Source organism: Mobula birostris, chromosome 3, assembly GCF_030028105.1.
Source record: "Mobula birostris isolate sMobBir1 chromosome 3, sMobBir1.hap1, whole genome shotgun sequence".
In the NCBI taxonomy this organism is placed as follows: domain Eukaryota; kingdom Metazoa; phylum Chordata; class Chondrichthyes; order Myliobatiformes; family Myliobatidae; genus Mobula; species Mobula birostris.
The window spans coordinates 99282816-99426994 of record NC_092372.1 but is presented as its reverse complement, the minus strand read 5'-3'; the positions used below and the strand labels follow the sequence as shown (position 1 = coordinate 99426994).

Sequence of the window (144179 nt, the reverse complement as noted above, 5' to 3'; positions counted from 1 at the left end):
CTGGACACAATCCGAGACATCCCATACCCTGGCACCTGGGAGGCAACACACTATGTGGGTATCTCTATCAGGCTCACAGAATCTCCTGTCCGTTCCCCTGACTATGGAATCCCTTAAGACTACCGCATTCCTCTTCTCCCTCCTTCTCTCCTGCACAACAGTGCCAGGCTCAGTGCCTGAGACCCGGTCACCGTGGGCGTCCCCTGTCAGGTCATCTCCCTCAACAGCACCTAGAACAAGGTATTTGTTGCTGAAGGGGACAGCCACAGGTGTGCTCTCCACTATCCGGGCATTTCCCTTCCCTCTCTTGACAGTGACCCAGTTTTCTGACCCCTGTAGCCTAGGGATGACTACCTCGCTGTAGCTCCTGTCTATCGCCTCTTCTCTTTCCCTAATAAGCAGTAGGTCATCAAGCTGCAGCTCCAGATCCCTAACATGGTCTCTGAGGAGCTGCATCTCGGTGCACCTGGCGCAGATGTGGCCATCAGGGAGGCTGGAGGTCTCCCAGGATTCCCACATCTGACACCCTGAACAAAGCACTACTCCTGCAGGCATGCTATCTAATTCTACAGGAATGAAACAGGAAAAATAAGTCTACACACCCACTTACCTCGCCAAGCAGACAAACTTTTTAAACCGTTAGCTCATACCGTTAGCTGTGCGAGCCCTGCTGTTCCTGTCTGTCCGGGCCGATTCGCGAAAAGCTGGGGAGGAGAAAAAAAGAATTGGTGCTCGCTCTCGCCTCTTCCCGTTTACCGCTGAAGTCCGTTATAGCCAAAGCCCTACACTCTGCTACCGCTCACTCCACTGCCCGCTCCGACAGCTGCCTGCTGTATAGGGTGGTCTCCTTTTTAAACTCTCCGCGCTGTCCTGTTACGTCACACGCCTGCGCAGTCCCGTCTTTCTTGCACTCAAAGAAATTTTTGAAAAACTGCCTTTAAGGCAGAGATTGATAGGTATCTGAGTAGCCAGGGCATCAAAGGTTATGATGAGAAGGTGGGGGAGTGGGACTAAATGGAAGAATAGATCAGCTCATGGTAAAATGGTGGAGCAGACTCGATGGGCCGAATGGCTGACTTTTGCTCCTTTGTCTTATGGTCTTATGAATTCCATGCCTCCTTACTTTCTCAATAAGCCTTGCATGAGGTACTTTATCAAATGCCTTGGTAAAATCCATATACGCTACATCTATGGCTCTACCGTCATCAATGTATTTAGTCACATTCTCAAAAAATTCACTCAGGCTCATAAGGCGTGACCTGCCTTTGACAAAGCCATGCTGACTATTCCTAATCATATTATGCCTCTCCAAATGTTCATAAATTCTGCTTTTCAGGATCTTCTCCATCAACTTACCAACCACTGAAGTAAGACTCTCTGGTCTATAGTTTCCTGGGCTATCCCTACTCCCTTTCTTGAATAAAGGAACAATATTCGCAAACCTCCAATCCTCCGAAACCTCTCCTGTCCTCATTGATGATGCAAAGATCATTACCAGAGGCTCAGCAATCTCCTCCCTCGCTTCCCACAGTAGCCTGGGGTACATCCCGTCTGGTCCCGGTGACTTATCCAACTTGATGCTTTCCAAAAGCTCCAGCACATCCTCTTCATTAATATCTACATGCTCAAGCTTTTCAGTCCGCTGCAAGTCATCCCTACAATCTCCAAGATCCTTTTCCGTAATTAATACTGAAGCAAAGTATTCAGTAAGTACCTCTGCCATCTCCTCTGGTTCCATACACATTTTTCCACTGTCACACTTGATTAATCCTATTCTCTTATGTCATATCCTCTTGCTCTTCACATACTTGTAGAATGCCTTGGGGTTGTCTTTAATCCTGTCCACCAAGGCTTTCTCATGGCCCCTTCTGGCTCTCCTAATTTCATTCTTAAGGTCCTTCCTGCTAGACTTATAATCTTGTAGATCTATATCATTGTCTAGTTTTTCAAACCTTCCGTAAGCTCTTCTTTTCTTCTTGACTAGATTTGCAGCAGCCTTGCTGCTCTGGATTTCCAGCATCTGCAGGCTCTCTTGTGTTTGTAGAGGCTCCATGTGATGTGGGGTTGCTGCCTTTGTGCTGCCCAACTCAACCCAGGCCTTTTGAGGGGCCTAAATGCCCGTGGTGGCTGTTGATGCTGCTGATGCTCTAGTTCCATCTAATGGAAAGAAGCAAGAATGCCATGCCCTATGAGTAGAGATACCTGTTAGACAACTGAAGTATCAGAGTCACAATCTAGATCAGGGATTTCCAACTTTTTTTATGCCACTGATCCCTACCATTAACCGAGGAGTCTGGGAGACCTCAGGTTGGGAACTCCCCATCTAGATGCAGCAATTAATCCTGTACTACATTACATTCCTTCAGTCGCTCATATGCAACAAATTCCGCTTGATATTGTTCGGATCAAAAAATATCACTGCTAATCAGTTTGAATCTGGCCAGGTCCCAACCTGGGCAGTATCTGCACGGAACAAAGGCCTGGCAATCCACTTCCGAATTTTGCCACAAAAACGCTATGGACAACTGCTCTATCCATAGGGTTGCCATCAGTCGTCGACGATTTGACGGCGCTCAACAATAATCAGAGTTAAAGAAAAAAATAATCAAAGAACAAATGTTTATTTCAGACCTGTCTTGTAGCAAAAAGGAAACTCAGTCATGCTGTGGGTGTGGGATGTGGGACAGATCACAGGAAAGCTGTAGACAGTCCATTTATAAATTTTACTACAGGCACAAGCAGAGATAGGAGCTTAAAGTTGACCTTTATAAAATTGAGCATTATACTTTTTGCATTCTATTCATTAAGTTCTATATTGGTTGGAAAAAAACCTTCTGAATTACTAATGGTATGAGAGTATAGGTGTGATGCTGTTGCATCTGGTCTCTTCACTCGATCCTGGAGAAAGCACAGGATGATAAATTTACAACTTCTTAGTGGCAAGTTGTAGAATGACCCTCAAGTATTATCACTGAAGCACTTTCAAAGTGACAGAGAAGGAGATAGTATACTGCTTCTATATTAATTTCCCTTCCTGTTAAAGCATAATTTATCTCAAAAATAGCTAATCTTTTACTTCCATTTAGATCGCGGGAAAGAAGGTTAATTTCCTTATGGACTGTTTTGTAGAGGATGGATATTGGCCAGTGACAATTTTTTTATTTATAAACAAAATGCATTGTGATTAAAAGCTGTTGCCTGTCAGAGGAGTTTCGATATTTACATTTTTTTAAAAAAATTCATTTACGGAATGTGGGTGTCACCAGCAAAGCCAGCATTTATTGCCCTTGAGAAAGAGGTGATGAGCTGCCTTCTTGTACCGTTGCAGTCCTGACATGTAGATATACCCACAGTGCTGTTAGGAAGGGAATTCCATGATTTTGACCCAGCAACAATGAATTGATGGCGATATGTTTCCAAGTCAGGATGGTGAGTGACTTGGAGGGAGATTTCCAAGTGGTGGTGTTCCCAGGTATCTGCTGTTTGTGTCTTTCACAATGGTAGTGGTCGTGGGTCTGAAAGGAGCTGCCTTAGGAATGTTGGTGTGTTGTTGCAGTGCATCTTGTAGATAGTACACACTGCTGCAACTGTTCGTCGATGGTGGAGGGATTGGATGCTTGTGGAATGGGTACAAATCAAGTGGGCTGCCTGGCACTGGATGATGTCAATCTTCTTGAGGGTTGATGGAGCTGCACTCATCTAGGCGAGTGGCAAGTATTCCATTACACTCCTGACCAGAGCCTTGTAGATGGTGGACAGGCTTTGGGGAGTCAGGAGGTGAGTTACATGTCACAGGATTTGACCTGCTCTGGTAGACCAGTTCAGTTTCTTGTCAATGGCAAACCCCAGGATGTTGATAGTAGGGGATTCAGTGATGGTGATGCCACTGAATGTCAAGGGATGATGGTTAGAGCCTCTCTTGGTGGAGATGGTCATTGCCTGGCACTTGCGTGGCTCGAATATTACTTGCTACTTGTCAGCACAAGCCTGGATATTGTCCAGGTCCTGCTACATTTGGGTATGACCTTCTTCACTATCTGAGGAGTCATGAATGGTGCAGAACATTGTGCAGTCTTCTACGAACATCCCCACTTCTGACCTGATAATGGAAGGAAGGTCATTGATGAAGCAGCTAAAGATGGTTGGTCCTAGGACACTTCCCTGAGGATCTCCTGCAGTGATTCCAGAGGATGAGATGATTGACCTCCAACCACCACAAACACCTTTCTTTGTGTCAGGTATGATTCCAACCAGTGGAGTGTTTTCTCCCTAATTCCCATTGACTCCATTTTAGCTAGGGCAGCTTGATGCCATACTCGGTCAAATGATGCCTTGATGTCAAAGGCTATCGCTCTTACCTTACCTCTGGTTTTTAATTCTTTGGTCCATGTTTGGACCAAGGAGATGATGAGTGGCCTTGACAGAACCCAAACTGGGCATCCGTAAGCAGGTTATTGCCGAGCAGGGGCTGCATGAGGGCACTGTTGATGACCCCTTCCATTACTTTGCTGATGTTTGAGAGTAGGCTGATGGGGCGGTAATTGGCTGGGTTGGACGTCCTGCTTCTTCTGTACAGGACATACCCGGGCAATTTTCCACATTGCTGGATAGATGCTGGTGTTGTAGCTGTAGTGGAACAGCAAGTGGTGCAGCAAGTTCTGGAGCACAAGTCTAAAGGCCTATTGTCAGGATTTTGTCTGGGCCCATAGCCTTCGCAGTATCCCATGCTTTCAGCCGTTTCTTGATATCGTGTGGAGTGAATCGGATCGGCTGCATACTGACTGACATCTGGGAAGCTGGGGACTTCTGGAGGAGGCCGAGCTGGATCATCTTCTCGGCACTTCTGACTGAAGATTGTTGCAAATTCCTCAGCCTTATCTTTTGCACAGGTGTGCTGGGCTCCTCTATCATTGAGGATGAGGATATTTGTGGAGCCTCCTTCTCCAGTGAGTTGTTTGATTGTTCATCACCATTCACGGCTGGACGGGACAAGACTGCAGAGCTTAGCTCTGATCTGTTGGCTGTGGAATCACTTAGCTCTGTCTATTACTTGCTATTTATGGTGTTTGGCAGGCAAGTAGTCCTGCATTGTGGCTTCACCAGGGTGACGTCTCTTGGTGAGGTATGCCTGGTGCTGTTCTTGGCATGCCCTCCTGCACTCTTCATTGAACCAGGGTTAATCGCCTGGCCTGGTGGTAACGTTAATGTGGGGGATATGCCGGGCCATGGTAGCCCACAGCGCTTCATAGATGCCCAGTCTTGGGCTGCCAAATCTGTTTGGTCTATCCCATTTAGCACGGTGGTAGTGCCACACAACATGGTGGAGGGTTTTTTCAATGTGGAGAAGGGATTTGGTCTCCACAAATACTACGTGGTGGTCAATTCTACCAATGCTGTCATGGACAGAATCTTCCGTGGCAGGCAGGTTGGTAAGAATGAGGTCAAGTATGCTTTTCTCTCTTGTTGGTTGCCTCACCACCTGCAGTAGTCCCAGTTTAGTAGCTATGCCCAGTAGGATCCAACCATCTCAGTCTGTGGTGGTACTACCAAGCCACTCTTGGTGACGGAGATTGAAGTCCCCCACCCAGAGTACATTCTGTGCCCTTGCCTCCCTCAATGCCTCCTCCAAGTGCTGCCCAACAGAGAGAAGTACTGATTCATCAGCTGAGGGAGGACGGTACGTGGTAATCAGCAGGAGGTTTCCTTGCCCATGTCTAACCTGGTGCCATCCATGGGACTTCATGGAGACCAGAGTTGATGTTCAGAGTTGCCAGGGCAACTCCCCCTCTATTGTAAACCACTGTGCCACCACCTCCGCTAGGTCTGTCCTGCCAGTGAGACAGTCCATACCCAGGAATGGTGATGGTGGAGTCCAGAATGATTCTGTCAGTACAACTATGTCAAGCTGTTGCTTGACTAGTCTGTGAGATAGTTCCCCCAACTTTGGCACAAGTCCCCAGATGTTAGTAAGGAGGACTTTGCAGGGTCGACAGGCCTAGTTTTGCCATTGTCATATCCAGTGCCTAGATCGATGTAAAGTGTCTGATAAGGTTTCCTTTTTTACCTCTCTTACTGTAAATGTCTGTGGTGTGTTCCTCTTGCCGGATATTGGAGAACTGGGAGACCCAGAGTCTCCCAGGAAACTACATCTGTATAAGTACATCTGGCTGCAGCTCCTTGAGGACCATGTTAGGGATCTGGAGCAGCAACTGGATGACCCTCAGCTTGTACAGGAGAGTGAGGAGATAATCGATCAGAGATACAGGGAAGTAGTCACCCTGAAGTAGCAGGAGGCAAGTAGGTGGGTGACTGTCAGGAGAAATGGAAATAGGCAGTTAGAGCAGAGCACACCTATGGCCATTTCCCTCAAAAACAAGTATACCGCCTTGGATACTTTTGTGGGGATGACCTCCTGGGAGAATGCCATGGCGACTGGGTTACAAGCACTGAGGATGGGTCCATGTGCAGAAGGGAAAGAGAGAGCAGAAAGGAACAGTAGTAATAGGGGACTTAATGCAGAAGGATTTAGACAGATTAGAAGAATGGACAAGAAAGTGGCAAATGAAATACAATGTTGGAAAATGCATGGTCATGCACTTTGGTAGTAGAAATAAATGTGCGGACTATTTTCTAAACGGGAAGAAAATCCAAAAATTTGAGATGCAAGGGGACTTGGGAGTCCGTGTGCAGAACACCCTGAAGGTTAACTTGCAGGTCACGTCAGTGGTGAAGAAGGCAAATGCTATGTTAGCATTCATTTCAAGAGACCTAGAATGCAAGAGTAAGGATGTGATGCTGAAGCTTTATAAGGCACTGGTGAGGTCTTACCTTCCGTATCGTGAATGGTTTCGGGCCCCTCATCTTAGAAAAGATGTGCTGGCATTGGAGAGGTTCCAGAGGAGGTTCACAAGGATGATTCCAGGAATGAAAGGTTTATCATACGCGGAACGTTTGATGGCTCTGGGTCTTTACTTGCTGGAATTCAGAAGGACGAGGGGGGATCTCATTGAAACCTTTCCAATGTTGAAAGGCCTAGGTAGAGTAGATATGGAAAGGATGTTTCCCATGGTGGGAGAGTCTAGGACAAGAAGGCACAGCCTCAGGATAGAAAGACGTCCTTTCAAAACAGAGATGTGGAGAAATTTCTTCAGTCAAAGGGTGATGAATTTGTGGAATTTGTTGCTACATGTAACTGTGGAGACCAGGTTGTTGGGTGTATTTAAGGCAGAGATTAATTGGTTCTTGATTGAACATGACATCAAAGATTACGGGGAGAAGGCTGGGAACTGGGCTTGAAGGGGAGATATGAGAAAAGGATCAGCCATGATCAGTGGTGGAGCAGACTCGATGAGCCAGATGGCCTAATTCTGCTCCTATGTCTTATGGTCTTTGGTCTTATCCATTTGGGTTCATTCTTTATTGTTTCCTTTTTAGCCGTTGGATACAACCGAATGGCTTGTTAGGCCAGTTTCAGAGGGCATTTAAGGGTCAACCACATTCTTGTGGGTCTGGAGTAACATATAGACCAGACTAGGTAAGGACAGCAGGATTCCTCCCCTAAAGGACATTAGTAAGGGAAATTATTGCTGATCAAACTATTTCAAAGTATAACCTTTGAATCTGCAATCATATAGACTGTACAAAGTGTTATAAAATACAATTCTCCATAATAAAGCACAGACATCTACCTATAGCTTTTGTTTAAACACCAAAAGCACCTGATAGAGATGCTAGTATTTGCCTGGATCTGTATTGAGTCAAATATGGCACTCTTGAACCTATTGACAGATTTTGGAAAACTGAATCTATCAATTCATGACTTATGTAGAGTCCAGCAAAAGAGCTCCAACTTGCTGAGGTTACCCACTACTTATGCAGGAGAATCTATCTTGTATTTTGTGACAAGAATAGGATCCTAATGCCCAAAATATGGATGCAGAAACGACAGGTAAGGAAAGAGTGAATTACAATTTTGAAATTATTTTGGTTGAATTTAAAATTTTAATTACTTGCATGTTTTCAAATGCTTTACCAGAATTTATAGATTTAACACATTTTTGTACACCTATATTTGTTAAAAAATGTTTAATTTGAGCATCGTTGGGAAGATTTTCGCCCGCGTGGTCCTGAACAGACTGCAGAAAATAGCTGAAAGGGTATATCCCGAGTCTCAGTGAAGTTTCAGGTCAGAACGCTCCACAATTGACATGATCTTCTCCCTTCGACAGCTACAGGAGAAATGCAGAGAGCAAAGACAACTACGAAGGTTTCATTGACCTTACGAAGGCCTTCAACCTTGTGAGCAGACATGGCCTGTTCAAAATCGTCGCCAGGACTGGTTGTCCCCCGAGGCTCCTCAGGGTAGTTCAGTCATTCCACACAGACATGAAGGGTGTCGTTCAGTTCGACGGCTCTTCTTCGGAGGCCTTCAACATCCGCAGTGGTATGAAGCAGGGCTGTGTGCTTGCCCCACCCCTGTTTGGCATCTCCTTCGCAGTCATGCTGAAACACGCCTTTGGAACATCAACTGATAGTGTTTACCTCCATACCAGATCAGACGAGAGGCTGTTCAGTCTGTCCCAGCTGAGGGCAAAAACCAAGGTTCGTGAAGTACTCATCAGGGACATGTTGCTTACAAACGATGCAGCACCGGCAACACACTCTGAAGAGCAACTGCAACGCCTCATGGACAGCTTCTCAAGAGCCTGCCAGGACTTCAGCTTGACCATCAGCCTGAAGAAAACCAACGTGTTGGGCCAAGGCGTTGAGCACCCCCCTGCCATTACCATCAACAACTACGAGCTGGAGGTAGTTCAGGAGTTTACATACCTTGGCTCCACCATCACGGACAGCCTCTCCCTAGACCCCAAGATCAACAGACGGATCAGATGAGCAGCCACAACATTCACCAGGCTGACAAAGAGAGTCTGGGAGAACAGAAAGCTGACGACGCACACCAAAGTTGCAGTCTACAGGGCCTGCGTCCTCAGCACACTGCTTTATGGCAGCGAGACCTGGAGCCTCTACTACAGACAAGAGCAGCGTCTCAACGCCTTCCACCTTCACAGTCTGAGACGCATCCTGGACATCACGTGGACTGACCGAGTCACCAACAATGAGGTCCTGGCCCGCGCCCAGATACCCAGCCTCTTCACCCTGCTCCAACAATGCTGTCTTCGCTGGCTGGGCCACGTACACCGCATGTCAGATGGGAGGATCCCGAAAGACCTGCTGTACGGGGAACTGGCCTCCGGCAAGAGAGCACAAGGACAGCCCCATCTTCGTTTCAAAGACGTTTGCAAGAGAGACATGAAGTTGCTGTAAATGAACGTCGAGAGGTGGGGGGACATTGCAAGCAATCGCTCTTACCGGAGGCTGGAACTAGGCAGAGGTCTAAAAAGAGAAGAGAAGCTGAGGCTTGCTGCTGAAGAAAAGCGCACTCATTGGAAAAACAGCACCAAGATAACAATGGAGGACAGCGCCTTCAAGTGTAGTCGATGCAGCCGAGACTGTCACTCCCGTGTGGGCCTCTACAGCCACAACAGACGCTGCTCTAACACAGACTGAAGCGAGACTTTCCAGGCGCAGATCCATGGTCTCACGAGACTAACGGATGCCACAAATATTTGTTAAAAAATGTTTATTTTTTAATTGCTGTTGAATGTTAGTAACTTCGCAGAAGTATTGAATGACCCCCTCCCTTAACAACTGGCAAAGGTGGGGATGATATTTTGACCTGCTGTCAAAACTTTCAAGAATCTTTTAGACTTCCTTTTAAATTGCTGGAATCTAGGACACTTTGGGTCAGCAAAGCAGGCCTTAATGTTCAGATTTGATAACTAACAGGCATGCAGAGAACACCAACAATGATTTGAGATAGTTAGCCAATGCCAATAAAATTCCACTTACTTTTACATTTAACATCAGTTCAAATATGTATATTCCCACTTGAATGGTTAGAGTTACTTGTATTTTTGCTGTACTTTGTAAACACTTGGTGGCATGAGAGAACTCAATATCATCTCCTACAATTGAATCAACACAGGAATAGTCTAAAATATATTCTCATTATTATTGCTAATGGTAAAATTTTCTTTTCCCCACAAACTGTTCTGAAACATCCTTGTGATATCAACATAATTTCATCATGTTAATTTGTTTGATCCAGAAAGACACATTATACAGGAAAAAATGTACATTATGTTTTTGGAGTATATACTTTTGTAGAATTGAATGGTCAGAATCTTTTATGGATTTTATAAATTTAGTAGGTAATCATGTAAGGTTCTGGAATGTGGCCTTCTTAAAATTCTTAAGTATTCCAAGTTCTAAACTCCACACTATAGCATCACAACGCCTAGAAATGGGTACATTGCAACTATACTACTCTTACAGGAAAGATACAAGCACGAATAGAAAATTTGCTCACTGGCAAGAATCAAAAAGCGGGAATAAAAAGGACCTTGTCTAGTTGGCTGCCGGTGACTAGTGGTGTTCCACAGAGATTAACGTTGGGACCGCTTGTTTTCACATTTAATATCAATGACTTGCATTACGGAATTGATGGTTTTGTGACCAAGTTTGTGGACGATAGGTGGAGGAAGAAGTGAGTCTGTAAGAAGGACTTAGATTGGGAGAATGGACAAAGAGTTGGCAGATGGAATGCAGTGTAGGGAAGTATATGGTCATGTACTTTGATAGAAGGAATAAAGGCACAGACTATTTGCTAAATGGGAAGAAAATTCAGAAATGGGAGGTACAAAGGATCTTTCAAGTCCTCGTGCAGGATTCCCTAAAGGTTAACTTGCAGGTTGAGTTGGTAGCAAGGAAGGCAAATGAGATGTTAGCATTCATTTTGAGAGAACTAGAATATGAAAACAAGGATATAATGCTAAGGCTTTGTAAGGCATTTAGCAGACAACACTTGGAATGCTGTGAGCAGTTTGGGCCTCTCATCTGTCTTTGGAGAAGTTCCAGAGGAGGTTCACAAGAATTCCAGGAATGAAAGTGTTAATATACAGTATGAGGAGCATTTGATGCCTTTAGGCTTGAACTCTGGAGCTAAGAAGAATCTAATTGAAATGTATCAAATATTGAAAGGCCTAAACAGAATGGATGTGGAGAGAATGTTTTCTGCAGTGGGTGAATCAAGGACCAGAGGGCACAGCCTCAGAATACAAGGATGTCCCTTTAGAATGGAGATGATGTGGCATTTCTTTAGCCAGAGTATGGCGAATCTGGAATTCATTGCCACAGATAGCTGTGGAGGCCAAGTCTTTGGGTATTTTTAAAAAGAAGTTGATAGGTTCTTGATTAGTAAGGGCATCAAAAGTTACAGGGAGAAGACAGGAGAATGAAGGCCTGTGACAAGTGGAGTGCCACAGCGATCGGTGCTAGGTCTGTTATTGCTTGTCATCTATATTAATGATCTGATGATTATGTGGTTACCTGGATCAACAATTTGACACCATGATTGGGGGTGTAGTGGACAGCAAGGAAGACTATTGGAGCTTGCAGCAGGGTGTAGACCAGCTGTGAAAATAGGCTTGGCATGTCTAGCCCGATTGGATTTATACCCCCTGTACTATGTTCCTTCTGATTGGTTAGACCTTATCCAATCAGGTTTCCACTCTCTCACTTTGTTGCAATCAAGTTTCAGTTCTTACTTAGAGAGAGAAGGTCATTTTTGTTAAAAATCTTTCCCTCTAGTTTTATTTCAATGGCTTTGTTTACCAGGCGATCCCAAAAGTTTTGTGCAGTTGGAAGTCAATCCTACGGCCATTGCAAAAGCAATTTTCTGCTACCGCCAATTTCTCCAGGAAACTCAAACGAATACACCTGCTGTGCTCCTTGATATGGGTTTCCACTGTCTGACTGATAGGCACTGCTCTGCATTCACAGGGAATCCTGTAAGCGCCAGCCAACCTAGTTCCAGATCATCTTTGACCCGCATAAACTGTGATTTGAGCTTCTTTACAGGTTTGTGGATGGTATTAATCTGGTATTTCTTCAGGATGCTGGAGATCCTTCTAGAAACCATGGAAATATAAGGAAGATGGGCAGTGGTGACAGGTTCCTCCTCATTGTTAGGTTTCCTGGTTTTTCCTGCCAGCCCTTTTAGGGGCCTGGTTGATTTCCTTCACCTTGTAGCCATTCTGTAGGAACACCATGTGAAATCATTGCATGATGTTTTTGCAAGGAGCATAAGTTGCATGCTGTGGGTAAAGTGATTTGAATTGCTCGATTTCAGGGACTATAATCTCAATGCAGTTCTATGGACAAGCAGTACTTAACTATTTCTTTTTTTCAAGAAGGGGAGATGTGCTGGTAGTTAGTGGTTAGCCGCTCCCATGGGGGAGAGGTTCACTCCCCGTACAAGCAGTGTTACTGATAAAGCTCAATTGAATATACTGCAAGCTGACACCTTGGTGTGCTCTGCACAATCCTTCAATATCAGACACAACTGGTGGAATAGTTAGGAACTTGAGAACTCTCTTTTAAAATAAATGGCCATAATTAAATGAAGAAATATATTTTTATACATTTGTTATGATTGGAAACGAACTCCTTGAAATGGTGAAGAAAGCAGATTTTGTAGTAAATTTCAAAAGAGAATTGATAAGAAAATAATTATGCATGACAGTTTTGGTCAGGGAATGAGGAGAACAGGTCTGATTGGATACCAACCTCAATGAGCCTATGACTAAAAATTCTATGAATATGATGGGACAATTCTGAAAAACTAGTAGCTCTATTTCTAATCCGAATCAATGTTTTTAATGGCTCGTAGAGAGGAACGATGTTTGTGCGTGAGCTATTTCAAGTGCAACTCTATTGTGAGGAATTGAATAGAGATTGGTCAATGTAAATGTGTTCTATTGTCACATTATTAAAAAATTCATCTAACAGCATAAGACATAATAAATTGACAATCAAAAGCATAAAGTTCTGTGTAATTTAAGAGTGTTGTAGGGCTACTGAGTAAGAGCAAAGCTGCACCAAAAGCATGCTCAGAATACTAGGAATTGTGTCAGTACGCTCTGCACTAAATCCAACCAAGTACAATGTGGCAATAAAAGTATGGTTGTTTTCTCTGAGCTTGGGGCATCAGACTTGTTTCTTCTTGTGTTTACTGCATTGCATTAAGTTTTTATACAAGGAGTATAGCTGTATATTTTGCTTGGGTATAAATAAGATCACAGCATTGTGGCAACTTTCATTGCCATGCCACAGGGTATTAACATTTAAACTGAAAGAATTTTTCGTTATATGTGCAGTTGTAGTGCAGCCACCTAAACATTATTGATACTACTAGCCAAGAAATTGATTCAACATATGAATATCAAAGTCACGTTGGAAGTGTCAAAGACTTGGCTCACTATGAGAGGCAAGAGAAGGTGGTCCTGGGATGAGATCGGCAGCAGGCCCATGTGGTGCACTAGATACCATGAAAAATAAAAAATCTGAATCTTAGTTGAGACTTTCATATGAGTTTATGGGTGTTAGCTTTCATAAGTCGAGGGATAGAGTTTAAGAGTCGTGATGTAATGATGCAGCTCTATAAGACTCTGATTAGGCCACACTTGGAGTACTGTGTCCAGTTCTGGTCGCCTCACTATAGGAAGGATATGGAAGCATTGGAAAGGGTACAGAGGAGACTTAACAGGATGCTGCCTGGTTTAGAGAGAATGCATTATGATCAGAGATTAAGGGAGCTAGGCTTTACTCTTTGGAGACAAGGAGGATGAGAGGAGACATGATAGAGGTGTACAAGATATTAAGAGGAAGAGATAGAGTGGATAGCCAGCGTCTCTTCCCCAGGGCACCACTGCTCAATACAAGAGGACATGGCTTTAAGGTAAGGGCTGGGAAGTTCAAGGGGGATATTAGAGGAAGGTTTTTTACTCAGAGAGTGGTTGGTGCATGGAATGCACTGCCTGAGTCAGTGGTGGAGGCAGGTACACTAGTGAAGTTTAAGAGACTACTAGACAGGTATATGGAGGAATTTAATGTGGGGGCTTATATGGGAGGCAGGGTTTGAGGGTCAACAACATTGTGGGCCGAAGGGCCTGTACTGTGCTGTACTATTCTATGTTCTATGTTCTATGTACGTTTACAGCATCATCATTTCAAAGCTTCTTGACTGGAGTGCTTAAGATTTGTCTTTACCTTGCTATCAAAACTTGTGTGCAGTATTTGCTCAAGTGTATTTCTATCTCAGCTTCAGAAATTTATATATCCTAACAGCTTCTGTGGGACACCACGGATGAATAAAGGACACACAGCCACAACGATGATCATTGGCCCATATTAAGCTCAATGAGTTGCTGTGTGAAGTTCGGAAATCTACTGTATTATCTGTTTTCCACAATCATATTTTTTCCAATGTTCTGCCTTTTTTTTACTACTTTATATTCTTCTCTATCCTACAAAATTGGTTTCTCTGGCATGTCTTTAATCTCTAACTCCGACCAAATTCGCCTTTCTTGGTTCTATTCCTTAACGTAACTTTCTGCAAGGAGTGCTTCAGAATGCCTAAAAGATGTCACTCCATCTGTATGAGCAACATGGCAAAGGCCAGTGATGTAGTGGGGATGGAACTGGACTCTCTCACGGTGGTGTCTGAAAAGAGGATGCTGTCTAAGTTGCATGCCATTTTGGACAATGTCTCCATCCACTACATGTACTGGGTGGGCACAGAAGTATATTCAGGCAGAGACTCATTCCACCAAGATGCAACACAGAGCGTCATAGGAAGTCATTCCTGCCTGTGGCCATCAAACTTTACAACTCCTCCCTTGGAGGGTCAGACACCCTGAGCCAATAGGCTGGTCCTGGACTTATTTCATAATTTACTGGCATAACTTACATATTACTGTTTAACTATTTATGGTTTTATTACTATTTATTAGTTATGGTGCAACTGTAACGAAAACCAATTTCCCCCGGGATCAATAAAGTATAACTATGACTATTAATAGAAAATACACATTAAGTCCTAGTCGGCATAGAATAGCAAAATGAAAATTCTCTGCTTTGAATAAATTGGAAGGCAACTTTTGCATTTCAAAGTGCATCAAGTTCTCAGTGTGCTTTCTAAAGTATTGGCCAAGATAAGTGGGAGCCCCACAATTGTGATTTCAGCCTATTCAAAGAACTTTTTCCTGAAAGTATCCATTAGCAAAGAATAATTAATTGATTTTAACCTTTTTTGAAGAGTCTCAACTGTAGTTAGTAATGCCAAAAGTAAAGCAAACTGTTTTTGTTGAATTTTTCTGAAACATTTAGAGCCCTTATCCAATTAAACTCTAGGTCAAAATATTTAGAAAATATACCTGATGCCTATCAGAATGGAACATATACAGTGGCAAAGAAATTAAAAGAGAGTATTTTCTCAGGTGATTTTCTTGTTTCTGACAGACACACAGCTTTCTTGCAGTAATAAGTATAAAATCCTGTCTTCAGTATCCCCTGAATTTATACAATATCTGCATATGTAAAGTTTTTAGAGGGGGATCTTGACGACTGGGCACCCCAGGATCTCCATACCTTCCACCCAGGCTTGTGCCACCCATAGTGCACACCCCATTGTCCTTCAAGACAGATGGATGCCACCAAAGATTTTAGCACCTTTAATCTTTATGTCTGGAGCTCCTTTCAGATAACAGGGAGGCACACATGGTAACTTTTATATGGTATCGTGGACCTCGGGTAGCAATTGCTATTGTTAGGAGAACGGTGATCAGGCCAACAGAGACCACATGTCAAAAATGATTTTGGACAGGGAAAATTATGGCACATTGCTTTAAAAGTATCTATTCAGATCTTCATTCAAGAAAATAATTCAGTGGATTAAATCTTGAGAATTTTGCTTTGCCTAAACTCAAAGTTCACAGTAAATTTATTATTAAGGTGCATATATGTTGCAGTGTACTACTCTGAGATATATTTTCTTGGCAGTCATTCACAGTTGAACAAAGAACTGCAATAGAATCAATGAAAACCCACACACAAACAAGCAATGTGCAAAAGAAGATAAACCCAGCAAATACAAATAATATAATAAATAAGTGAATACATACTACTAAGAACATAAGTTGTAGAATCCTCGAAAGTGAGTCCACAGCTTATGGAGTCCGTTCAGTGTTGAGGTGAGTGAATTTATCCACACTGGTTCAGGGGTCTGATGGTTGAAGGGTGATAAATGCTCCAGAATCTGGTGGTGTGGGACCTAAGGCTCCTGTACTTCCTTCCTGATGACAGCAGTGAGAAGAGAGCATGGTCTAGACAGTGGTGGTCCTTGATGATGGCTGCTGCTTTTTTGTGGCAGTACTCCTTGTAGATGTACTCCTTAATTGAGGGGAGGGATTTTCCTGACAATGACTGGGCTGTATCAGCTAAATTTTTGTAGGCTTTTCTGTTCTTCAGCATGTTAAATCCACAGGAGGCTGTGATGTAATCAGTCAGGATATCTTCCACTGTGCATCTATAGAAGTTTTAAAAAAGTTTGAGATGGCATGCCAAATCGGCACAAATTTCTAAGGAAGTAGAGGCACTACTGTGCCTTTTTTGTAATGGCACTTCCAGGACAGATCCTCTGAAATGATAATGCTAAGGAATTTAAAGTTACTGACCATATCAACCTTCAATTCCCTATGAGAGCTGGCTCATGGACCACCAGTTTGTCCCTCCTATATTCAATTATCAGCTTTTTTGTTTTTTCTGACATTGAGTGAGAGGTTGTTGTTCACCATTCAACCGGATTTTCAATCTCCTGCCTATATGCACCTCCCATACGTATAACTCTGCAATGTGATAACAGTTTTGACTGAATCCCAAATGGAAGGACAAAGTAAGAATTATTCTTGGTAAATTGATATGGGAAAGAAACATAAGCCTTGGCAAAATAGATCACCTGGACCCAACTATTTGCATCCTACAATCTTCAAAGAAATGACTTCAGAGATTTTAGATGCATTTGTTGCAGACTTCCGAATCAAACTTTAGATCTTGGAGAGCTACCAAAGGATTGAAGAAATGTTAGTGTGATGACCTTGTTCAAATGGATAGAACCTGACACACAGGTAACTGGAGTCAGTTACCTGAATGTCTAATAATAGGAAAATATTACCATCAATTATTAAAGAGTAAATAGCAGAAAATGTAAACTGAGTTGAATCTATTCAATCTAATGTACTTTATACTTTATTGTCGCCAAACAATTGATACTAGAACGTACAATCATCACAGTGATATTTCATTCTGCGCTTCCCGCTCCCTGGATTACAAATTGATAGTAAATATTAAAAAATTTAAATTATAAATCATAAATAGAAAATAGAAAAATGGAAAGTAAGGTAGTGCAAAAAATCCAAGGGGCAGGTCCAGATATTTGGAGGGTACGGCCCAGATCCGGATCAGGATCCATTCAGCAGTCTTATCACAGTTGGAAAGAAGCTGTTCCCAAACCTGGCCGTACAAGTCTTCAAGCTCCTGAGCCTTCTCCTGGAGGGAAGAGGGACGAAAAGTGTGTTGGCTGGGTGGGTGGTTTCCTTGATTATCCTGGCAGCACTGCTCCGACAGCGTGCGGTGTAAAGTGAGTCCAAGGACAGAAGATTGGTTTGTGTGATGCGCTGCACCGTGTTCACGATCTTCTGCAGCTTCTTCTGGTCTTGGACAGGACAACTTCCATAACAGGTTGTGATGCACCCTAGAAGAATGCTTTCTACGGTGCATCTATAAAAATCAGTGATGGTTTTAGGGGACAAGCCAAATTTCTTCAGTTTCCTGGAATCATGTCTGACAAGTTTATTAAAGTTCTTTGAGAAAGTATCAGGCAATGTGGATGGAGAAAAACCAGTAGATGTGCATTTGAGTTTTCAAAAGATATTTGACAAAGTGAGTACAGGAGTTAAGATGTTGTGTTGAATTTGTATAATTTATATGAGACCTAATGTGGAGTATTGTGTGCAGTTCTGGCCACCTACCTGCAGGAAAGATAGCAATATGATTGAAATAGTACAGAGAAAGTTTACAAGGATATTGCTGAAACTTGAGGAACTGAATTATTGTGAAAGGTTGAATTCGTTAGGACATCATTCTCTGGAGCCGAGGGGAATGAGGGAACATTTGATAGAGGTATACAAAACTATGAGGGGTAAATGAAAGCAGGCTTTTTCTGCTGAGATTGGGTAAAACCAGAACTAGAGGTCAGGGGTTAAGTGTGAAAGGTGAAATTTTTCAGGGGAACATGAGGGGGAAGGTTCTCAGCCTAAAACATCAATTGTTTATTACTTTCCACAGATGTTGCCTGACCTGTTGAGATCGCCCAATATTCTGTGTGTGTTACATGAGGGGGAACTTCTTCACTCAGAAGATGGTGAGAGTGTGAGACAAGCTACCCGCAAAAGTGGTGTATGCAGGTTCGATTTCAACATTTAAGCGAAGTTTAAATGTATAGTTGGGTTATGGAGGACTATATTCCAGGTGCAGGTCGATGGGACTAGACAGAATAATAGTTTGTCACAGACTAAGTGGGATGAAGGGCCTGTTTCTATGTTGTAGTGTTCTATAACTTTATGAAATATTACTTTGTAAGATAAGAGTTTATGGTATTGGATGCAATATATTAGAATATACACAGGATTGGCTAGCTTCCAAAAAGTAACAAGTAGGGATATAGGGGACATTTTTAAGTGGCGTTGCAAAGATTATTGTTGAGACTTCAGTTGTTTCTAATACATACTAACTATCTAGAATAAGGAAGTGAATGAACTGTACTCAGATATATGGATGACAAAAAGTAGGTGGGAATATAAATCATGAGAAAGATGCAAATAGCATAGGGAGCGACATTGAAGAGTCAAGTGAGTGGAAAAAGTCAGCAATGGGATGCTAATGTGAGATCATGCGAAGAATTTGATTTGGAAGAAAGAGAAAGTCAGTACTGACTGCCTTTGCTCTTCAATAAAAAAGTTCTCAACAATATAACAATCACATTAATACTCTGCAAAGAATCTATCACACCAATGTATTTCATCACAGAAAACTTAATGCTGGCCATAATCTGGAACTAAGTTTTGGATCTTCTGCAATGAGTGTCCTACCCAGGAAGATTTCATCTCCTTAAGGGCCTTCATTCAGATGTTTACGGGGGACTGATTATGTTCTTCGAGTGTGTACTGGAAATTATTTGTCAGAATACATCCAAAGCTTTGAAAGTTTAAGGAAATGGTTAATGATTGCTGCTCCTTCTCTTCTACAGCATGTGCAATTGCCACGTTTTACCCGGCTCCAAGTAATGAGTTCATCATTTTAGTCTTCATTTTCTCTCTGCTCACTGGAAGTGCCAACACCCTTCAGGGTGTTGTTAGCTTTGAGTGGGAGATATTAGCACAATGAGATTGAAGTAACTTTATTTGTTTCTCATTTATTATTTCTTAAGAAATGTCAGTAGTATTATCACTGAGTGTCTTTAAATGTTCAATAGAAATGTTTATTCTTAATAGCTAGCCCAGAAGTATGGGAATGTTTAATGGCAAAGCACACAATTACAACCTCTTTAAGTTGATCTGGGAAGCATCAAGTTTAATGCATATCAAGAGAGATGGTTTAGAATTTTATGGATAGAAAAAACATGACCAGATTAGTAAAATAATTGAACACAACACAGTTTTTTAGATTTAGATTTAGATTATGAGAACACTCAGTCCTCTTTTATTGTCATTTAGAAATGCATACATGCATTAAGAAATGATACAATGTTTCTCCAGACTGATATCACAGAAAACAGGACAAACCAAAGACTAACACCGACAGAACCACATAATTATAACATATAGTTACAGCAGTGTAAAGCAATTCCATAATTTGATGAAGAACAAACCGTGGGCATGGTAAATAAAGTCTCAAAAGTCCCTGAGTTGATCGACTCCCGAGTCCCCGATAGCAGGTTGCAAAAGGGAGAAGCTCCCTGCCATAAACCTCCAGGCCCGTCAACTTGCCGATGCCTTGGAAGCAGCCGACCACAGCCAACATTGAGTCCATCCGTCCGAAAACTTCGAGCTTCCGAGCAGCCTCTCCGATACAGCCTCCCGAGCACCATCCTCTGCCAAGCGCCTTCGACCTCGCCCCGGCCGCTGAAACAAGTAAGCCAAGGATTTCGGGGCCTTCAGCTCTGGAGATTCCGGTTACCACACAGTAGCAGCGGCAGCGAAGCGGGCATTTCAGAAGTTTTCCAGATGTTCCTCTGTGCTCTCACGTCTGTCTCCATCAAATCAGTATTGTGCACAGTCCCATACTTGACAGATAACAGACATCACCACCGAAGTAGCCGCATGCACTGCCATCGCGTCGCCATCTTCTCCTCCCTCCAAATTACTGAAGAATTACAATTAAAATTATCTTCAAGGACTGGCAAAAGTCACAATCTTCAACCCAATAAAACCACTAGTTCTGATGATGCCTCTTTCATTACCTTCAACATGTAGCTTTTTGACTTATTCTATCATTTCTTCTTACTTGCAAGCAAGCTTTTCCTTCTTCTCCGGTTTCCTTCCAGGGGGTCAGTGCGAACATGGTGAAGGATTACAAATACCTGGGGATACGAATTGACAATAAACTGGACTGGTCAAAGAACACTGAGGCTGTCTACAAGAAGGGTCAGAGCCGTCTCTATTTCTTGAGGAGACTGGGGTCCTTTAACATCTGCCAGACGATGCTGAGGAGGTTCTACGAGACTGTGGTGGCCAGTGCTATCATGTTTGCTGTTGTGTGCTGGGACAGCAGGCTGAGGGTAGCAGACACCAACAGAATCAACAAACTCATTCGTAAGGCCAGTGATGTTGTGGGGATGGAGCTGGACTCTCTTACGGTGGTGTCTGAAAAGAGGATGCTGTCTAAGTTGCATGCCATCTTGGTCAATGTCTCCCATCCACTACATAATGTACTGGGTGGGCACAGGAGTACATTCAGGCAGAGACTCATTCCTCCGAGATGCAGCACAGAGCGTCATAGGAAGTCATTCCTGCCTGTGGCCATCAAATTTTACAACTCCTCCCTTGGAGGGTCAGACACCCTGAGCCGATAGGCTGGTCCTGGACTTATTTCATAATTTACTGGCATAATTTACATATTACTATTTAACTACTTATGGTTCTATTACTATTTATTATTTATGGTGCAACTGTAACGAAAACCAGTTTCCCCCAGGATCAATAAAGTATGACTATGACTTTTAGTTTACATTCACCTCATCTCTTGGATTTCCCTTTAAACAATCTACTTTTTTAATTCTCAGCCTTTGACACCACATCTGAGATCATCACTCTGATTTTTCAATTTAGCTATTCCAGTTGTCACTTGTTGCCTCTAGCCCGCTTCTCTGAAACCACCCTGGGGGAAACATAGTTGACATATATCTGGACATTTGAGGTTATGAGATTGTGTTCAGGGCAGAGCTGTCTGGCAGCATCTTATGGGACTAGTATATTCTAGTTGGGGACAAGTAACTGTAATGAGTGAGCGAGAGGAGCAATTAAGTCTTAAAATCCTTGGCCTCATAAAAAGATGGTGACCATGTCAAAATTTACAAATATTTCTGATTCAGAACTCTAAAAGGTAAACCATAAAGCGTAAACCATATACTTGCCATATTTCCACACTTTTTAAGGACTCTTTTAATAATGTCTTCAATTCTGTTAGGAAAATTATTAATGCATCCCTTGAAAATGGAGTTTTTCCAGATACTTTCAAAACTGTGGCTGTCAAACCCCTGCATAGAAAGCCAGAACTTGATAGCGAGCAACGAGAGGAGTGCAGACCTATATTAAATCTTCGCTTCCTGAGTAAGATTCTTGAGAAAGAAATTTCCGACCAACTCAACAACTTTCCCAATGAGAACAATATTCTAGAAAAATTTCAGTCAGGTTTTAGAGCAAACCACAGCACGGAGATGACCCCTACCAAAATTGCCAGTGACCTTAAGCTAAAAAAAAGGATAAACAACAATTTCCTAAAACTAAATGAAGATAAAACTGAAATATTTTGGTTTCTCTTTAAGCCAAAAGACATAAACTTCTTGATAAACTGGGAAACTTGTCTCTGCTTGTAAAATCAGAAGTAATGTTTCTGGGTGTTGCCTTTGATTCAGATTTGAATTTAAAATCCCACTTAAAGAAAGTGATTAGAGCAGCATTTCTACACTTAAGAAATATTGCAAAGGCATGCCTGTTTCTGTCATGATGCTGAAAAGCTAATTAATGCCTTTATATTAGAGACTAGATTACTGCAATCCACTTTTTACTGAGCTTCCAATGCAATCTATTGACAAACTTGAACTCATTCAGAATGTTATTGCTGAACTTCTAAAACCAGGATAAGGGAACATTTCACTCCTGTCCTAGCTGTTCTTTATTGGTTTCCTGTATCTTTTAGATTTTAGGGTATTACTTGTTTTTAAAGCTCTCAATTGGCTGGGACAGGAGTACATCACAGAAAGCTCATTTATTTTATAATTCTGCTTGAGCTCTCAGGTCTTCTGCAGGCTTCTTAAATTTAAAGTCTCCCCTCCCTTAAAAGATAATTGGCATGTCAGCTTTTTTTGAACTATGCTCCTAAACTGTGGAACTCAATACCTAAAACTACAAGAGGTACAGACTCAGTAGGCACTTTTAAATGCCAGCTCAAAACCTATTTATTTAACCTTGCTTTTAACTTACATTTTTGCTTTTTATTTTTGTTTGCACTTCATTTTAAACTCCCTAATTTATATGAAAAGTGCTGTATTATTATTATAACGCACATCACTAAGAGTTGAATTTATCACCTAATCTATTGTTCATCTACTCATTTCATCTATTCCTCAACCAATTCTGAATGTTCTATTATAAACAATTCTATTTTAGATGTAACAGTTCTTCTCAGATTACGTTCTCTACATTAATTACTTGCAGTTCTTTCTCATGGCAGAATGTTAACTCTAAGCTTCCTCATTTTTTTCAAGAGTGGTAATGAAAATCAAAGTTTGAATTAAATTTATTATCGAAGTACCTGTATGTCAGCATATGCAACCCTGTGATTCGTTTTCTTCTGGGCATACTCAGTAAATCTGAGAACTATAATAGGATCAACAAAAGACTGCACCGAACAGTGTGGACCACCAACCAGTATGCAATGTGTTCCTTGCTTAGTTATAGACATTGGGGTGATTGTCTTTAGCAAACTGAGCACTAAGCACTAATTAAGCATAGAGTACAGTAGGACAACTTGTGAAGAGAATGTGCTATCCATTAGAGTATAGGGAAGAATTCTCCTGTTACTTTCAATTGATGTAAGTCAGTTTGTAGAAGCATTATTCATCTAGACGGCAAATTTTCCTTTGCTCCATCCTCTACTGATGTCTAAACACACCTAGTGAATCTGAACATTTAACCCTATGCATTACTCTTGCCTCACAATTATTTATCCTTTATGTTTTTCTTATTTTAATCACTGGTATTTGTTAACATCCGTTGGTCAAGTCCTGCTCTAATTTCAATAGAAATGCCTATTGCTTTATCTCTGCAATTACTTTCTTCATGCCACTTGTTTACTTCATAACTTTTAAAACTCTCAAGACCAGTCAACCCCATCTCTTTTCTGCCTACAGTCCTGTTACACCTGCTTAATCTTTGTGATGCTCAACAATATGAAGGCTGGCTTTCCCCTCATTTCTTGGTTTTGAAAAAAAAAAACGGTCTTTCATAGTATTGCAGTATTTTCTTAATACTAGTTTTAGCTTTTGATGGAAATTTGGGGCTTGTATATTCTACTCCATTAATGAATTGGATTTTTCTCTCACTGCACAACTGTCCAATATGTTTGCAGTTGCTCTTTGAAATTTGGCATTGGATGTTCCAATCTGCCAATAGGTGAAGTGGCCTCAACAGAGAGCCTGTTAACTGCTGTCTCACGCTAAGCAGCTATATATCTCGATCAATATACATTGTATTAGTACTAACCCCAATAAAGCAGGCAAAGCAGGTAAGCTCAGTTAGCATAAGCTATTCAACTGGAAATTAAGTACAGAAATAAATGAAGTAGGAAGTAAGGAATGGATTCAGAGACAAATTAAACAAAAACAAAAAATATTTAATTCCCATCGATAGAATAAGCCATAATATTTTCTGCTAGATTTCGTGGATGTGTATCAAGAGGCTACAAGAATTATACAATATTCCATGCACTTCTATAGCCATTCTCTCAACAGGGAATGTTTCCATAAAGTTGGTGAAGGAGTAAGGCTTCGCCAGAAGCTGCTGAATAACTGTTACCAACTAACAGTTCATCAAGCTCATTGTGTTCAGATGTATTATGCTTCAAAAAAACATGCAGGACCATGAAAATTGAGTAAAATTCTATCAATGATTTATTTCTTTGTTTTCAATTATGTCCTATAGACATACTGCTGTTCCCTCTATTTTCAACATCTCTCCAAGCGGAACATGGCCATCCTTGCATGGGAGACATCTCTGCATAATTAGACAATTAACAGCATGAGTAGCAAATGAACATTCATTACAGAATTTTTAAAAGGTAGCTAAGTTTATAGAAAAATCTTCTTGAAGTGAGTTGGTATTTGGCGATAGTCAAGAAAAGTGTGCTAACAAACCATAGATCCCAAAAACAAACCTGTAAGTTTCTTTTATTAAAACTGATTTCTGAAAGCTGGGAATCTCAAAGCCCTTCTTGAAATAAAAAAAATCCAGTTTGGAGCACTGGTTGACCTATGCATAAATTATGCTCCCAAATACAACATCAATCTTTACATTTTGCAAATCCAAAATTTGGGTTCCCAAAATCACTTCAGAATTAAATGTGGTTTCCCTAGTTTTGGTGGTTCCTTAGGGTTGTTATAGCCGGGGGTGGTAATGGGGACAAGCCCCCACTACCTATTAAATGCTCCCAGTAGCATGTACTTCAAATAATCTTTAACAACCAAGTCCAGCTCCTGGCCTTTACATGTGGCTTAGCTACTAAACCCACTGGGACCTTTTCTACTGACAGGAGAAGGAGTAAAGGTGGGTTACTGGCGTCTTAAAACCAGTCGCTTCGGGTAGATGGGGCTCATTAGACATGGCTGGAAGCTCACCTAGGAGAAGGAAAAAACATCTCAAACCTCTGCTGCCTTGTAGCTTTTCCCATTCATGGGGAAGTCTTCCGTAGTAACCCCAAGGGAAAAAATCCAGAGCTGGAGTCCCTAAGGCAGTCCTACATTGAGTTCAATGCTGACTGGCAACTCCTGCGACGCAGCTGGTACCAAACTGTATCAGTCTGTGCCATTCCTCTGGGTTCATCAGTTGCGTGGAGAGGGGGAGCTTGCTACATGGGCAATAGCACGGTCTCCGTATCATACTGCCCAGGCTTGTGTATCTAGACAGCTAGGATGCAATATTCATGGTCAACTCTGACTGACAGAGGACTCAGATGGTTTTGGTGAGAAATAAGAATAAATCTACAATTCAAATATTCTTTTCAAATGGGCCGTTTTCAGCCTCTTCCTTGGATTATTCAGGCATAAGGGCATATATCCCATCTCAGCAAATGACCACAAGCCAGTTTGTATATGCTACTTTGTTCCCCATTCTCTAATGTATAAGCTTGGGTAAATACCATTTCAAATAAAAACCTACCAGCTGTAAAACAAAATTCAAACTTCTTTGTTGTTGCCAGTCTAACAAGACACTCTGAACCAGCAAGACTAAGTGGATCATTTTGGGTAGATACTGAACTCGTGCTACCTTATATGCTCTTTCCACTTCAGGAATCATGATATTTTTTTAAAAACAAGCAAAATTCCATCTAAGCACTGTGATTCACACTGACACATTTCAGCGCAGAACACGGTATAATTTACTTGAGGATTCACTGGTAAACCCAAAATAACTTCAGTTCAAGTTAATTGTTTGCATTTTGTGTCAGCATTGCCTGTTTTCTCCTGCAGTAAATATAATATGTGTGATCAATTCAGCATAAACTCAGATTACTATTTTCCACACATTTATAAATATTTACCATATTTATCTAATGTAATTAGAGTGTAAATATCTCTCTCTATGCACTACTCACAAATGATCAACACACTATTGAGCAAATCTCTGTGGAGGTTCTCCCATCTCGTGTGTTTGAAGGTGCAGTGTTTCATCACTATACAGTGTCTATAAAAAAAAGTATTCAACCCCCTTGTAAGTTTTCATGTTTTATTGTTTTATAACATTGAATCGCAGTGGATTTAATTTGGCTTTTGACACTGATCAACAGAAAAGATTCTTTCGTGTCAAACTGAAAACAGATCTCTGCTAAGTGATCGAAGTTAATTACAAATATAAAATGCAAAATAATTGATTGCTCAAGTATCCACCTCATTTAATATGACACACCAAATCATCACTGGTACAGCCAAGTGGTTTCAGAAGTCACATAATTAGTTAAATGGAAATCACCTGTGTGCAGTCAAAGTGGTTCAATTGACTGTAGTAAACATACACCTGTATCTGTAAAGTCCAATTGCTGGTGTATCAGCACCCTGGCATAAACTACACCATGAAGACAAAAGAACACTTCCAGCAATTCTGCAGAAGGGTTATTGAAAAGCACAAGTCAGGAGATGGATACAAGAACATTCCCAAGTTGCCGAATATCCCTTGCAGTACAGTTAAGGCAATCATCAAGAAATGTTAATTTGCCTAGAGCAGGGCATCCTCAAAAATTGAGTGACCATGCAGGAAGGGGACTAGTGTGGGAGACCACCAAGAAACCTTTGACAACTCTGGAGGAGTTACAAGCTTCAGTGGCTGAGATGGGGGAGATTGCATACAACAACTGTTGACCAGGTGCTTCACCAGTTGCAGCTTTATGAGAGAGTGACAAAGAGAAAGCCACTGTTGGCAAAAAACCCACAAGAAATCCAGGCTAGAGTTTGCCAAAAGGCATTTGAGGAAACTCTGAAATCAGCTGGAAGAAGGTTCTATGGTCTGATGAAACCAAAATTGAGTTTTTTGGCCATCAGACTAAACGCTATGCTTGGCGTAAAAACCACGCATTATCAAAAACACACTGTCTCTACCGTGAAGCATGGTGGTGGCTGCATCATGCTGTGGGGATGCTTCACTGCAGCAGGCCCTGAAAGGCTCGTGAAGGTAGAGGGTAAAATGAATGCAGCAAAATACAGGGAAATCCTGGAGGAAAACCTGATGCAGTCTGCAAGAGAACTGCAACTTGGGAGAAGATTTGTTTTCCAGCAAGACAGTGACCCCAAGCATAAAGCCAAAGCTGCACAAAAATGGTTTAAAAATAACAAAGATAAGGTCCTGGAGTGGCCAAGTCAGAGTACAGACCTCAATCCAGTTCAGTATTTGTGTCTGGACTTGAAAAGGACAGTTCAATTATGAGCCTCATGCAATCTGACAGAGCTTGAGCAGTTTTGTAAAGAAGAATGAGGAAAAATTGCAGATGTGCAAAGCTGATAGAGACCTATCCACACAGACTCAAGGCTGTAATTGCTACCAAAGGTGCATCCATTAAATACTGATTTGAAGTGGGTGAATACTTATGCAATCAATTATTTTGTGTTTTATATTTGTAATTAATTGAGGTCACTTTGTGGAGATCTACTTTCACTTTTTCTGTTAATCAGTGTCAAAAAAAAACAAATTAAATCCACTGTGGTTCAATGTTGTAAAACAATAAAACATGAAAACTTCTAAGGGTGGAAGTGGGATCATTCCTGCTACATAGTTGTAATGCTGTCATTTGATCTTTGATCCCACTATTGTGATGCACAGAAATATTGAACTTGCATAGATAGATTCACTAATACTTGCTGACACAAAACACACCTGCTGCATAACATTGTTGAACTGGTAATGCATGACTAGAATTTCATCTCTAATGCATCAGTAATTTGAAGATTGAACTATGCCAAAATTTAATACGAAATTAGTCTTGCAAGGTAAAAGAAGATCCATAATTTACAAAATCTCCACCACATTTCTTTTAAATTCCTTTCTAAGCAATCTAAGCATTTAAAGTACATTCTGATGTACACAAAAGATATATACAGATAAGTTAACCACAATATTATGTCTGCTTCTTAAAAAAAAATTAATGGCAGGAAAAAGAAACTTACAAAATTCAGCCATCATTCACATGCTTTATAGAAACAAATATATTATATTGACAGCTCCATTAATGAATCACTGGCACTTTAACTTCTTGGAGCTATGTTCTTTTGTTTTCCTTTAAATAGTTCATGTGTCTTTCGTAATAGATCTAGAATAAATATTTCTAAATGCTTACAGCTACTGCAAGCAGGTCATGGATATAGGATATAGTCTTCCAATGTAGGATACTCTACAATCCTAATGCTGATGCAACTCACAGAATGCAGAATGTTGAATTCTGCGGGTTAAGTGATGGGTTACAGTTTTATCAACGAATTTGCAAGTATCCCTGTACAAAATGTCATTGTTTTTTGTGTCACTATTTGAGTATGTGGTGATTACTAAACATATTATAAAAGAATTAAAATGTTTTTTTTAAATTCTTACAAATATGAAAATAACATTCTAACATTTCCATTCTCAGCGCTACTTTAAATCTCTGGAGTATCTTAAAACCTACCTAGTAACTCATACTTAAACATAAAATATTTACATTATGTACTATGTAAACGATTTGCTCATGGATTTAACTAACTTGCCATATCATACAAATCTATTGCATTCCAGTAATGTAAATGCGTGAACATTGTCATGAACATTATTATATTAGTATTTGTTTTCCATTACACTGACCAGCAGCCATTCAGAGTTCATTTTAATCCCAATATTTATAAGGCCAGGTGGAGACCAGCACCTAGTTCTGAGATTCTATCTGAAACAGCAGAGAATAACCAGCTGCAAATGCTGAGGATCAATCCACAACACCAGTTAAATGACCTTCAACTTGCAATAAATTTGCCAGCATCAAGCAGAACCAAAACAAAAACACACATTCACATATAGTTCTGTGACCAGTGAAACTGGTGTCTATTTATGCTTTAGTCTCATTGAGATTCATTGTCCTTAGTGCATGAATTCTACTCCACTGATGTCCAAGTCTCCTGCTCTTGAAGGTCAGTTATTGCAAAGCATCGTACATTTGTGGCCCACTATAAAGCATTTTATGTCTGGGCTAAACCCTAGTTAGAAGTGTTGATCTGCAAGGAAAAGAAATACATTACTTCAAGCGCATACATAAGCAACCAATTAGTAAAACAGGAAAATGGAAAAAAGTACTATCAATGGTTGGGTTGAGTTGTTCTCTGATCTTGGCAGTTTACTTGCGAATGTTTCATCACTGTGCGAGGAGACGTTGTCAGTGTGCTGTTGATTGTGGTGTGTCCTCCAAATATCTGACCTTTCTATACTTTTCAATCAGCTGAATTGACATAATTGTCGATGCCACAAAGCTGGGTGGCAGTGTGAAATTTGAGGAGGATGTGAGGAGGATGTTATGAGAATGCAGGGTGACTTGGACAGGCTGGGTGAGTGGGCAGATGCATGGCAGATGCAGTTTTATGTGGATAAATGTGAGGTTATCCACTTTGGTGGTAAGAACGGGAAGGCGGATTGTTATCTAAATGGAGTCAAGTTAGGAAATGGGGAAGCACAACGAGATCTAGGTGTTCTTGTACGTCAGTCACTGAAAGCAAGCATGCAAGTACAGCAGGCAGTGAAGAAGCTAATGGCATGCTGGCCTTCATAACAAGGGGAATTGAGTATAAGAGCAAAGAGATCCTTCTGCAGCTGTACAGGGCCCTGGTGAGACCACACCTGGAGTACTGTGTGCAGTTTTGGTCTCCAAATTTGAGGAAAGACATTCTTGCTATTGAGGGAGTGCAGCGTAGGTTCACAAGGTTAATTCCCGGGATGGCGGGACTGTCATATGTCCAAAGATTGGAGCCACTGGGCTTGTATACTCTGGAATTTAGAAGGCTAAGAGGGGATCTTATTGAAACATATAAGATTATTAAGGGATTAGACACGCTGGAGGCAGGAAGCATGTTCCCGCTGATGGGTGAGCCCAGAACCAAAGGCCACAGTTTAAGAATAAGGGGTAGGCCATTTCGAATGGAGTTGAGGAAAAACTCTTTCACCCAGAGAGTGGTGGATATATGGAATGCTCTGCCCCAGAAGGCTGTGGAGGCCAAGTCTCTGGATGCTTTCAAAGAAGAGGTGGATAGAGCTCTTAAAGATAGCGGAATCAAAGGTTATGGGGATAAGGCAGGAACTGGATACTGATTGTGGATGATCAGCCATGATCACAGTGAATGGCGGTGCTGGCTTGATGGGCCGAATGGCCTGCTCCTGCACCTATTGTCTATTGTCTAATTCAAAACTCAGTTGCGATGTGGGGAGGAAATCTCATCGCTGATTGTGTGGCAAAAATCATGTGTTGTGGTCTGGAATTTTGATCGCATCGGCTTACAAGTATGATCAAGGATCAAAATCAGCCCGAGTAAACTGGCAAGATCGGAGAGCAACTCAACCCAACCATCAACCACCCCAGCTACACATCTTGCAAATTATTTTCAGTACTATCAATTTTAAGTTTTATGACAAAAATAATGGCAGAATAACACTATCATTCAAAGACTTTTCTCAGTTGAATTATTACTTCAATTACTTCCAAACCACTCATTACTGAATGCCAACATGTGTAAATTACAATGGCCCTCTTCGGCATTAAGCTGGCCAATTCATGCAATCCTTCTCAGTCTCACAATTTTCATTCCCCACAAACTTCAGATCATCCATAATTCTGAGTCCTATTCATGCCCTTTTACCCAGTACTTCTCTCACTATTCCATAATTAAATGCCCATTCTCATGGTCTCCATATTTATCCAGAATCTTGCTCCTCCCCATCTGCCATCTCATCCAGTATAATGATACTGCTCGATTTCTGGACTCTTGTCTATCTAATAATGTACTTGCTCCAAATTTGGTTGCTAAGGCTTTGCCTCCCAAGATCAATGCTATGATATTTCCTTCAAAATTCTGCACCTGTTCCTTGCTATCCTCCCTTCACCACACTCTCAACCACCATCCTCCTCAAAACCTACCATTGCTTGTCAGTTACGTTGTCACGTACTTCAGAAGGTAGATAATAAATATTGTATCTTGAAATTGCAAAGTATGAGCTAAATTTATTTTAATGTTAAAACACTTACCACACAGTGAATTTCAGAATAGGTATGAGGCTAATTTAAGTCATCAGTCATCAGACCTCTACTTATGTTATTATTAATCCTAATATCTGGGCTCCTGAGGAAGTCCTATAGCTACCTGTCTTGCAGGCGAACCTACACTCAAACGGGTCAAGGCAAGCAGAACACTTCACAGAAGTTCCACAGCCCACCACTTTTTATAAAGGGATGAGTGTGGGTTCATGCCATTTTTAAAGCAATTACAGGAATTCCCTTTGCCTTCTTTTGTTTTTCCAGTCTCAAGCATCTGTTATGGTTTGGCAGAAGTTCAATGGAGAATTAGCATGAAAGCTTACAATCACTAATAGATCAAAACATGCTTATCCCATTGATCATCAAACAAAAGCATATGAAATGAAAAATATAATTATTTTGTGTTTTAAGTATATGGATAACTGTGTAATAACTTGTTCATGAGGATTGGAGTTTTGATGTTTACCTTAGAGTCTTCCACCTCTCTTTTTCAACATGATTCTCTGGGCTTTCACTTTCATAGGATGCCAAGTAAAGTGCTAAGGAATAAAAGAAGAACAAGCAGCATTATATTATTGTGATTGTTATAATCCAATTCTACTTTATAAAGCTCCTGCTTATTTCAGACACATTGAGATATAGATGAGAATCTCAAAGGAGGTAAGAATCATCTCCTTTTGTATGGAAACACCAATGCCTTTGAATGGAAAATCCTACAAAAAGTCGTGGATTTGGCCTAGCATGTCACAGTCAAGTCCTTCCAACCATTGAGCACATTCATATGAAACGATGTCTCAGGAAAGCAGCATCCATTGTCGGGGATATCTGCCACCCAGGCCATGCTCTCCTCTCACTGCTGCCATCAGGTAGAAGGTACAAGAGCCTCAGGACTCACACCACCAGGGTCAAGAACAGTTACTACTCCTCAGCCATCAGGTTCTTGAACAAAAGGGGGATAACTACACTCAACTTCATTTGCCCTGTCATTGACATGTTCCCTCATCCTATGGACTCACTTTCATTGACTCTTTGTCTCATGTTCTTGTTATTTATTGCTATTGATTTGTATTTGCATTTGCACTCTGATCTTTCATTGACCCTGTGATAGTTGCTATTCAATAGATTTGTTGAGTATGCCTGCAAAATAACACCTCAGGGTTGTATACGGTGACATATACAGTGGATAATACAATTTATTTTGAGCTTTGAAGAATGTCGGGAAAACAACATGGGATTACTTTGGGATTGGTGTAAATAAATACTGCTCAGCTGATGGGCCCAACGACCATCTCTGTGCTGGATATCTTGTAACTCTTAAGACTAAGAGTACAGGATGCGCATTTGGCTCTGATGTCTCTGCCAGTGCAAGTCTTCAACCTGCAACCCTTTTTTTCATTTCATTTAATCCAACCTTTCCACAGATTTAACTACCACAAATCGCCAGAAAGATCTTCCAAGCTTTTAATTTAAGAAATCTGGTTCTGTGGGCTCTCGGTTGGATAGATCTCCCTGTGAGCTCTATTGAAAGCGATGATTAGAAAACAAGAGTAATATTCTATAGACTTTCAACAGCCTACAGCACAGTCTAAAGAAAAGACACTTGCTCTCAAGCTGCCAACTGTTATTGTGCAGATCAACACCTGCAATGATGATCACATCCCATCAAAGCACTGATTCCAGGTGCATTTCAGTGAGGATTTTAGTCAGCAGCACAGAAGACAAATGCAATGTCAATCACTGTCATGAGAAATTCTGTAGATGCTGGAAACCCAAAGCAACACACACAAAATGCTGGAGGAACTCAGCAGGCCAGACAGCATCTATGGAAATGAACAGTCAAAGTTTCATGCCAAGGCCTTCTTCAGGTCTGAGGAGGAAGGGGGAAGGTGCCAGAATAAAAAGGTGGGGAAGGCAGGGGAAAGAAGCTAGTTGGAAGGTGATAGGTGAAGGCAGGAGGGTAGGAAAAGTTGAGAGCTGGAGAAGAAAGAACCTGATAGGAGAGGAGAGTGGACTATGGGAGTGAGGGTACCCATGGGGAAGTAATAGGTAGGTGAGAAGTGAAAGGTCAGAGAGGGGAATACAGGAAGTGGAGAGGGTAAATTTGTTCACCAGAAGGAGAAATGCATTCTCAGCATTCATTTCAAGAGGACCGGAACATAAAAATGTACTGCTGAGGCTTCATCAGGTGTTGGTCAGACTGCGTTTGGAATACCGTGGACAACATTGGGCCACGTTTCTAAGGAAGGATGTGCTGGCCCTCGGGACAGTCTTGAGCAGGGTACGAGATTGATCCTAGAAATGAAAGACTTGATGTATGAGTAGTGCCTGATAATGCTGGGTCTGTACTCAGTGTAGATCAAAAGGATGAGGGGAATCTCATTGAAACCTATCAGATACTAAAAGGACTCATTAGAGTGGATGTGGAGAGGACATTTCCATTAGTAGGAGCATCTAGGATGAGGGCACAGCCTCGAAATAGGACACCCCTTTAAAACTGAGATGAGGAGGAATTTCTTCAGTTAGGAGGTGGAAAATCTGTGATTTGTTGCCACAGAGTGCTCCGGAGGCAAGTCACTGGGCATATTCAAGACAGAGACTGATAGATTCTTAAATGGTAAGGGGGTTAAAGGTTACAGGAGAAGACAGTAAAATGGGTAGCCATGATTGAATGGCAGTTCAAGTAGACTGAATGGGCTGAATAGCCTTATTCTTCTCCTATATTTTAAGGTGTTATAAACACTGCTAAATACTAAATAATAAAACCATAAGGCACATGAGCAGAATTAGGCCATTTGGCCCATTGAGTCTGCTCCACCATTCAATCATGGCCGATCCTTTTCTTCCCTATTCAACCCCACTCCTGGCCTCCTCCCCTTAACCTTTGATGCATGTCCAATCAAGAGCCCATCAAGCTCTGCCTTAAACACACCCAACGACCGGGCCTCCACAGCTGCCTGCGGTAATAAATTCTTCAAATTCACCATCCTCTGGTAAAGAGATTTCTCCGCATCTCTGCCTTAATTGGGTGTCCCTCTATCCTGAGGCTGTGCCCTCTTGTCCATGACTCCCCCACCATGGGCAACATCCTTTCCACATCTACACTGTGTAGGCCTTTCAACATTTGAAGGGTTTCTGTGAGATCCCCACCATCCCTCTAAATTCCAGCAAGTCCAGACCCAGAGCTATCAAACGTTCCTCGTATGATAACCTTTCATTTCTGGAATCATCCTTGTGAACTTCCTCTGAACTTTCGCCAATGCCAGCACATCTTTTCTTAGATGAGGAGCCCAAAACTGTTCACAATACTCAAGGTGAGTTCTCACCGGTGCCTTACAAAGCCTCTTAGATGAGGACCCTGACAAGTGCTTATAAAGCCTCCACATCACATCCCTCCTCTTGTACTCCAGACCTCTTGAAATGAATGCTAACATTACATTTGCCTTCCTTATCACTGACTCTACCTGCAAGTTAACCTTTAGGGTGTTCTGCACAAGGACTTCCCAGTCCCTTTCCACATCAGAGTTTTGGACTTTCTCCCTGTTTAGAAAATAGCCTGCACATTTATTTCTACTACCAAAGTGCATGACTATGCATTTTCCAACATTGTATTTCATTTGCCACTCTCTTGCCCATTCTCCTAATCTGTCTAAGTCCTTCTGCAGCCTAGCTGTTTCTTCAACATTTCCTGCCCCTCCATAATGGTCTCTCCTTTATGCCTGTTCTTTCTCTTTTAGACTTGTATCCAGCAATAACTTGTCATATTATGTTAGTCACTTGAGTAAACATTCAAGTCAGCCTGGAAGATTGCTTCCAGATTTGGAGCTTGAAATCTTAATCTTAATAAAAGGTACATTTTCTATTCCGTCTCAACAACTCTTAGGTCAATATAGTGCTAACTGCTCAGTTAAGCTAAAGACAAATCGGTGGTGGGGGAGGGGGTAGAATTCAAGTGTGTGAAACATGTCATTTTTGATCATAAAAAGGAGACAAAATAGGTAACACTCAATGGCCTTATAGCTATGGTAAGTCAAACCTTTGTTTCAATTTGCCCAGCCTTGTTACGGATGTTCAACAGGCATATAGTTTTAATCTGACAGTTTTGTATAATTGAGAAAGATACTCTTTTTAATCTCTTTTGTTATAATTTGAATTTCAAAGGCAGCAGGAGATATATCTCAACTCAAGCTGCAGCTGTGGTTCAGCTTCCCTCTTTTACAATCCAATAAAGGGACCATGTTTTATTGCTTAAAATCATTTGATTCAGGAAACAATTAAACATTACAACATTCACAGCTGTAACTCAGGATACTTCCGGCAACTACCAGACAATCCAATAAAATACTATTCCTCTGTCTTTGAAGTTATTGATTAATATTTTTAGTGGAAAAATTCTTAGTACTATATCACTGAATTACTTTGCTTTGCTAAACACCTACGCTCGGTCCGCCAGAGAAAGCAGGATCTCCCAGTGGCCACACATTTTAATTCCACATCCCATTCCCATTCTGACATGTCCATCCACGGCCTCCTCTACTGTAAAGATGAAGCCACACTCAGGTTGGAGGAACGACACCTTATATTCCGTCTGGGTAGCCTCCAACCTGATGGCATGAACATTGACTTCTCTAACTTCCACTAATGCCCCACCTCCCCCTCGTACCCCATCTGTTATTTATTTATATACACACATTCTTTCTCTCTCTCTCCTTTTTCTCCCTCTGTCCCTCTGACTATACCCCTTGCCCATCCTCTGGGTTTTTCCCCTCTCCCCCCTTTCCTTCTCCCTGGGCCTCCTGTCCCATGATCCTCTCGTATCCCTTTTGCCAATCACCTGTCCAGCTCTTGGCTCCATCCCTCCCCCTCCTGTCTTCTCCTATCATTTTGGATCTCCCCCTCCCCCTCCAACTTTCAAATCCCTTATTCACTCTTCCTTCAGTTAGTCCTGACGAAGGGTCTCGGCCTCAAGCGTCGACTGCACCTCTTCCTACAGATGCTGCCTGGCCTGCTGCGTTCACCAGCAACTTTGATGTGTGTTCACTGAATTACTTTCTCATTTTAACATATCATTGCATTTAAGATGTTAGAATCTCACTATTGGCAACCTTAATCTCTGTGCTCAGAATGTGAACAGGTAATTAAACTAATTGGAGCTTATTCGAATTTGTGTAATATATTCATGACTTCTAAAAATGCTAAGATAAATACAAGATATATTTTTAATTTTATTAATCCTAACTATCAAATTATGTTTTCTGCACCATACAAATTAACTGCAAGCTATCGATACCATTGGTTCAAGTGGGATAAAAGCATTATTATAATGGGAGTAACATGTTCAAGTTTAATTACGAACAGCAATTAAATTAGTATGTTTGTGTGTTTTAGTTTTAGGAAACTGATAAAAACCTTTGATTAGGTCAATTTGAAGTTCAAGTTTATTGTTATCTGACTGTACATATATACAACCAAACGAAACGATGTTCCTCCAGACCACAGTGCACCTATAATACATATCTCATGCATAGCACATAAAACAAAATATTATCAGAAATATAATTCAACATGCATGTGAAGGGGAAAAGGGAGAAGCTCCCAGAACCTGAGATTTTCACAGCCTCAAGTCTTACCTGCCAGCAGAGTGACCACACCCCACCGCCCTCTTCAAGAAAGATGTTATCCCAGACGAGGAAGAAATCCTCTGCAGTGATTAAATCTTTAGGCCTCAATGGGACAATTTGAAATTTACTATGCTCTGGATGTCTATATAGTAGTACATTATATTATGTAGTACACTGTATACCTAAGACAGCTGGAGAACAATGCATTACATATTTGAGTTGAGATGCATTCTATATTGAGCTGAGCGGGGAAGAGTGTAATGCATTTAATATTTCAGCAAATTTCGAGTAACATAGTAAATCTTTACTGTTTGATTAAATATTCTTTATTTGTGAGCGCTTCACCTAACAAAAAAAGGGGAAAAAATAAGCAGGCAAGTATCCTGGCTCCTCTGTTTTTCTTTCAATTGTTTTCTGGAGTCACAAAACATAATAAAAACATGATGAATATTACTGGAAGAATGAATGCTTAACAGATGCTCCTCTGGAAACTAAACATTTAAATGCAATTTGTCAGAATTATTGTTCCTGAGCAATTATAATTCAATCAAGTTACATCATTGCCACGAATAATGTCTCACACAGTGCAGCTTATGATCTGTGCCTCAAACATAACGCAAGTACTGAACATGAGCAGAAGTGCAGTGACATAATCCAAAAGAAATCAAAATGCAATATAAGTGTTTTAAAGTATCTTGCAATGAGAAATTAACTATCTTTGTTCAAGGAATTCGAAGATAAATGTGTGAACAATTCACAATATATCCATCCTTAGAACAAACTCATTATCCATTTCAGTCATCACTATGGACTACAGTAGCAGAATTGTATTTTTTTAAACTCTGTCCCTTGACAAGTCCAGTAAACACTATTAACTGTCAAATTGAAGCATTGATGGATACCACACACTTCTAAAATAAATTGCCATAAACTAATGAGATGAAGTTACTTACCAAGCCTGGTAACAGTTTTTATTTTTATATATTTATTGATATACAGCACAGAATAGGCTCTTCCAGCCCTTCGAGCCACAACCCCTGCTTTAATCCTAGGCAACTCACAGGGCAATTTACAATGGCCAATTATCTACCAGCTGGTATGCCTTTGGTCTGTGGGAGGAAACGGGAGCACACAGAGGAAACCCACACAGGCACAGGGAGAACTTACAAACTGCTTGCAGAGAGTGGTGGGAATTGAACCCAGCTTGTTTGTAATGCAGAGTGCTTTGCTAACCACTATGCTACCGTGCCACCCATCAGCCATATAATAAAAATACTTGAGCAGCATAGTAGTGTTAAAAGGTACAAAGAAATCTAAGGCAATGTGATTTAATTTTATTGGAAAAGCAATCACTTATAAAATATGTTCAAAAATGTTTTTAGTTAGTGAAGTTGAAAGTTAACATTTGGACATCAATAGCCTACCTGATCCAAGCATGTAGATGTCGTGGCCAAGAAAGGTCGCTCGACAACACCTCCTCTTCTTTAGGAGGCTAAAGAAATTTGGCACGTCTCCAATTGCATCCTATCTGTATGCATAATGGTTTGGTATAGCAACTGCACTGGATGTGACTGCGAGAAACTGGATTTGTGACACAGCTCAGCAAATCCTCTCCATGGACTCTGTCTATATTCCTCACTGCCTCAGTAAAGCAGGCAACATAATCAAAGACCTTTCAATGCACTATGTAAAGAATTGATCCGTTTGAACAGTATGCAAGATAAGCTTCTCACTGTATCTTGGTACATATGACAATAATAAACCAACTCCATTCTCCATTTCCAATACAGCAAATGGAAGTCTAATATTGGAAGTGATGTACTCACAAACATCCTACTCATTAAATCTCAGTTTCGATTCCACCGGAGATACTCAGCTCCAGATCGTATTTAATACTTGCCCTAAACATGGATAAAAATTCTGACTTCTAGAAGCAAAATCCCTGACATGTAGGCAACATTTCAGCAAGTGAAGCAACATGGAGTAAAGGATGGATGGAAAGGCTTCCACCGGCTGTGATTTTGGGAAGTTAATCTCTGCACCAAGACATCACAGTAGTTCCACCATGCGGTGTGCTAGATCCAAAACGTCTCAGCAACTTCATAAATTGGCACACTCCATCACTTCAATAGAGAATGTTGAGGACTGCACAGCAAACCACAGTACGTGTGCTTGCAACACTGTGTGTCCGACAGAGTGATCAGCAGCACTGGGGCTCCACAGGGGACTGTCTTGTCTCCTTTTCTGTTCACCATTTACACCTCAGACTTCAACTGCTGCACAGAGTCTTGTCATCTTCAGAAGTTTTCGGATGACTCTGCCATAGTTGGATGCAATCTGGGGCCAATATTCAAGCTTGGGATGCAAAGTGGGAAATATGTAACTGCAAAAAGTACCTTCAGCAAGAGAGAATCCATCTTTCCCAATATACTTAATGGAGTTAGCATCATTCCCTGTGCCGAAGACGCCGCGCCCCAGTGGCCTCAATGACTACAGACCAGTGGCATTGACCTCCCACATCATGAAGACCCTGGAGAGACTTGTTCTGGAGCTGCTCCGTCCAATGATCAGGCCACACTTAGATCCCCTCCAGTTCGCCTACCAGCCCTGACTGTGAGTTGAGGATGCCATCGTCTACCTGCTGAACCGTGTCTACGCCCAACTGGACAAAGCCAGCGAGCACTGTGAGGGTCATGTTTTTTGACTTCTCCTGTGCGTTCAACACTATCTGCCCTGCTCTGCTGGGGGAGAATCTGACAGCGATGCAGGTGGATGCTTCCCTGGTGTCATGGATTCTTGATTACCTGACTGGCAGACCACAGTACGTGTGCTTGCAACACTGTGTGTCCGACAGAGTGATCAGCAGCACTGGGGCTCCACAGGGGACCATTTTGTCTCCCTTTCTCTTCACCATTTACACCTCGGACTTCAACTACTGCACAGAGTCTTGTCATCTTCAGAAGTTTTCGGATGACTCTGCCATAGTTGGATGCATCAGCAAGGGAGATGAGGCTGAGTACAGGGCTACGGTAGGAAACTTTGTCACATGGTGTGAGCAGAATTATCTGCAGCTTAATGTGAAAAAGACTAAGGAGCTGGTTGTAGACCTGAGGAGAGCTAAGGTACCAGTGACCCCTGTTTCCATCCAGGGGGGCAGTGTGGACATGGTGGAGGATTACAAATACCTGGGGATACGAATTGACAATAAACTGGACTGGTCTGAGAACACCGAGGCTGTCTACAAGAAGGGTCAGAACCGTCTCTATTTCCTGAGGAGACTGAGGTCCTTTAACATCTGATGGATGATGCTGAGGATGTTCTACAAGTCTGTGGTGGCCAGTGCTATCATGTTTGCTGTTGTGTGCTGGGGCAGCAGGCTGAGGGTAGCAGACACCAACAGAATCAACAAACTCATTCGTAAGGCCAGTGATGTTGTTGGGATGGAACTGGACTCTCTCACGGTGGTGTCTGAAAAGAAGATGCTGTCTAAGTTGCATGCCATCTTGGTCAATGTCTCCCATCCACTACGTAATGTACTGGGTGGGCACAGGAGTACATTCAGGCAGAGACTCATTCCTCCGAGATGCAGCACAGAGCGTCATAGGAAGTCATTCCTGTCTGTGGCCATCAAACTTTACAACTCCTCCCTTGGAGGGTCAGACACCCTGAGCCGATAGGCTGGTCCTGGACTTATTTCATAATTTACTGGCATAATTTACATATTACTATTTAACTACTTATGGTTCTATTGCTATTTATTATTTATGGTGCAACTGTAATGAAAACCAATTTCCCCGAGGATCAATAAAGTATGACTATGACTATGACTATGACAATTTAACTCACGACTATTTATGCTTTTGAAGGGATGGAGGGGGATGATGTTACCACTGACCAGAAAATTACTGATAGCAGTCATATAGATACAGTAAATCCAAGACCATTTAAGTAGCCTTGTACTTGTAACATGATATGTTACTAAACTTCCAACCATTCAAAGGCACAAATGATTAAAGAATTCCAGGAATGAAAGGGTTAATGTGTGAGAGCATTTGATGGCTCTGGGCCTGTAATCACTGGAGTTTAGAAGACTGAGGGAGGAAACTTATTGAAATCTATCAAATATATAAAAGCTTAGATAGAGCAGATCTGGAGAGGAGGCTTCTTATCGTGGCTGAGTCAAGGCCCAGAGGGCACAGCCTGAGAACAGAGGGATGTCCATTTAGAACAGAGATGAGGAGGAATTTCTTTAGCCAGATGGTAGTGAATCTGTGGAATTCATTAACAAAGACAGCTGTGGAGGCCAAGTTATTGGGTCTATTTAAAGCAGAGGTTGGTAGATGCGTGATTTGTCAGGGTGTCAAATATTACTGGGAGAAGGCAGGAGAATAGGGTTGAGAGAGATAATAAATCAGCCATGATGGAACAGTGCAGCAGACTCGATGGGCTGAACTGCCTAATTCTGCTCCTATGTCTTATGGTCTTATGGATTGAACGTTCTCTATTTGTTCATAGGAGTACAGGTACAGCAATATTCAAACTCAGTATCATACAGTGCCCACTGTAGTTACAGCAGACATAAGAACATAAGAAATAGGAGCAGGAGTAGGCAATCTAGCCCATCGAGCCTGCTCTGCCATTCAATAAGATCATGGCTGATTTGACCATGGACTCATCTCCATCTACCTGCCTTTTCCCCATAACCCTTAATTAATCCTACTATGCATAAATCTATCCAACCTTGTCTTAAATATATTTACTCAGGTAACCTCCACTGCTTCATTGGGCAAAGAATTCGACAGATTCACCACATTCTGGGAAAAGCAGTTCCTCCTCATCCTAAATCTACTCCCCCAGATATGAGGCTATGTCCCCTAGTTCTAGTTTCACTTACCAGTGGAAACAACTTTCCTGCCTCTTTCTTATTTTTATAATTTTATATGCCTCTACAATATCTCCTCTCATTCTTTTGAATTCCAGTGAGTACAATCCCAGGGGACTCAATCTCTCCTCATAGTCTAATCCTCTCGTCTCTCGAATCAACCTAGTGAACCTCCTCTGCACTGCCTCCAAAGCCAGTATATCCCTCCTCAAGTAAGGAGACCAGAACTGCACGCAGTACTCCAGGTGCGGCCTCACCAGTACCCTGTACAGTTGCAGCATAACCTCCCTGCTCTTCAATTCGATCCCTCTAGCAATGAAGGCCAACATTCCATTTGCCTTCTTGATAGCCTGCTGCACCTGCAAACCGACCTTTGTGATTCATGCACAAGCACTCCCAAGTCCCTCTGCACAGCAGCATGCTGCAATTTTTTACCATTTAAATAATCATCTGCTCTTTCATTTTTCCTTCCAAAGTGGATGACCTCACGTTTACCAACATTACTCCATCTTCCAGACCCTTGCCCACTCACTTAACCTATCTATACCTCTCTGCAAACTCTCTGTATCTTCTGCACAATTTGCTTTTCCACTCAATTTAGTATCATCAGCAAACTTAGATACAGTACACTTGGTTCCCTCTTCCAGATCATTAATGTATATCGTGAACAGTTGCTGACCCAGCACCGACCCCACCACTGATTGCTAACCAGAGTGACACCCATATATGCCAGCTCTCTGCTTTCTATTAGTTAATCAATCCACTATCCATGCTAATACATCACTCGCAACTCTATGCATCTTTATCTTATAGATAAGTCTTTTATGTAGCACCTTATCAAATGCCTTCTGGAAATCCAAGTTAATAATGTCCATCTGTTCCCCTCTACCCACTGCACTCATTATATCCTCAAAGAACTCCAGTAAGTTTGTCAAGCAGGACCCGCCTTTGCTGAATCCCTGCTGCATCTGCCTGATGGATCGACTTATTTTCAGATGACTTGCTATTTCTTCTTTAATGATAGCTACAACCATTTTCTCAACTACAGATGTTAAAATAACTGGCCTACAGTTACTTGCCTTTTGCCTACATCCTTTTTTAAACAGTGGCATGACATTTGTTGTCTTCCAATCTACTGGGACTTGTCAGAGTGAGTTATCACTAAAGCCCCTACTATAACTTCTGCCATTTCTTTCAGTACCCTGAGATGCATTCCATCAGGAGCAGGGGACTTATCTATCTTCAGCCCACAAGTTTGCTCAACTCTACCTCTTCAGTGATAGTTATTGTATCAAGGTCCTCACCTCCCACTGCATCCATAACATTTCTTTTTATCATGTTAGATGCGTCCTCCACAATGAAGACCAACACAAAATAGTCATTCAAAGCCCCTGCCATTTCCTCATTACCCAATACCAATTCCCCCTTCTCATCCTCCCAGGGACCTACATTCACTTTAGCCACCCTTTTCTGCTTTATATAATTATAAAAATTTTTACTATCCATTCTTATATTTTGTGCTAGTTTATTTTCATAATCTATCTTCCCTTTCTTTGCTTGCTTTGCAGTTCTTTGTTGCTTTTTAAAGTTTTCCCAATCTTCCAGTTTCCCACTACTCTTGGTGACTTTGTATGCACGAGCTTTTAGTTTGATGCCTTCTTTTATTTCCTTAGTTATCCAAGGCTGGCTCTCCCCACCCTTACTGTCATTGCTTTTAATTGGAATATACTTTTGTTGAGCACCGTGAAAAATCTCTTTGAAAGTCTTCCACTGTTCCTCAACGGTCCCACCATATAGCCTGTCTTCCCCGTCTACACTAGCCAAACCCTCCCTCATCCCATTGCAGTGTCCTTTGTTTAGTCAGAATACACTGGTTTTAGATTGCTATTATACCCTCCATTTGTATCAGAAACTCAGTCATACTGTGATTATACTTTTCCAAGAGTGGTTATCAGTGAGGCATTCCAAGTCATCTTTCAGCAACTCACAAATGCATAACAACACCTTATATTCCATCTGGGTAGCCTCCAACCTGATGGCATGAACATTGACTTCTCAAACTTCCGCTAATGCCCCACCTCCCCCTCGTACCCCATCCGTTATTTATTTATATACATGCATTCTTTCTCTCTCTCTCCTTTTCCTCCCTCTGTTGCTCTGACTATACCCCTTGCACATCCTCTGGGTTTTCCCCCCTCTCCCTTTTCTTTCTCCCTGGGCCTCCTGTCTCATGATCCTCTCATATCCCTTTTACCAATCAACTGCCCAGCTCTTGGCTCCATCCTCCCCCTCCTGTCTTCTCCTATCATTTTGGATCTCCCCCTCCCCGTCCCACTTTCAAATCTCTTACTAGCTCTTCTTTCAGTTAGTCCTGACGAAGGGTCTTGGCCCAAAATGTCGACTGTACGTCTTCCTAGAGAAGCTGCCTGGACTGCTGCTTCACCAGCAACTTTGATGTGTGTTGTTTGACACCACCTTCCAAGTCCAGCACCTCTAATGCTGAAAGGACAAGGAGAGCAAGGATACAGGTCATCCATCCCCTCCATGATCTCATATAACCTCAAATTGGAATTTTCCATTCCCCCTCAGTCACCGGATCAAAATGAAGCTCCTCATCTAACAATACTGAGCAGACACTTTTACATTCTCCTGGCTCAAGAAGGCCGCTGACCTTCCAGCACAATCAAAAATGGGCAAAAAAAACAGCCACGCAAGTGTGAATGAATATAACTATAAGCTTGCAATCATTGTAAGGCTGCTTATATAATGATGTTATTTGAATTTTACACATTAAATTTATAAGCAGCATCAAAATCTACATGATGTAATAATAACATATGTAGATAAAATTACCATTACAAAAATATTTTTGATTGGCCTAAACCCTACAGAAAATGAATTAGTCATTTTCATTATATATCTCAGTTTGCTAGAGGTTCTTTCTCTTTATGTTCAATAAAATGTATGGATTTCATCATCTTAACAGCACAATTCAATTTCAGATGTATCTAATGACTTACTATCTTCAGAGAAGACAGGAGCTGTGAGAAGATACTGAAGGATTTTACGATCGCGCTCAAAGGGACATTCCACCTGCTTCCAAGTCATAAACTCACTGACTTGCTTTGCCAGCTCCCAGAATTTCTAAAAGAAGCAGAAACATTAAGTCAAAACCTTTTAAATCATATTGGGACTATGATCTTGGAGGATATTAATGAACATCAATCGTGCTCATTGGCAATAAATATTAAATAATTCATCAAATTGATGCATTTGGATCAAAAATATACCAATGGTCAGAGTCACAAACAAAAGAACAGTGTGAGTAAATTATCTATAGCTGAGCATACACATATTTTGGTATTACTGATTGCATTTCCTATCTTACAATCTTTCTTTGAAGGATTCAGTTTAAGAAGTCCAAACGACGTGGTAGTTGATATGTTAATTGACTTAAGGTAGGTGGACTTAAGGACATCAGAGTGGAGTTGATAGGCATGTGAGAGAGAATAGGTTCCCGAAAAAACGTGGGAGAACGGGACTGGTAAAATAGTTCTGAAAACGGGCATGAAATTGATGGGCCCAATGGCCTCCTTCAAAGTCAAAATAAAATTTACTAATAACTACACATTCAGTCCTATTATTAGAAGGTACAATTCCAGTGTAACTCCTTCGCACACTTTCAGTCTCTCTTGTACAGGGGTGGAATCTGCTGAATTGACAATCACAAACCCAGTAATCTGGAGATATGTTAAATGAGTCCCACAAATGGTAGCAATTGTCTTGCCAGGAGCTTTTCTGAGCAGCTATTTGTGAAGCAGCACCAGTGGCACCTTTTATGCCAGTAAGCAACCTCTTTTAAAAGAGTAAATCTCAACCCCAAAATGAATTCTGTCATATGTTAATTTCCTTTATCCTCATCAAATGAGAACCATGAAAAAATGGAAACAACCTCTCAAATATAACAAATCTGGCTCTGTGAGCTATCTATAGATATACTAAGCATCTCCTTTATTTAATTACTGACTTAATTTCTTATGTTACAAAGGAAACAACATCACATTGTTTATCTTGTATTTTTTCATCAAATGTGCCATGTAACTCATCTATTTTAGAAAAATCTCTCCCGTCAGCATTGTGTTTTTAACACCAGTTCTGTTTGGAGGTGGAATTTTCAAAACTGATCATGTTTACATATCTGACATATTCACACATCCTTGGAATTACACATATTGGCCCGATTATCACTTTTAAAATATTTATTTTAGCCTTGCCCTTTTACTCTAGCATTTTCTATAAATGTTTAAAAAATTAAATTTTTGATTTTACAGCTTAGTATTCTCACTGCCTATCAATTTGATTGTTTCTTTAATGTTCCACCAAATCACGCTACAAAGTCCAATCACTGTTCTTCATTAAGACCCTAAGACAGAGGAGCAGAAATAGGCCATTTGGCCCATCGAGTCTGCTCTGCCATTCAATTATGGCTGATTTTCCTCCCCTCTTCAGCCCCACTCTCCAGCCTTCTCACTGTAACCTTTGATGCTGCGTCCAATCAAGAACCTATCAATATCTGCTTTCAATACAGCCAACAAACAGGCCTCCACAGCTGTCTGTGGTAACAAACTCCACAAATTCACCACCAACTGGCTGAAGGGATTTCTCCACATCTCTGTTTTAAATGAACGCCCCTTTATCCTGAGACTGTGCTATCTTGTCCTAGATGCCCACACCATAGGAAACATCTTTTCCACATCTACTCTGTCAAGGCCTTTCAACATTTGAAAGATTTCAAAGAGATCTTCCCTCATCCTTCTAAATTCCAGTGAGTACAGACCCAGAGCCATCAAACATTCCTCGTGTGATAATCCTTTGATTCACGGAATCACCCTTGTGAACCTCCTCTGAACCTTCTCCAATGCCAGCACATTTTTTCTTAGTTGAGGACCCTGACAAGTGTTTATAAAGCCTCAGTATCACATCCCTGCTCTTGTACTCTAGACCTCTTGAAAAGAATGCCAACATTACATTTGCCTTCCTCAGCATTGACTCAACCTGCCAGTTAACCTTCAGTGTGTTCTGCACAAGGACTCCCAAGACCCTTTGCATCTCAGATTTTTCGATATTCTCCGTTTAGAAAATAGTCCGCACATTTATTTCTACTACTAAGGTGCATGACCATGCATTTTCCAACGTTGTATTTCATTTCCCACCTTCTTGCCCATTCTCCTAACCTGTCTAAGTCCTTCTGCAGCCTACCTGTTTCCTCAACACTACCTGCCCCTCCACCAATCTTCGTATCATCTGCAAACTTGGCAACAAAGTCAGTTATTCCATCATCTGTCATTGATATACAGCATAAAACAAAGCAGTTCCATAACCAACCCCTGCGGAACATCACTAGTCACTGGCAGCCAACTAGAAAGGAATCCTTTTATTCAGCTGCCTCCTACCAATCAGCCAATGCTCTAACCATGCCAATAACTTTCCTGTAATACCATGGGCTCTTAACTTGGTAAGCAGCCTCATGTGTGGCACCTTGTCAAAGGCCTCCTGAAAGTCCAAATATTCAACATCCACTGCATCCCCTTTATCTATTCTACTTGTAATCTCCTCAAAGAATTCCAAAAGGTTCATCAGGCAGGATTTTCCCTTCAGGAGACTATGCTGACTTTGTCCTATCCTGTCCTGTGTCACCAAGTACTCCATAATCTCAACGTTAACAATTGATTCCAACATCTTCATAACCACTGAGGTCAGTTTAACTGATCTATAACTTCCTTTCTGCTGCCTTCCTCCTTTATTAAAGAGTGGAGTGACATTTGCAATTTTCAAGTCCTCAAGCACCATGTCAGATCCGATGATTCTTGAAAGATTATTTCTAATGCTTCCACAAACTCTTTCAGAACCCTAAGGTGCAGTTCATCGGGTCTGGTTGACTTAAGTACCCTTAAGCCTTTCAGCTTTTTGAGCAGCTTCTCTTTTGTAATAGTAATTGCACTCACTTCTCTTCCTTCACACCTTTCAACACCTGGCACATAGTTGTACTATTTTGCCATTTGAGTATTTCTTCGTTTTTGAAATACATCTATCCTGCAGCTTCCTCACTTTCCCACAAACTCATGCCATTACTGTTCTGCTGTCATCTCTGCCAGCATCTCCTTCCAATTTACTTTGGCCAACTTCTCTCTCATACCGCAGTAATTTCCGTTACTTCACTGAAATACTGCAATGTCAGACTATACTTACTCCCTATCAAATTTTAGTAAATTACTAAATTACTAAAATTAGTAAAATAACTTGTAGTTATGAGACTGAATTCTGTTTTGCTTTTATTCAATATTTCTCCTGATGATTTTCCCATATTTAATTTTTGAACTTTCTGATTTGTCTCATATTTTCAGACCTACCGTAAAATTGCTTTCAAATTTGAAGTTTTCATAATTTTAACTATCCTGCATCACCATTTACAAATATTTCTTCTTCTTCTTCGTCTTGTTTTACGGCGGTTGGCACCCAGCCTAATGGTGCATTGCCGTCACCTTCTGCTCCAGAGTGTACAATAGACTTACATTCTAAATTCCTTTACCCAATCACACACACACACATACCCTAACCTTATCCTCCCATCTTTGGCCATCCTAGTACTCTATTCCTGCTTATCCGTCATATCCTATAAAAAACCCCTGTACCCCTTAAGAAAGCTAAAAATACCCTGACCTTTGCTCTCTCACCTATGCCCAGCAACTCTTTTAATGTGAATTCCTGCACCCCCAGTTCCCTGAGATTAATTCTCATCATCTCTCTCCGTATCCCACTCTTCCTGCAACTCAGAACTACATGTTCTACTGACTCCTCTTCCTGACATTCCTCACACAATCCTGTCTGGTGTTTCCCTATCATTTTCAATGTTTTGTTTAATGCACAGTGCCCCAGCCTTAACCTAGTCCACACAGTTTCCTCTCTTCTGTATCCCCTACCTGCCCTAGTACCTGCAACACTTTTTTGTATTTGATATAAATGCCTCCCTTTCCCCGTCCTGTCCCACCTTTCTTGTCACATTTGGTTGATTTTTTCCCAGATTACACACTTAACCTCTGCTTTACTGATACTAATGCGCATTTCTATATTTTCTTTTTTAACGCTTTCCTTGACAACTCATCCACCCTCTCATTCCCCTTCACCCCTACATGTGCTGGAATCCAGAGGAATTTTACCTGACCTCCCTGACTTGCAATTCTTGTGACTGACTGAAGGACTTCATAAAGTACATCTTGCCGATTGTTTGAGTGAAAAGACCTTAAACTTGCTAGAACTGAGGATGAATCTGAGCATATCAACACTTTGATTTGTCTAGCTTTCTCCACCCATCGCAACGCAACCAACACTGCCAGCATCTCCACTGTATACACCCCTAAGTTATTAGATGTTCTTCTGCTGATTCCAATTTCTTTTGCTGGTATAGCCACCCCAAACCCTGTCACTCCTGTTTCAGGTTCCTTAGCACCATCTGTATAAATCTGAGTATAATCACTGTACTTTTCCATCACATGACAGTTAAATGCACTTACCAAATGAGTTTTATATTTTCCTATCCTTTTTACCTCTAACAAACGCCAGTCTACGTCAGGCCATCGAAGCTTCCATGGAGCTACAACCGGATAAGCTACTGAAGGACTTATCCTTAGATTAAACACTCCACATTCTTTAGCAATATCATTCCCTATCCGATTAAAGTTATCCCTTTGAAACCTCCCATTTTCCTAGCACTCCTGCAACACTCCTTTAGCAGGGTGAGAATCATTATGCCCCTGCAAATTAGCCCAGTAGTTTGCCATCAATTGCATCTTTCTTATTTCCAAAGGTATTATTCCCATTTCTACCTGTAGGGCTGACACTGGTGATGTTTTAAAAGCCCCACTGCACACTCTCAAAGCCTGAGCCTGAATCACATCCAGTTTCCTTATAAGAGACCTAGCTGCTGATCCATATGCTATATTTCCATAATCCAATACAGATCTTACTAAAGCCACATACATTCTCTTCAACACTGAACAACTTGCTCCCCATTCCCTACCAGTCAAACATCTCATCACATTTATTACTTTTTTACATTTCTCCTCAACTTTCCTGATATGGTCTTCCCATGTTAATCGTGAATCAAATATTTCTAATATTTTGAAACTCTTATTGAAATGCTTCATTTTTATCTTAGCAGGAGTTCAGCTTAGCTGCTGAGGCTGTCTTCCTTCAGGCCAAAAGAGCCCAGTTCCAACTTCTTCGCCTCTGATGGCACTCAATACCCTATTGCTTCATCTTCTACTACTGATTCTAATCCGCATTCTGAAGTGACTCCTGCATCTTACCCACAGTTTCCTCCAAAATATGCCAAGATATGAAATTGATGCACTATCAATAACTCCAAAAGACTGGAAGTAGAGTAAATACTGAAAGGCTTTTTTTAGCAGTAAAATGTGACCTCCACCATGCTGAGTGGAGTGAGAGGAGGAGCAGTGACACAATCGCCTTTATTCAGGGGTCTGTGGGAGGAGCCACAGGAGCAGTCAGCAGAGGGGCGTGTCCAGACAGGTAACCCAGTTACAACATATATACACGGTTTACCACAGAAATATATCTGAGTGCTGATGAAGGTCCTGGCCTGAAACATTGACTGTTCACTCTTTTCCGTAAGTGCTGCCTGGCCTGCTGATTTCCTCCAGAATTTTGTGTGTGTTGCTTTGGATTTCTGCAGATTTTCTCATGTTTATAAAATGTATTTAGGGGCCCTTGTTGTCAGTGATAGGGCAAAATTTTGATCAAGTCTCAAGATGTGTGGGATCGGACTATGTCTAAGCTCAGGAAAGCAGAAAATGCACCGGCTTTTGACAGTTAAATAAAGAGCTGTTGTTGGGCAAAACCTGACAGACAGAGAGTGACAGGTCACCGATGACCTGAAATGGAAGGGGAATGTAATGGCCGAAAATGCACTTAAATGAAGGACGTATGAAGTTTATTCAAAAGTACCGATGGTTTATTCACAAGACCGCATGGTTAATTATTTATGTTGAGCTTTTAACGTGCCTTCAAGAATGTTTATTGTTGCAAAGCAGGGACAGCACACGATTCTCTTGCCCAATGGGATAAAAACATGGATATTAAGAGAAGAGGATTTCCCTGCCTAAGGATGGACTGCAGGAGGAGATACTCGAGTAGTAATTCGAATATGAATGACAAGATGTAATTAAAATATCAGGAGAAAGAAACATCAAAGAAACCTGAATGCCAGAAAGCTTAAGGGTGGTGCAGAAGACAATGGAAGAGGACCTTAGTAGGACATCAGATGTGGGAAAATTGAATATATGATGTCATAGAGATAATTTCAAAACAAATAATTAATTCTCGGGATATTGGCATTTATTAACCACCCCTAATTGCTTTTGAGATGGTGGTGGTCATTCCAATTTTAATGGTTTGGGGGCTTTATCATGGACACGTATATGGCCTAATACCTTTACTTGACACTTATGGTGTTTGCTTGTTTGAAGTCAGATGGCAAAGACCAGGCATTCCATGGTATACCACTGAGATCTTGCCTGCAGAATACCCCTAATATTATTTGCTGGAGGATAATGTTGGGGTGTGGCTTCATCTCATGTCAAAGTTACCACTGATTTTATAATTTCTTAAGATATTTCTGACATTCAAAATGTCATTTAAAATTTAATAATATAAAATATACCTACATTGAAGTAATAGACAATATATCTAATGTATACAAAAATATCTAAAGTTAAAATAATTATAAAAATTAATTGGCATAAGACCTGAGAGGTGATTCTCCAGTGATGAAATTCCATTTGTTACTCGCTAAGTCCTGGACTTCTGCATTCAACAGGCACACCAACACAACTCCGAGACTTATTAAAAATTTATAGAATTTAGTGCCTGATGTTTCTGATTAGAATGGCCAACACAAGCTAGCTGGACTTACTTAGGTATCTGTTCCGGCTCAGAAGGTCTTTCAGCCCCTCTTGGCCAGGCGAATTCCAGCAGCACAATTTGTTTTGTTCTCTTTAGCCCTCACTTTATTTCCCTGTAGCACTGCAATTCATCATTTTACACTTGCCCAGCATCTCCCCCTTTTAAGGAAATTTGAATATTTGGCGAAAGGCAAAAGTAGAACATGCAAACTCCACAGAATGAACCTGTATTCTGGAAACTGTGAGATAGCAGGACTGCCTTCCTAGTGCCCCTTTGTATTGTAAGATGATAGTCTGATGTAGTTGAGTGGATTGTTAGGCCACCAGGAAGACAGTTCTGGATCAACCATATCAACTGTGGTGTCAGGGACTTCGAGTGGTATTATAGGGCAAACAGAGCAAGGAAAACAGATTTCTTTCCCTGGGGGACATTACTCAACCACATGATTAAGTGTCTCTGCTTGAAACGCCGACTATTTACTTTTTCCCATAGATGCCGCCTGCCTTGCTAAGTTCCTCTAGCATTTTGTGTTTATTGCTTTGATTTCCAGCATCTAGAGACTTTTTTGTGTTTGGGATTAATCGACCAGGTGGGTTCTTACAATGATCTGGCAGATATGCATCACTATTACTAAAAATAACCTATTAATTCAAGCTTAATTATGTATTTCAGTGAATTTACAGTGTCTGACCAACAAAATATGAATCAAATACACTTCCACATTTTTAGTCCAGGCTTCTGTCCAGTCACATTAACACAATGCTACATTCTCTTTGACATCATTTTGTATTTCAAAAGTGAAAGTTTTGTGTTTTTATTAAGTTGGATAGATTAATTAAAAGGAATATGTGTAGGTATCAAATGGCAACTAAATGCAATTTCGTAGTGTGCAACTACTCCTTTCTTCAAAACGTTTGATTGCTTGCGATTTTTTATTTGCAGTTGCTTCTACTTTTTTTTGCAAGACTGCTTTATAAATGGGAAAGGAGCATCAGATTTTCTTACCTCAAAATTGACGTGTCCATTCATTAAACGATTGGCACAGCCCTCATTTAAGAAGTAAATATCCTTGATCAATAAACTGCAGAATGGAATCACAATCTGTCAAAAATGTAAGTGGATACTGTTAATTAAATACTTCATTTTCATCGTAAGCTTCAGCTAAAGAATTCATTCAAGTAATTATGGTATTAAATACAGATATTGACAAGCCTTAAAGGACAATCTTATCTAACTGAAAATGCAGCAGGTTACAATGTAATTGAGAAAAAATGGTTTCTTCTAACACCATGCAATTATTAATTAGCAACTCTAATGTCTTGTGTGAAATTCTTTTTGCATGTTAGTAGAGGAATTTTGATAAGGATCTTCATTAGGGAGCTTAATGTAAAGGAACCCTTTGGAGGTAGTGATCGTAATAAGATTGAATTAATATTGTAATATGAGAGGGAGAAGCATAAGTCACATGCATCAGCATCACAATGGAATAGAGGGAATTACAGAGGCATGAGAGGGGTGCTTGCCCAGGTGGATTGGAGGAACAGCAAAGCAGAGATAGCTGAATTTTCTAGGAATAGTTCATAAGACGCAGGATAGATATGCCTTACAGAAGAAATTACATAGAACCATAGAAAATAGGTGCAGGAGTAGGCCATTCAGCCCTTCGAGCCATTCAGTATGATCATGGCTGATCATCCAACTCAAAACCCTGTACCTGCCTTCTCTCCATACCCCCTGATCCCTTTAGCCACAAGGGCCAGATCTAACTCCTTCTTAAATATAGCCAATGAACTGGCCTCAACTGTTTCCTGTGGCAGAAAATTCCACAGTTTCACCACTCTCTGTGTGAAGAAGTTTTACCTCATCTCGGTCCTAAAAGGCTTCCCCTTTATCCTCAAACTGTGACCCCTCGTTCTGGACTTCCCCAACATTGGGAACAATCTTCCTACATCTAGCCTGTCCAATCCCTTTAGAACTTTCTACGTCTCAATAAGATCCCCCCTCAATCTTCTAAATTCCAGAGAGTATAAGCCTAGTTGATCCAGTCTTTCATCATATGAAAGACCTGTCATCCCAGAAATCAATCTGGTGAACCTTCTTTGTACTCCCTCTATGGCAAGAATGTCTTTCCTCAGATTAGGGGACCAAAACTGCACAAAGTACTCCAGGTGTGGTCTCACCAAGGCCTTGTACAACTGCAGTAGTACCTCCCTGTTCCTGTACTCGAATCCTCTTGCTATAAATGCCAGCATACCATTAGCCTTTTTCACCACCTGCTGTACCTGCATGCCCACTTTCAATGACTGGTGTACAATGACACCCAGGTCTCGTTGCATCTCCCCTTTTCCTAACCGGCCACCATTCAGATAATAATCTGTTTTCCTGTTCTTGCCACCAAAGTGGATAACCTCACATTTATCCGCATTAAATTGCATCTGCCATGAATTTGCCCACTCACCTAACCTATCCAAGTCACCCTGCATCCTCTTAGCATCCTCCTCACAGCTAACACTGCCGCCCAGCTTCATGTCATCCACAAACTTGGAGATGCTGCATTTAATTCCCTCATCCAAGTCATTAATATATATTGTAAACAACTGGGGTCCCAGCACTGAGCCTTGCGGAACCCCACTAGTCACTGCCTGCTATTCTGAAAAGGTCCCGTTTATTCCCACTCTTTGCTTCCTGTCTGCCAACCAATTCTCTATCCACATCAATACCTTACCCCCAATACCGTGTGCTTTAAGTTTGCACACTAATCTCCTGTGTGGGACCTTGTCAAAAGCCTTCTGAAAATCGAAATATACCACATCCACTGGTTCTCCCTTATCCACTCTACTAGTTACATCCTCAAAAAATTCTATGAGATTCGTCAGACATGATTTTCCTTTCACAAATCCATGCTGACTTTGTCCGATGATTTCACCGCTTTCCAAATGTGCTGTTATCACATCTTTGAAAACTGATTCTAGCATTTTCCCCACCACCGATGTCAGGCTTACCAGCCTATAATTCCCTAGTATTTCTCTCCCTCCTTTTTTAAAAAGCAGGGTTACATTAGCCACCCTCTAATCCTCAGGAACTAATTCAGAATCTAAAGAGTTTTGAAAAATTATCACTAATGCATCCACTATTTCTTAGGCTACTTCCTTAAGCACTCTGGGATGCAGACCATCTGGCCCTGGGGATTTATCTGCCTTTAATCCCTTCAGTTTACCTAACACCACTTCCCTACTAACATGTATTTCCCTCAGTTCCTCCATCTGACTAGACCCTCGGTCCCCTACTATTTCCGGAAGTTTACTAAGGTCCTCCTTAGTGAAGACAGAACCAAAGTAGTTATTCAATTGGTCTGCCATGTCCGTGTTCCCCATGATCAATTCACCTGTTTCTGACTGTAAGGGACCTATATTTGTCTTAACCAATGTTTTTCTTTTCACATATCTATAAAAGCTTTTACTGTCAGTTTTTATGTTCCCTGCCAGTTTTCTCTCATAATCTTTTTTCCCTTTCCTAATTAAGCCCTTTGTCCTCCTCTTCTGGACTCTGAATTTCTCCCAGTCCTCAGGTGAGCCGCTTTTTCTGGCTAATTTGTATGTTTTTTCTTTGGAATTGATACTATCCCTAATTTCACTTGTCAGCCATGGGTGCACTACCTTCCCTGGTTTATTCTTTTGCCAAACTGGGATGAACAATTGTTGTAGTTCATCCATGCGATCTTTAAATGCATGCCATTGCATATCCACTGTCAACCCTTTAAGTATCATTTGCCAGTCTATCTTAGCTAATTCACGTCTCATACCTTCAAAGTTACCCTTCTTTAAGTTCAGAACCTTTGTTACTGAATTAACTATATCACTCTCCATCTTAATGAAGAATTCCACCATACTATGGTCACTCTTACCCAAGGGGCCTCGCACGACAAGATTGCTAACTAATCCTTCCTCATTGCTCAATATCCAGTCTAGGATAGCCTGCTCTCTAGTTGGTTCCTCGGCATGTTGGTTCAGAAAACTATCCCACATACATTCCAAGAAATCCTCTTCCTCAGTACGCTTACCAATTTGGTTCCAATACGCTTACCAATCTACATGTAGATTGAAGTCACCCATTATAACTGCTGTTCCTTTATTACACGCATTTCTAATTTCCTGTTTAATGCCATCCCCAACCTCATTACTACTGTTAGGTGGCCTGTACACAACTCCCACCAGCGTTTTCTGCCCCTTATTGTTATACAGCTCTACCCATATCGATTCCACATGCTCCTGGCTAATGTCCTTCCTTTCTATTGCGTTAATCTCCTCTCTAACCAGCAATGCTACCCCACCTCCTTTTCTTTTATGTCTATCCCTCCTGAATATCGAATATCCCTGAATGCTGAGCTCCCATCCTTGGTCACCCTGGAGCCATGTCTCTGTGATCCCAACTATATCATATTCATTAATAACTATCTGCACATTCAATTCATCCATCTTGTTATGAATGCTCCTTGCACTGACGCACAAAGCCTTCAGGCTTGCTTTTACAACACTCTTTGCCCTTATACAATTATGTTAAAAAGTGGCCCTTTTTGATTTTTGCCCTGGATTTGCTGGCAAGTTGTTCTCAGGGCGAGGCAACCATGGCTGACAAGGGAAGTTAAGGAAAGGGTATATAAGGTTGCAAAAGTGAGTGGGAAGTTGGATGACTGGGAAGCTTTTAAAATCCAACAAAAGGCAACTGAAAAGCTATAAGAAGGGAAAAGATGAAATATAAGGGCAAACTAGCCAATAATATAAAGCAGAACACTACAAGTTCTTCAGTTATATAAAGAGTAAAAGGGAGGTGGGAGTTGATATTGGACCACTGGAAAATTATGCTGGTGAAGTAGTAAAGCAGGAAAAAGAAATGGCAGATGAACTTAATGGGCACTTTGCATCAGCCGTCACTGTGGAAGCCACTAGCAGTGTGCCAAAGGTCCGTGAGTGTCAGGAAGCAGGAATGAATCCCATTACTATTACAAAGGAAAAAGTGCCAGGCAAACTGAAAGGTCTTAATATGGTTAAGTCACCTGGACCAGATGGACTACATCCCAGAGTCCTGAGAGAGGTTCCTAATAAGATAACAAATGCATTGGTCATGATCTTTCAAGAAACATTTGATTCTGGTATGGTTCCAGAGGACTGGAAGATTGCAAATGTCACTCCCTCTTTAAAAAAGGAGGAAAGTGAAAAAAAGGAAATTATAGGCCAGTTAGCCTAACCTCATGATTGGGAAAGTGTTGGAATCTACTATTAAGAACGTGGTTTCAGGGTACTTGGAGACTAATGATAAACTAAGTCAAAATCAGCATGCTTTCTGTAGAGGGAAACCTTGCCTGACAAATCTGTTCGGATTCTTCAAGGAAGTGACAAGCAGGGTGGACAAAGAAGAGTCAGTTGATGTCATTTACTTGGATTTTCAGAAGACACTTGACCCAACTTTCTCAGCCGTATGTAATGTGAAACAAGGAGATTAAACAAACCATTGTAGTTATTTCAGTGCTAACTCTATTCATGAGGGTTTTGACAGCGCATCATATGAAAGAAAGGTGAGTTTGATTTCTACGCATGACTATGTACGAGTATACTCTGGAAGTTGTTGTCAGCAATGAAAGGCTTCTCATTATTGTCATCACAAGTTCTGGGCCATTATCTATCAGGGATCTCTAAATTAGGACATAAAGACAGGATAAGTAATAAACCCAATCAGCATGTTTACATCTCACTCAATGATAAAAATTGGTGCTGGTTACTTGCCCTAAACATAAATGGACCGTCATGGCTGTTTTCAAAATCTGTTCCACCTACAAGAAGTGGTGGCTATAGCCCAGTCCTTCACAGGAAAAGCCCTCCCCAGCCGGAGCACAAATACAAAGTGCGCTGCCACAAGAAAGCAGCATCGATCATCAAGAACTCTCACCTTCTCCATTACTGTCAGGAAGGTGGTCGAGGAGCCTTTGGTCCCATACCACCAGATTCAAGAACAGTTATTACCTTTCATCCAGGAGGCTGCTGAACCAGTGTGGATAACTTCACTCAGCACAACACCGAATTGATCACTGAACACAACCTATGAACTCACTTTCAAGGACTCTGCAACTTGAATTCTCAGTATGATTTATTATTATTATTGTTGTATTTGCAGAGTGCATCTTCTTTTGCATATTGGTTGCTTGTCAGTCTTTGTGTGCACTCTTTCATTGATTATATTGTATTTCTTTGTTTTCTTGTGAAAATGAATCTCAGGGTAGTATATGTTGATAAATAAGTACTCCAATAATAAATTTACTTAGAACTTTGAACCTTTAACCTCAATTGTTCTGTTTTGGAAATTGGTTCTATATGTTTCTATATTGAGAAAAAAGAACAGGCTATACTAAGGACTGGGGTTGAAAGAATGGGAAAGGTGGTGGTGAGATAGAACTAGGTGTCATCAGCTGTTCTATGAACACATACGTTGCTGCTTTTGAATATGCTACAAAGGAGCAACATGTAGATATAGGATCTGCGTGTCTCAGTGAGGAGTCTTCAGTCTAATTTTCAAACAGCTTCACAATCATGTTGACCCCTGCTTCACGGATGCATAGAAATCGCATTTTGCTTGAAAGGAAGGTTTTGTGGAGAACCGTCAGCTGAGATGATTGTAACAAATCCTTGAGAAGTTGTTAATAAGTCATCAGTAAGAGCAAAATACAAAACATCAAACTGAAGAAGCCTCGATTTTAGTTAAGTCTTTTTCTCATCTTGAGGCTTATCAGAAGTCACATGACCAAGGATTTTTAAATGCTTTTATTGTGCATGATCAACCCTTACCTTTTCTCTGGTGCTATGGGCTGTTGTTGATCTCTGGGCTGCTCCTCGCAAAGCCGTCCTGTAATTGTAGAAATTACTAGAAGGATCCATTTGGTGCTTAAAAGGAAAGCAAAATCAGTGATTATTTTAAAGTTGAAAAGTATACATGTTAGAATTATCTTCTACAATATGAATTTAATTGACTAACTTGAAAAAAATAGTTTCTATGATTAATCACACTCCTATAATATTTATTCCAATAAAATTCAGATCTTATAGAAAAACAAAGAACATTCAAATTCCATTAATATTTAACTTAACAACACAGTGGAATGGATTTTCTGTTTTTCCTAACTATGATTTAATGTAACCTGATCTCAATTAATTTGTTGCTTGAATATAACGTGAAACATAAAGGAAAGCTACCAAATGATACACTAACAAACAAAGAAGTCAAGGAGAGTTCTGCCAAAGGCAAACAAGGAAATATAATTGAAAATAATATCCATTAATCAATATGATATTTTACCTGTTCAATCAACAGAAGTAAATAAAGTGATTTGTGTATCAGCAAATCTATCAAAGTATGAAATGATTTGATATTACACATTACAAAATATAAGAGCAAAGATCTGGAAAATAATAATGTCAATAATTTATTCTAAATGTACCAAATACACTCCTTTGGCTCATCAAGGCTGTACCATCTCAGCAACAGAGCTATCCAAATAGTCCAGTCCCTTGCCTGCTACTAGAGTCCTGTCAATACTACTCTTTCAGACATGTATCTTAAGAACATAAAAAATAGGAACAGGAGTAGACCATCTGGCATGTTGAACCTGTTCACCCATTCAGTATGATCACGGCTGATCTGGCTGTGAACTCTGCTCCACCTACCTGCCTTCAAGTTTAAGTTCAAGAATAATTATCATTCAACCATACATAAATACCCATGAATAAAGCCAAACGAAACAGCATTACTCCAGGGCCAAAGTGCAAAACATAGCACTAACAGTCAGACACATACAAAATATCAATAAAATACAGTCACACAAAAATGTATATAGTCCAAGACCCTGAGTCCATGAATGTTTCAGCAGATTGCAATCAAACACAATACAGCTTGACTTCCTGCCGAACGAACACTGGGAGGCCGCACTGACTCTAGCATGGACGCTATGCCACACTGCCCCCGACACTCCGGTGGAGCAGACCGACTCCAACGCCTCTCTCCTGGGTGACTATAACCAGGCATCGCTGCGACTTGATGCCTAATCCTCACTACGACCGTGGCCATGCAGCTCCCCACCGCCCACCGCTCTCGCTGCCCGTCAATAAATCAGCGAATCAGACTTCCAGCATTCCACATTAACAATGTCCAACAGGATCTTGCGATCACAAGAGAAGCGACTAAGATTATCACTCGCTGTTAACTGCACACCGACTCCTCCCCCACTTCTCGGACGCAGGCAGCAGCACAGTCTGTACCAAGTCCAACTCCTTCAGTTTCTCTGCCAATGAGCAACTTGCGGATGGGGTATACCTGCAGTACTTTAAGTTCTTAATGTCCAGCAGGGTCTTGCAGTCGTATCACATGTGTATAAAAGACAATAGCAACTCTGGTTGACCCTGTAGAAGCCGCTGCAATTGAATGTCTTTTCCACAATTATCAAGGATTCATTTAACTATGCTTAAACGTATCTTAATGTTGAGGTAGCATCTATTGCTTACTTGGGTAGAGTAGTATCCCTGCTCCTAAATTCAATTCCTCTAGCAACAGGCCAGCATCCCATTTGCTTCTTGTTAACCTGTTGCACCTGCAAACTTCTACGATTCAAGCACAAGCACTCCCAAGTTCCTCTGCACACCTTTTGCCATTTAAATAACAATTTTATCTTCTATTTTTCCTTCTGAAGTGTAAGACCTTACATTTATAGCATTGTACTCCATCTCCCAGACCCTTCCTACTCACAACATATATTTTCTTTCTGACCCTCTGCATCTTCCTTTTAAATATGACCATATTTCTTCATAGAATGATTTTTGTTCGATCAGTTGTCCCTTGTTTTCCAACTATACCATAAATAGTAAGTTTTTTCTCTCTCTCTCTCTCTCTCCCATATTTCTATGTGTTTTATGACTTTACCTAGGTCAGACATGTTAGGAATCGCCTTTGTTCCATTGAAAATAGCACCACATTTTATAGTCTGTTCAGATACCTAAGGCCTTTTTTTCCTGTAACCCTTTCAGCAAAACTCTTATGCATCCTCTCTGAAACTTTTACACATTGTATTTGCTGAGGTATGATTATAATACCACAAGACACAGGAACGGAATTAGGCCAAACAGCCCATCCAGACTGATCCGACATCCAATCATGTCTGAATCATTTTCCCTCTCAACCCCATTCTCCTGGCCTCTTCTCGTAATCTTTGATACCTTTACTAATCCAGAACCTCTCAATTTCTGCTTTAAATATATCACTGACTTGACCTCCATGACTTTCTTGAGGTAATGAATTCCACAGATTACAGAACCCCTGGCTTAAAGAAATTCTTCTTCACTTCTGTTCTAAGGGGAAGTCCTTTATTTTCTGAGGCTATACCTTCTGGTCCTAGACTCTCCCACTAATGGGAATATTCTGTCTACATCCACACTGTCTAAGCCTTCCTTCTAAATTCCAACGAGTACAGGCCCAGAGCTAAACAATACTGCCTAAAATCTATCACGTATTTACATGTATTGTGTTGTTTTATTATTGCATTCTTTATCTCACTGTGCATTTTTTTGTGCTGTATCAGATGGGAACTAACAATTCATTCTCCTTTACACTTTTGTACTGGAAATGATATTAAACAATCTTAAATAAAACACTCCTCATGTTAATCCTTTCATTCCCTGGAGAATTTTTGTAAACCTCCTCTGGACCCTCTCGAATACTACCACATGCTTTCGTAGATATGGGGCCTAAAACTGCTCACCATGCTGCAAATGTGGTCTGTAGGGTTGCCAACTTTCTCATTTCCAAATAAGGGACAAAGGTAGCAGTCAAATATGGGACACTTGTGTTTACCACGAGAAAGACTACCATGACCATGAAGCCTTGCACGGGCACCTGTGTGTGCACGTGTGACGTGCGCATATGTGTACGTGCCGATTTTTTTCTACAAATCGGGTTTGGCTTAATCTTCCCGATACTGATACACTGTACATACATTATTTCTACTTTATATAGGCTGTGTATTTATCATATCATTCCTGCTTTTACTATATGTTGGTGTTATTTTAGGTTTTATGTGCTATTGGTATGATTTGGTAGGTTATTTTTTGGGTTTGGGAATGCTCAAAAATTTTTCCCATATAAATTAAGGGTAATTGCTTCTGTGCTTTATGCCATTTCAGCTTATGAATGGTTTCAAAGAAACGTTCCACCTTAGCGGGGGAAATACAGGACAAGGGCGGTCCCGTATGGGACAAGCCAACTTAGCCCAATATACGGGATGTCCCGGCTAATACGGGACAGTTGGCAACCCTAGTGGTCTGACCAATGCCATATAACATCTCAGCATGTACAGTATCATCCCCAGTACTGGAAATACTATACTGGTTGTGACCAAACCCATCTACCTTTTATAAAGGTTCAACGCAACACCTCCATCTTATGGGTTATTTGCAAAATTGGAAATGGATCTCTGTTAATCCAAGTCTAAAGTATTAATAAATGTTAAGTAAAGCAGTCTTCCCAGTACTGACCCTCGGGAATTCTACCATTCACTTTCCTCCTGTCTGGAAAACAACATTTCACTGCTCTTCATTTCCTGTTATTCAGCTAATTTCCTATCCATGCTGCTACAGCCAGTTTTAATTCATGGGCTTCAGTCTTGATGACAACCGTAATTTAATGACACATTACCAAGTGTCCTATGAAAATTCTTGTATGCCAAATCAACTACTTTTCCTTATCAACTCATCATTACCTTACAAACAAAACTCTACCGAGTTAATCAGTCAGAAATTGCCCCTAATAAATCTATATTTAATTTCTCTAAGAAACTATCATTTCTGTGCTGATGATTGTTTTTAAAACTTCCATTACCTAATTTAAATTGGCTGATACGGGCTTGCTCAATTTATCCTTACACACTGACTTAAACAAGTGAACAACACTTGCAATTTCCAATCATCAGACATCTAGATTTATCTGGGAAATTATAGCCATAATTTCAGCAATTTCCTCATTTACTTTCCTCATAAATTAGGATGCATTACATCTCAACCAAGTGATCTATTGTCTCCAACTTGCTTGTTTAAACGTCCTCTAGTCTGACCAAGTCCTCAATTACATCTTCCTTTCCTTAAGCTCCAGTAGCATATCTGTCCTTGGTGAAAGCTCAAAGTACCTCAGTCTAGCACATCAATCATGTCTACTTCCTCCATAATCAGATTTCTTTTTTAAGTATAATTAATCAATACAAGATATTTCTATTTTGAAAATGAATACGCCATTGTCTTGTAGTACACTCTGTATCATCAGGATTCAGGATAGCTGAATCACAATAATAAATTTTGTGTTGGTTGTACTCACCTCAAGGATATGAAATTTGGCTGTTTTGATTTTGGCCCATGTTTTCTTTAGCCTGGAAACTGGGCTCATGTTCATGCCAGCTGAAAACAGACAAATTGAGATGACTCTGTTTAGGTAATGTACTGCAGAGTAAAACATGGTGACCTAACTTAGCTCTTAGAAACCCCAGCTACGAGTGCCAAAGTTGATCTGGGTTTTGAATAAGTATTCAGATTCAGTTCGGATCAACCTAGCTCTGTATTTTATCCTGATCAGAGTAATTCTATTTAGTATTATTCTCTTGTTTGATCAATAATGGTTCAGGTTGGCATAGCAAGTCTTTTCTACAGATCTTCCACAAATGCTTCTGGATCTGGTTGAGTCAGGTATGGGAAAGAACATTCTCATTGCTGTCAGACTGTGGTGGTTGGTTTATACCAAAATTATTCTCTGTAGATCTCAACTGCAGAGACCAAGCTTCTTCAGTGATATTTCCTATGACTCTTGTGAAATAGAAAGAAGGAATAAATAAGTAGTTCTACAAATAATTGAGATATACTTTTCTGATAAAGGCTAGTCCAATAATATGAGTAAGAACACTACAGTGGCTACTAAGCTTAACAACACCCATATGAGTACAGTTCATCCAACAGAGTAAAGCATTCACTGGCGAATTATCAAACGAAAATCAGTATGAATTGCATATTAGACCAAAATCTCAACCAATGAAGTCAATTTTAAGAAATCTATTACAAAAGAAAAGTGAATCAATAACTATTGGTGGAGAGAATTCAGAGCATAGGACCTTGGAAACCCAAAGGCATAGCCACCAATGTTAGAATAATTACATTTGGGAATGATGAAGAGATTATAAACAGAGACAGTTATCTGGAGGATAATAAGTTTGAAGGAGCTTAGAGATAGGCTGAGGAAAGACCTTGAAAGGACTTGAAAACAAGATAGGAATTTTAAAGCAAAGTACGGCATATACATAAGACAATGCAGGTGAGCAAAATCCAGGGCTGTAATTGAATAGGATTTGGATTCTCAGGAATGTTCAAGAGCATTGTTGAACTCATGGATGAACCATGGATGAAATGACCTGAGAAGAAAGTAGAATCTCATGATTTTATAGATATGGGAACACATGGTCTTACTGAGAGCACGTGACGCTCACTTCTGGTTAAATATAAAAAACCTGGTCTGTTGCCAATGAGAGTCATGATTAAGGAGTGGAAATTGAGACTGAGATAAAGGACAATAGCTTCAGTCTAGAGGGGATTTCTTCCTATCCAGTACAGTGTGTCAGACAAGCAATCAAACAACATAGAGACCGCATGGGCCTGGCCAAGCTGGTGGCCATTAAATTGGCCAAGCCATTATTAGGGTTTGCCAAACAATGCTGACAAGAAGTAGCAAGAAGTTGAGAAGGGCAGATTCTCAGGAGATAACATAGGTAATAGTGTGGATATGAGAAGAGAAACTTATTATTTTTAACAGATTATTGTGTATGGTTCTTTGTACATTTTTTACATTTAAAACAAATGCTCATTGCTGTTTTTCTATGACCTTTGATAAGAATAAGCAACCTGACTACAAGGATCCTTGACTAGTGCTTTAGTTTCACTTGTAGCATATGCTGTATATCCTACAGGTTACTGTGTGTGTGTGTGTGTGTGTGTGTGTGTGTGTGTGTGTGTTTGTGTGTGTGTGTGTGTGTGTGTGTATCCAAAATGACACGAGATGATTAGAAATTATTCATACATTTATCAATGTTGGATAGAGCCATGAACAGAGACCTGCTATGATGTACTATTGTTCAGAAATGTATTTTTATAATAAAAGATAATTTAGTCAAACTTGTAAGCTGTTCAATATTACTTTAGTGATTTCTGGTTGTAAATACAATTATGCTTGATTCAATGAATTTAGGTTGCATCAGCAAACCCATTTGTCAGCGCATGGTTGCTGAACATTTCTCTTTGACCATTTGCAGATTGAATATGAAAGCAAAGATGCTGCTGTTGTGCACATACTGCAGAATCGCTTATAGCATTGCCCATAAGTACATCTTTGATTTTCATCTACTAACAGCAATTGCGTCTGTAACAAACACCATTTAAATGCACCCTGATTGGAAATGCTAACAATAAGCTTAGGGGTTCATGCAGGCATACAGGCTTCAACTTTAAACATGCAATAAAATGTGTGGTAACTTTATATTTAACCAGGCATTGTAAGGAGACAAGTTAAAAAGTGATATATCATAAAAATCCTACATGGACATTTGATAAAACTACAGAAACATTTTAAATAAGAAATCACCAAACAGGACAAAGACAGTTGCTTCTCCAGATTCCTTACAATTTGTATGTCAACCTAATCTCTATTTATTGCCTTAAAAAATATTTTCAATGCTTTTTCCTGTTTATACGCAAGTCAGATATAGAGATCCTAAAATATTTTTACTTACTGTACCTTTGACCTGGTTGGACTGGTACTCCTATCAGTCTCAGGAACAAATTGTTCAATAATATAGCATTTATAATCCTCATCCACAGTTCTAATCAGACATGTCTTTATCAGCCCTTTCATGGACATTAAAGAGAGTCATTTGTATAGGCTTGTCTTCTAATTCATGCAAAATTTATTCTGCTGGGGAAAACATTTATTTCATTGCCTTTGAGATTGTTCATTTTATAATGTGCAACTTGAACCACAAATAAATAAAACAAGATATCTACAATGGCATTTATTTCAATGTTTTGAAACTTGGATTGAGTCTACATTTTTTCTATTTTGCAATGAAATCATTTTTCCAAAGAAAATAATCAGTTCATTGAATCTGGCTTCATATCAGAACCCCCTGAAGCCCCAATCACGCCTGCCACTCATTTCTTGGACTGTTTCCAATGCACCAATGTCATTTTGAAGGTAAGGTCTAACAATCTCCAAATGTTGTTTCATTTGCGGTTAAATCAATGATCTCTAAAATTTAGTACAATTTGTTTTGACTGATACGCAAATGCCCTTGAGAGTCAGTCTAGTAAATAGTTAGCATTGCTAATAACATTATATTAACATTTTTCAAAAGACATAAACGGTAATGGGGCATTTTGTTTACGGTCTGCAATACCAACGTGACAACTTAAATCTAATAAGGTTACACAAAGTTTTTTTTTCATTTATCCTCTGAATATTAAACTCCTAAATCAATAGCTTATCTACAACTGGGAAATAGGACTGCCATGTCTAGGGACCAGTGCTGCTGACTGAATAAAATTTAAAGGTAATATGGATATGTTTTACAAACAATATTGTTTGAATTCAATGAGAAGCTACTAACATGATTGATCTGTCCTGTATCTCATTAAATCTCATCTTATGAGCAATACTCACAAATAATTGCCATCAAGGAATTGAAGTTGCCGATGTTAAAGCACTCGCGAGCAACATCTATGAAATATTCTATTACCCGTGCTCTGTGTTTCTTCTTTACTGGCTGTGAATGACAGGTGAGAAAATTAGACTTTAGGTGGAAACAGCGCCTTTCACTAAAAGGAACTGACAGTTGAAATGCATAATAATGAGAAACAATTATTGTGATAGACATAATGAAAGGATTCCAGTGTCGGAACCTGGTAGGTTCTGACTCACCATACAGATTTCTGTTGCTACGAGATAGCTCAGCCTGTTAAACCACTCTACATAGGCTTCCAGGTTGCTTGTTTTCTTCATATCATTAAAGCAGGTCTGAAAGAAGAAAAATGGGAAAACAAACATGAAGTACTAACTCATTTCAAGAATAATGAATTCAAAAAATAACAGATAAAAACCACAATTATGTGATGTTTTGTTTGAAAACATAAGGCTGACAATTCAAAGCTAGGTTATGGTCTTTACAGAAAATAAGACACTTACATTATACGATTGCCAATGGCATATTTCACTGTAATCGCTGTTGGTTATTTTTAATTAAACTGCAGAGAAGCAAATCATGTGTGTCTAGAAAGTGGATTTATTGTGGCCTGGGCTCAGTTCTCATAAAATATTTCCCATGTGTTTCAAGTAACATCATCTAGTGCACGGTGGTCATTGTTGTGGATTTAATATTAAAGTAAAATCCAAGTAATATTGTAAATATATTCTTTGATTAAACATTTTTTGTTTGTTTACATAATTCATTATGGTTATATGTTTGAAACTATGTAATGTGAAAGCTTTCAAAGGTTCATTTATTATCAAACTATGTATCCATATACAACTCTGAAATTTGTCTTCTCCAGATAGCCACAAAGAAAGAACATGAAAGCCATTCAGAGAGAAACATCAAACCCCTCCTTGTACAAAAAGAACGGCATCCCGATCATCAACCCCCTCCTAAAAACACAAGCCTTTCCCAGCACAAAACCTAACAGAACACAACAGAACATCAACCCCCAAATAAGCTTTGCTGAAATCGTGAAAGTAAGGCACATCTTGCTTGAAGTAAAAAGAAAATTAGACTCGCATTCCGGACTCCCTTTTCTTCCAATTAGTTTTATATTTTAAGGGTTACAAGACTCACAGTTATTTCCATCTTTGCCATCAGATACAGTAACCTACCACCTGGGTACAACTCTGCAGCTATAAACAATGGCAGATCTCAGCCAGTCATGCAGCATCTGTGGGGGGGGGGGGAAGGAATTGTCAACTTTTCAAATTGAAACCTTGCACCAAGACCCTGCATTCGTCCTGATGCAGGTTTTTGACTTGAAACATTGAAAATTCATTTCCTTTTCCTTTCCCGATTCTGCTCAATCCATTAAATCCCTCTAGCATATTGTTTGTTGCTCTAAGTTCCAGCATCTGCAGGTTCTTGTGTCTCTACTCTAAAACTCTGTAGTGTTGGTAAAGAGACAAAAGCTAGAAGTCTTCTACTGGGACATCAATGCTCTGCCCATAGCAAATGCCAGACTCATTTTTCTCTACTCCATTACCTGGAATGACTACTGAACCTCCATATTTAGCACCTAAAATAAAGAGGCTTCAATCAATGGCCCATTTTGATCTGTTCTTTTTTTTTTTGCAAAACTACTAAAGTTTACTCACAATAAAAATACATGAAATACGAACAGCAAGTATTTAGGAGACAGTAAACACATTCAAATTAAATGATTATTACTGTCTATAGACAGTCAATTCCCTGGGGAGGGCCCATCATTCCTTGAAATCCCCCACTGTATATATGGTGACAGCACGCCCCTCTACAGGGACAGCTGGGCACAAAAGCACCCCCAGAAGAGGGGTAGGCAGTCAGCACAGGCAAGGCCATCGTCTGCCCGCCGCTTGGACCTGTGAATAGCCATCCTGGCCCAGCTCAGGAGCTAGCTCGACAACAGATCCTTTGAGCGACCAACCCTGTTCCATACTGTGTGTCTGCCTATAAATCAGGAACACAGGGCTGAAGTGCAACAAAAATCTGGGGAGCGACCCCTTCAGGTTTTCAAACGGGGGCTTTAATGTACTCCTATCTCACAGTGGCTTGTAGCACAATTCAAAGAGGGGAATGGTATCAGTCAGGGCCAGCAACCATGGCAGCTCATCACATGTGAGTGGCCTGATGTACAAGAGGTCACATGATGGGTGGTGGGAATGCTGATATGTTCTGCTAGAATAATTTGTGGGAAGTGGAGGAGAGAGGGTTGATGCTACTTGCGCATGGGTAGGGGCAGGGGGCTTTAGGGTTCTTATGTTTTTTTCCATCATACTTTGTTTGGGGGGTTTTCTTCTGTTTCAAGGATGTCTGCGCTGGGTAAGTACTTCAGGTTGTGTATTGTATACATTCTCTGATATTAATTGGAACTATTGAACTTTTGAAGCACCTTTCTATTTCTCCACATCAAAATGACTATCATTGATACTGGTGTATCCTGTCTGCCATGAAGGCTTCTAGTGCCTGACTCACATTCCAGCATACAGCACTGCAATGGCGTGGTAGCCACAATGAATAGGTAGCCACAATCAATACCCCGCAGGTAAAGGTTTAGCACATCGTTTGAGTAAAACCAACCTAAACATCCTTGAACTTTTTTTTCATCAATTTCCTTTTTTGTTTGAGAGTCATCAAAGTGTATGCCAGCACTACATTTACACAGCAGCCCCACCCAACATCACGCAGTCAGTGAACTCTGCTTCCTAGCCGTTACCTTGTACCACCAAAGTAAATCTATAGTGCTTTCTGATTTTTTTTACATTATAATATTATGCCTATAAAAAAATATAAATTTGCTCTGGTAGTTTTCCATAAAACTGTTCTAAAAATTGCACAACTATAGATTAAAGATGTATTTATTCAACAGTTGCCGACTTTTTTTTAAGAAAACACCACTTTGGAATTTCATGTAAAAAGCAATGAGTGGTTTAAGCATTCTATTGAAAATGCATATGTTTGCATATCATTAAGTAATCTTGTTACATTACAGGTGAGCTTTGCTCTGCAAAGAAAATTAACATAGCGACTGAATGTCAGAAGACCAGAAAACTAATCAAGAATCCAGAAAATGTGAGCACACACCTGAGAAAAAGAACTCTGGCCCTGAAACAGCCGCAGTAATTGAAAAACAAATGAATTAAACAGACAAGTGATCCTGGCACATCCGTGCAAAGCATGAAGAAAGATCCCTTATAGCTCAAAGCTAACAGGAAGAGAATCAAAGTGCAGGAATCTGAAGTGTGCCAAAAGCAGCAAGTGAGCAAGGAACATTTTCTGCAATTCCCATTCATAGGGCAAGACCTTGAGAACTCTCAGGATGGCACTGAAACCTTCAAATATTTCATAAAACGAATAAGATGTTTCAGAAAATGACACTGCAAATTTCATCAGTTGAATACATTCTCTTTCCTTCTCTTGTTTGGGACATGACAATAATACTTGGTACTATTCCATATTCAGCAGTCCAATAAATTACCCTTACTTTCCCTCTGTAAAAGAGCTTCAGTGCTTTTGACTCGTTAGGTACCATATTAGATGTCACGCACCCTTCTGGTTTGGAAATATAATGATCTTTCACCGTCACATGATCCAAATCCTCAATTAATTAATAAGCTCCAAAACCCGGGCCTCTGTAGCTCCCTCTGCAACTGGATCCTTGACTTCCTCATCGGGAGACCATAGTCAGTGTGGATCAGAAATATCATCTCCACCTCACTTGCAGTCAACACTGGTGCACCTCAAGGATGTGTGCTTAGCCCACAGCTCTACTTTCTACACCCATGACTGTGTGGCTAGGAAAAGCTGAAATGTCATCTATATTGGTATGAGCGATTGGCTATGGCACACATCAACCACAGCCTACCGGTCAACCTCGACGCTTTGCAATTCGCCTACTGGAGCAACAGGTCAACGACAGATGCAATCTCTCTGGCCCTACATTCCTCCATAGAACACCTGGAAAATAAAGATGCATGCGTAAGGCTCCTTTTCATTGACTACAGCTCTGCCTTTAATACCATCATTCCAAATAAACTGATTCCTAAGCTCCGGAACCTGGGCCTTAGCACTCAGATCTGCAGCTGGATCTTCAACTTCCTCACAGACAGGACCCAGGCTGTAAAAATAGGGGACAAGCTCTCCTTTACAATCATTCTGAGCACTGGTGCCCCACAAGGCTGTGTACTCAGCCCCCTGCTGTACTCACTGTACACCCATGATTGTGTAGCCAAGTTTCCAACGAACTCAATATATAAGTTTGCTGATGACACAACAATTGTAGGCCGTATCTCGGGTAATGATGAGTTTGAGTACAGAGAGGAAATTAAGAACCTGGTGGCATGGTGCAAAGACAATAACCTATCCCTCAACGTCAGCAAGACGAAGGAATTGGTTGTTGACTTCAGAAGGAGTAGCGGACCGCACAACCCAATTTACATCGGTGGTGCACAAGTGGAACAGGTCAAAAGCTTTAAGTTCCTCGGGGTCAATATCACAAATGACCTGACTTAGTCCAACCAAGCAGAGTCCACTGCCAAGAAGGCCCACCAGCGCCTTTACTTCCTGAGAAAACTAAAGAAATTTGGCCTGACTCCTAAAACCCTCACTAATTTTTATAGAAGCATCGTAGAAAGCATTCTTCTAGGGTGCATCACAACCTGGTATGGAAGTTGTCCTGTCCAAGACTGGAAGAAGCTGCAGAAGATCGTGAACACGGTGCAGCACATCACACAAACCAATCTTCCATCCTTGGACTCACTCTACACTGCACGCTGTCGGAGCAGTGCTGCCAGGATAATCAAGCACACGACCCACCCAGTCAACACACTTTTCGTCCCTCTTCCCTCCGGGAGAAGGTTCAGGAGCTTGAAGACTCGTACAGCCAGATTTGGGAACAGCTTCTTTCCAACTGTGATAAGACTGCTGAATGGATCCTGACCCAGATCTGGGACATACCCTCCAAATATCTGGACCTGCATCTTGGTTTTTTTGCACTACCTTACTTTCCATTTTTCTATTTTTCTATTTATGATTTATGATTTAAATTTTTAATATTTACTATCGATTTGTAATCCAGGGAGCGGGATTATAGAATCAAATATCGCTATGATGAATGTACATTCCAGTATCAATTGTTTGGCGACAATAAAGTATAAGGTATATATTTGCTGATGACTCAACTCTGATCATACTGGAAGGACACTTTAAACAGATGCACAATACCAGATATATATTATTTAATTGAACAATAGTTAATTGGGTATTATTCATGTCACAAATGCCAAGCAGTGACTATCACTAATAAGAATATTTAGCTGCCTTTTCTTGCAGTTACATAATTGATTCTCCCACCATCGATATTCTGGGTGGACTAGTTACACTGACCAGACACTTAAATACTATTGCTACAAGAACAGATTGGAAACATAGTATCTTTACCAAATGATCCACTTTCTGGAGTCTCCACAGCCTTTTCACATTTCATACTGAGTAGTCTGGGGGGAGGGGATGTGATTGGACTCATTCTCCTTACCAGATAAGTACAACTCTGACAATAACTGAGAAACTGGAAGCCATCCAGAATAAAGCAACCTGTTTGATTGGCACACACTCTAAACACCCTCTGACTATCCCACTACCAATAATGTCCAGTTTACAAAAGGCAGTGCAGCAAACCAACAGGATTTCTCACAACTACAACCTGGAGTCAGGAAAGCAAGAGCAGTAAATGTATCAGAATGCTACCATTGACATGCTCCCATTCAAAACACATGTAATTATGACGACTACATACATCAGTGTTCTTTCATCATCACAAAGTCCAACCCTGACAGTCCTTATTAACAGACCCGTGGAGCTATCCTCAGCATAGAAGATAATCAGGGATGGGCAGCAAATGTTTACCTTGTCAGCCATACTCACATCACATGAGAGACCGAGAAAAGAACTGTCAATTTTGCCGCAGTAAAGCAACATACTAATTTAATTTATTTGATCATTTTTGCACATTATGGGAGTTTTAAGAGTTGTTTTTATCTAATTACCAATCTAATGCTCAATAAATCTTTTAATATTCTCTTTACTCAATTAAAAAAAATGCACAGAACAGCCTGGGCTTGGTAAGCACAAACTGTGGTATGGACAGGCCAGGGCTAAATAATCCGAAAACTTTCTGTTCCGGCCTCCATCTGAAATTAGTACAAGTTTCTATGATAGCACAGCTTGTTGTGAAGACTATTTGTTTACATTCAGGAGCATCTATTCACCCAACATTAGATAAGAGGACTCAGATGCAAGAGAATTGGAAATTTTTGGATGAAAGTTTGATAAACAGAGGCATAAGACCCCAGTCAGGTTAAATGCACATCCTTGTGTGTCCGAGACAAAGACATTTACTGGAGATATCAACAGCCCATGCTCTGGACGGCTGAGGAGTAGTAGAAGCTATATTTTGGGCAGAGATCACCCCACAGCTGAATGCTATGCAGTAGGAGAAAGAGTGGGTGACTACTGAACTGACAAGGAGAGCCAGAAGGTGATGCGGGAATTTCCCCAATGCATCTTAGTCATGACCTGACATTCTTTTCTGAACACAGATGAGGGGAGGCTCATGGTTTCTCTGGGAAGTACAATCAAAATCATAGCTACATAGATACCTCAGGGTGTGCAGGAAGTGAAGTGGTAGTGATATTGGTGGGGTGGGGTAGGGTTTGCTGTTCACTGACATTGCGAGAGACAGCACAGCAAGAGATAGAATTAAAATGATACCCACTTTCCAATAACAACTCAGTGAAATAAAAATGTACATAGTAATACTTCAAAGGGCAAACAGGAAACTATCTCTAATGCAAAATGTCTTGGCCATTACACTTCCTGTCCATGAAATGAGGAAGGTACGTTGCTGGATCCAGTTCTATAGGATCAGTTAGTACCAGTCCAAGAACATTAAGGGAACAGAGATCGTGTACTCATAAGGTTTATATTAATGAAGGAAAAGAAAGAGGAACAATTTAAAGTAAAAATGCTTAATTGGCAGTGGATCAATTTCAGCATTTTGAAAATGGATATGGCTACAGTAAATTGCAACCAAAAATTGGCAGAAAATGCTATAATTAAACAATGGGTAGTCTATAAGGAAAGACTGGTTTGAATATAATTTAAGAATATTCCCATGAAGGCAAAATGTATGGCAATGAAAACAAGAGCATCCAATATGATAAAAGGTGGGCATTTTGCCAAAGAAGGCATTTCAATTATTTGAGCTTCCATTAAGTATTTTGCAGCAGCTCAGATCCTTTCACACGATTCTCCACCTAGATGTATCTTCATTAAGTGTTACTGGATAACAAGCTGGAGTCAGAATCAAGGCTGATTTCTCTCCCTCCCCAGCTTACGGACAAACAGTATCCCTTGTACCAAGATCAATTAACAACAGGGATTGAACATTTGACATATTGGATTTTGTATTTAGTTTCAGCTTGCGTCTTTTTTTCATTATCCATATCAAAAAGCTTTTACAAATAAATAAAACATTTATTATATAAACCATCTAGCAATAAGGCGAACATTGACTATAACTGTTGTCATAATTTCTCAGTCTTTATCTTTTTAAGAAATAAAATGCAACTCTTAATTGACCACCTTTTTTGTTGCCCTCTTCTCACTGCTACCATCAGGAAGGAGGTACAAGAGCCTTGAGGCAAAATGTCAACAATTCAAGGATTGCTCCTTCCCTCTGCAATCAGAATTTCTAAATAGACACTGAACCCATGAACACTACCTTACTACTTTTCGTGCACTACTTACTTAACTACTTTTCTCACCCCTTATTGGTGGTGTGAATGTGTATTTTTCCCTCAATCTTGGGTCCTCTATAAGAGGCCTGGGAGCCTGAGGGTTCAGCATGGTATTCTTTCTGTTCCTAGTAGTGTGTTCTTCTGGACTGGGATCTCAGATGTTGTTCCTGGGATTTGTTGGAGCCACTCTCCCAGTCCAGGTGTCACAGCTCCAGGTGCTCCTATCACCACCGGGATTACCCTGGCTTTAACCTTCCACATCCTTTCTATCTGCTCTTTCAAGTCCTGGTATCTCTCCAGCTTCTCACATTCTTTCTTCCTGATGTTACTGTCATTGGGGTTACCATATCTATTACTATTGCTTTCTTCTGTTCCTCGCTACACATACATACATACATATATATATATTTACTGTAATTCAGTTTTTATTATTAAATATTGAAATGTACTGCTGCCACAAAAACAAGCTTCACAAAAATTCTGGTGATATTAAACCTGATTCTGATTCTTATTATTGGATAGACTCCTGAGACTTTATGTCAAGTACATTTTAAAACTTGTCTTCAGGCAGTTGCCTTTCTGAGCAAAGCCTGTCACTTGTGTGACAATGGCGATTTGAATTCCTGACCTCAGGGACAATTAGACTGTGGTAACAGTCGATGAGAATTTATGCAAAATTTCTGTTTTATCACATCTCTTTTGAAGTTAATAAGCTCTAAAGTTTGTCTGGCAAGTGCTGATTTCCTTGTATATTAATGTGTGTGAATTGAAGTATTGTTGAAATGTTAAAAATCAAAAGAAACTTTAAAAATAGAGCCTGCATTTTAGGTGACAAACATTAAAACCAACATTAGTTTGTAACTGGAAACAAAGCATACCTTGTTATTGTCTAAAGAGTCTTTGTGAACAAAGGTCTGGACAAATTCTTCAGGTCCAATATGACTGAGCCGTTCCTGCAGAAAACAAAAAGAACAAGTCAAACTTAAATTAAAAGTCTACTTATAATTAAGGCACTATCATTGAGGAAGGAAATTCACTCTTCAATCTATTATAGCTTTGAATATTATGTGCACGTGCATGAGCAGAGTTCGCAAATCTTATCTGAAAAGCAACATTCCCGATGGTTCAGCAGTTCTTAAGGACTGAAGTGTCCTTGAATTATCTGCTCTTCCTACTGGAGAAGATCTTGAATGACAACAAGGCAATGTTAGCAGAGCTGACAAAACTCATAAGAATTACTGTTCTGTACAGGGGTAATTAGGAACAGATAGTAAATGTGACAATGCTAGTAATGCCAACATCCAATAAACTATTGAAGGACTTCTCCTCAGGTACTAACTTTGTAGCAGAACACTAAAACAGCTTTCATAATTACTTTTTCTGTGAAGTGATTGTTTGCTAATTTGTGAATATAATAACTTATTTCTAATTTATACCTATTATTTGTCCATTGTATCTTGGAGTGAATCCAGCCACCATACTTTCAATGTTATTTCAACCATTAGATCGGAAAAAAATCTAAACTTTACAAAAGAATCTACTCAACTGGAATCTCAATGAAGAGAAAATATTACAGAGTACTCAGTACATCAGTTACAAGTCCTAGTGCTTACTGGAGAGACTTCTGTAAATTTATTTTGAGAAATTATGAGGATTAGGAATGTTGCTTGTTTGGTGGCACAACCAATCAACGAGGCAGCTGTGTAAATGTGGTTCTTGCAACGACTAGGCCTCAAGCCGAGGGCTTGCCTGCTGCTGCAATCCAGGCAAAGAGAATCCAGAGGCGGTGTAGCTTGGCGTCCATGCTCAATTGGGGGCTCGCCTCTTCCAGTGGTGCTGCCCTCCAGTGTTCGATCGGTGGAGTCACAGGCTGGATTGTGTGTGTCTGTGCACTGCAAAGAACTGTACCAGCAATTTGCGGGACATGTCAGTTTGTCAGTCAGGGACTTGGGCGCTATATACCTGGGTGCTGATCAAGTGGAAAGAAATCAGGATTATTTATTTTAGATTGGACATGGTAATAATCTGCAAAAGTTCCTTATCTTCTACCACTCACACTCCAAAGCCAAATTAACTCCTGAGGTTGCAAGTCCAGCTGCTCTGGATGGCATTTCAACAATAATTAACATAATGTGCATTTTCCCTCGCTAAAAGATTTAAACAATGTAACTGGTATCATTAAATGTTACACCAGCACCATGAAATCCCAAACATAAACTTCTAACACTTGGGAAATGAGTACCTTCCAAATTGAGTGAGTCATAAAGAGCATCATCACAATAAAATTTTAAAATGCATAGAAAGTGCTATAAATAAGCCATAGAAATGCTAAATATAAGATACTAACCAGTTCGATGTGTGTTAGTTGCTGAGCTAAAGTGTATGGATCATTGCAGATGATCACTAAGTCCCTCTGGATGGATTGTGGTTTGGTCCTTAGCACTGTCAACCGGTCGCTGACTGATGTATTTAATTTTGTAAGAACTTCTTCGTACTGGTTAAGAGTAGCGAGCTTCCTGATCAACTTCTGAGTCAATTGCTGCACGGGTTTCTGATGTAGCTGTCAGGGAGGAGGAAGGAAAAAAAACACATTAAAGATAATGTCCGGACAAATCCCGATATGTGTATCAAATACTTCTTTCAGAACTCCTGTCAATTACAGGAAATGTGCCTTCTCAATTCAAGTGTTTTCTGCCCATACGTGAACAGCCAGTTACAATTTGTCCACTTCCGAGAATGGAAGGTTCTGTAAACTCCAAAGCCAGAGGATAGCACACGTTGCTATGCAGCAGACAGCAAGGCAAATTATCACCACAAACCTCTGAGGAGCTGTTCAGGAAATATTTCAAATAAAATAGCCAATGTAATGGTCACAACAAAGAGCCAGGGATTAATATTTCAACCTCTATTGTAAACTGGATGGTGTTTTACAATAACTTGCAACTATATAATCCTACATGCTTTAAACTTAGTATCTGCCATATAACCATTCAGATAAAGCATTGAGCTTTCACTACAGCATTTAATCACTACACTACATATAGTGAGCAATAAACAAAATTAGATGAATGAGGCAAATTTAGAGACCTAAAAACTGCACGTGCCTCTCAAAGTCCAACCCCACTTCCCTTCGTGAGAGTGGAAATGACTAAAGCCAGCCAACAGGGCTCTGGTGAATTGAATAAGCCAATCCCATGTACACTGGATGCAATGGATTGCAAAAGCATTGACGAACTCCAACCATACCATGGACTTCAGAGGGCAATGGAGGTGGGAGGTCATTGATGGTCTGTGCTCTACCTGGAGCTAAGGGCCCAAGTGAGTAAATAAGTAAAGACTGCATGTAGATTACAGAGTCATTCACATAACTGTGATGTTAAGCCCACAGACAAGTTGAATCCTATCCGCACTGTCAGCAATGCAGTGGTAATTCTGACTTGGAGAAATAACATATTGGCCAATCATTATACAGATAGCTAAAGTTTGGTTTACGTGAAAATTAATGGAATTTATAATACTGGAAATCTGGCGCAAAACAAAAAAATGCTGGAGATATTCAGCAGGTCAGGAAGCATACACAGAGGAAGCGACAGACCTAATGTTTCTGGTTAATGAAAACTGAGAACTGAGACAAGTTAAAAACCATACACATTTTGAGTTGTAAAGAAGGGGAAGGGATGGGAAGAACAAAGGAACTATCCATAATACAGTGGGGAACAAGAGACATTAGTGGTGATGGCACCAGCTGAGAGACAATCATTAGGATTATTGATCATTGCTGATCTTTGGAGGACATATAAGAGAAATGATTTGACTGAAAACAGAACAAGAAAGAGAATACAGTGCTGGAAATGTGAAGCACAAAACACTGATGATACCAGAAATCAGAAATAAAACAGAACATTCTGGAATTACTTGGCAGACCAGGCAGCATTTGTAGAGGGACAGAGAAAAACATAGTGAGCATTAAAAGTTAATGCCTGCCATCGGAACTAGTCTGCCCTGATACAACCTGCTTAACTAAAATTGTTGAATTCTGCGTGAATTCCTTTGTGTGGTTACATGCCTAGTCAGACCATGTGATGACGCTTCTTGAGTTTGCATTGAGCTTTGTGGGGGCAAATGTCAAAGGCATAGAGGTCAGAGTGGGAGTGGAATAGACAACAATGGAAGCAATCACAGGACATGCAGCAGCTGCCTATTTAGCTTTTATCTTCCCATCTTTGAGGGACACAGATAAAGCAATGACTCACGCGCACTCTGGTGGGGAATGTACTGCATTCAGTGCTCACAATGTGGTCCCCTCCACCCTGGAAAATCCAAATGCAGATTGCTACCCAGAATGCCTCTGGTCGGTGCACACGAATAACCGAATACTTCTGGTTGCCTTTTCCACACAGCAGCCGCCTTGCCAAGATTGCTTAATTATTTTTCTGGTTATTCACTGGTCAGACATATAAATTGGAGCAGAAGACAGATTCTGCATTGCTTAGAGTTAGGAGCACTGAGCCTCAGCAGTGGATCCCCTGTCAGCTATGTTTTGTTCCAAGATCTTCTAAAACTGTGTTCACTTCTATCTAAATCTTACTCACACATCACCCTTGCTGCACTTGTTACTTAGATCGCACTTTAATTTGCCACCCCCCACACCACTACCATTCTCTCCCCATCATTAGATCCAGCACTTGTGTGTCTTCAAACTGCTCCCACCCAATACATCACTTTGAGACAAGTTCTTTATATGTGTTTGTAAAAGCAAGGCTACTTCCTTCACAATGTTTTGACTATGTGGAGAACAAAATATTGCTGACAGGGCTGTGCACAAAGCAACAAAGCCCCTCAGTGCAACTAATTAATGCCCTTCTGAGGCACAGGAGCATTTCTGAGGCTATTACTCATTAAAGTCTTTCAAAATACCTCAAATTATGGTGGTACCTATGGACAAAGCATCACCGACAGTCTAACAGTATCTTTAGAAAAACTTGAGCCTCTTGTTTACTTTTGTTTCATTGCAAACAGAAGCTATAGATGTATTGCTTTCATAATAAGGAAACAAATGTTTTTGATAATTTCACAGAAATGCTGACACAGTAAACAGATAAGTATTTCTATTCCTGGATAGCTTTCCAAGATCATCAACAGTATCCAAAAGGACCACATGGCTAATTTTGCACTGTGATCAAACTGCCTGTGAGATAAAGGGCTTTGTTAACTTCTGCTTGCCGCACCTGAAAGAGCTAACTAAAGCTGCTTTAGTTGACTGCTAAGCACAGGAGTTAGGAATCAGTCACCATTCAGTAGAACCCCACAGTATGAAAGGAAATAGACGTGTACAAAGCAGGATGAGGTGAGAATAAGGCAACAAAACTTAATCAAAATGGATAAATGATAATACAAGTCAAACATCATCATTAACCAATACAGTATAAAGTTCAAGGGTAGCATATTTAGCACTTCCAGTGGCCTGACCTCAATTCTGTGTGGACTGTGTCTGTGTATTCTGTAACCATGTGAGTTTTCCCCAGAGGGCCCCAGTTTCCAACCACAGCCTTCTCCCATCAGGAATAAGATACAAAACTCTGAAAGGATGTATTAAAGGCTCAAGAGCAGCTTTTATCCTGCTTAGACCATTGAATAGTTCTCCAGTATTAAAGATCAGCTTTATTTGTCAGAAGTACAAACCCCATTTCCAGAAAAGTTGGGATATTTTCCAAAATGCAATAAAAACAAAAATCTGTGATATGTTAATTCACGTGAACCTTTATTTAACTGACAAAAGTACAAAGAAAAGATTTTCAATAGTTTTACTGACCAACTTAATTGTATTTTGTAAACATACACAAACTTAGAATTTGATGGCTGCAACACACTCAACAAAAGTTGGGACAGAGTTAAAATAAGATTGAAAAGTGCACAGAATATTCAAGTATCAGTTCAAACGGAACATTTCTCAATGCAAGATTGCAGAGAATTTAGGTCTTTCAACATCTATTGTACATAATATTGTGAAAAGATTCAGAGAATTCAGAGACATCTCAGTGCGTAAAGGGCAAGGTCGGAAACCACTGTTGAATGCGCGTGATCTTCGAGCCCTCAGGCGGCACTGCCTAAGAAACCGTCATGCTACTGTGACAATTATAGCCACCTGGGCTCAGGAGTACTTCAGAAAACCATTGTCACTCAACACAGTCTGTCACTGCATCCAGAAATGCAACTTGAAACTGTATTATGCAAGGAGGAAGCCATACATCAACTCTATGCAGAAACACTGGCCAGTTCTTTGGGCCCGAGCTCATCTCAGATGGACCGAAAGACTGTGGAACCGTGTGCTGTGGTCAGATGAGTCCACATTTCAGCTAGTTTTCGAAAAAAACGGGCGTCAAGTTCTCCGTGCCAAAGATGAAAACGACCATCAAGGTTGTTATCAGCGAAAGGTGCAAAAGCCAGCATCTGTGATGGTATGGGGGTGCATCAGTGCCCAAGGCATGGGTGAGTTGCATGTATGTGAAGGTACCATTGACTCTGAGGTGTATATTAGGATTTTAGAGAGACATATGTTGCCATCAAGGCGATGTCTCTTCCCGGGACGTCCATGCTTATTTCAGCAGGACAATGCCAGACCACATTCTGCACGGGCTACAACAGCGAGGCTTTGTAGACACAGAGTGCGTGTGCTTGACTGGCCTGCTGCCAGTCCAGATCTATCTCCTATTGAAAATGTATGGCGCATTATGAAGAGGAGAATCAGACAACGGAGACCACGGACTGTTGAGCAGCTGAAGTCTTATATCAAGCAAGAATGGACAAAATTTCCAATTGCAAGTCTACTACAATTAGTATCCTCAGTTCCAAAACAATTAAAAAGTGTTATTAAAAGGTGATGTAACACAATGGTAAACATGCCTCTGTCCCAACTTTTGTTGAGTGTGTTGCAGCCATCAAATTCTAAATTTGTGTATGTTTACAAAATACAATTAAGTTAGTCGGTAAAACTATTGAAAATCTTTTCTTTGTACTTTTGTCAGTTAAATAAAGGTTCACGTGAATTAACATATCATAGATTTTTGTTTTTATTGCATTTTGGAAAATATCCCAATTTTTCCGGAAATGGGGTTTGTACATTGAAACATACAGTGAAACCAACAAAGATTGTTCTGGGGGGCAAAACTGTCACCACACTTTTGGCACCAACATAGCATGCTATCAACTCACTAAGCCTAACCCTCTTTGGAATAGGTAACCAGTGCTAAGTACCACCTGGCTGTTGCCCTCAATAATAAGTATACCAAGTTAGATACCGTTGAGGGGGGAGGGGGAACAACCTACAAGAAGAAGCCACAGTGACACTAAGTCTGGCTCTGTAGCTCGGAAGGAAAGGGTGGAGAAGAGGTGTCCGATAGTGATAGGGAATTCGATAGTTAGAGGAGCAGACAGGAGATTCTGTGGACGTGAAGGAGGCACCCAGATGGTATTTTGTCTCCCAGGTGCCCAGATTAGGGAAGTCTCAGAATGGGTCAATGGCATTCCAGGGGGGAAAGTGAGCAGCCGGAAGTTGTGGAACATATTGGCACAATGACATGGGTAGGAAAAGGGAGGACGTCCTGGAAAGAGAACATAGTAAGTTAGATAGAAAGATAAAATGCAGGACCTCTGGGTGTGTAATCTCTGGATTGCTGTCTGTGCCATGCACCAGTGAGGTAAAAATACGATGATTAGGTAGATGAATATGTGGATAAGGAATTGGTGCAGGGGTCAGGGTTTCAGACTTCTGGCTCATTGGGATCTCTTCTGGGGAAGGGATGACCTATACAAAATTAATGAGTTATGGTTGAACTTGAAGGGAACCAATATCCCTGCAGGCAGGTTTGCTAGAGCTATTGGGGAGGGTTTAAACTAATTTGGCAGGGAGATAGGAACCACAGCTGTGGGCAGAGCAGTTGATATACAAGGAGAAGCATTGTGTAATGAGACTGTGAGGTAAAACAGGCAGATGATAGGGCAAAATTGCAGTTAGTGGGATGAATTGAAGTATAACATGGGGGCAAAACTGAAAAGGGTGATGAATACAGGCTTGAAGGTGATATATTTGAATGCACGCAGTTTATGGAATACGGTAGATAACCTCTTAGCGCAGTTAGAGAATGGCTGGTATGATGTTATGGGCATCACTGAAAGATTATAGTGGGGAGCTTAACATCTAAGGATATACATTACATCAAAAGGACACGCAGGTAGTCAGAGGAGTTGGGGTAGCTCTGTTGGTGAAAAATGAAATCAAATCCTTTAGAAAGGACCAGAAGATGTAGAATCTTTGTGGGTAGTTAAGAAACTACAAGGGTAAAGAGATCCTAATGGGTGTTATATACAGGCCTCCAAACAGTAGCTAAGATGTGGAATAAAATGAGAGATAGAAAAGGCATGTAAAAAGGGCAATGTTACATTAGTCATGTGGGATTTCAATATGCAGGTAGATTAGGAAAATCAGGTTGGTGCCTGATCCCAATAGAGGGAATTCGTAGAATGCCTATGAGATGGATTTTTAAAGTTTTTAAAGTATTCCGGAGACTTAAAGCACATGTTCTATTTTTATAAGAGACCCATGTGCAGAGGGGGGACAGATTATGTTTTTTCAAATTCTGGAAGGGTCAACACTTCCATTCAAATTCCAACGCTAAGATTTGGGGGGTTTCTATTTTTATAGATCCCTCAATCACTTTTGTACAACATGATATTATTTTTGATCCGAATGGTAGATTTCTATTGGTTAATGGTTTGCTCTTTAATAAAAAGGTAGTTTTGGTTAATGTTCACGCTCCTAACATGGACTGTCCGGAATTTTATAAATCATTATTTAATTTGTTCCCGAATTTGAATGATTTCTCACTAATTTGGGGCGGGGATTTTAATACTTGCTTATCTCCATCTTTGGATCGTTCAGCTCCTTTACGGACCTTACCCAATAAATCTGCAACCTTGATTAACTCATTCCTTTCAGATTCCGGGTCAACGGATATTTGGCGTTTTTTGCACCCTCAGGAAAAAGATTTTTCTTTTTTTCACATGTTCATCATTCCTATTCAAGAATTGATTATTTTTTTATTGACTCTTGTCTTATTCCTTCAGTGGTTAAATGTGAATATGACTATCACCATTTCGGATCGTGCTCCACTTAAGCTTTCCATTAAAATATCAGCCAACACACAAAATAATAGACAATGGCGTTTTAATTCGATGTTGCTTCAGGACTCAGATTTTGTTAACTTTATGAATGAACAGATTGATCTTTTTTTTACAATCAACTATACAGAAGATATTTCTATGAATATCCTTTGGGACACTTTTAAAGCTTATATTTGTGGTCAGATAACTTGTATTCTGTTGCTTTGAGGAAGAGGTTGAAGGATGAGGAGCTGGTTATTGTAGACAAGATTAAGGAAATTGATAAGATATACGCTACAGCTCCCTCTGAGAACTTGTATAAACAAAGAACTGAACTTCAAATGGAACATAGTTTATTACTTTCGTCCGCAATTGCAAATCAATTAATGAAAACAAGAAGTGAATTTTATATACATAGTGACAAAGTTGGTAAACTGTGGCTAACCAATTGAAGACTAACTATTCCAAATTTCAAACTAATCAGATTCATAATCAAAATGGTCAACTGGTATCTGCTCAAGCTGAGATTAATCAATCCTTTTTTGATTTTTATTCCTCTTTATATCAATCAGAGTCTCCACGAGACTCTAAATATATGTATGATTTTTTAGATAATCTAGATTTCCCTAAGATTTCACATGATATATCTTCTATGCTTGACACTTCCTTTACTACTGATGAGATTAAGAAGGCTATTTTCTCTATGAGTCCAGGGAAAGCTCCTGGTCCTGATGGGTTTACCGTGGAACTTTATAAATGTTTTGCATCTTCATTAATTCTTTGGTTATTCAGGGTTCTGGAGGCCTCATTAAAACTTGGTAAACTTCCTGAATCTTTCTATAGAGCTTCGATCTCTTTAATATTAAAGAAGGATAAAGATCCTACTCAATGTGCGTCTTATAGACCGATATCCTTATTAAACGTTGATTCTAAAATCTTTTCTAAATTATTAGCAAACAGATTAGAAAAAGCACTTCCTTATATTATTTCTGAAGACCAAACGGGTTTTATTAAAGGTCGTTACTCTTTTTATAATATTCATACACTGTTAAATATTGTTTATACTTCCTCGCAAAATGATCCTGAATGCGTCATTTCTTTAGACGCTGCAAAAGCCTTCGACAGAGTCGAATGGCCTTATTTATTTAAGGTGCTTGAAATGTTCAATTTCAGCCCGAAATTTATATCCTGGATCAAGTTGTTATATCATTCTCCAATGGCCTCAGTCCGTACTAACTCTTTAAGCTCACCTTTTTTTCCTCTTTTCCGAGGTAGCAGACAAGGTTGTCCTCTTAGTCCTTTATTATTTGATATTGCAGTAGAACCTCTTGCAATTGCTATTCGAGAATCTCCAAATATTATTGGGATAACTCGGGGCTTAAAGTCTCATAAAGTATCACTTTATGCTGATGATTTACTCTTATATATTTCTAACTCTCAAAAATCTATTCCTGCTGCTTTAGATTTATTAGCACAATTTAGTCTTTTTTCAGGTTATAAGTTAAATCTCGGTAAGAGTGAACTTTTTCCGATTAATAAGCAAGTTCCCTTATATCAGAATCTTCCGTTTAAATTGGTTAATAATCATTTTTCATATCTTGGGATTAAAGTTACCTGTAAACATAAAGATTTATTTAAGACTAATTTCCTACCCTTAATCGATCACATTACTCAACTTTCATTTAAATGGTCTCCATTTTATTTAACTTTGATTGGTCGTATTAATGCTGTTAAGATGTTTATTCTTCCAAAATTTTTATATGTATTTCAGGCACTACCGATTTTTGTTCCCAAATCCTTTTTTGATAAAGTTGACTCTAAAATTTCTTCATTTATTTGGCAAAATAAAAACCCGAGATTGGGTAAAATACATCTACAGAAAGCTAAGAGAGATGGAGGTCTTGCATTACCTAACTTTAGATTCTATTATTGGGCAATTAATATTCAACATATGAAATTTTGGTTACTTGATCAAGATACACTATCCATTCCTAAATGGGTAGTATTGGAATTACAATCTGCTCAAGGTTATGCACTTGGCTCCATTTTAGGTTCTTCTCTTCCTTTTGATTTGAAACGCTGTAAACTGGTTTGTAACCCGATAGTTAAATATACCTTACGTATTTGGTTTCAATTCCCAAAATTTTTCGATCTCAATCAATTTGGGCTTGCGATTCCTATTTTAGGTAACATATTTTTCCCTCCATCTTCCACTGACCGTGCCTTTTAAATTTGGAAGACTAATGGTATTTCACGGTTTTTGGATTTATTTTTAGATGGTTCCCTTATATCTTTTGAGCAATTATCTAATAAATATAACTTACCAAGAATACATTTTTTTAGATATCTCCAAGTTAGAAATTTCCTAAGTACTATACTCTCTTCCTTTCCGACATTACCTTCTACATATATTTTAGATACTATAATTAACCTTAATCCATGTCAGAAAGGTGTAACGGCTATTATTTATAATACTATTATGAAACTTAGGAAAGCTCCATTTGATAAGATTAGGTCAGATTGGGAAAAGGAATTGGGTCTTACTATTCCGGTGGATGACTGGGCGCATATTTTACAACTGGTTAATACTTCCTCTATTTGTTCTAAACACTCCCTAATTCAATTTAAAGGTGTCCACAGAGCACGTATGTCTAAAGATAAATTAGCTCGGTTTTATTCTCATATTAACCCTTTATGTGACAGATGTCACGGGGAGATAACTTCTTTAACTCATATGTTTTGGGCCTGTCCTACTCTGGAAACTTTTTGGAAAGATATTTTTAATATTATTTCAAGGTATTGAACATAGATATTTCTCCCCATCCTATTACTGCTATCTTTGGATTACCTAAAATTTCCAGTAATCTTTCCCCTTCAGGCCGTAGATCGATTGCATTTCTTACTTTAATGGTGAAAAGATGTATTTTACAACATTGGAAGGAGATTAATGCTCCAACTACATTCTTTTGGTTTTCCCAGACGATACTGTGCTTAAATCTGGAGAAAATTAGAAGTAATCTTTATGATTCTTCAGTTAAATTTGAACAGACTTGGAGATCTTTTATTCAACATTTTCATTTAATGTAACTTTTTTTTCTTTCTCTGGCCATATCTACATTCCCTTCTTGCTTTTTAACTGTTTTTGATGGAGGTCGGGTTTGAGGATGTGATTGTTTTAAGTTGTTTAACTCTACTTGAAACCTAGTTAGCCCATTGCTTTGCTTTGCTTTTTAGTTTAGTTGCACGGTGGGTTTTTTTTGGGGTTTTTTTTTCTCTTATTGACATGTTTGAAAATTAGTATACTATTATATTACTTGGTTATTTTATATTTAAACTGCACTGTCTGTACTAATTTTTTTTGTATTAGTATCTCTTGTAAATTTATATTGTAACTGTGTATCAGTGCTTATATGGTTTACCTTTTGTGTACTAATTCAATAAAAAGATTTAAAAAGAAAGAAAGAGATGGATTTTTGGAAGAGTGTGCAGTTGAGCCCACTTGCACAAAGGCAGTTCTGAATTGGGTGCTGTGTAATGAACTAGATTTGATCAGGGAGCTTAAGGTAAATGCACCTTAAAGAGGCAGTGGTCATAATATGATAGAAATCACCCTGCAGTTTGGGAGGGAGAAGCTAAAGTCAGATGTTTCAGTGTTACAAATTCAGTTCTATGAAATTATGAGTGTAATAGATAGGGTAAATGTAAGCAGACTTTTCCCACTAAGGTTGGGTGAGACTACAACCAGAGATCATGGGCTAAGTGTAAAAGGTGATGTTAGAGTGATTTTTGTGCTCAGGACATACACATTTAGCAATTGACTTTGGCTACCAGTCTTCACATCTGAATATGGATTGTACATTTAATTTGGAGTACAGCTCTGAACAATGGGTTCCTAAAAGCTGTGAATCTCAGACCAGACAATGCTGATTAAAATTCATTTAGATGTCTGTGGTATGGATGCGAATCAGGAGGAGTGAAGGTTGTACGTAGTTTTAAATATGGAATTGTCCTTTGATGTTTGGCACATAAAATATTGAGCCCCATGTTGGGCCAGCAGACCTTTCCACCGAAAGCGTCTCCATATGATGTCTGCGGTACCTGGTTTTGTTGAATAAAGAAGCTGCTTTGATCCACCAGTAATTTCCTCTGGTGACTTCAATCATACAACAGGTGACATGCTTAAGGGGAACACGAGGAGAAACTTCACTCAGAGCGTGGTGAGGGCGAGGAACAAACTGTCAGCACGAGTGGTGGATGTGATTTTGATCTCAGCATTTAAGAGAAGCTTGGATCGGCACATGGGTAGTAGGGTTATAGAGGGCTATAGTCCAGGTGCAGGTCAATGGAAGTAGACAGTTTACATGATTCAGCATGGACTGGATAGGCTGAAAGGCCTGTTTCTGTGTCATAGCTTTCCACGACTCGACAGTGGAGTAAAGGGAGTTACAGAGGCATGAGAGAGGAGTCGGCCAAAGTTGATCTGAAGGGGATACTAGCAGAGATGATGGCAGAACAGCAATGGCTGGAGTTTCCCAGGGCAATTCAGAAGAAGCAGGACAGATACATCCTAAAGATGAAGAAGTGTTCTAAAGGGAGGATGATGCAACCATGGCTGACAAGGGAAGTTAAAGGCCACATTAAAGGGGAAGAGAGAGCATATACTATAGCAAAAATTAGTGGGAAGTTAAAAAATCGAGAAGCTTTCATAACCAACAGAAGGCAACTAAAAAGCCATAAGGAGAGAAATGATGAAATATTGAGGTTAGCTAGCCAATAATATAAAAGAGGATACCAAATTTTTTCAGATATATAGAGTAAAAGAAAGGTGAGAGCGGAAATCAAATCACTGGAAATTGACACTGGGAAGGAAGTTATGGAGGACAAAGAAATGGCAGACATACAGTATTTAATAGGTATTTTGAGCCAGTATAATGTCACTAGCATAATGCTGAAAACCATGTTATGGGACAGAAGTGAGAGCAGTTGCTACTACTAGGGAGGAGATGTTTGGGAAGCTGAGAGGTTCAAAGGTCGATAAGCCACCTGGACTACATGGACTACACCCCAGGGTTCTGAAAGAGGTAATTAAAGAGATTGTGGAGGCATTCGTAATGATCTTTTAAGAATCACTAGGACTGAAAGACTGCAGAAGTCACTCCACTCCTTAAGAAGTGGGGGCGGGGGGAGGCAGTTGAAGTTAGCCTGACCTCTGAGGTTGGGAAGATGCAGCAGCCTATTATTAAGGATGAAGTTTTGGGGTACTTGGAGAAAATGGGGTAAAGTCAGCATGGTTTTGCAAAAGGCAAATCTTGTCTGAGAAATCTGTTGGAATTCTTCAAAGAAATCAGAGGCAGGATAGACAAAGGAGAATGTGTGAATGTTGTTTACTTGGATGTTCAGAAGGCCTTTGACATACATGAGGCTGCTGAACAAGATAAAGGTTCATGGTATTGCAGGAAAGATACTAGAACAGATATAAGATTGGCTGATTGGCAGAAGGCAAAGACGCAGAATAAAGGGTTTTTTTTTCTAATTGGCTGCCGGTGACTGGTGGTACTCCAAAGGGTTCTATGTTGGTTCCACTTCTTTTCATGTGATATGTCAACAATTTGCATTACAGAATTGACAGTTTTCTGGCCAAGTTTTCAGATGATAGAAAGACAGGTGGGTGGGCAGGTAGTGCTGAGGAAGGAGGGACTCTAGAAAACAGTTTGGGAGAACAGGCAAAAAAGTGGAAGAAGGAATTTATTGTAGGGAAGTGTATGGTCATAAACTTTGGTAGAAGGAATAAAGGCATAAATTATTTTCTAAACACAGAGAAAATTCAAAACACAGGGGTGGAAAGGGACTTGGGAGTCCTTGTACAGGATTCCCTAAATGCTAACTTGTAGGTGGTGAGGAAGGCAAATGTAATGTTAGCATTCGTTTCAAGAGGAGTAGAATATAGGAACAAGGATGTAATGCTCAGGCTTTATAAGGCATTTGTGAGGCCACACATGGAGTATTGTGAGCAGATTTGGTCCCCTTACCTAACAAAAGATGTGTTGGCATTGGAGTGGGTCCAGAGGATGTTCGCAAGAATGATCCTGGGAATGAAAGGGTTAATATATATGGAGAATTTGATAACTTTGGGCCTGTACTCACTGGAGCATAGAAGAATGAGGAAGGATCTCATTGAAAATTACTGAATACTGAAAGGCCTAGATAGAATGGATGTGGAGAGGATGTTTCTTATAGTGGAGGAGTCTAGGACCAGAGGGCACTGCCTCAGAACAGAAGGACCATCCACATACATCAGAGATTAGGAGGAATTTATTTCGCCAGAGGGTACAGATTCTGTGGAATTTATTGCCACAGATGACTGAGGATGACAAGTCTTTGAGTGTATTTGCAGTAGGGGTTGCTAGGTTCTTGATTAGTAGGTGTCAAAGTTACAGGGAGAAGGCAGGAAAATGGGGTTGGCCTAGATAATAAATCAACCACGATGAAATGGTAGAGCAGATTCAATGGGTTGAAGGGCATAATTCTGCTCCTATCTCTTAAGTTCTACAATTCTGTGGATCTTTTTCGGGTCTCTCCACAGCCTCCTCCACTACAAGAAAAGTATATCTTCATTTCAATTCTTAGCAGTGGTTAATAATTACATTTGTTTCTTTTAGAGATTTGAACAGTTCTTCTAATGTAAGCAATATTTATGTGAATACTGCTTGTTCCCTTAGCTATAAATTCACCATTAACAGTTCACTATGGCCATTTTATTTATTGGTTCTAAGTGTGTGTTTTAAAACCTTAGCTGAGTAAGAATGTATGGAAGATGAACAAGCTGAGGCAATCCAGTTCAGATGAAATAAAACTACATTTTAGCTACCTTAGGGTGGATTTTATAAACATTTGTAAAGAAATATTCCATATTCAAAACAAATGGAATAATACTTGGTTCAATGGAGTTACTTTAATTACTTTGAAGGATTCTGTGCATACAATTATATAATTTGTGCTTTAAAATGCAGTACCATTATTCATCATGTGCAACTTTCTCCAATCATAAAGTATTAAGGTTCTGCTTTTATTGATACAATGTATAATCAATAAGTGGCATAAGTTTCTTGTAACTTCACTTTTGATCCAATTTCCACCTCAATTTGGATTACACATTTAACAGAGAGTCTGAGATGATCAAATTCCACTGTTGTTCTGGCATTGCCCAATTCCTTTGCTAGAATATTTCACTGATTAAGGAATCTTGACATTAACCCAAATCTATCAGTAACACGGAGCAGCTCTCTGGATTGTATTTAAAATCAGGATAATCTAATTGCCAGTTAGCCTTATAATTGAATGATGTCAGCTCTGTGATCATCCACCCAACAACTCTGTGATAAGAGTTTATCAAAATTAAGACCTGATTCTCAGTAGGCAATATATTGCTTATGGTTATTCAGAATGGCATAAGGAATACTGTATTACGAGACTAAGACTGATTCCTTTTGTTTTGATAAATGTCCAGTGACCCCTGCTGGAATGGGACAGTGTCTTTGTGAAGGACCTGGTCCCACTAACCGATTGTCCAGACTCAAAAGATCAGGTAGCTTGGATTTTAACTCTTGTTCCATAGCACCATAACCCAACAAGAACCGATGCTTTAAAAGTCATGGGTGACAGGTGGGGAGAGATGGCAAAGAAGATGTGCCACTCAAATGCTGCTCCAATGCAGGAATACTCATGAAGCAGTACACCACTGCTGAATGCTTAACCATGATAATCTCATGGCATTTGTATGAACTATTAGAGAAATAGTGAATTCATAGCATGTCAAGTACATAAAACTCAAAGTAAAACAAATTACATGAAGCAGAGTAGAAGCATAATTTGCATTGTTGAAGAAACTCTTCAAAGAATGCCTAATTAAATTTAATTTAATCTGAATTGCATGTTGAGGTATTCATAAAGTGGAGACCAAAAAAAAAAATGCAATCTATTCCTGAGAATATTCAAATTCTGCCCTCCTTGTGGCAGCAGAATTAAAAAAAAACTGGACTAAACAATCAGGAGAATTTTCAACTACAGCAGGAAGATTTAACACGTACATAACAAATGGGAGTAGTTGTATGTGATATACAATGGGAAGACAATCCAATTTCATCCATTCTACATCCCTGCATAATTGAGAGTTTCAGTCACTAAATGGCTTTTTTAAAAAGGACAGAAAACTGCAAAATAATGATATGACATACCAACATTACTGTTGAACCCATGGTCATCCATTACAACCTCCGTCATTCTGTATCACAACTTACATCAGTTTTCAGTTTACACTTTCACTTCATTTACTGGCTGCACTTTCACTGGTGTCAGCAATTTGAAAATAAGGAGGAAAATAGGCGAGGAGAGTATTTTCAATAAAGGAATTGATGCATGAAACTTCAGTTAATGCCAAGGTCACTGAAGAATAGCCAGTTTTCTTTTGAACATCTTTAATAGTCTGATTTCTGAACACATCGGTTTGGTTGTACAGTTTAGGAATTAGTGTTCCAAACAACTTCATGCATAGAAGATGCATATATTGTAACTTCTATATCCAACAAAATGAATAAAATTCTATGAAATTCAGCCTCAAATTATTTAATCCATTTATTTTAAACAGAATAGTTACTACAAATTATGATGGAAAAATCTGTTCTAATTCTGATCCTGCCTTTTGTTCATTTTGGACTTGACAATTGAGGCATTATGTGAGCAGTCAACCCAGCCCGAGGTCTCTTCTCTGTGTGCCTGCTTTTCATCAGCCCATGTCATGCCAGAGGAATCAGCTGACAGAGAATTAAGGACAACAGTTGTAAACTCCAGGACAGGACGGGAGTCAAAGAAAATGCTCATGAAGCTATTCCATCATCTCAGGGCTCCGCTGTCATTAGGTTCTGTTTGAACCCGACAACATTTTGTGGCTGCCAAAAGGTCAACAGTATAGCAAAATTCATATTGAAGGAACATGCCTAAGAATAGCCAATTGCTCCAGGAGATTTAAAGACTTATTTTTTGAAGTTTTGACACTTGCTTCTCCCCTGTCCTTTTCTGTGGAATGCTCTGCCTCAGAAGGCAGTGGAGGCTAATTCTCTGGATTCTTTCAAAAAAGCGTTAGATAGAGCTCTTAAAGATAATGGAGTGAAGGGATACGGGGAGATGGCAGGAAAAGGGTACTGATTGTGGATGATCAGCCATGTTCACAGTGAATGGTGGTGCTGGCTCGAAGGGCTGAATGGCCTACTCCTGCAGCTATTGTCTATTGCCCAAGCAATTAACCCAGAATCTGTGTCTATTAGAATTCAACCAAAGTTATAATGACAACAACACAATGGAATCAGCTGGTGTGATGTCCAAAGGCCAAGGGCAGGCAGAAGTCCTATCCCATCAAGTTGTAAAATAATGGTGATATTAATCAGCAGAATATGTCATTATATATTATAATGATCCTATTTGGTATACTAATAATTATAATCCATTTTTAGAGTCATGGGATCCCACACAGAAGCAGGCCTTTTTGGCACAACATGTCTACAGTAACATCAAGTAGCCATCAATACTACTCTCACTTTCTTGTACTTGCTCCACAGCCTTCATGCCTTATTGATTCAAGTGCTCATCAAGATACTTGTCAAATATCATGCAAGTACCTGCCTCTGACACCTCAGGCAGTGCATTCTAGACTGCAACTACTCTCTGAGTGAAAACACTGTTTTTTTATCTCAGATCTCCTCTAACTTCTTACTCCTCACCTTACAGTACTTCGTTGTAGGGGTCCTCGAGAGAGGGATTTTAACATATTTAAAAATCTGATCTTGTTCACAAATATCTAACCAACTTCAACTCTGAAAGATACTACCTTGTTCTGTTTAAGATAGGTGGGATACTGTAATTTTAGATGGCCACAGTCAGGGTTAAAGAATTAGACTGTTGTTCATTGTTGTTCTTCCAGGCACAGAGGAGGTTACAAGAAGATCTGATAAAAATATTCAAAGCTACAGTGGTTTGGACAGAGTAGATGGAGAGCAATGATTGTATGGTGCCACAACAACAACCTCTCACCCAACATCATTAAAACTAAAGCACTGCTTGTTGATTTCAGGAAGTGGAAGGAGGGCAAACATGTGCCAGTCTAGACTGGAAGATCAGCAGTGGAGAGTGTCAGTGCCTTTAATTTTCTGGGCATTGACATTGGGTGATCTATCCTACAGATACATCACACGTAAAGGGTATCAGAATCATTACTTTTCGAGTTTATGGTGGTTCGGTTTGTCACTGAACACTCTAACAAACATCTACCGATGTACTGTTGAAAGCATTCTGACTGGTTGCATCATCATCTGGTACAGCAATTCAAATGTGCAGAATCATTAAAAACTGCAGAGTGTAAAGGACTCTGGACATGGCATCAAAGATTATGGGGAGGAGGCTGGGAACTGGGGTTGAGGAGGAGACAAAAAAAATGATCAGCCGTGATTGAATGGCGGAGCAGACTCGATGGGCCAGATGGCCTAATTCTGCTCCTATGTCTTATGGTCTTCATATATCATGGGCACATCTCTCCCCACCACCTGTAGTATATACAGTTGGTGCTGCCTCAAGAAGGCAATATGTGCCGTCAAAGAACCCTGCCAGCTGGGCCAAGCTATCTTTTCCACAACCCCCATCAGGCAGGAAGTAGGGAAACCTGAAGGCTCACACTACCAGGTTCAAGAATAACTATTTCCCTTTAATCATTGAACCAACTGGCAAAACCCTAATCATTGAAGTAACACTATCACCAGTTTGACCACTTTGCACTAAAACGGACTTTTTCCTGTTTGAATTGTATTCTTTCTTGTAAAAATAGTATTGGTTTTTCTTGTGCTTGCTGCTTATATGATACTCTCTTCCTGTGATGGTGCTGACAGTAAGCTTTTCTTTGCATACATATATTTGTAATTATAACAATAAACATGACACTAACTTTGTAATAATAATTTCCATCACAAATTATATGAAGTGGAATCATATCCTCAATTCAGAGTGATTTTATAGTTTTCCAATCATAATGCCATAATTCTCACCTCAACACCTCCAACCTGCCTCTCTGACCCAATGGTCTGCACCTATGCAGTCAACATATCAAGTCGGGAGCACAAAAGTTACATCTGAAATCTGTATTGTAGAAATTATACCAATGCATATTTTTCCCAAAATGGTGACTGAAAGAATTTTGAATAATAAAAATGGAATTGTTCTCTAAGTTATACATTAATGTTTATACAAATGAATGCCACATATTAAAATTGCAAAATAAACTAATTACATTTGTGAACAAATTACAGAATTTGTAATAGACTGTGTCCATTGTGGCATTTAAGAGGCATTTAAAAATGCCAATGTATATGCAGGAAATGGAGGGATATGCATTGTTTACAGGCAAAAGAGATTTTGTTTAATTTGACTCTGTGTTCTGCACAGACTTTGTGGGCCAAATGGCCTGTTTCTGTGCTGTGCTGTACTGTTCTATGTTCTATATTGGACAAGAGATGAAATACTGTATCCAAGTTGGATTCAACTCCCATTTCATGTCTCTTTTTAATTCCTTGTATGAGTTTTCTTTTACTCTTCTCTAGAAGTATTATTCAATCAAAATTAATTATTTTTAGGTAGATAAGCAGAAGAGAGTTGCTGTTTTAAAATAACTGACCTCATCCATTGTCGCAATCTTGTGGGTCATGTCATTTAAATTTCTCATCATCCGCTCATCTCGAAAATCATAGGGAAATGTTTCAGTCCAATCAGACAACAGCTGTACTATTTTAGCTGCAAATTTCCCGATCTTGGCCTGGAATTAGTCAGAAAATTGCATTAGTTATCAAATACTACAGTAGTAATAGATCTGAAGTAAAATATATAACATCTACTTAACCTAAAGTACAACACGTGAGGCCATGTGAATGTGCAGACATCTGAACAGGCCTTCTTCCAATTATTAAGATTAACAAGGGAAAAGAAAACAGTTTGTGTTAATAGTGCAGCATCCATCACAACAGGACTCCCCAGTGGCCAAACATTTTAATTCCGATTCCCATTGCTGTTCCAATGTGTCAGTCCATGGTTTCGTCTTGTGCCACAGTGAGGCCACCGTCAGGGCGTCAGGGTGGAAGAGCAACACATTGTATTCCATCTGGGTAGCCTCCAACCTAATGTCATGAATATCTATTTCTCCTTCTGGTGAACAAATTCTCCTTCTGCCCCCCCCCCCGCCCCACTTTTCCCTACTCTGACCTTTTACCTCTTTTCGCCTGCCTATTACTTCCCCCGGGACCCTTCCTCCTTCCCTTTCTCATTCCTTTTCTTCAATGGTCCACTCTCCACTCCTATCAGATTCCGTCTTCTCCAGCCCTCGTCCTGTCCCACACACCTGAGTTCACCTATCACCCACCTGCTATCTTCCTTCCCCTCCCCCAACCTTTTTATTCAGGTACCTTCCCCCTTCCTTCTCAGTCCTGAAGAAGGATTTCAGCCCAAAACATCAAATACCTATTCATTTCCATAGATGCTGCCAGACCTGCTGAGTTCATCCAGCATTTTGTGTGTGTTACTTCACATAACACAAAGCTGAAGTTGCTCTAATTATGAATGCCTCAAAAATTGTTCCTTTATTGATATCTGCAAAATCATTTGGCTCAAGATCAACCTTACCTTATCTAAAATGGTCTCGTTCAATCTCTGTTGTTCAATGCACATAAGGCAAACCTTTGCTAGAAGCTCATAAGGCCGAATGAAAATTCGGGAGCTTAGCAGAAAGGTAAATATGTAGGTCCTCTGTAAAAGAAAAACAAGACCTCATAAAAATTGTCACCTCAATTACTTTTAAATACTTACACCTACAACTGGTCTCTTTTAGAGACTCCGATTCACAGAGCTTGCTGCTCTAAATATTCTTTCACAAAAATAGTATGAATGAAAAATCCTTATCAAAAAGACCAGAAGAGCTAAAAGCTCAATTTTTAAAGGAATTTTGTTTATTTTTATTCCTTCCCATCTCCTTCTTTGGTCTTTTTACAATATTCACCTGAAATGATGGGCATGTCTACTCCCATATTCCAAGCCTCTTTCTGTATTTCCACTGAATTTTATTGGGAAGCATGTTACTATTAATTTGTCCCATTCAACAGTGTTATGATGTGCAACTCCAGAAACTAATCAAAAAAACACAGGAGCCAGGATGAATTTGTCTACTCAGTTTCTTATTAGTAAGGCACACATATATGACGTGGTGATGTAATAACTCATGCCATTCACGTACTTATTACATAAACCCATAATGTATTATGAAAACAAACAAGGAATGCTTAATCAAACAATATATTTACCGAATTATTCAAATATTGCTGAATTAGTAAATATATTACACTTTATGCTGCTTAGCTATAAATTCCAACTAATATAGAATCCACAAAACTCAAATATTTAATGTTTTCCTCTTTACTCATTTTATACACACACACACCAATGAACAGCATAGCTGATGAGTTGTCAGCTGTAGAGTGTTCAGCTTTGCAATATGCAAGGGGGAAATTCACAAGCTTCTGATTTAATGTTCTGCTGACAATGCTCAGAGTGAATTCTTCAGACTCTGGACCAACCTTTCTGCCAAGATGTTTGTAGCTGGGGTGGTACAGTGCAGATGTAATACGTCTTATTCCATTCATTTTCAGGAATGACAAACTGTTCTGTAACAAACTGTGGTCTATTGTCACCAAGTGCTGTGGAACATCAGTCCTTGAGAAGAGGCTTCTCAACACACCAGCAGGGTGCAGGGCTGAAGAGGAGGCTATTGGGAACACTTCTGGCCACTTTGTAGTGGCATCCACTACGACTAAAAGGTTTGTGTCTGGCAAAATCCACATCAATCCTCTACCAGAGCAATGCAAGCCATTCCCAGGGAAGGAGAGGCACTGCTCTCAACATGCTCCGGACATGTTGGCAACCCAAACAGTGCATGGCTTCACACAAAGAGTTTCATTCCGACCACACCTAGCTGACTGGCATGTACTGTAGCTCCTCTAACACTCTAGCTCTCAGCTTGGATGTCACAATAACTCTCAACCCCCACATACGGCAACCCCTGTCAGGGACAAATTCATCCTGGTGCTGGTAAAAACGGGGGAACGAGGAATTCTGCTGCACATTCCAGCCATTTTGGGTGGCCATGTAGACCTGAGACAGCATGGGGTCTTTTCTGAGTTTCCTCTAGGTCATTTTTGCCCTAGTGGAGATACTTTTGATTTGCTTTAGAAAGAATACATCAAGAGAAGTGTCCTCTTTTGTAACTTTTTCAGACATTTCCTTTCCAAAGAATAGACGGGACAATCCATCAGTATTTCTGTGATTAGCTGTTCTCTTTAATGTGTATTTACTTACTAAGATACAGCATGGATTAGGCCTTTGTGGGCATTCGAGGCACGCCACTCAGCAACCCCTCAATGTAATCCTAATCCTAATCTAATCATGGGACAATTTACAGTGACAAATTAACCTACTGACCGGTACGCCTTCGGACTATGGGAGGAAACCCACACGGTCACAGAGAGAACGTAGAAACTCTATACAGGTGGCAGCAGGAATAGAAAGCGGGTGACCTATACTGTAAAGCATTGTGCTAGCCACTATGCTACTGTGTCTGCCCCTCCATGGGTTTCTCTATCAATCCTCCACGGAGCCCATCTCTGCATTTGAGCTGCTGCTGTTAGTGGAACACCAGTCTGTGGACCGAAAGTAGACATTACTGGTTGATGATCAGTAGGGAGGGTAAACATTCTCCCGTACAAGTACTGGTTGAAACGCTTTACACCCCAAACCAGACTCAAAGCCTCTCTATCAATCTGTGCATAATTTTCCTCTGTAGCAGTAAGGGATGTGATTCAAAGGCTATGGAGCGATCACTTCCATCACTCATAACATGTGACGTGACTGCACCTATACCATAAGGTGAGGCATCACAGGCAAGCTTCACTGGATAATGTGGATTATCATGTGTGAGTAATGTCTGATATTGCCATTTTCCCTGCCCTTTGCAAAGTCATCTAACACCACTCTGTCCATTCACATTTCTTCCCGAACTGTGGTAATGAGTTCAATGGGTGGAGCACAGTGTCCAGATTTGGCAGGAGCTTGTTACAGTAACTGACAAATCCTAAAGAACTGTGACACATCCTCTAGCTTTGGGGCATCCGCCAATGCTTGAATTTTCTCAGTGCACTGTGTAATCCTTGTGCATCAATGGTGCGACCACAATAAGTAATGCTTCATTTAAAGAACTTACATTTGTTGTGCATTGTTCTGAACCCATAATCTTCTAATCTTTTTAACACTCTCTTGCGATTTTGGAGATGTTCTTTGTCATCCTCACTGGTAACAATGATGTCATCCAGGTAACACTGAGTGCCTGGGCAGCCTTGCTGCACCTGTTCCACAGCTTTCTGCCAGAATGCAGGTGCAGATGCTACTCCAAAAACAAGCTTATTATTGCAATAAAGCCGTTTGAGAGAGATGATGGTGAAAAACACTTTGGACTCTTCTTCCATCTCCACCTCTAGGTAGGCCTCAGCTGTCCAGTCTTCTGAAGTGTTTTCCTCCAGAAAGGTTTGCAAAGATATTCTCTCTCTCCTGGGCAGAAGGCGTTGATGGTTACCACAGATCCTGACAGACCCATGGTTCTTGGTTACAGGGACCACTGGCATTGCTCAGGGGCTCCACAACTGTAGAAAGAATTCTGTCAGCCTACATGCGATCTAGCTCATACGTTACTTTATCACAGATGGTATAAGGAACCAGATGGACTTTGTAAAACTTGGGTGTGGAATTTTCATTGAACTCTATTTTACTCTCGATATGTTTTGAGTTTTACAAAGTTATCCTTGAACACTGCTGTAGCATCATCCAGAACTGTTCCTAATTCACTCTCAGTTGACTCTATGGCAGCGGATGTGGCATGTAAATAGTGGATGGAACTCCAATCAAGTTGTAGTTGTCTCAGTCAACCACACCCCACAATGGTGGCTCTCCTGTTTCTACCACATACAAACCCAACTTGACTTGTTGATTGTTTTATTTTACTGTTATGAATGTCATTTTCAGTATCTTTTTTTCAGTACAAGTTCTTAGTTGGATATCTGCAGTTCAGTATCTTTGAAATGCCATTCAAACTCATTTTGTGGAATGACTGAAGCAGCCGAGCCAGTATCCAATTCCATTTTAATTAATTCGTCATTCACTTCTGGTATAAGCCATATTACTTGTCCATTGTTAGTTTTCACATTGTAAATCTCAAGGTTACGCAGTTCTATGTCTCTCTCATCATTATCAGGTTTTTCATCAACAACATGCAGATTAGTGCCCTTTTTGAAACCGCGACTAGATTTTTTATCCTTTTCTCTTCCCTGTGCAGTCCATCTATTTTTTCTATCCAACATGCTCTTTGCATGTATCCTAATTTGTTCAATTTTTGCAAATTTCGCCTTTAGACCTGTGTGAGACCTCCCGCAAACGGTAACACAATATGTTGGGCCTGGTATTTTTGTTCATGCTCACTTTTGTTTCTGCCTTCAACTCAATTGTGGCTCTAGCTGCTGTTTCCATTGATACAGTAATCTCAACTGATGTTTTAAATGTGAGTTGTGCTTCAGTTAGGAGCAGTTTTTGAATGCTTTCTTGTAAGATTCCACAAACTAAGTGATCTCTCAGTGCATTATTAAACCCATCACTGAACTGACAATGTTTGAACATTTTTTTCAATTCAGCCATGTAAGCTGAAATGGACTTCCCTTCCTTTTGATTCCACTTATGAAACTTAAAGTGTTCTACAATCAACAATGGTTTTGGTTCTAATTGTTCCTCCATTACTTTCAAGATATCAGCATAACTCGTTCTGGCTGATTTGGCTAGAACAGTCAAACTTCTAAGCAAACTGTAAGATTTTCCACCAATTGCACTCAATAACACTGGCACTCGCTTATCTTTTGCTTCAAAATTAGATTATGAGGACACTCAGTCCTCATTTATTGTCATTTAGGAATGCATGCATTAAGAAATGATACGATGCTCCTCCCGAATGATATCACAAAAAAAAACAGGACAAACCAAGACTAAAACTGACAAAACCACATAATTATAACATATAGTTACAACAGTGCAAAGCAATACCATAATTTGACAATGAGCAGACCATGGGCACGGTAAAAAAAGTCTCAAAGTCCCAATCGACTCATCATCTAACGCAGGCCGCAGAAGGAAGAAACTCTTCCTGCCATGAACCTCCAAGCTCCAACAACTTGCCAATGCATTGGAAGCACCCGACCGCAGCTAACTCCGAGTCCGTCCGAAAATTTCGAGCCTCCGACCAGCCCCTCCGAGCACTATCCTCTGCCGAGCGCTTCGACCCCGCCCCGGCTGCCGAGCAACAAGCAAAGCCGAGGACTTGGGGCCTTCTCCTCCGGAGATTCTGGACCACACAGTAGCAGCAGCAGCGAAGCAGGCTTTTCAGAAGTTTCTCCAGATGTTCCTCTGTGCTCTCACGTCCGTCTCCATCAAATCAGGATTGTGCACGGCACCCTATTTGACAAATAACAGACAGCACCACCAGAGTGGCTGCTGCAAGCTACGTCGCATCACCACCTTCTCCTCCCTTCAAATACTGCTCAATTCATTCAGTGTATATCATCCAGTTATCTATTGTGCAATTGAACGCATTGAACTTTCCGATGTAGCCAGCTTTTTATTTATTATTGTTATCACCAAGTCCTCACTGTTTAAGAACCCATGAATTTTGTCCATTTTCTACCTCTTTTTTTCTACTCTAATGTCTATCTCTCCTTCTAAAAAACATGCTGCACTTCAGCAGATAGGTAGTCATCTCAGGTTCATTTTAAAACTACTTCATCACCACTGTTATGTTTTGTAACTGCAGAATCTGATCAAAAGAAAAATACAGGAACCGGGATGAACTTGTCTACTCGGTTTCTTTTTAGTGAGGCAGCACACACGACATGGTTGCTTAATGACGTATGTTATTCATGTACTTTTTATGTAAAACCCATAATGGATCATGTAAACAAGTGAAAAATGCTTAATCAAGCAATATATTTACAATATTATTGAAATATTCCTGAAATATTAAATAGATTGCAAACAATTGGCTTGGTAACTCTTTCTTTGCAGAATTTCCAATGTCAGCTTAGTGTTCATCATTCAGTGGAGTTTTGAAACAGCAAACTTTTGTTTTGGTGAACTTGGTGTCTCCATTTGTCATTTTGTCCATGTACTGTCTTCTTTAACCTCTGCAAACAATGGTATGACTATATTTCCACAGTGTTGTCAGTGTTGTCCAAGATACTAGCCCAGTGATGAAGAGGTGATGGCAGTAAATTTCCATATGCTAGGAAAGTGCATCTTCAAACTGAATTTTAAGGAGGCTGTATTTTCATGTGACTGCTCCATTTGGTCCTTTTTATTTGGCAGAACTCTCAGGGTTGGGAGGTGCTATTATAGTGACTTTGGTGAGAAGCAGACATGCACATGGGGAGGAGGGAGTGAATCTCCACAGACAACACTCTGAGGTAAACAAGATGACAATCAAAAAAATGCCTTGGCCCTGGAAGACACTGAGCTGACTGACTGCATTTGGGGTTTAAGTCATTAAAGTAACTGGAACGTAATCCATCATCTTCCTGAATTGCAGGTAGAAAAATGCCTTCAAGAAGCCCAGAAAAGTAACGTACATCTTGCTTTTGTTGTTACAGAATTTATGCTCTGTTAGCATCGTCTCTGCTCAGTTGTAACTTCCATAAAAACCCATTATCATCCACACAGAACTGTGATTGAATGGAAGACTGCAATGCGCTCATTGAATGTTAACAGGAGTTGTCTTGAGTGTCTCCAGTAAGAGACAGCGTGAGCCTTCACGCATATGTGCTACATCTTTTACCTCTGTATCATTGCATTTTCTCCAGAATCTCCTATTTAATGTTAACATAGACCACAAAATTAATAAAACCTGGGGAGCAGTAAGTCAAACTAACAACAAACGTTGGAAATGATAATGCTGTTACCTATAATATTTCCCCAAAACTCCTCAGTATTTTTCTCACCTTTCATTCTATATGTCCTAAGGTTGTCAGTCATCATATAAAATAGTACAATTTCAGAAATAATGAATTGTTAACAAATGCAGATAAAAATACCATAACAACAGCTGAATACCAATCTAACTTAGAAATGTGCATGTGTAATTTTGGCATTAATCATCGGTGCTTAATATTGTAATAAAACAAGCTTGCTAACTCTGTGTTCATTCTGTGCTGGTAAAGTTTGAATGAATGCAGTTTTCCCCTTTCTTTCAGCAGCTTCCCTCTGATATTTTAATCACCTTCCTATCCACACAATCCTATTAATTTTTTCTTTCTCACCAAAGCTCCCTGCAGCCCAAACAGGTAAAAAGCATTTTGACTGGAGTGCTCGGAAAGCAAAACAACTTCTTGTTTCTGTATGAAATTTCTGATCAGCTGCCAGAGAAACACCAGCCAACAGGTAGAAAATTTCAATACTTGCCTGAAGAAAAACTCATAATTTCCCGGCATAATATATCTTGCTTTTGTTTTATTGGAAATAAAAAATGTGTGCTGTGGCATGAGTAAGGAATGTCATTCTTGCCTATCTATCTTTATTTTACATTGGCGTATGTTGAAGTGTTATGTGCCAAGGCCTGTCTTTTAAATCGGCAAACAGCACCCTCCTTTATGAATTGCCAGTTTTTTTAATGCTCTCAGAGATCAGAATACTTATGGTTAGTTTGCTCCTGCACATCCTCTACTCTGATCAGTGCCAGAGGCCACACTATTTCCATGTCATTGAGTTCCATTGAAGGCTTAGCCAAACGAATTGTCCTGTGACTTACAATAACATACTGTCTTCATGCAAAAAAATCTGTTGTGAGGCATAGGCAGACAACTAAGTTATACATACGTCAGGATAGTAGTCTACCGTTGGCACAAGGTGCTGGATGAGTGCCTCCAGAGACCCTGACACAAGATTGTTGTCTTGGTAGAACAACCCTCCGCAATTATCTTCTCGGGATGAGTATAGATGTCGGCTGTAACCACTGCTGTTAAACATGGCAGCAAATGTTGGTGTTTGTGGCATGGTTTCCTGTAATTTAAAAAGAAAGTGTCTGAAGCTGATCCATATATCAGTTCAACAAGATGGTAAACTGTTTATGAGTGAAACTATAGTGAAGCTAAAATCATTCTGGCACCTGGTTGACATTTTCAGGTCATTAGTGTCACCTCGAGAGTTCTTCTCAGTGTTGCCTCACTTTTCCAATCAGGATTTATTTTTCTGTTTGTCCACTGACTACCACATGAGAACTGGAAGGAGACGGCTTCATCCTGGACACATCCCCCTTGTCCAGCCCCGTTACTACTACTTTCTGTTTTAGCAACAAAGTCCATGGGCCTAGAAACTTAAGATTGAGGGGAAGGTCCTTAACCTCTCAAGCCTGCTCTAATATTTACTGAATTCATGCCTGATCAGTATCTTAACTCCACCCCCTGCCAAGGCTTTGTATCCATAGAATGACAGATTTAAAATTATTACTTAAACTACAACTTACTACAACTAGAGTTCCAGCCTTCTGTAACTTTTTGTGTCCAATTTTTTTCTTCCCAGTCCACTGCATCTGATTTTAACATCCTCAACGTGAGGTGAAAGTGATACTAAAACCAATCCAAGGATAAGTATTGCTTTGCAACATCCTTAACTTCCCTCAGTCAAATCCTCACTCCCTTTCGGTATTGTTGCAGAATCTGTTGATAACTACCAGTGTGTGCTAGGTTTAGTCATTAATGGTTCTTCCACCAACTTCCCTGTTTGCTGCAGCTCTGATTCATCCAGTGTCTAAGGCTGGACAAGGATAGGTTCGACATTCGCAACAAAAAGCTTGATAATAACATTGCTCTGCATACTCAATGTGAACCCGCAACTGGGTCTGTTACTGGGGGATAAAAGATGAAGCAGAAAATCCACTCTGTGGCCACAGAACCATTAGAAGGACAATACCAACAACAACTGCACTTCTTTGGAGTGAAGTTATTTTGAAGCAATTGAAATTTCCCACAGGCACTGAAATTTATTCAATTCTAGCAAATATTGTGCAAGTACTACAAGCATGTAGGTAGAGTGAAATCCATCTAAATTCCCTCACATTGTTTTGCTAATTCCCTTGTTCAACATCCCATCAATTATATACTACGTCCCTATACTTATCAATGAAACATGTTTTTCTTTAAATAAAGCTCTGTGATCTCTACTGTAGCTAGTTGTAAGTAAGTAACATTACTTGGACTTAGACAATGCTAGAAGCACTTGGCAAGTCAGGTAACGTCTGTGGAAAGAGAGATACTTATTTATTTAGACACAGCACAGTCGCTGGTCATACTGGTCTTGCAAGCCTATGCTGTCCAATTAAACCCATGTGACCAATTAATCTAATGATCCATAAGTCTTAACATTTCAAGTTCAGGACTGTGTCATAACTAGGGGAGAGAAAAATAAGTTGGTTTGCAGTATCATTTTTACAGTTTTCAACTGCCTGATTCCAACTGGTTTATTTTCACCAGAGACATACAATCCCCAAACATCTTCATCAAGAGAGTCTAAAAGCCATCACTTCTCCCTCAACAAGGGCCCAACCAGTTCCTCATGACCAACACACTCTATTCTCTGTTACTGTTTACTTACAGGCATTCTGGCCATGCAGTGTAACACTCCAATGTCAGGTCAGCAAATTCACCATCCACTGAGACTTAACTTGCAGCAGGTGATAGATTTAAATGAAATTAGTGTTATTGAACATCACACATCACATAATGCATTGGCTTTAAGACAAAAATCAAAAAAACCAAATTTTGGAAATACTTAGCAGGTCAAGTAAAATCTGTGGCAAGCAGAAGCTATTGGTTGTTGTTGGGTTGCTGTAGACATGTTTATAATAGAAAAAGTTTTAACTGAATGCTGAGAACCCTTTTTTTGGTACTTTTAGTGACATCTTGTTAAGTTATTTGTAAATAAAATAATAAGCAAGTCAAATGAGTAATTAATTGAAAATCATCTTAATCACTCTTTTCTACCCTCTTAATTTTATAAACATGGTTTTGGTTTAAATGTATCATTATAATTTCATGCTTAACAGTCAAAACAATGGATGTCACACAGTATCCAAATAAAATCCCCAGCTCCAACAAGTTTTTGATTTCATCCATATTAGGAAGAAGCGAAGAAGAAAAAGCTAAATATTTCTTCATAAAGAGAAAGGAAAAAGAGGAGAATTTCCAGATTTAGCCCTCCAAGGAGAGCAGTTCATACAAAACCTGTGAAGATGTAAAACACTGTAGACAAATCGAATCCTGAAAAATAAATCAAGTTATTCAGGACGCAAGTTGGGTCACAAGTTTACAATGGTAAAGATCAAGCTCAAGACCATTATTGGAAAGTCCTGCTTCCAATAAGAGAGGATTAATATTTGAAATTTACTGGAGTTAGTCAGTGCTTAGGAGCCAATTAAATATTGTAATGACAAAAATTACACATTGGTCTACATAGATGTACTAATGAGAACTTGCTTGAAAAGGGCTTCTTTTGATCGAGAGAGACTAAAAGATGATGGCAAAGTCCTGTTCGAACCTCCGCCACCCAAAATTGTCATCATCAAAATTGTGCTTGCCAATCAGACATATTAAAAAAATAAAGTGTTAATATGTTGAGAAATATGCAAATATAGAGTTACCACATTAAGTTAATAAAAACAGCAAGAAAATTATCTCCTCCTTGGCACAGGATTTGAGAGGTGAATCCCCAGTGTCAAGCAGAAAATCTGAGCTGCATCAGTAGACCATATGTGGAGTAAAACTGACAGCTCTGGCATCCCCAATCTGTCAGAGAATCCTGGACTTCTATATTTGACAATGTACTGCCTCTAGGAATTACTGCCATTTAAATGACAAAACATCGGCAGGTCTATTCTGAACCACCAGCATTAAAGTTCAAAAGTACAAAGAGGTCAGTGAGACCTAGCTAATAATTTGTTCTCTTTAAGAGAATCTATTTCACTATCATAAAATTTAAACTAACTGTACTTTAAATTACAGGTGGAGCTTGGCATCTTTATTTTTAAAAACTGGTTTCTAGATTCCCCTTTGGGACTCATCTATACTGAACAGATGCCTAAAATACACTTTCCATAAGTCTCAGCAATTTCATCCATCAACACAAACAGGATAGGGCATAATGATATAGGACCCAGTATCCAGGTAAATCCTTCTTCAATCAATAATAATAACATTCATCTTGCTATCTCTTCTCACTTTTCTGATACTCCCCTCAAACCTCAAGCTGAAGAAACTATTAAGTACCCCTGTTAATTTGATCATCATCTCAATAAGAGTCCTCTGTGCTCTTCACCCCATCTTAAGATTGACTTCAACACCTTCTGATGTCATCCTACATATTTTCATTTTTTTCCTTTGCTATTTTAACCCGCTTCTATTTTCTTGTCTTATTTTCTCACATTCATCTTCAACTATGTTCATTATCATGATATTCACATTTCTTATAAGGACTTCCCAAAACTCCGTCCAATCGAACATGCTATGCAGGTTTATCCTTTTTTCATTTAGATACCATGCTGTGATCACTACTCCCAAGATAACTGCAATCAGCTCATTTCATTCCAACAAAATGCATCCCTTCCTGTGTGTTTGAGAAAGGAGCTCTGAGAAATATTTTGGCAACTCTATTTCATTTTCAGTAATTCATTGATTTGAGAATTCAATTTACTCATTTTCTTGATATGGTCATTGACTATTTAGATACAGTCATAGAGTCAGAAAAGTACAGCACAGAAACAGGCCCTTCAGCCCATCTAGACTGACCTAAACCATTTAAACTGCCTAATCCCAATGACCTGCACCAGGACCATAGCCCTCCATATCCCTAATGTCCACGTACCTATCCATGCACCGCTGGCAGCTCATTCCACACCCTCACAACCTCTGAGTGACTCTCTCCTCATGTTCCCCTTAAGCTTCACACCTTTCACCTTTAACCCATGACATCTAATTGTATTCCCACCCAACCTCAGTGGAAAAAGCCTGCTTGCATTTACCCCATCTATACCCTTCATAATATGCAATTCAGAAAGCTGTTTCTTGCTATAACCAAAATGACTACACATATGAATGAAGTGCAACAAAGCTCCGAAATGCATTTCTGCAGGCATCCCATTGAATTATTCACTTTTCAGGAAAACATCCCTTTTGTAAATCAAAGAATTACCATAAATAATTAACATTGTCCAAAAATATGCCTAATCATATCACTAATCTGATGGCTTACACTTCAGCATTCCTTCTTATTAATTTGTTCAAAATAATTCTAATGTAAATAGAGCTTTTTATAGCTTTTCATTTTAACTCCTGTCATAACAGTAGGGGTTCAGGAGAATTTTGCATTGACGTCTGAATCAAAACAAAAAATATTTTGAAAGCATCATAAACACAAGAGATTCCACAAGTGCTGGAAATCCAGAGCAGCACATACAAAATGCTGGAGGAACTCACCAGGCCAGGCAGCATCAGTGGAAATAACAAACAGTCAACATTTCAGGCTGAGACACTTCTTGAGAAGTGGAAGGGGGAAAGCACCAGGAAAAAAAGGTGGCGGGGTGGGGGGGTGGGGAGAGGACTAGCTAGGTGAAGCCGGGTGGGTGGGAAACGTAAAGGGCTGGAGAAGTAGGAATCTGATAGGAGAGAAATGTCTACCGACATCTTTTATAAACCTACCAATTTCCATGGCTATCTTGACTATACCTCTTCCCACACTTCCTCCTGTAAAAATGCTATTCCTTCATCTATGCCATAGTTGTTCCCAGAATGAAGCCTTCCTTGCCAGAACATCAGAGATGTCCTTCTTCAAATAGGGCTTCCATTCCTGCACCACTGACGCTGCTCTGACCCACGTCACCTCCACTTCCTGGACATCCACACTCACCCCATCTTCCCACCATCTTAATAGGAATCGAGTTCTTCTTTTCCTCACCTACCACTCCTTGAGCCTCCACACCGAACACATTATTCTCTGCAACCTCTGCCATCTTCAGCCAGATCCTACCAGCAAGCATCTCTTTACCTCCCCTAATTCTCTGCTTTCCGGAGGAATTGTTCCCTCCATGATTCCCTCGTCCATCCCTCCCCACTAATCTCCCTCCTGATTCATAGTCCTGCAAGCGACAGAAATTCTACACCTGCCCATTCACCTCCTCCCTTACCTCCATTCAGAGGGCCCCAAACAGTCCTTCCAAGTGAGGCAACACTTCCTGTGTGAATCTATTTTTTTTCTTGAGTGCCATACTCTGCCAGAGCCTCGGCGACCACTTTTTCAAGTGGTTGTCTTGGAGGAAAGATTCTGTGAGTGGTCCCCACGTCCTTCTCACAGCGCAGTTTTTTTAACAAGGCCGAGTTGCGAGCTCGACACTCAACCCGGCAAGGAAGGAAAGCATGCCTGGGAGTGGCCCCACTGCATTCAAACTCAGGAACCTTCTCTCCAGAGTTCAGCGCTGATCTCGATAGTGAATCTATTGGGGTTGTCTATTGTATCTGGGGCTCCTAAAGTGGACTCCTCTATATTGATGAGATCAGACATAAACTTTGTTCAGCTCCTCCACTCCATCCACTAAAAGCAGAATTTCCGGGTGGCCAACCATTTTACTTTCTATCCCTATTCCAACATGTTTGTCCATGGCCTCCTCCCTTGCAACAATGATGTCCAACCTGATGGCATGAACATTGATATTTCCTTCTGTTAGTTTAACCCTCCCCTTCCTCTCTTCTTCTAGTCCTCACTCTGGCCTCTTACCTCTTCTCCTCACCTGCCTATCAACCTTCCCTTGGTGCCCCTCTTTCTTCTCTTTCTCCCATGGCCCACTCTTGCCTCCTATCAGATTCCTTCTCCAGCTCTTTCCCTTTGGCATCCCCTGGCTTCACCTATCCTCTTCTAGCGAGTCCTCCTTCCTCTCTCCCCACCTTTTTATTCTGGCATCTTCCCCCTTCCTTTCCAGCCCTGAAGAAGAGTCTTAGCCCAAAACATCAACTGTTTATTCATTTCCATAGATACTGCGTAATCTGTGGAATTCCTTAAGCACTTTGAAGGCATCAGTTGTTTTCCCTATTATCATTCTTCAGTCAAGATATTAATAAATCTAAACTAGCTAAGAGATTGTTAGAATACAAGACTGCTTCAACACAGTACAGTGCAGGGCACTGCAAAGTTAAAGCTGCTCTACCTCGCTGTTATTAGAATCAAGTCATGATTAATTACATGGTCAATGATATTACTGTAAGTCCAACAAAACGTGGCACAATTCATGCTGCAAGCCCAACTATTTCCTGTTTTTAATAATTTTTGGTTCATCCCTATGTCAGCTGCACTGTACATGCTGCATTTTTTTTTTACCTCAGAGATATACTTTCACAATGATGCCTTAAAAACTAGTGTTTCAAATGGCACTTCAAACACAATGCTTCCATAACAACTATCAGTCTATTTGTATCAATACCTCCAACAGCAGCTGGCTTCTAAAGGAGGCTTTTATAAATTATAAGATTTCAGATGGACTCTTCAGGGAAGTGAAGTTGATAGATTTTGCAATCTGTGATACAATAGTAGTATTCAGGATAATACAGAGGGATTTGGAAGTAAATGGTAATAGCGGAAAATTGCATCCCTACTGAGAAAGAATAATCGAGAAGTAAAAGAGAGTGCATTTCAATCTCTTGAAATCCTAGCTAATCCTTTCTTAATGCCAATAAAATTTACATCCAAATGAACAAGTGAGTCCACTAAAATAACAGAGACAATTTACATACGTTTTATTTTGTGCTGAAGTTCTGGCAGCAGGAATTGGAGAGAAATAAGCGGGCAGTGGAGTATATGCAGGCCCAGCATATGTTCACCACCGCAGAGTCACATTCACATGTTACAGACCACATTGTCCAAAGACACTACACCACATACACTGAGTGGCACTCAATGTCAACCTTCTTTTCCTTCAGGAAAGGTGGAGCTTAACTCAAGCCGGCAGCCACTAACCTGTGCAGTCAGAGCACTTACAAAACCTAAGCTACATTGAGAAGATGGTGGTGACCTCGTCATCAGCAATCCCTGGGTGGGAGAATGACCTCCTTCATGGTTCAGTGATGGACCCTCATGTGATCGGCTGTTTCTCAACTCACAATTCCACAGAAACTGCAGATGCTCTATACAGCAGAGTTGTTTGCTGGTCTGGCTGCAGCACAGCCTGGTATGTAGCCTCCAAAGCACCTGCAATACTCTTGTAGACAGGTTTGTTAGAGTATTTGGGGAGGGTTTAAACTAATTTGGCAGTGAGGGTGGGAACCGGAATGATGGGATGGTAAAAAGGCAAAGATAGCATGCAGTCAGACTATCAAGAAGAGCAGGCAAATGATATAAATTGCAGCCAGCAGGGTGAGTATCAGTGTATTAGGAATGCAGGATCAAAAGAGTAGCAAATACAGTACCCAAAGTGTTATATTTCAGTGCATGGAGTATAAGAAATAAGGTGGATGATCTTGTTGCACTATTACAGACTGTCAGGTATGATGTTGTGATCATCACGGAATCATGGCTGAAGGATGGTTGTATGTGGGAGCTGCATGTCCAAGGTTTAACGTTGAATCAGAGGGATAGGAAGGCAGGCAGAGGGGGAAGCCATACAGACTTTAGCCTATTTTATCATCTGCATGCATGTGACAAAATAGGCCAAAGTCAGCATGGTTTCCTTTTGGGAAAATGTTGCCTGACAAACCTGTTGGAATTCAAGCATGATAGGTAAAGGAGAATCAGTGGATGCTGTGTACTCTCGAACCATGCCAGAATCCACTGATTCCTGAAAGATCGTTACCAATGTCTCCATAGTCTCTTCAGTCACCACTTTCAGAACCCTGGAGTATAGACTATCTGGTCCAGGTGATTTATCTATCTTCAGACTTTTCAGTTTCCCAAGCACCTTCTCCCTAGTTATGGCAACTTCACTCACTTCTGCCTCCTGACACACTTGAACTTCCAGCATTCTGCCTGTGTCTTGCACAGTGAAGACTGATGCAAAACACTTATGTAGTTCGCCCGTCATTTCAATGTCCCCCATTACTACCTCTCCAGCATCATTTCCCAGCAGTCTGATATCTACTCTCACCTTTACTCTTTATAAATCTGAAGAAACTCTTTTGGCATCCTCTTTAATATAATTGGCTAGCTTGCATTTGTATTCCATCTTTTCCTTCTTTATGACTGATGATGTTTTTTAAAAGCTTCCCAATCCTCTAACTCCACTAATTTTTGCTATTATTTTATGACTTCTCTTTGGCTTTTACGTTGGACTTGACTTCCTTTGTCAGTCTCAGTTGTGTCATCCTGCCTTTAGAATACTTCTTCCTCTTTGGGATGTATCCACCCTGTGCCTTCCAAATTGCTCCCAGAAATTCCAGGCATTGCTGCTCTGCCATCATCCCTGCCAGTGATCTTTTCCAATAAATTCAGGCCAATTCCTTTCTCATGCCTCTGAAATTCCCTTTACTCCACTGTAATACTGATACATCTGACCTCAGCTTCTCCCTCTCAAAGTGCAGGATGAATTCTATAATATTATGGTTACTACCCTTTGCTTAAGGGGGCCTTTATCTTAAGGTGTCAAGTCAATTCCGGTTCATTGCACAACACCCAATCCAGAGTAACTGATCCCTTACCAGGCTCAACCATGAACTGCACTAAGGTGCTATTTTGTAGGCATTCTACAAATTACCCACCTTGGGATCCAGTACCAATCTGAGTTTCCCAATCTATCTGCACATTAACATTCCCCAAAACTATCATAATATTACCCTTTTGACATTCCCTTCCTGTCCGCTGGTATAATTTGCAGCCCACATCTTTGGACTACAAGGATGTGGGAGGCTTGTATACAAGTCCCATCAGAGTCTTTTTACCCTTGCAGATTCTACGCCTTCCATTCCTGTCATCTCCTAAGGAGATGATTTCATTTTTTTTACCAACAGGCCACCGCACACCCTCTGCCTACCTGCAGTCCTTTCAATACAATGTGTATCTATGGATGTTAAGCTCCCAGCTATAATTGTCTCTCAGCCATGATTCAGTACTGCCCACAACATAGTATCTGCACCCTCTAACTGGGCTACCAGTTCATCTACCTTACTCCATTTACTGCATACTTTCAAATATAACACCTTCAGTCCTGTATTCATCACCCATTTTGATTGTCGCCTTTTTTGATTTTGTCCCCCTTTTAAATTGACTGCAATTTTGCCCTATCATCAGCCTCTCCTTGCTATCAGTCTCACTGTAAACTACCTCTGTTTGTAAACCAACTGCCCCATTCTCAGTCTTATCAGGGAGCCATTAAGGAAAATGTCCCTGTGAAATGCTGCAAGGGGTCAAGGGAAGACATTTCCGGTGGTGGAATTTCTGTAAAGGTGAAATTGTGGAGAATAATCTGTCGAATTGAGAGGCTGGTGCGACAGAAGGCGAGAACCAGCAGAGAACTCTATGCCTGTTCTGTCATGGAGGAAAGAAGGTGACACGAGAGACACGAGAGGTGGACTCAATATCTGAGTAGGCAGCACAGAAACAGCTTGTACTGATGAAGATGTCCCATCAGCTCACTTAACAGAGAGTAGGATAGAGGCAAGAACTTTGAATGATGGAGAGTGGAGAAACAAGTGGTCTGCAGTGTGGAGAATCAGATAGTGGATGTGTCAGCTCAGAGGGCGAGCTTCTATGACACGCACAGTCGGTGAAGGACAAATGAGGAAGAGTAAAAGACAACTAATAGTAGAAGGCAGCTTCTTCAGATACCAATTACAAAATACCTGTAACAAAATACTTGAGTAACTGGAGAGGCTGAAAGAAAGTCAGTGGTCAATAAGAATCATAGAGTACCACCAAATAAAAAGAAAATTCCAGCCAACACCCAACCCAGGAAAAGAAAAGCTGGTGATCAGTGCAACAATTGGAATTACGGCAAAGAATCTCAGTGAACTGCTCTGAAGAGTGTACAGAAGTCACTTACTAGGATGTTATCTGGAATAAAACATCTCGGATATAAAGAGGAATGGATAGGCTAGTATTTTTTCCTCGGAGTGGATAGAGACCTGATAGAGGTACAGTATCTAAAGCTACAATGGGCATAATAAGGTCGATACTGAGAAACTTTTTCTTCCTATAGCAGAGTCCTTTTAAATCAGAGAACAGTTATGGTGAAGAATAACCATTAGAGGGGATTTGAGGACTTTTTATACCCTGAGAGTGAATGCCTGTGAAGGTGGTGGAAGTGGACACTCTCAAAACATTGAAATGATCTAAAGGTTCAAAACATATTTATTATCAATGTATGCATGCAGTATACAATTCTGGGACTCATCTTCCTGCAGACAGCCATGAAACAAGGAAACACCAGGGAGCCCTTCAAAGAACACGCAAAAAAAAAGAACAAATCTTGCAACTGGCAAAACTGAGAAAATAGCGCACAATAGTAAGCAGTCTAAGAATGTTCCATTTAGTTCAGTTCAATTCATGCTGTATCGTTCATTGACTGCAGGCTGCAAAGCCAGTCTGCCCTGATCAAAAGTGCAATAATAAAAAAGGAGTAGCCAGAAAGCAGAAATATTACTTGAACTGCACCAATCAACCTTGCCCAAGGCTCCTGCACTTTCCTCCAGCAGCATCAAGAGAGGATGAGAGGGAGACTATTCAAATGCAGGCAAACAGCACTGAATGGCCACTCACCTTCCACTCTCATCCTCAATGATTTCAATTTTGCTCAATGGTTCAGTTGGCAAGTTGATCAATAATTGGAGCCAATCATGGACTTGCACTTCACCATTGGGCCACAAACACTGAGTTCCCTCAGAGACAGCAAAAGTGCCAAATTGCTCAGTCGGCCCAAAAACACATTACCAAAATGTAACTTACAAGCTCGATCACACACATATTCACAATAGAAGTATATTAAAAAGGAGGAAAGGAGGAGAGATGTTTTGTGAACTGTCTGCAGGACATCACCACTAGTCATGTTGGCGCCACCCTGCAATTAAACGTTAAGACTACTGAACAAGCTAATATGAGATGGACATAGACAGGCCACATACACAGTGGGCTGAGAGTCTGCTTCTGTGCTGCAAAACTATTGCTATATAGTTTATTGTATGAAGTTTACATTCCATAATAACTTTTCAATGAATATTTATCTATAATGAAATAATGAAATTTTCAAAGCAATTATACTAATGGTCTCATTTCATAAACATATGAACTAATAATAGAATTACCAAATATTCTAGTTTCCTTTCGATTTGCATCCCAGTATCGGAAAAAGGAGACAAGTCTGATTTAAGTAACTATGTTAGATCTATTCTGAGGCAGTATGTGATGACATGGAACTAATTAACAGTCTTTTTGGAAAACAAGGAAATCTGTGCTACTTTTAAATAATATTATTAGGTCTATAAGTTGTTTGCCGGGATATAACACTTTAATCAAAAGCATTTTGTAAAAGGTTTCTTATTTATTCCACTCCCACAAAAGAATTTGTTTCTGCTGTAAGCAAGAACCTACAGCACATTTACAGCTAAGAACCCACTAGTCGGGGTCAGTATCATTTGGATTTGGGATGAACAGAAGCTGCAGTGACTGAAAAACCTTAATGCACATCTTTTAAACACATTATGCAAAATCTTGGCAACTCTGTGCTATTCATTTGGCCAATATAATTTTAATGGTGAGCCTACCCCCCTCATATACAAGTACCTGTAATAGCATGCTGTGATGCTCTGCCTAGGGACAATGCAAGCTGCTGAAGCAGTTTGTCAGCATTGAAGATGACTATAGACTGTGTAAGGCAAAAGTTGCACTGAACCTGTGCCTCTTATGATCCAATATCAAAAGTTAATCAACTTTGACTCATTCTCATTCACTAAGAAAAGCTGAAATAAGTGAAATAAATGCATATACTGTAAAGCATAATGTGTGAAGTATGGCTGAATATTGTGCCATATAGGAAAGCAAGAAACAGGAGCAGGAGTAGGTCATTTAGCCCACCAAGCCTGTTTTAACATTGAGATCATGGCTGATCTGGCCACGTTCGCAGCTCTACCTACCTGCCTTTTCTCCAGAGCCCCTCTGGTGCCCCTCCCCTGCTCCTTCTTCCATGGCCTTCTGTCCTGCCCTATCAGATTCCCCCTTCTCCAGCCTTTTATCTCTTTCACCAATCAACTTCCCAGTTCTTTACTTCACCAGCCCCCCCGCCCCGTTTCACCTATCACCTTGAGTTTCTTCCTCTCCTCTTCCCACTTTCTAACTCTCTAACTTTGACTCATCATTTTTTTCTCCAGTCCTGAAGGGTCTTGGCTGGAAATGTCAACTGTACTCTTTTCCATAGATGCTGCCTGGCCTGCTGAGTTCCTCCAGCATTTTGTGTGTTGCTTGGATTTCCAGCATCTGCAGATTTTCTCTTGCTTGCCTTTTCTTCATAACCCCCACCCCTCTAATTGTGTCTTAAATGCATTTAATGAGGAAGCCTCTCTTGTTCCCTTGGGCAGAGGATTCCACAGATTCACTACTCTCTGGAAAAAGCAATTCTTTCTCTTCTTCTTCGTCTTGTTTTACAGTGGTTGGCACCCAGTTTAATGGTGCATTGCCGCCACCTTCTGCTCCGCGGTGCGCAATAGACTTCCATTCTAAATCCCTTCACCCAATCTCACACACACACACACACACACACACACACATACCCTAACCTACACTTTATCCTCCCATCTCTGGCCATCCTAGTACCCTATTCCTGCTTATCTGTCATATCCTATAAAAAACCCCTGTAACCCTTAAGAAAGCTAAAAATACCCTCACCTGTGCTGTCTCACCCATACCCAGCAACCCTTTTAATGTGAATTCCTGCACCCCCAATTCCCTGAGATTAATTCTCATCATCTCTCTCGGTATCCCATACTTCCTGCAACTCAGAACTACATGTTCTACTGACTCCTCTTCCTGACATTCCTCACACAATCCTGTCTGGTGTTTCCCTATCATTTTCAATGTTTTGTTTAATGCACAGTGCCCCAGCCTTAACCTAGTCCATACAGTTTCCCCTCTTCTGTATCCACTACCCACCCTAGTACCTGCAACACTTTTTTGTATTTGATATAAATGCCCCCCTTTCCCCTCCCTGTCCCATCTTTCTTGCCACATTTGGCTGATTTTTTTTCCCCAGATTACACACTTAACCTCTGCTTTACTGATACTAATGTGCATTTCTATATTTTCTTTCTTTAACGCCCTCTTTGCCAACTCATCCACCCTCTCATTCCCCTTCACCCCTACATGTGCTGGAACCCATAGAAATTTTACCTGACCTCCCTGATTTGCAATTCTTGTGACTGACTGAAGAACTTCATAAAGTACATCTTGCCGACTGTTTGAGTGAAAAGACCTTAAACTTGCTAGAACTGAGGTTGAATCTGAGCATATCAACACTTTGACTTGTCTAGCTTTCTCCACCCATCACAACGCAACCAACACTGCCAGCATCTCCACTGTATACACCCCTAAGTTATTAGATGTTCTTCTGCTGATTCCAATTTCTTTTGCTGGTATAGCCACCCCAAACTCTGTCACTCCTGTTTCAGGTTCATTAGTACCATCAGTATAAACCTAAGTATAATCACTATACTTTTCCAGCACATGTCAGTTAAATGCACTTACCAAATCAGTTTCTTTCTCATTCTTTCTCATCCTCATCATAAACCAACTTGCCCAAATCTTGAAGCTATGTCCCTTAGTTTTAATCTCATCTCCTTGTGGAAATAACTTTCCTGCCTCTAACTTATCTATCCCTTTCATAATGTTATGTTTCTATAAAATCCCCTCTCATTCTTCTGAATTTTAATGAGTATACTCCCTGGCGACTCAATCTCTTCTCGTTGTCTAACCCCCATTGTCATCTCTGGATTCAGCATGGTGAAGCTCCTCTGCAACACCTCTAAAGCCAGTACGTCTTTTCTCAAGTAAGGTGACCAGAATTGAATGCAAAGCTGCAGGTGAGGCCATACCAGTAGGTGTACAATGAAGCCTAACCTCCCTGCCTTTAGTTTCAATCACTCTAGCAATGAAGGCCATTATTTCATTTGCCTTCTTCATGAATCGTTATACCTGTAAACCAATTTTTTGCAAATCATGCACTATAGTTCTTTGCCATCTTTCATCATATAAATAACCTCTATTATTCCTCCAAAAATTGATGACCTTGCATTTATCTACATTGTATCCCATCTGCCAGCCTTTGCCTGCTCATTTAACCTATCTATATCTCTTTGCAGATTCTCCACAATCTGCTTTTACACTCAGTTTAGAATCATCAGAGATACTACACACACACACCCCTCTTTCAAATTGTTCATGTACATCATGAACAATTCCAAGCCCAGCACCAACCTCTTCGGCACTCCATTTACCACCGACTGACAATCAGAGAAACACCCATTTACTCCAACTCTCTGCCTTCTGTTGACTAACCAATCCACTATCCATGCCGATATATTACTCCCAATTTCATGCACCCTTGTCCTATGGGTAAGTCCTTTACGTATCACCTTATTAAACACCTTTTGGAAATCTAAGTATCCAAGTTCTCATGTTCGCTTCTATCCACGGTGCATATTATATTCTCAAAGATCTCCAGTAAGTTTGTCAAACAGGATAATACCTTCCTAAATCCATGCTGAGTCTGACAGATAAAAACATTTCTTTCTATCCAGATATCTTGTTATTTCTTCCTTAATAATGGCTTCAAGCATTTTTTCTGACTACAGATGTTAAGCTAACTGGCCTTTAGTTATCTACTTTTGCCTACATCTTTTTATTTATTTGCCATTCAGTCCACTAGGATATGCCCCAAATTGGGAGAACTTAGGCAACTTACCACAAACATCACTATTATAACTTCCACCATTACTTTTGATGCACTATTATGCGTTATCTTTTATTCAAAAAGATAAACAAAGATAATGAAAATTAAATTTTTCTGAGATACCCATTAATGTTTCCGAATAGACCTCATGGTTAATTTGAAGTACATTCAATGCATGTCACCTCTATTTGTCCGCAATTAAAATTCTATCTGCATAAGTGTGGCTGACTGTATTTCTCAACATCATTTCAATTATGAATTAGTAACTGATTTATTAAAACCAATAAACAATGACTGTTAATACTGCATCAAAAGTAGTTTTATTCTACAATTTGATTATTTTGAAACGTGAAGTTTCCATGTAGCAAAATAATGCCTGGATTGGTAACCTTCCATGAACAACTCACTCGCAACACGCAAGTGTTATCCTGTCGCCTAATTATACCTTCCGAACCATTGCTGCGATCTAATTCACAATGCAAGCCTACCTGTCATATAATATAGGATCCCATATATTAGAGCAAGCAATAAAACTTACAATGCTACAATTCTAACCCAAGTCTTTCGCAGAGAATACTGCAGTGTACTGACTATAAAGCTTTAATTACCTTGATAGTGAACTCATGGCTTCAACCAGTGAGGTGAAATGCAAAGCAGAAACTAAACTTATCTCTACAAGAACAAAAAGATAAAGAAATGCTATGGGACCAGCAATTGATTTCAGAACCTTAAGCACGTTTTAGCAAAAGCAGAATATTTGATTGATTTTACCTTAACAGGACCACTTGATTTGCTTTGGGGAAGATAAGAAGCCTTGCCTCCAGGTGTATATGCTTGCTGGCTATGGCAGGAGGACAAAGGTACAAAAACACATACTGAATCCAGCTAAATTAAGAAATGTTGGACAGGGACTTCTATGCCTTTCACGTCTAATAATAGTTTCATGTACCTTTGACCTTTGCCATGTTATTATTAGAAATTAAACAGCTTCTTGTCAAAGAAGCCGGACAATTTTGGAGGCAATCAGAAATACCCTTCTTTTGGCACCCAACAAAGCAATGATATCACAGGTCTAATGTTTAAGAAGTCACTTAACACAGAAAACAAAAACAAAGTAACTATATCACTACCTTGATCAATTATGAAAATAACAAATTCTGATCATTTGTAATAGCACACTAACCATTGTGAAAAGCAGAGATATCTTGAGAGTCAATATAGGGTAAAGAGCATTTTGCACAAATAAAACTCCAGTAGGTATGGAAGTAAACAGTGGGTATATAAACTTGATATTCAGAAATTGCAGCAGGACTGATAAAAATGCTTGAACAAGGAAAGGAATAATAGTGCACAAAGATGAAAATCAGTAGGCACGGCTCAGACACACCTGGAATACTGCGTATAACCCTAGACACCATGAATGCCATTTTAGAAAAGTTCAACGTTACTGATATAATTAACCCATTGTATTTACTATAAGATGAGAAAGCCTAGGGTTAAAGTGAAAGCATTTGAAATACGCATCAGGCTAAGCAATATCTGTGGAGAGTGAAGCAAAGTTATCAGGTCAATGAAATGTTAACTCTACCTCTCAGCAAATGTTAACTGGTCTGCTGGATATTTCCAACATCTCTGCTTTTATTTCAGATTTCCAGTACCTGTATTTGTTTTGATTTTGAAGAACCGTGTGTTGTGTATTGAGGAGTACAGAAAGTTCAGAGAAGATACTATTCAATTAGGTAAGACACTTAGTGGAATAGGTAACTCAAACCCTGAAAACATATCCAGAACTGCACAGTAGTTATGAGTAGAATGTGAACAGGCTGGGTGTGTTTTCCCAACAGCGAAGAGGGGAGGGTGCCCTTACAGACATAATTAAAATAAAAAGTGGCTTAGATACAGCAGACAGTCAAATCTGTTTCTGATGGTAGGGGTATCAGGAAAACAAGATGTATAGTTTTAAAGTGAGAGGTAGAGGTTTTAGTTGGGATCTGAGCTGCAGGTTATTATTGCAGAATGGTTGCTGTCTGCAACATGCTGCTAAAGGTGGTGGAATCAGATACAAATACTATGGCTCACAAGCCCATATTCAAAGGAGAAGTAGATTACAGTTAACCACTTCAAACAAATGATGGTAAATATGTAAAAGTGGACAATCCATGGAGGCAAAGCAAGGATCAAATAATATCTTGCCAGCCAGATGGATTTCCCTATGCAATTCATTAGTTTTAAATGTTTGTTATGGATTCGTTTTCCTTGGAACAAAGAAGTTTTTTTTGTTTTTAAACTTCTGGCATGGTGCCAGAAACCTGCGTTAAAAGTGTCTCAATAAACTTTCCTCCTTCCACTAGCCTTGAGAATTTAAATCAACATTTTTGAAAGCCACCACTTATTGCAGCATTCAGATCAAATATCGCTTAATGTGTGGACTCAAACGACTGATAACGACAGCTGGCATTTGATTAAAGCCTTTGGCGTAAGAAAATATCCCAAGACACCACCTTATTAAAACATGAAGTTGTTCACATTATCACAAATTTAAATGACTGTATATTGATTTAAGGATATGTAAGAGAATATGAAAATAGGTAACATAACTGGAAAGATGATGGATGGAGACTTTCTTCAACTTATTATTTACATTTGAAGAAACAAATTGTACTGCTGCCTGAAGTAAGTGATGTTAGTAAGCAGAAAATAAATAGGAAAGCCAATCACTTTAGACAGTAAACTTAAGGAATCGATACAACTGGTGGTTCTCTGGAACATAATACCGCTCCTGATAGGCTCCCACCTTTCCTTAGCCGTAAGCTAAAATGCACATGCTTCATATTTCACCCAAGGTATTTGGCGTTCAAGTTTAAATATTAAATCAAGTTCTTACTCTCAATAGGAAATGTTGCAGTTTCACTGTGGATATGCTGAGGACTCATTCCTGCTATGCTTCCAATTGTTTCGCCCGAGCAGGTTTGTAAAGGTTATTACTCTACTAACAAGCTTTACCTGTTGGTTTCTTGTGGCGGAAACCGCTACCACAATATCTTATCATTATTATAACCATTCAGTAAGCGTATTAGCTCTTAAAATATTGGTCTCCACATTTGTTGCATTTTGCTCAATGGAAAGAAAAAAAATTAATGCCCTTATCTATTTGTATCCCAGCACATCTGTCAGAGACATTGCAAAATGTTAAATAGACAATGAGATACTTCGAAACTGCAGCCCGATGTTACAACAAGGTCGAAGAAAGGAATGAGAAGAACATTTCATCCCTTTTTAGATTGCACGTGTGTAAGAAGTAATTTACTTGTATGCAGGAAAAAAAAATAGCAGCTCGTCATTTTATACAGAGCCGTGTCTTCTCTAATGCCCAGCAGATACACGCAGCTCCGGTATGATGCATGGTCCAAAGGACAGCATCCGTGACAATGCAATGCTCCCTCAATTTAGTATTTCGAGTGGTAGCCTAGATAAAGAATTGGTTTGAATTCTTAAAAAGTGTTAGCAACTAAACCAAGCTAACAGAAGACTGAGAGAGAGAAAAAATGTGCCGAAAATAATGAACTATACTTATTTGTTGTATCCTCTGGTTATAATCTAAATTAACGGAGGGGGTTTAATATCTTAGCCCCCGCTGTACGTAGACCCTGGTTCCGCTTCTCTTCCTCGGGCTATTTGCTCCGAACTCCTCCTACCTACTCCAATTAAACAATCTAACTTAATGTCATCATATAGGTATCGGTCTAAAATAAAACTGCAAAAAATACAAAGCGAGGAGGGCAGTGGGTGTGCGGTGGTGAGGGTCGAGGTGTCTGAACTAGGCGCTGATCCTTTTAACTGGAGAGCGCGTTAAGATGCAACTGTTGCTGAACAAAACTCTTGCCCCCGATCTGCCAAATGCAAGCGTTGAACAAGAAGACGGGGGGGGGGGGGGAGCTTGCAAACAATTTTACCTTGCCTTACTTAGCCTTCCTCTCCGTAAACCCGCACTGCACAGAGCACTGTGATCGTTTTAACCAAGCAAATCCCGCCTGCAGTCATACTGAACCACACGAAATAGGAGAGAAAAAAATCAACTAGACAGAGACTACTTTAAGTTGCAACCTATTTGGTTCAATCACAGGAAGAGAAAACATACCTTCAGGAGGTGCACAGCTATAACTAATAAAGAATGTTACAGAAACCAATTTTCAAGGCTCCCAAGTAAATGAGGCAGAAAACCAATGTTTCATTTCTCGCAGGCACAGCCAGTTCCAAAACAGTCCTTCGTTTACCCGAGTCTTCTCGTAATTCAGACCAGCAGTTTGCAAACAGAGCTTTCACTTTCAGCTTCACAAATAGCTGCAACCCGTCTTCACGGAGCTCAGCAGACTGCGACTTCGGTAGTTTTTTTTTCTCTGAATGCACATGTGCCTGCTCCGAGCTCCCCACATGAGTGACACACGGGCGTTCAAATGGAATGAGTGGCCCCGGAGTATGCAGAAGCCAGCCTCCTCAAGTATGTAAGCGTTTGTGCAAATCAGAAGCACAACTGCTCCGGCATTCAGCGGCTCTCGGGTGTCACCGCATTGATACAGCTGTGACTCCTTTTTCAGGGCTGCTCTAGCTGCCTGTGCTTGAGGAAAATATAAGTTCTAAGGATATGGGGTGTTCCTCATTGGTTGCTATTTTCTCCGCACAAAACCGTTTTTACGTGCGGGTAGAATAATATTTGCACACAAATAGGAACACCCCGGCATCAAACAAACGCTTGAAATATAAAGTGAGTAGGATAAATTAATTGCTAAAGAGTGGACTTGTTAACAAAAGGGAAGATCTGTGAGGTCTTTGATCAAGAAGGCTTGATGAGGCTTTTAAAACATGTCAAAATAACTGATGAAGGGGATGAGGGAGGGAGCAGCATTCTGTGGGCAGTCAGTAGACCAAAGTCAGACCACACATAATGGGGTGAAGCTCTGGCTGGGATGGGGAAAGCAGGTTACCAAAATAAAGAGGAACAGAAGTGTGGAGTTGGGATAGGAGGTTATGTAGTCACAGCAAAGAGGAGTGGAGAGAATTCTGTATTAATTCAGTAGGGGTGAGAATGCCAGTGAGAGCAACATAATGACTATGGCAATGCTTAAAGCAGCTGAGTTTCAAGCTGAGTGAAGTTCACTGGGGCAAGGAAAAAGTGTGTCAGCAAGAAAGAAAACAGGTTTTATTTTCAGAAAATGTATAAACTTTTCCTTTTGTTTCACCTAAGGCCAAGAGAACAATCTTGATTCTATGGATAATGTAATAAGAACTTTGCACACTGTTTATTTATTGCTGAATCTAATGTTACTTTTAGAGATTTATGGTTATTAATTAAATGCATAATGTTTTCAGCATTTTTACGCCTCTGTTGGCTAATGCACAGGGCTCACTGAATGGCTGGCCTGTGCTGTGTACACAAGTCTCTTGTTGAGGTATCAGTAAACCTGTACACCCATCAAAACATAGGTATGAAAATAGATAGCCAAAGTTTGCTGCTCTTAAAGCAAGAGTGGGAGAAATTTATTAACATTGCTGTACTGAATTTGAACAAAGTACAAACAAAAGAGAAAAGAATTTTATGATTGTGACCCCCATGGTGATCTCTACAGTTTAAATGCCTCCAGCATTGGATCTGCTGTTAGTAAAGTAATTTGCGTCATCAAAGGCCACTTTGTAGCATTTGTAAAAGCAATATTAACTGATTAGCTGTGCAATTTTCCTTGAGCTATTGGTCAGACAATCTTCCTAACACAAGTCTGAAGCAAAGCAACAATAATATTTCTCAAATAAACTTAGCCAATTGTAACTTAAGTAATAACATTACTATGAGCCTGCAGTATTTGTGCTAAGTTTGCTGATCCTCGCTTTTTAGACAATCTGCGTGACATGCGTACAAATCCCACCTGACAGACCATGAAAATCATCCTGTGAAAGCCAGTAATTTAGCTATTGACAGATTCCTATTTACTCTGACATCTGCCAGTTTTCTTCAATACTTGAATAAGCATTAAGACTTAAAGCTGCACATAGACAGTCACTTTAAAGTTAGGCAGTGACTTTTCACATCAAACTTCAAAGTTCAATATATGAACAAGTATTGGCACCAAATCCATTTTGTTCAAATATATCTGGATTTTACCAGCAATTACTTTATTGTTTGGAACAAAACCTCTAAATAATTTCATGCCATTAAAAATTCTCTTTTCAAATAAACAGCTGGGAGCTCAGTGTTTCTGTGTGGAGGCAACAAAAGAAATGAAAAAAATGGGATTTTAAAGTGCTATTCTGTCACAAAGAAGCAGAATAGGATTTCAAACCTTTTCTGCAGGATTCTTCTTGAGACATAGGGGACCAACTTACTACTTTAACCTGCCAGCTGGAGGATGGCATTTCGATGAAATGAGTCGAAAATGGAAGAAAAGTTTGAAGGAAAGCAAGTGTAAAAATAAAGTATATGTGTTAATTTATGCTTGGTAAAAGTACCAAAATTCCCTTTAGGTTAATTATCACTGCTGATTATTAAAGGACTTAAAAGAAGTTAAGTGGCTTCTACTGGTCTTTCCAATGGGTTTTGGATGTTTAATTTAAAAATGTAACTTTAAACAGAGATGCAGAAAAACATAGCAGCTTAACACAAAACTCAAGAAGCCCTGGCATCTTTTACTGGTATTAGATATAGCTTTACCTCAGGAAATTTTCAATTATGAATACCTAATCATTACTTTCCAGGGTTTTTAGTCATTTCATTGCATGTATCACGTTAGATATTACATCCACCTCCAGCACAACACAATGAGGTCCAAAGATCTGTGTGAGACAAACTCTTGCAGTTAAGTCACAGAAGTCGAAGGATGACCTTACACATTACTGACCTTCTCGGCGTGGTTTAATGTCTCACACTTCAGAGGGACTTAGTTCATAACTGATTTATGTCAGCGTTTCACTAGATCAGAGCAAGTTTTTCTAGGTAACTTGAAGGCCAAAGGCAAAATATTCAGAGATTTCAAAGCTGGCAGTAAAGTCAGATGCGTTTTCACCTGTCACTCATTCTTCAGTTATTTTTACTTATCCTCTGAATTAAACATACAGCTATAAGCAAATGGGGACTGAACATTTTCACAGATTTCTCTCCTCGTCTAGAGCTGAAGACCTACAGAATCCCTAATTACTTATGGTAGGTGCTAGGAAAATTGTCTCCTGAAAATGAGAAACACAAAACAGCTAGAGCAAATAAATCGATATTCTTACAAACAAAATGTAATCATTATTTCATACAAAAGTTCTTCACAGGAAACAAATGAGTTGAATATCAAGGCAATCTGGAACTGTAACGTGGACTCCTGTTGCTAGCTGAAATCACCTTTGCTCTTTTTCAATGCAAAGAAGCGCACCCGGGAGGTGCATCGGCGTGAAAGGCTTAATTTGATGTTATGATGAGATTAAAGAAAGCTTAATATATAGGAATGTGTAGAAGCAAAGAATCGTGAATGTGAACAGGGAATCAGTAAACTAAGGGGAAAGCAACAGATGGAACAAAAAGATGAACACGATAGGAAAAGCAGCAAAATATTGAAGTGGCAATTTACCTCGAGGAGGAAAAATTATTGGAGCATCAGCTCATAAGGAGTAACAATGAAGCAAGCCAACTCGGACTGAAGTGCTGTCGGAGAAATTGCAACTTAGAACATGGGATTAATCCCAGAGGAGGCTTTGTTCAACACACATTAAAGTTGCTGGTGAACGCAGCAGGCCAGGCAGCATCTCTAGGAAGAGGTACAGTCGACGTTTCAGGCCGAGACCCTTCGTCAGGACAGTCCTCGGATCTCGGCCTGAAACGTCGACTGTACCTCTTCCTAGAGATGCTGCCTGGCCTGCTGCGTTCACCAGCAACTTTGATGTGTGTTGCTTGAATTTCCAGCATCTGCAGAATTCCTGTTGTTGGAGACTTTGTTCAGATTGGTAATGTCAGCACAAATTGGAAGAACCTATTTATAATGGAGGGATGGGAGAGGATAGGTGAAGGATCAATACCCAGGTGCCACTGATTAAGGGATAATTGACAAATGAACGAGACGGGTGATGAGGACACCTTCGACATTATATTAGATACTTCTGTGACAAGGCATGCCTGAAAGAATGGTGGGAAGATATTCAACTATAGTTCTAAAACGGAAAATTGATACATACTAAAAAGAGGAAATATTCAGTGAGAATGTCTAGGGGATTGCAGCTTGAGGAAGGATAGCTTGCTGAGTTGAAAACTGATGAATCCCGTGCCGTACAATTATAAACACAAACATGAAGGGTCTTGGCTTAAAACAGCGGCTCTTTATTCCTCTCCATAGATGCTGCCTGACCTGCTGAGTTCCTCCAGCATCTTGTGTGTTTTATGCCATATAATAATTTTAGGTTATGATCTGTATTGGAAAAATAATTAAAATGCATTGATGAGCAAACGAATTGTTTGAGATAAAGATGAAGGATTTGAGGAGCAGATCGTGCAGTAGTACCTTTGTTTCTCTGCATTAAGTCTGGAGAAGATGACCTCCAGATGCCCTTTGTGAAATGGATATAGGGTAAGTGACAGATGACATAAATTGGGAAAGCAGTGGCTTTGGTTGATCCGTTGAAAATGCAAATGCTACTTATGTTGCTCCTTTCTGCCAAATGAAAGATCTAGCACATAATGCACCCATGAACTATTACAGAAGCACCACCAATTTTTCACATACAGTATTTGCATTTTCAGCACCCGTTTGCGAGAAATAAGTATAGTTACCACAAAGCCTATGTATAATATTTTGTCAAATTATCAAAGGCACATTCTCAAGTTATCAATGTTTTGGTTTTTACAAAGCTGTCACCAATTAGCTAATTTTATAATTTGTCATCTATGTTTGCCTCAGAGCCTTTTTATATTACATTGCTTTAGCTGCAAACAGCCTCGACTGGAATGCAAATGGCAAGAGAGAACAGCTCCTGATGCCATAGGGCAAAGTTTGTTCAGGCTGATGCTACTCGAAGAAATCTAAACAGATACATAATTTATAAGCAAGAATAAATCTCATGAAGCTTGCTGCAAGGAGGGAGGCATATTGGGCATGATACTATCACTAGAAATGCAAGGTTTGGTACACAGCTATTAAATTTCTCATTATAATCATGATAATCATTACCCCAGTGTGGCAGTGACGTTTGCCGCTCTCACAGCTAGAGTAGAGAATCGCAATTCCTGTGTCTTCTTCAGAAATGTTATAAGGATAGCAGGCTTAATGAGGCATAATTCCAGAGATAAACACTTTGAAAGGTACTTTATTTCAGATTATGTGGCAGTGTATATCATAAGGGAAATTAGTTAAGACAATTAGAATGTTCATTTGGTTTGACTACGTCAGATTGCAATGGAGAAAGATGATCGAACTAACCCTACACCTTAGGATCAAATTATCTCTCAGACTGCAGAAACATGCCCACAAGCAATTCAACATAATTACTTGAGGGAAATAAAATCACAAAAACATTTACATTTGGTAATGGAAGAGCACATCTGACAGATTGATTAATAAATACCGAATATCCTAAGTGACAATAGAGATAAATTAGGGTACAGTGTCAGAGTAAACCTATGATAAATTTAAGCACGTTATACATTTTTAGGGAATAACTTAGCTAAGTACGCATCAAATGGCATCTGTACACATCCTCCACATAAAACACACAATAATTCTCTATCTGTGCATTACTAGCCAAAAATTCTGAACGGCAATGATAACTAGCCAGTATTGGAAAGACAGGGATTCGAGAAATAAGAATGGCAAAGTGAAAATACTGCAGATATTGAAATCTGAAATATAAACAGAATATATGTGAAATTCTGATCTGGCCAAACAGCATCAATGTTAACAGAGTTGACATTACAGCTTATAACTAGGGTTCTCTATTCGAAGCAACATCACGGTAAATCACTTTGCACTCTCTCTGTTGCTATCATATCCTTCCTTAGCGTAGTGACCAGAACTGTACATAAGGCTCAAAGTGCAATCTAACCAAGGTCTTGTACGGTTTCAATATGTGATATGTTATAATATCTGTTATATATCTCTATACTATTACATTGTATGGAATATAATAGCATAATAATAACAGAACTGAATGGCAAGTGTCTACATCTATCTCATTGTTAGAAAACCAATAACAAAAGGCAAATTGTTGTGCCCAATCTTTACCGTTCCCAGTTGAGGCAAATAAAGATCTATAGAAACCAATGAAGCACGCAGAGGAAATCAATGCTATTTAGTACATAGCTCAGTCATCAAGAAGTCAGTCCTCTCTGCGTATGCCTTTATATCTGCTGAGGAATTTGAACTTGGACAAGGAGACATTCACAAATTTAAATTTACTGGTGAATAAATATCAGGTCACAGTGACAAACGACATTATACTTCACACCAATAATGAGAAGCCAGTAACCCTGAAAGTTACCCTATGTCTACTTGTGTCCCTAAGTGCTCCTCCACTAAATAGTACCAGGAGGACATTTCACTTCCACGGATGGTGTCTGCCTTCACCGCCATGATGATATCTCAGAAACTCACTTGCTTATTCACAGTGGTAGTCACAGTCGAAACAAAGCTGCAAGGGATATTGATCAGACATTGGAATCAACATAATAGTGATTATCACCTATCCCGATCTGTCGAGCATAAATTTTAGTACACCTGTTCCCGCTGAATGAGACTTGCCTTTAGTGCATTAATCTCTCCTTTAGAGAACCATGTTCGTTATCCTGCAGAGCAGAGATAGTCTGCTAGCTCATTTCCCCACTGCCCTTCACCTCTTTAAACCCATTAATTCTCCTTAATCCTCACCTCTGACAATTCAAAGGGGTTCAGGACATTTTTGTCGTAAAGGTAATGTTCATCTGTACAGATAGCTCTATAAATTCTCTACTATTTCTCTTGTCCACCAGGCCCAATTTATACCCAAGATCTCTCTATTCTACCTCTGAATGCCACTTTGGTTTCCCCTTCTTTTTTCCCATTCCCTCTTTCAAGAAACTCATCTTTTGGTCTATTAACCCATATCCCACAACTGTTGGTTACCCTGTACCCCTTCCTGACCTTCCACTTATTTACAATGACAGTGGTTCCCAACCCCCTCTTACAAGTCTGGTATTTCCTTCACAAGAAGCCTTTTGAATAGTCTATACATGAAATCTCCCGATTAGCCATTGACTTCCTCTATGTCATTAAGGTTCTTGAAACATTGTCATCTTCAGGATTTATTATCACTTCTCCTAGTGCACTATATAAAACCTCTCCGACGCTCTTTATGATTTCATCTCAAGATCATAATGAAATACTAAAAGAAGATGTCCAGCAGATCAGGCCAGATGCATGGAGAAAGAGTGATAACCTTTCATAAGGATAGGATAGTGGAAATTATTAGGTTTTAGGATGCTGAGTAATACCAAGAGAAGAAAAACAAAGAGCAGCTCTGTGATAGGGTAGAGTGCAAGGAAAATTAAATAGTAAAAAGAGTGATATTCAGCGTAACAAATGCCAAGGGGGAATGTAAGTGTAGAATGATTTTGTGAAACTATACAAAGAATGTGGAGGATTGCTGGAAATCTGAAATAAAATAACCAGAAATGTCTACAACTAAAATAGTTAAACTGCGTGTTAAGTCTAGAAAGCTACAATGTAAAGTATCCAATGAGAGGATGAAGAGTATTCCTTGAACTTGCATTGAGCTTCCTTAGAGGAGTGTAGGACTCCAGCGATTGAGATCGGGGAGGTAAATCACTATAATCAAAATTACTGAACTGATCATCAGCACTGTTTAGGGTCTTGCCCCACCAAGGTGCAACTCTTCACATTTAGATGGGTTAAACTCTATCTGCCATTTCTCTGCCCATATCTGAGGTGTTCTATGCCAGTCTTCTATGCTATCAACACCACTAATCTTCATATCATCTGCAAGCTTACTAAGCCATCTACCTACTACATTTTAACCCAGGTCAGTTATATACATCACAAACAGCAGAGGTCCCGGTACAGATCCCTGTGGAACACCACTAACCTCCAGCTAGAATTAGCCCCTTCAACCACTACCTGCTGTATTCTATAGGCAAACAAATCTATTCTTTGTTTGTAGCCTCCAGTTAATAGTTAGCATCCACCAGCACTTGATTGGCTGGATGCATCAGTGTATATTATTAATTATTCCAAATGGCCACCTTCATTTAAAGTAAGCCTGCACCGCTTGGAGCTAACCTACACCTTTCGTAGGGCTTGCACCTTATAGCTAGGGTACTATTTGCAGATTGGCTCGAATCTGTTGAGCACTAGCCCAGATTTCGCTGGCTCAGGGGTTTTGCACTTTGAGCGAGCTCTGAGCCATCCACATTTGCCAAGAAATTCTGGGCTGCTAAAGAAAAACACAACTTGTAATACTGCAAGCAACATGATCTGATTATACTACACTGGAGAAAGCACACCATCTGGGATATGTCCTCTTCTCTTTACTTCCATCGGGAAGGAGATACAGGAGCCTGAAGACCCACACTCAAAACTTTAGGAAATGTTTCTGGCCCTCCACCATTGGTCCATGAACCTATGGGAACTATTCTGTTTAAGGTGGCACTACGAATGATGTGTGTCAGCTTATCAGTGGATTGTAAGGCAAGAGATTCGACTGAAAACATTATATTTATAACATCTTTTCTGAGACACTATCACCGCAAACAGTGAGGAGGCAGGTTTGGGAGATGAGCCATGCTGGGGCATTGTGAGGTGCAATGTGTTCGGGCCGGAGTCACAGACGGAGCTTGTATTGCTGCCAGAGATGGAGTGAGCGTTTCGGAGTGGAGGAGTGGAGTAGGTGTGGAAGAGATTTGATGCCCATCTACCTAACCTGGGTGTGAGGTTGGATCACACTCAGTGGCGAGCCGATTTGGTGAGATCAAGAACAGCTCCAGGCTAGGCGGCCCAAGTGTATCAGGGCACCGTGATCCAGGTGCCAGAACGTGGCACTGCTCGGTGCTTAGACAATTTAAACGTCAGCCCAGGCAGACTGGAAGCCAGAGTGTTGGGATCGGAGGCGAGGGTCAGGTTGATTTTGATCGCTGTCCTGCGAATGTTCATTCCCTTCTCCGTGGAACCGAGGCTGTGAACTGATTTGGCTGCTGTACGTTTTTGCCCTGCTGGTGTGACGGAATGGGACTGAGGCTTGGACCTACACCCACTGCTCCGGGAGCGGACCTGGGGTTTCGTCTGGTTCGGAATGCCGTTGGCTTGCTTCTATGGGTTGTATGATGTACAGTATGCTATTTTTACTCTCTCTTTCTCTGTGCAGTGGTTTTCGGTCTTTATTTAAAATTGGGTTATCTGAGTTTCTTGCTTTGTGCCTGCCTGTAAACAGACAGATTTCCTGGTGTATAATTTATACATTCTTTGATAATAAATGTGCTTAGAATCTTTGAATCTTTGAACTACCTCACTATTCCTATTTTGCACTATTTATTTGTTTGTTTAGTGTAATTTTTAGTAATCTTGATGTCTTGCTGTAAAACAACAAATTTCATGACATATGTCAGTGTTAATAAACCTGATTCAGATTCTGATTCTGAAAGATGTGGAAACCAGGAATCCTGTGGCATTCCACAGGGGAACAGTAGCCCTTCCAGAGACATTATTGGATAACACTGGGATTAGCTACTAAGAAACAAGCTCAAGGAACCTGGATGAAGTTGTGCACAGAAGTTCAATCACGTAACTGGAGTGGCCAGTCCCGAAGAATGCACCCTGAAATTGTACCCGTTGTTCAGCTACCTGCAGTTCAGTGCTCAGTTATCAGTCACCCAACAAAAGTCTTCATCAACCAGGATTCATAACCTTACCTTTACCCTCATATGCACTTAAGTGTGCTGCAGGCCCTGTTTCTCACAATGTGCACGTGCACACACTCCTAGCCATTTGACCAAGATAATCACATCATCAAGTAAATTTCAGGACAGTCACAGGCCCATTTGCTTCTGTTCCTCAGGCCATGATGCTGCTTTTCTGAATGCAAACCAGCAGAGAAAGGCTCAGATCTATATATTCTAACCACCACAGGGGATATGGTTCTGGTCATTCCTGAGTTACCATTGAGGCCCTGGCCAATGCTGGTACTGACCCTGTAAAACCCAACAATATCCAAATAAACAATACGTTTTTCTTACATTTCATTTCTTCCTCAGATATAAAATCTACCAATTCACAATCTACTAAGATAGCAACTTATACTTTCCCTATACCACAGCTCTACATTTGTGGCTTTTTCATTTTGGGTCCACAAAAAGCACAAAGCTCTCCAGTCAGTGCAAGTGGAGTAGGAAATCAGCTATCATTTCAGACAATGCCACAGTTAAAAACGGAACAGAAGCTGCACCCGAATGTGGTGTGATGCCAGGTAGAAGTGGCCTGCAGCAAAGAAGCAAAGGTGAAGATAGCATGTATGGTAAGGCCTTGCACAAGTTCAGTCATAGAGGAATCAACAGGAACATCAATGGCGCTGGCTACAGAAAATGACCAATGGGAAACCTGCCATAGCTTGTTGAGGAACTTGAAAGCAGGATGGCATCAATCTTTCCTTGGCTTTACATGGATCCTACCTTTCCTTTGCTTTACGCGGATCCCATCTTTCCCAATCAAGGGAAAGATGGGATCGGCAATTACATCAACACCCTGTATTATTGTGCAAGATTCAAAAGCCATTGCCTCAGAAGCCAGTGGAGTACAATAATGTTGAGGTTTGCTGAGGCAGCGTCCTGGGCTCCAGGCAACAGAAGCATATTGTCATCCACCAGCAAAAAAAATGGATATATCCTTCCATCCTGTCACTCTGTAAATGCCCTTGCTGTTTTGTGTCAGTTAGGCAGCTTAGATAGTTGAAAGCACTGCATTTGAAAGCAGGCCATTTTATTTAATACAGCAGTTTTAATGAAACAAAGAGATTGCTAGGAACAGTTTAAGAATCAACAATATTGCTAATTTGGGAAAGCAAGCCTGGAATCTCATACAATCCAGATACTTAGTAAGGCATTAGTTAAGCAAGTCTGTTTTATATGAAGATATGTTTCATAGTTACCATATTGACAGTTGATTTCTCTCCATTTAAGCTGTTAACTTAATCACCATTCCCTCATTTCTTGTGGAAGTACGGATTTGATCATGGGACTGTAGCTTGGATCACCGATCAGAGACAACAGCCACACTATCAGCTGAGTACTTGGTTCCCAGATTAAGGTCCCTTTGATTTGCAGTGGGTGGTCAAACACACCAGTGAAAAGCTTGTCACATGAGGAGCCCTGGGCCTCTATTCACTGGAATTCCGAAGAATGAGGGATGACCTCATTGAAATCTATCGACTGTTCAAAGGCCTCAATAGAGTGCGTGTGGAGAGGTTGTTGCCTGTGGTGGAGGAGTCTAAGACCAGAGGACATAGACTTGGAATAGAGGAGCACGCTTTTAGAACGGATATTAGGAGGAATTCGTTCGGCCAGAGGGTAGTGGATCTGTAGAATTCTTTGCCACAGGCAACTGTGAGGCCGAGTCATTGGACATATTTAAGTCAGAGGTTAATAGATTCTTGGTTAGTCAGGACATGAAGGAATACGGGGAGAAGGACAGGAGATTGGGGCTGAGAGGGAACATGGATCAGCCATGATGAAATGGCAGAACAGATTCGATGCGCCAGATGGCCTAATTCTGCTCCTATATCTTATGGTCTTATAGTCAGACATGCATGATTTCCCTCATACATAATGGTTACAGGGCAATTGGTGGCTGAGGGAATAATCCCTTTGATCCTTGTTCAGGTTAAGGTTGTGCACATCAGTGAAATATGCTCTTGCAGTCAAAGGGTAGCCATGAAGCGATGTACCTCTATGCCAAATGTAATAAAGCAAGTCGAAGCCACTTGTACATCCAACTTATCAGGCAGCACTTATCCAATATATACATTTATTTCAAACAGTCTCATATGTCCAGTTCAGCCAATCCCATGGCCATATCACACTTGTGCAAAGACTAAATCTTTAACTTCTAAAGATGAGTATGGAGATGTTGAAATTCATATTCAGATTTCATCTAAAATCAACAGAGAAGATGCTGAGAACTATGGAGAAACAGAGAGGTTAACGTTCCTTTGTGTTACAAATCCATGCAAAGCCACTAAAATACCAACACTATCTTTAAGTAATGATACAGTATGAGAACAAAAAGAAAATCATAAGCTTGCATAATATCAGAGCACTGCTTTTAGTTTTAGTAGGACAATAACAAAAAAGACATTTAAAACATAACCATGAAATACACTTAACACAATTGAAAAATTATTACAAGGAGATAATTGAGCAATGGAAATGCTTCTAATGTTTTATAATAAACTTTAAAATCATGAAGATGCTTTAAATATTGTTTTAAAGAATACGATACAATAGTGGGGAGAATTTCAACTCCTCTCCTTGGCAGAAATTGGTTTTGGGAAGGTAATAGAGCCTATGTACTCTCTGGCTGGATATACACCAAGCCTTTTAGTTACAATAACCAGGGCATTAAAGCTGAAAGCTTTGTTGTCATTGGCAGTGGTGGTTGAACACAGGGGCTTACTTACCTGTCACCCACTCAGTACATATTCAAACCTAATTTCCTGCCACCCTTTTCCTTCTGGATAACCAGTTTGTAATGAAGGAACATTAATTTGAAATAGGTATTGAAAACACAAAAAGAATTTGGGGGGTGGGAACTCATACACAGCTGCTGAAGCCTGGAATATTTTGCCAAAGGAAACAAATTAGGTCAAGAATGCTGACTTACTTTTGACGATGAGTGGGTAAATATTGAAACAAAAATAATAAAGTATTTTTTGGGAGAGATACATGAGTGGGATTTGTTTCGCAGATTTTTTGGCAAAGGCACAGCATGGCTAGATGACCACTTCCCAGTCTGTAAATTTTGGCTCTGGAATAAGGATAGAGTCACATGAAGAAAAAAATGGGTCCCTTCGTGTCTGCGTGCCTGTTCTAGATTGGTTTAGGACAATCTCCACACACTTTGATTACCCCGGAGAGCTGCATGTACATGAAATGGTTCACCAACCATTTGTCATTACCTTCAACCTGGTCACAAAAGCAGCACTAAAAGCATGTTAAGTGTGCTGACTAGACTGTGTCAAGCAAAGACTAATTACTGCATTTATACAGATTTAAGATTTCTGCTGGTGTTATGGGTCAGGTTTGCAGGCAAGTTCATTCAGGTGCTTGCATTTTTAGTAATTATGGGAGGCCATAAGTTGGCTTTTTAGGAATTTTGGAAGCTCCTCTGTTGCTTTGCCTTTGCTCTCCATTGCACATAGAAGATCAATGATATCAAGGTGATGCCAGTGATCACCGGTGACATTCTGTGGGCGGCAGACAATAGTTCCAAGCATTCTTTCAATCAGACCTCCTTCGAATGACTCTCACTGCAATCTGCAGCATGTAACTTCCCTCTAAGCGATGTACTTTTAAATCTACTCAATACTCTTCAGGTCTCACAATAGTCTGGAGGACTCAGCTTGACCGGAATCAGAATCAGAATCAGGTTTATTGTCAGCGGCATGTGACATGAAATTTGTTAACTTAGCAGCAGCAGTTCAATGCAATACATAATCTAGCATAGAAAAAAATAATAAATAGAATGAAAATCATAATAAATAAACAAGTTAGTCAATTATGTATATTGAATAGACTAACAAAGCATGCAAAAACAGAAATACTGTACATTAAAAAAAGTGAGGTAATGTCCAAAGATTTGTATCATTTAGGGATAGGATGGCAGAGGGGAAGAAGCTGTTCCTGAATCGCTGAGTGTGTGCCTTCAGGCTTCTGTATCTCCTACCTGATGGTAACAGTGAGAAAAGGGCATGCCCTGGGTGCTGGAGGTCCTTAATAATGGATGCTGCCTTTCTGAGACACCACTCCCTGAAGATATCCTGGGTGTTTTGTAGGCTCGTGCCCAAGATGGAGCTGACTAGATTTACAACCTTCTGCAGCTTCTTTCGGTCCTGTGCAGTAGCCCCTCCATACCAGACAGTGATGCAGCCTGTTAGAATGCTCTCCACGGTACAACTATGGAAGTTTTTGAGTGTATTTGTTGATATGCCAAATCTCTTCAAACTCCTAATAAAGTATAGCCACTGTCTTGCCTTCTTTATGACTACATCAATATGTTGGGACCAGGTAAGATCCTCAGAGATCTTGACACACAGGTACTTGAAACTGCTCACTCTCTCCACTTCAATTCCCTCTATGAGGATTGGTATGTGTTCCTTCATCTTACCCTTCCTGAAGTCCACAATCAGCTCTTTCGTATTATTGACATTGAGTGCCAGGTTGTTGCTGCGGCACCATTCCACTAGTTGGTATATCTTGCTCCTGTACGCCCTCTCGTCACCACCTGAGATTCTACCAACAATGGTTGTATCATCAGCAAATTTATAGATGGTATTTGAGCTATGCCTAGCCACACAGTCATGTGTATATAGAGAGTAGAGCAGTGGGCCAAGCACACACCTCTGAGGTGCACCAGTGCTGATTGTCAGCAAGGAGGATATGTTATCAACAATCCGCATGGATTGTGGTCTTCCAGTTAGGAAGTCGAGGATCCAATTGCAGAGTGAGGTACAGAGGCCCAGGTTCTACAGCTTCTCAATCAGGATTGTGGGAATAATGGTATTAAATGCTGAGCTCTAGTCGATGAACAGCATCCTGACGTAGGTGTTTGTGTTGTCCAGGTGGTCTAAAGCTGTGTGGAGAGCCATTGAGATTGCGTCTGCCGTTGACCTATTGTGACGATAGGCAAATTGCAATGAGTCCAGGTCCTCGCTGAGGCAGGAGTTCAGTCTAGTCATGACCAACCTCTCAAAGCATTTCATCACTGTCGATGTGAGTGCTACTGGGCGATAGTCATTAAGGTAGCTCACATTATTCTTCTTAGGCATTGGTATAATTGTTGCCTTTTTGAAGCAAGTAGGGACTTCCACCTGTAGCAGTGAGAAGTTGAAAATGTCCTTGAGTACTCCCGCTAGTTGTTTGGCACAGGTTTTCAGAGCCTTACCAGGTACTCCATTGGGACCTTCTGCCTTGTGAGGGTTCACTCTCTTTAAAGACAGTCTAACATCAGCCTCTGAGACGGAGATCACAGGGTCATCAGGTGCAGCAGAGATCTTCATAGCTGTAGTTGTGTTCTCCCTTTCAAAGAATGTATAGAAGGTGTTAAGTTCATCTGGTAATGAAGCATCGCTGCCATTCATGCTATCAGGTTTCGCTTTGTAGGAAGTAGTGTCCTGAAAACCCTGCCAGAGTTGCTGTGCATCTGATATTGCCTGCAACCTCATTGGAAATTGCCTCTTCACCCTTGAAATAGCCCTCCGCAAATCATACCTGGTTTTCTGGTACAGACCTGGGTTGCCAGACTTGAATGCTACAGATCCAGCCTTCAGCAGACTACGTACCTGCTGGTTCATCCACGGCTTTTGGTTTGGGAATGTACAGTAAGTCTTTGTGGGCACACACTCATCCACACTGGTCTTAATGAAGTCACTAACAACTGCAGGCAGGTACAGCACCTTTAATAGAACAAAGGTTCATTGCCATGGCTGGAAATGAGGCAGGAGGGGAATTTACAAGCCAGGCTGAAACATAAAGGGATGAGGTCTCCTCTATCCAGCATCTTGCTGGCAAATGTGCACTTGCCAGAGAACAAAGTTGAGGCCCTGAGGCACAAACATGAAAAAATCTGCAGAAGCTGGAAATCCAAGCAATGCACAGAAAATGCTGGAGGAACTCAGCAGATCAGACAGCATCAGTGGAAAAGAGTAAACAGTCAATGTTTTTGGAGTGGAAGAAAATGAGAAGTCAGAGCAAGAAGATGGGGAGAGGGGAGGAAGAAATGCAAGGTTGTTGGTAATAGATGAATCCAGGGGGGGGGGGGGAGGGAGGGGTGAAGTTTGAGCTGGAAGGTTGATTGGTGAAAGAGATAAAGGACTGGAGAAGGGGGAAACTGATAGGAGAGGGTAGAAGACCATGGAAGAAAGGGAACGGGAAGAACACCAGAAGGATGTGATGACAGAAAAGAAGAGAGGGTAACGGGAATGGGGGAATGGTGAGACGAAGCCAGTTACTGAGAACTTGAGAAATCAATGTTCATTCCATCAGGTTGGAAGCTATACAGAAGGAATATAAGGTATCGCTCCTCCAACCTGAGTGTGGCTTCATCGCAGCAGTAGACGAGGCCATGAACTGACATGTCGGAATAGGAATGGGAAACAGAATTGAAATCAGTGGCCACTGGGAGATCTTGCTTTTTCTGGTGGCAGAGCATAGGTGCTTGGCGAAGCGGTCTCCCAATCTACATCCCTTCTCAATGAAATCCAGGATGACACACCAGGAGGCCTTATCGGTATTGTTCCGGTAATTGCCCCCCCTCCCACGATTCCTCAATCCTGTTTCCCTCTCTGATCTCCTTACCTACCCTTCACCTCCATCTGTTTCACACCACTTTCCCTTTCTTCCATGGTCTTCTACCCTCTTCTATCAGATACCCCCTTCTCCAGTCCTTTATCTCTTTCACCAACTTTCCAGTTCTTACTTCACCCGTCCGTCCCCCACTCCAGTTTCATCTATTACCTACCACCTTGTATTTGTTCCTCCCCCACCCCATCTTATTCCTGTGACTTCTCATCCTTTTCTCCCAATCCTGATGGAGGTCTCAGCTAGAAACGTCGACTGTTTACTCTTTTCCATAGACACTGCCTGGCCTGCTGAGTTCCTCCAGCATTTTGTGTGTGTTGGGGACCTGAGGGTGAGATTACTGTATCAGAGAGAAATGAGAGCCTGTTCTATTCTATGCTTGACCGAAACATGGCTTCCTCCCAGCACGCCAGGTATAGCGATCAGACCCAAAAGCTATTCACCTTATAAAATGGACTAAACTGCTTATTCAGAAAAGGCAAAAGGAGGAGTCATGAGTTTTGTGATAAAGTCTCAATGGTGCTCTGATATGGTGGCTATGTTGAACTCATCTTTCCTCAACTTGAAACACCTAACAATCAAAATGCCATCCATTCTGTTTACCTAGGAAGTTCTCATCCGTGATGTTGACTGCAGTTTACATATCACCAGAGGCCGACTATAATCAGTGTCTGTGATACTGCATGTTGCTATCTCCAAACAAGAAACAATCCATCCCAATACATTTCAAACCATAGTCACAGACTTCTAGCAGGCTTGTTTGAAGAAACCCTGCCCAATTACCATTGGCATATAACATGTAGCACCAGAGGTCCTGACATGCTAGACCACTGTTATACCAAGATAAGGGATGCTTACTTTTCTATGTCCAGACCACATTTTGGGAAGTCTGATCACTTGGTAGTCCTGCATACAGGAAGAGGCTAAAGAGCAGAGCTCCAGAGGTTACGACAACAAAGAGATGGCTGAGAGAGGCAGAGTAGTGGCTGCAGGATTGCTTCAAGTCCGTGGACTGGGCTGTGTTCAATGACTCATCTGTGGATCTGAATGAATATACCAGTGTTGTCATGGACTTTATAAAAACAGCTGTAGATGTATGTGTCCCCACAAAATCATTCAGAGTCTTTCCCATCCAGAAGCCCTGCGAGAACCATGAGATCTGAAATCTGCAGAGAGCCAGGTCAGGGGCATCCAAGACTGATGACCCAAGAAAGCTACAAGAGGTCCAGGTACAATCTCTGAAAAGCCATCTCACATGCAAAGTGGCAATTCTGGTCTAAACTTGAATCAACAAAGAATGCTTGACAACTGTGGCAGGGTTACAATATTGTCACTACTTATAAATTTAAATAAAAGTGACATAGGAGACAGCAGGGCCTAGTTTCCAGATGAGATCTATGCCTTCTATGCTTGCTTTGACCATCAAAGCATACAGGAACTATTCAGAACTCTCTCATCCCCCTATGATCCTGTGGTTTTAGTCTCTGAAGCCGATGTGGAAGCGGCCTTCAGGAGGGTGAACTCACAGAAAGCATCCAGCCCAGATGGGATACTTGGCCAAGTACAAAAGACCTGTGCTGATCAACTGACTGGTGTGATCACTGAGATCTGTAACCTCTCACTTCGGCAGTGTGTGGTATCCACCTGCTTCAAGCAGGCTTCAGTTATACTGGTGCCCAAGAAGAACATGGTGACCTGTCTCAATGTCTGTTGCCCAGTAGCACTTACATCCACTGTGATGAAGTGTTTTGAGATGTTGAGGGTGAAACATACCAACTCCTGCCTGAGAAGTGACTTAGATGCACACCAATTTGCCTAGCAGAGTAGCAGGTCCACAGCAGGTGCCATCTCACTGGCTCTTCACTCAACACTGGCATTTCCGAACTGCAAAGGTACATACATCAGGATTCTGTTCTTTGACTACAGCTCAGCATTCAATACCATAATCCCCTCAAAACTAATCAATAAGCTCCAAGACCTCGGCCTCAATACCTCCTTTCGCGATTTAATCCTTGATTTCCTCACTTGCAGATCCCAGTCGGTTTGGATTGGCAACTACATCTCCTCCACCGACCTCATCAGCACAGATACACCAAAAGGCTTGTGTTCTTAGTCCCCCTTCCCTACACACTTGATACTTATGACTGTCAGCCAAAGTACAGCTCCAATGCCATATTTGTTTACTGATGACGCCACTGTCATAGACCGAATCAAAGATGTTGATAAATCAGCATATAGAAGGGAGACTAAAAATCTGTCTGAGTGGTGTCATAGCAACAACCTATTACTCAACGTCTGCAAGACCAAAGAGCTAATTGTAGACCTCAGGAGAAGGAAACCAGAGGCCCATGAGCCAGTCCTCATCAGACGATCAGAGGTGGAGAGGGTGAGCAACTTTAAATTCATAACACAGGTGTTATTATTTCGGAGGACCTGTCCTGGGCACAGCACATAAGTGCCATTATGAAAAAAGCCCTCAGGAGTTTGCTGAGATTCATCATGACATCTAAAACTTTGTCAAACATCTATAGATGTGTAGTGGATGGTATATTGACTGGCTACATCACAGTCTGGTATGGAAACACCAATGCCCTTGAATGGAAAATCCTATAGAAAGTCATGGAAATGGCCCAGCCCATCATGGGTAAAGCCCTCCCAACCATCGAGCACATCTACATGAAACACTGTCACAGGAAAGCAACATCCATTATCAAGGTCCAGCACACCCAGGCCATGCTCTCTTCTCAATGCTGCTATCAGGAAGGTACAGGAGCCTCAGAACTCACACTACCAGGTTCAGGAACATTTACTACCCCTCAACCATCAGACTCCTGAACCACAGGGATAACTCATGTTCTTGATATTTATAGCTCAGTTATTTATTATGACTGTTTCTTCTTTTTTTGTCTGCACAGTATTGTCTTCTGCATTCTGGGTGAATGCCCTAGTCTTTCAATGATTCTATTATGGTCATTATTCTATAGGCTTTTCAGTAGGTCCACAAGAAAATGAATCATATATCTACCTTGATAATAAAATTTACTTTAAACTTTGAAATGATGTCAGCAAATACTCTATGTGCCTCTAATGTACAGCAATGATTGTCATCAAACATGTAGTCAGATCGATGAAAGCTTAAAGGACAATTTCATCTAATGAGCACTTAAGTCTTATCATTGAGTTTGTTAAGCTATAGGTTTCTTCAGAATAAATCAATCTATGAACTAATCTAAATAATCTTATCTAATGCTAACTGATATAGATAAAAATCTATCCCAAATTTGAACTATGGATGGACCTATCCCTAGATTATCCATTGCAAGACATTCCACCTTCAGTCAAATAAAGTTTTTTTTTCCTGGTTCTAATAGCTTGATAATTAAGAAAAAGAAATTAAAGCGTTTTAAATAAATACTAAATGTCTATCAATCCACTTCAGTATTCCTAGTTACTTACAGTAGTGGTCAGATCACAAATAAAATTCCTGATAATTTTTTTTTATTTATTGGAAATGCCGGATCCTAGCATCTTGCTATCAAACATTGCCCCAAGAGTTGAACCGTTAGGTGCCCTCATTAAATATATAAAGTAACATTCATATTTTAATCAGTCTTAATTCTTTTTGACTCTTTCAATAGTTTTGTGATGAACATCTAAAATTCCCTGATATTTATGAACACCTAATTTCATTTTGGAAATGTTGCCTTGTTTTCTGAGTCTTCACTACTTTTGCAGATAGTAACTAAAAATTAATGAAGTTACCTTCAAAGTACAAGGATTTTATTGTCTAAAGTTATATGGTATCTGAAACTAGAATGAGGAAGAGTTTGGTTTAATGATTCACATGCCTAAAAATCAATGAATTCCTTTTCCGAAGCTGGCGAACCTCAATTCCGGCAGAAGTGCAAGTCAGCCAGTTTCCTTGGCTGGACAGGTCAAGGGCAAATATCCTATCTAGACTGCATACAAATGACAAAATGTAATATATCTTCCTTGTCCATGATCAGGTTTTAAGATGCTTTACCTTGCCAGTAAAAGCTAAACATTGAAATGCTCCAGTAAATTCACACCTGAACTGTCATAGTAAGTTTTTAAATTAATTATTTCAGTACAATATACCCCTAGTGCTGGGGATAATCATTAATTCTTAAAAATGGTAACAGCTGTACATTACTGGATCTCAGGTATCTGAGTTAATCAAATGGTGATTATAAAAATGAGTTTCTTTGATTTCTCAGTAAATTTGCTTAATCAAAATTGATTGAATTACTTTGATACTGTGGAATATTCTGCCTTAAAGTAGCATCGTTGGATTACTAAGATGGCATCATTGCACATATAAGTTGTATTTTCAGCAAGAAATAAAATAGAGTGAAAGGTAAAGTTTCTGAAAAAGGAAAGTTTATTGATTTGATCTTTTACAAAGTATACTGCGAGAAATAAAATGCATTCTCTGTAGCTCGGCCAATTGACACAACTCCAGGACAAACAATTCTCTAAATTAGTAGAGTTCATTTGATATTGGGCAATGATATATTACTGGAGATATTGCCCAGCCATCTTGCTGTGTCTTTTCCAGTTTTTATATCCTTTGAAGTCAGGTCCTTGCCAAAGTGAGTTGAGGGAAGGTTGGATCTTGCACGCAAGTCAAGAAAGTGTAGTATCATTAAAATCACAGTGCATTTTGAATGGATAAGAAAGGGCCACCAAGTTCATTGAAACCTGTGGAAAAGAGAGCAGTGATTTTATCAGATCAATGCCAGGTTTGTCCTGTACAATAAAAGCTGGATTTCTCTTGCAAGTTCAAGGTGAAGTTTATTATCATGGATATATATCCAGGGTAGAAGCCATGACAATTAGCTTTATACAGCAGCACAATATCTTACAAACATTATAAATATAAATTATATAAACTTAAATTAACATAAATTATGCAGAATTTAC

The 144179-nt window shown here is 40.3% G+C and overlaps 1 protein-coding gene across 3 annotated transcripts; it reads right to left on the bottom strand.

Moving 5' to 3' along the window:
* Positions 1-29128: 29128 nt before the first annotated feature.
* Positions 29129-103779, bottom strand: rasgef1ba (RasGEF domain family, member 1Ba). Of its 3 annotated transcripts, none has more exons than XM_072251902.1 (13): positions 103582-103779; positions 96259-96381; positions 95261-95398; positions 76736-76948; positions 75267-75341; positions 66778-66873; positions 66520-66622; positions 63142-63221; positions 58578-58673; positions 52747-52842; positions 44781-44904; positions 31727-31799; positions 29129-29236 (listed from the first exon to the last, which is right to left on the bottom strand). In XM_072251902.1, exons 1-13 carry the CDS (start codon positions 103756-103758, stop codon positions 29212-29214), a joined length of 1419 nt encoding a protein of 472 aa, XP_072108003.1. In that variant the 5' UTR covers positions 103759-103779; the 3' UTR covers positions 29129-29211. The 3 variants fall into 3 exon arrangements, with proteins under 3 accessions (XP_072108003.1, XP_072108000.1, XP_072108002.1); XM_072251899.1 differs by having other exon boundaries at positions 76736-76944; positions 95254-95398; positions 103582-103758; XM_072251901.1 differs by lacking the exon at positions 96259-96381 and having other exon boundaries at positions 103582-103758.
* Positions 103780-144179: the final 40400 nt, after the last annotated feature.

Bases quoted from the DNA above. Each gene is read 5' to 3' on its own strand.
- rasgef1ba (XM_072251899.1), bottom strand. From the start codon at position 103,758: ATGCCACAAACACCAACATTTGCTGCCATGTTTAACAGCAGTGGTTAC. The intron at 76,945-95,253 runs ATTTTAAAACAG...CCTGACAGCTAC, and splicing joins GACAATGGATGAGGTCAGTT to ATCAGAAACCCGTGCAGCAA. The intron at 44,905-52,746 runs GTAAGAAAATCT...TGCTTCTTTTAG, and splicing joins ATGGACACGTCAATTTTGAG to AAATTCTGGGAGCTGGCAAA.